The sequence below is a fragment of the Lithobates pipiens genome, unplaced genomic scaffold, assembly GCF_037356315.1.
Source record: "Lithobates pipiens isolate NorthernLeopardFrog02 unplaced genomic scaffold, aLitPip1_a1.2 Scaffold_16, whole genome shotgun sequence".
Taxonomy (NCBI): Eukaryota; Metazoa; Chordata; class Amphibia; order Anura; family Ranidae; genus Lithobates; species Lithobates pipiens.
In genome coordinates, this window is record NW_027507748.1 from 142,518,438 (window position 1) to 142,662,616 (window position 144,179).

Genomic DNA, 144,179 nt, shown 5'->3' on the forward strand with positions numbered 1-144,179 from the left:
AGATGGATGCAGCCAAATACAGGACCATTCTGGATGAAAACCTGTTGGAGTCTGCAAAAGACCTGAAACTGGGACGGAGATTTATCTTCCAACAAGACAATGATCCCAAACATACAGCAAAATCTACAAAGGAATGGTTCACAAATAAATGTATCCAGGTGTTAGAATGGCCAAGTCAAAGTCCAGACCTGAATCCAATCGAGAATCTGTGGAAAGAGCTGAAAACTGCTGTTCACAAACGCTCTCCATCCAACCTCACTGAGCTCGAGCTGTTTTGCAAGGAAGAATGGGCAAGAATTTCAGTCTCTCGATGTGCAAATATGATAGAGACATACCCCAAGCGACTTGCAGTTGTAATCGCAGCAAAAGGTGGCGCTACAAAGTATTAACGCAAGGGGGCCGAATAATTTTGCACTCCCCACTTTTCATTTTTTTATTAGTTAAAAAAGTTTCAAAAATCCAATAGATTTCGTTTCACTTCACAATTGTGTCCCACTTGTTGGTGATTCTTCACAAAAAATAAAAATTTTATATCTTTATGTTTGAAGCCTGAAATATGGCAAAAGGTTGAAAAGTTCAAGGGGGGCGAATACTTTCACAAGGCACTATATACGGCAGCAGAATGACTCTGCTGCGCGAATCGCTGTATATAAACTGTGGCTGCTTTAAGGCGGGGGACCCGATGCATGTGACTGGGGGCTCGATTCCCGCCACCCCCCTGTGATTGAGGGCACGAGAGCAGGGTAAATTCTTCTGGGCTGAAGTGGTTAAATTAAATTTTTTCCTTTAGATAAATCCCTGTCCTGTCAGGAGAGGAGAAACAGATCATGGGTTCCTACTAAGTAGGAATAACAGTCTGTCTTCTCTCCCAGTCAGTCCAATCCCCTCACAGTTAGAACACACACAGGGAACACACACTTAACCCCTTCCCTGCCAGTGACATTTATACAGTAATCAGTGGTTATTTTTAGCTCTGATCGCTGTATAAATGTCACTGGTCCCAAAAAAGCGTCAAAAGTGCCTGATTTGTCTGCCTCAATATCACAGTCCCGATAAAAATCACTGATTGCCGCCATTATTAGTAAAAATAAAAAATAAGAAAATAATTATAAAAATGTCTAAAATCTATCCCCTAGTTTGTAGAAGCTTTACCAAAAACATGTAGAAGAATAAATATCGGCCAAAACTGAGGAAAGTTTTTTAAAATTAGGATATTTATTATAGCAAAAAGTTAAAAATATTGTTGCTCTTCTTTTGTTTATGGCGCGGTGGAAGATGACTTTTTGCTTAAATAATGCTGTTTACAAGACAACATTTACATGTTCATAGTTTGCAATATGCGGCCTATGTGTTTACTATATATGTATGTATCCACTGCTGCATGTTATTGCTGTACGTTTTAGACAATAAACACATCCATATTACATTGTTCCATTTGTTGAGCCTCATCATACACACCTCAAAGTCCCAACTCTTTTCTATGTACCAGATTTAGGGATGGAGATGTATGGTCACATATGTCTCATTCAAAGTTCCAAACCACACCTTTTTTGCACTCCTACTTTATGGTGCATAATTAAAAAAATGAAATGCAGGTTCCAGTAATCCATGTCATTCGTCTGCGTGTCTTCAGCAAACTGTTTGCAGGCTTTCTTGTGCATAATCTTTAGAAGAGGCTTCCTTCTGGGACAACAGCCATGCAGACCAATTTGATGCAGTGTGTGGTGTATGGTCTGAGCACTGACAGGCTGACCCCCCCACCCCTACAACCTCTGCAGCAATGCTGGCATCACTCATATGTCCATTTCCCAAAGACAACCTCTGGATATGACGCTGAGCACATGCACTCAACTTCTTTGGTCAACCATGGCAAGGCCTGTTCTGAGTGTAACCTGTCCTGTTAAACCGCTGTATGATAGAGCTGCACAATTCTGGCCAAAATGAGAATCACGATTTTTTTGCTTAGAATAAAAAGATCACGATTCTCACGTAAAATCTTTCACACTATACCAAACAAAAAAAAAATGGGCTAACTTAACTGGTTAGTTATTTTTTTTTCTTTTCATTACTATGCATGCAATTGCATGTAAGTTGCCTAACATTTACTAAGATTCATTAAAGTAATAAAAAAAAAAATGCATTTGAAAGACCGCTGCGCAAATACAGTGTGACATAAAATATTGCGACAACCACCATTTTATTTTCTAGGGTGTCTACTAGGGATGCCTGACCAAAAACACAACCTGTGATGTCACCCGCTCACACCTACCACCAGCCCACAGACAAGCAATTAACCTGTCTAACAATATGCATTAAAAACAGGGGTTTAGTCTGCACCCTGTGGGCTGGTGGTAAGTAAAGCTTGTTTTTTTCCTCGGTTTATCCTTGGGTTTGTTTGTATCTGTTGTTAGACTTCCAAGTTTCTTACTGCGATAGCCAGCTATAGGTGTGAGCGGGTGGCGTCTTTTTGCATCACAGGTTGTGTTTTTGGTCAGGCATCCCACTGACACCTGTGTTGCCATTGTGCTGGGTGTTCAGTGTGCTCCTGTAGCTTTAAGGAGGGGTGGCTCCCCTTTAGTCCACCTGCTCTCACCTATCCATCAGAATGCATGTGCCTCCATTGTGGGGACACTTATAAGTTAGTGTTAGGTACCACAGATATCGGAGTGCCTTGGCGGGGCTCTGTGGCTTACGCATGCATTTGCAAATGTGTGCAGACTAAACCCCTGTTTAACACATATTGTTAGACAGGTTAATTGGTTGTCTGTGGGCTGGTGGTAAGTAAAGCTTGCTTTTTTCCTCAGTTTATCCTTGGGTTTGTTTGTATCTGCCTACTAGGGATCCACCGAAGTTTCAACCGCTGAAACATATCGGCCAAAAATGGCCTTTTCGGCCTTTTGCCGAAAGAGAATTCTTGCCGATAATGGCACCAAAAATTGCGCATACGCAGTAGCGGTGGGAGAACCTTCGGGTGACGTCACGTGTTCTGTGGGCAGCTTGCACGTTCCTCATGCTTAAGATGACGCACTCATAAGCACGTTCCCTGTGGAGACGCTGGCACCTTCCCCGTGGATGATCCTCGTGCTTTTGAGACGCTGCTGGGACACGAGAGACGGGTTCATAGAGGGCTGCACATAGCATACTCAAGTACAAGAGTGGGTACTGTCCCTCCTGGGTGGCTACCATTACTACTATTCGCCGGTGAGCAATGTATTGCCTTTTGCCTTACTTAAACTGACAGAAACAATCCAACTAGTATTATTTATTTTACTATAATACTGAAACTGAAATTAATGATCTTTCTGTCTCTAGTAGTCAAACAACATGTATTACTTACTACTTGGCCTTTGTTAAACAAGCCACTCTTGCCATGCAGTATGGTATTTAAAAAATGTCTGTCTGTCTGCACTGCAGTACATCTGACTTGTAGAAAAAATAATATTTTATATAATTGAACTGATTTGAAATGGAATCGCATGCCATTTATTTTTGGAACTATTCTGTAGTATACTATAATAAATGCATGCCCTTGTTGTCATTGAATTTGTCAGTTTGTCTTGTCAGTATAGTTAGTTATACAGTACACACTGACATGACAGCAAGCACATGATTTTTTTTTTTAAACATGACAGTACGCAATAATACTCATGTATAACTTAGTTATAATACTACGCTGACAAAGTGACAAAGTGAATGACAACAACCGCATGAAGGTATAGTATACTACAGAATAGCTAAAAAAAAAAAAATATATATAGCAAGCAACCCATTCCATTTCAAATCAAATTTAGTGCAATTATCTTTTTGGTACAAGTCAGATGTACTGCAGTGCAGACATAACTACCTTCACCTTGCATGGCAAGAGCTGCAAAAAAAAAAAAAAGGGAGCATTGTTTTTTTTTTTTTTTTTTTTTAGAGCGGCCTCCTGGGGTTTAGCTTTTGAATTGATTTCGTCTTTCCCCCCCCCCCTCAGATTTCACTCCCACTATAGATCATTCTATGTTATTATTCTGCGCTACCAGCAAAGGTGGACCATGTCCGCAGTGTGGAAATATTTTAACGTTTCTGATAAAGACCCCAAATTTGCAATCTGTAGTCTTTGCTCAGCAGAAATTTGAAGAGGGGGTACAGTGCCAAGGTATTTTTCAACAACAGGTTTGATACACCACCTGAAAACACATCATCCAGTTCAGCATTCAGATTACAAGAAAACAGTGCCTCTTCCAAAAAGTGACTCAGGCACAACACCATCTGTGGCCAGTCTTTGAAAAGGTTAAAAAATTTGCAAGTGACAGTCCAAAAGCTTGTGCCATTACAGATAAAATTATGGAATTTATTGCATTAGTCGACCAGCCATTCTCTGTTGTGGAGGACATTGGATTGCGTAGGCTCATGCAACATATTGAGCCGTGTTACTCACTACCAAGCAGACGCTACTTTGCAGATACCTGTCTACTTGAATTGTTTTGCAGTGTTAGAAAACACGCTCATGAGCTCATGACTACCGACATCATAGCAATCAGTTTTACTACCGACATTTGAAGTTCAGACGTCAGTCCAATGAGCATGCTTAGCCTGACAGCGCAGTGGATAGATGACAAATTTCAATTGCAAAACATCCTACTTAACGCACGTGAGTTTGTTGGATCACATAATGCAGCAGCAATATCTGACACTTTAAAACCCATGCTTGAAACTTGGCGCATTGAGAAGTCTAAAGTGCATTTGATTGTCTGAGATAATGCGCAGAACATAGCAAAGGAAATGGAGGACAGTGAACTTAAAAGCATACCGTCTATGGCACACACGCTGCAATTGGCTGTGAATGAAGAATTGCTGAGTCAGCGCACCATATCTGATATTGTACCAAAAATAAGAAACATTGTGGGTCAATTTAAGCATTCTCCGCTTGCTTATTCCAGATTACAAGCTTTGCAGATACAGTTTGGAATGCCACCGAAACGACTGCAGCAAGATATAGCGACTCGTTGGAACAGCACCTACTATATGCTGCAAAGTCTTTTTGAACAAAAGCGTGTTTTAGCTGCATACATTGCAGATTACAAGCTGCCGGCAACACTGAATGCAAGTTTGTCTCTTCTATCTATTTGAACAGTTCACAAAAGAAAGAAATAAGCTCAACCAAAGCTTCCATTTCTGAAGTTATTCCCTTGGATTACCACACTGAAGCGTCTGCTAGGAAAAGAGATAGAAACAAACCATGGCATAAAAACAGCTAAAACCACTCTACTGGAGGCCGTTACCAACTGGTGTCCAAATTGTTACAATGGTTATACTTAAGTTCAACTGATAAATAAGGTTTTGATTCTTGGCAGACGGCACAGTTTTTCTCCTTCCTTTCTTTTGAGGGCTGTGGCTTCAGAAGAGCAGAGAATTCTTTGCAAAGAAAGAATTGTGAAACACTTTAGCCAAGATTGCGATAATGATTCTTGACGATCAATTGTGCAGCTCTACTGTATGGTCTTGGCCACCGTGCTGCAGCTCAGTTTCAGGGTCTTGGCAAACTTCTTATAGCCTAGAGCAACAATTCTTTTTTTTTCAGATCCTCAGAGAGTTCTTTGCCATAAAGTGCCATGTTGAACTTTCAGTGATCAGTAAGAGAGTGAGAGCGATAACACCAAATTTAACACGCCTGTTCCCCATTCACTCCTGAGACCTTGTAACACTAACAAGTCACATGACACTGGGAGGGAAAATGGCTAATTGGGCCCAAGTTGGACATTTTTACTTAGGGGTGTACTCACTTTTGTTGTCAGCGGTTTAGACATTAATGGCTGAGTTGAGTTATTTTGATGGGGCAGCAAATTTACACTGTTATACAAACTGTACACTCACTACTTTACATTGTAGAAAAGTAATTTCTTCAGTGTTGTCACATGAAAAGATATAATAAAATATTTACAAAATTATAGAAATTATATTTATTAAATAAATAAATAAAGTGTGGTGTGCAGGTTTAAAGCCCATCTCCTGGATGCAGCACATATTTTATGTGTTAAAGTGTTGTAAAGGGTTAGTCAAGCTAAGTGAAATATGCTTCATAGGATGCAAGACTGGAGGACATCCATCATCATCTAAGCTAGGGGTCTCCAAACTATGGGCCTCCAGTTGTTCAGGAACTACAATTCCCATCACACCTAGTAATGTCTGTGAATTTCAGAGTTTTACAATGCCTCATGGGACATGTAGTTCCGCAACAGGTGGAGGGACGAAGTTTGGAGATCCCTGATCTAAGCCCTTTCTTTGTAGCCCAACTATCCCTAGCCCAGTCACTTCATTCGTTGGATTGCATTTTTTAATTATGGAGGATCAGCTTTACATGTGGGCTATACCTAAGAATGCAGACATTTTCCAGACATACGCTCAAGGCATTTCGATATTTGTACAATTCCTCCCAAGAACCAGCCCACTTGTTTGCATCAGGGCTGAGTGCCCTGAGTACCAAGGCAGGGTGCTGTGATATTACCTGAAAGCCATGTAAAGTATGTATGTGTAATTGAAAAGTTATTTAAAAATGTAATTGACATGCTGATGGGGGGGGGGGGGGGGGGGTATGGGGGGCAGGGAGGAACTGGGGAAGACAAAATATATGCAGATAAAATTTCAGCTTGCTTTTTACACTTTATTTTTCCTACAGGAGGCATCCATGGCAGAGAGCACAAGTACAGCTTTAACTTCCAGAACCGCCTGCTAATGAAATCCGATTGTGAGGCACAACCATAAACCACTGCATTTTGCTGTTCGGGCTCCCAGACAGCTAGGATATTTTTCATTTTCCTGGAAATCTAAATCAGAGATTCTAAACAACCAGACAACACATTGAAATATTTAATTTTGGTGTATAGACATTACCAAACAAAAATATATATTAGACTCCAAGTATATATTGTATAGACTCTACATTTGCAAAAATATTTGTGTATATACATTTACCTTTTTTAAAATCACATAATAGGATATTTTATAAAAATGCATTTCAAATAAAATAAAAAAAAAAGAAGGTTAGAAAAATAGCAATAGTCTCTTATGGGAAAATTAATGTACAGCTTACACAGAAAGTGACACCTTTCTTGTCGAATAAAACAGGATTGTATGGTCAGTCACTTTACAAAATTTGTAGTCAGCAATCGGCACTGGACAGATCCCAGCAGTAATTATACATTTATACAAGATGGAGTATGTACAGGTTCATGTATTATCTGATTCTTCTTTCTTGATTATGTTGATTTCTTTGGAATTAATAATTTCCCAAGGTCCTGGTTCTGTTGTTTGCTTTCCATACCACATGTCAAACCTGATAAAACAATGCAAAATTAGCCAGTTTTTGCGCGCTTCCGTTTCAAAAGTATTTCAGTGGCATAAAGACATCTTTCAGTGTTGCCAGATTCAAAATTAACATAACTTTTATGCCAGAAAAAAAAAAAAAAAAAGAAGAGCAAGAGAGCGAGAGAGCGAGAGAAGACTCAGATTGATTGGCTCGGACCAGCAAACTAAAAAGCTGGGAGGTGAAAGGCAGGAGCTGGTCACCATCCAGGCTGTGGGGAAGGAAGCTTTACCACCCATCCTAAATATTTTTTGGTTTAGGTTGTACCTCAAATGAATCAATCATGACACAGTGACCTGTCCGGCTGATCAGGGCACTTTAGAACTAAAAAAGTAAAAACTTTCTCCAATTTGGATAGAGTAAGAGAGGGTTGTAAGCTCTCTTAGCATTGTTAAACCATCTGCTTCCTATTGAAGATATTTCCCTTTACTTATACGTTCATGAATGCCCCCTCAAGCAGTCACAGCTTTAACCACTTACAGACCGGACCATTTTGCTGGTCAAAGACCAGACCACTTTTTGTAATTCGGCACTGCGTCGCTTTAACTGACAATTGCGCGGTCATGTGAAGTGGCTCCCAAACAAAATTGACGTCCTTTTTTTCCCACAAATAGAGCTTTCTTTTGGTGGTATTTGATCACCCATGCGGTTTTTATTTTTTGTGCTATAAACAAAGATAAAAGCGACAATTTTGAAAAAAAAAAAACGCATTATTTTTTACTTTTTGTTATAATAAACATCCCCCAAAAATATATGAAAAAAAATGTTTTCCCCTCAGTTTAGGCCGATACGTATTCTACATATTTTTGGTAAAAAAAAAAATAAAAAAAAATAAAAAAATCGCAATAAGCGATTGATTGGTTTGCGCAAAAGTTATAGCGTTTACAAAATAGGGATAGTTTTATGGCATTTTTATGAATAATTTTTTTTTACTAGTAATGGCAGCGATCAGCGATTTTTATTGTGACTGCGACATTATGGCGGACACATCGGACATTTTTGACACATTTTTGGGACCATTGTCATTTATACAGCAATCACTGCTATATAAATGCAGTGATTCCTGTGTAAAACACACTGGCAGTGAAGGGGTTAACCAGTGGGTGGCAGTGTAGGGGTTAAGTGTTCCTAGTGGTGTGTTACTAACTGTGGGGGGCTGGGCTTTCATTTAGTGAACACTGATCTCTGCTCCAATCACATGGAGCAGAGATCAGCATCACTAGTTGCTAGGCAGAACGGGGAAATGCATTTCTCCATTCAGCCGCCCCGTGAGACGATCGCGGGTATGCCCACGCGAGCCATGGCAGGGCGGCAAATTTAAAGGGACGTATACGTACGCCCATTTGCCTGCCCGTGCCATTCTGCCGATGTACATCGGCGTGCGCTGGTCAGGAACCGGTTAAAGTGACAACATCTAATGCACTGAAATTATCGCAACTCAATGAATACCAAAAATATTCTTGTAGTCAATACAAATTGTTATTCTTATTCATGTAAAAGTAACTTACAAACTCTTGATTTTTGATTCAGGGGGCTTGCCATCCACACAGTCAGTGGTTGTGGTTTGGGTCCGGGTCCATGAGCCATCTTCCTCATCACTGTCAAAAAAAAAAAAAGAAGAAGATTAAATTTAAGGCTTGAAACTACAAAGTGGCACATAAAACAGAAAATGAAAAAGGAAGCAGTATATCACATTGTGCACCAATAATTAAAGCTATTCAGTGTCATAGGCAACTCCTTAAAGTGGTTGTAAACCCTTACATATACCCAGTGAAGTGACAATCAGGTGATATACAGGTGATATACAGGGATACAACAAGTCCTCCCACATAAGTTGTGCCTGTCTATCTGCATTCTTCCTTCTCTATAGCCGTTCAAATACAGAATTTATAAAGCTTGTCTGAGCTGTCAGAAAACGAGGGCAGAGAGCTGAAGTTACACTTTGCATAGTTCAGTGAAGACATCTCTGAGAAATGATTGGAGGGAGGGAGGGGGGAGTGCCCCACACCCCCACCCTGCCTCCCCTTTCACACCGGACACAGAACAGAGCTGAGGCTGTCAATCAGCTGGAGCTCCCTCCTGTGTTAACCTTTTTCTCTTGGTGTCAGAAAAACTTGTCAGAAGTAATTCATGCTGATATCCTTATTGAAATAAAAGTCACAGAAACAGTTGTGCAAACAAAGTTGGGTGCTCCAAGGAAAAGGAAAAACCACCACCGTCACCTAATCACACTGCCTCTTACCATCAGACGCGGACCTTCACAAAGAAGGGTCAAATATGCAGTACAAAGACGCTCCTGGAAAAGTCTCCCATAGAGATGATTCACACTCCTAATTCTCCAGATAAGCTCCTCCAGGAACTCCCCAATAATATAAGAAAGAGTAAAAAATACTTCTCATAGTGTAGCATTTTAAACTTAATTTATTGTCTAAAAAGTAATGCACTCACTTGGGTATCAAAAAAACGCATGTCTGTAGATCACATCCGCTTTTACCAACCAGCAAAATGGCCACCTCATCCCAATGCGCAATGACATTGCATATCTTTAACTCCTCCCTATGCATTTCATCAGCAAATTACATCGTCAGGGGCGTGGCCAGCGTGCAACATTGGGCTTTAAATACAGGATGGTTTAGACCAATTCACCCCAAAATACCGGAAGTAAATCAGGAGCCTCCATCATATTACATAGAGTCTCTCAAACACCATACAAAAAAAAAAATTGTATATAGCAACAACTACCCATATACACATTATATAAAAGGGAACCCAATCCAATAATTTAAAACATACTAAATGTAGCGGCCATAACCCTTTGTAGGGCGGCCTTGACTTATTGGGCTTTCTGGTTACCTCCGCTTGGGCTTGTTCATCCACGTCTAGGGGTTCCCAGGGTTGATACCCAACAACTTGGACCCCAACACCAATAAAGTCCTTTTGAAAGGTTTTATTTTGCAGGGATAACATCCAACATCACAGTCTCATATGGGAACAGAGGGCAAGGGGGAAGAACTCAGGCACCTTGAACTGCAGACATAACAAAGTCTCTAATAACACCCAGAGAGTAGCCACTCGCACCTGGGTGCTTCAAGGCTGAACAGATCTCTAGCCAGAGATCATGACAATCAGTACGCTGATTCAGAACTTGTCAAATCCTTTGAACGTGTACAAGTTATAACTGATAGTGAACAGGAACCTTTTTCCTCAGTACCTGGAACGTTCTCGGTCTCCTTGATAGTACTGGAAAAAGAGTGGATTCATCAATGTCCTTCCCAACTCAGTAACCAGGCACTTCTCAGGATGCCACTTGTTGGCCCTCCTCCGAAGAGTCCTCCCCCAGTCATTTCCACGAGCTGTGGTACCCCTCCAAGCCGAGAGCACACCCCTCCAAGCCGTTACTTCGCCTCGGACCAGCCGGTTCGAGACTCGGGAACAGACTGAACCCTGCCCCAGACCAGTCGGGTCTATTGGGGGTAACCCATAGAAGCATGTTGCAGGATGTCGAACACCCTGTGACCGAGACCCCTCGTGGGGCTACCCCGTTCTTGGAAACCAGAACAGATCACGCTGGCCTCACAAACTCCTCTCTTGAACACGTGACCTCAACATCTTAAGTACACCTTCCCAGACTCTTCAGTGGGGCCTGGAACACCCACTGATTGGTTCCGAGAAGGCTGATACCTAAAGCATCCAACCAGGCCTGGTTCTGGCTTGTCATGTGCACCTCACTGTTCACATGACCAAGCAGAACTTCTACCACAGCCCAGCCAAACTGATGTCAAAGTTAACCTACATAAATTAACCCTCAGAACCCCTACTGTTCTGAGGCAAAAAACAAAATTTACACATGAATAACACTTTGTCCAATATATCATCCACTACATAAACATATGTCATTTCAATTAAATGCAAAGAACAAGGTCAAAATACAGGCTACTATAATAACAAGGCTGCATCGGGAGATAGCGCCATCTTGTGGTTAAAAATATTACACAAACGAATACACAAAAGATATTACACATCAGTTCATATAAAACTCAATACAAATACACACATATAAAAACAGAATTTAAAAAACCCTATATGTTCATGCCGATAGCAGGGGAATGAAGTAACAGACAGAAATTACACTTGATGCTCTTAACTGAGACAAGCACACGCTATAAAAGGAATATGCTTTGTTCATAGATCAGGTCTGAAGTTAACAACCACTTTAAAGCGGAAACCCATCCATAAAACAGTTTCATTTCCGGGCATGCCGGAAATGTAACACTCCCATTGGTTGTGCTCTCAATCAAACTGTTAAACCATCCAATGGCTGGTGTCATGACTGATGTGCAGCATCATGGTAGTTTTATATTAAACAGAGGCAAAGATGGCAGCTTCCTTGGCTGAAAACGATAGGGGGGTTTACTTACACTTTAAATGACTTGTGCGTTTACAAGCTTGCTATTGTATTAAAAAAAAAAAAAAATAAAAATAAAAAAAAAAAGGTAGAGATGTGTAGTTTGGACACTAGAGGGAGCTCTCTGTACAGTCTATTTGCTTCCTGATCAACAACAGCAGATATATCAGCCATTCAGGGAGCTTGTTGTTTTTAATGAATTGGCGGAGATGTGCTCTACTGGTCCTTATCACAGTGAGTACAACTAAACCACCATTGTGTAGCACTGTAAAGTAAAGCTAGCCATACACACGTCTCAGCAAATTTGATCTGAAAATTGAATCCGGTGGAAAATTCATGGCCTAAATAGTGACTGCAGCCAGCCAATCACATGCAGTCACTGTTCAGATGTCCTGACAGCTGCCACAGAATTGGCTATAAGAATACAATAGCTGGCAGGGGACATTCCTCCATCCATGCGGTTTAGCATAGGTAGGGGATCGTCTGATTAGCTTGCGGGGCTGTTATCTGTAGCAAGAGTAGAGTGTATCTAAAGTTTAAAAAAAAGTTTTCCTGTATTGGATACAGTAGAAAATGGTTAGAACCCCTGTCATTTTTGCCATCCGTGTCCCATTGGATATCCTCTGGTCACTGGAACAACTGTACCCATTGGGATATTTCCCCTCTATTCCTGTTCTGGAGACAATTCAAAAAAAGGTTTGGCTTGAGATACACTTTAACCTCTTGGTGCCAGCCGCATGCAAATATGCGGCCTCTCAGAGGGTGGGCATGGCACAGAGCAGCCCCATATTTGTACGCATTAGTGCAAAAACGAGAGCTCGCTCTGCACACTCCCGTCAGAGTTACGCTGCTTGTGATGGGGAGCTTTCCGATCATATGACCGCAGTGACACCCAATCACAGTGGTCACATAAGCATACACCTGGCTCCACCTCTCGGCATCCTAAGCCCCTTAATGAGCTGGGTGGCGCCGGTTTCAAGAGGTTAAATAAAAAGGCGTGTGTGTTACGGATTGTGGAGACAAATGAATTATGTTTTCTCTTCACCGAAGAATATATTTTATTATGTTTGCATGTGGACTATTATACACATTTTATTTGCATTTAGATTGCATCATATATTGTACTATATACACACACATTTATATATTTGGGTTTAGCGCACTATTTATATACATCATTTTTAGTTGAAGTCAGATCACTTTTGAATAGTTGAAGCTGCCCCCTCTTTTTCCATCACCATCAGCCCAGAAGTACTTTTATTTAATTTCTTTTAAATAAAAAGGCAGTCTATCAATTTAAAATAATGCCATATACAAGTCATTAATTACTTCTGCTTTCACGGGTTTACCCACTTTCATGATGGGTTCATGACAGTTGTCAGCCCAGAGCATTGGTTATTTCAAACTAAACCTGCATATTAGGACTCCTTTGTAAAACGCAACAGGCAGTGCAGAGCCTGTAGTATTCCACAAAGTTCTCTCTGCTGCAGAGAACATACCAAGATAGAAGGAGAAGCCAGTTACATGACGGACAGTTCACGTGATTGGGCTCTGTCCTCTGCTCAGTTTCTTTGGAGTCATGAAGCGCTAAACATCGTTATAAAGCAGTGCTACGCTTTTTGAAAGGTCCTTTTTTAAATTAGCACCATGACCATGGTAATGTATTACTGCTGCTTAATAACTGGAGCCCTCCGTGTGATATACACACTGCATTCATCCACTCAAAAGCACAAGGTTGCTTTTTTTAGAAAAGAAAAAAAATAAATAAATGAAAGAAGGTCAAAAACACCCTACAGGCCTACACCCACCTTCCCCACCCCGTCCCCTGCTGTAATTTCGTCTGTAGGTGATGTGCTTTCAGTGCCCACTCAGCCGCTGTAGTTCCAATGAAATCCCTGCTCTTCCTATCCCCCTCCCCCATCTTACTGCAGATGGGTCAGATCAGAGTCACTCTGATTGGTCAACACTAGCACAGAAAATGTACTCAGATCCATTCTACAGGAAGAAGGGGGAGATATAGCGGGGGTTTGAAAACCCTGGAGCGTTACATCGACCGTGGGCACTGACAGCTCATCGCTAGATAGGGTGTTAGTTCATCTTTATTATTGTTTTCTGAAAAGGTGAACCAAACCTTTAAATTATTAAAAATTGTTACTAAACCCAGGACTCTGAATTCACTATATCTCCCACAGTACACAGAACATGGAACTGTAGTTATTTTAGTAAATATAAACTGCTAAATATCTTTTCTCATCAACCGTATATAGCAGTTTTGTGACTTCTATCAGCGTCTGGTTGAAGCTTGGGAGGCGAAGGAGTTTAAATTCTCCTCTGACTGTCCTGTGAGGCTGCAAGATTCCTGACCCTCTATCTGGACAGTGCGGATTTGCCCTGTGCTGATCACATACACCCACCCACTAGTAATACACACCAAACTGAGCATGTGCAGAGAGTCTCCAAGGCTCTGTACTATCAGAGGGATTGGGGAGAGTAAAAAGGGAGGATCAGAGAAGACAGGATCAAAACAGCCTTTTTACACAATGCAGAGGATTATCCACTTATGTTCCACAGTGAGTAAAACAAGCATGCTTTCCTGCATATAGAGACCGATTTTACTGTTCTGGGTTTAGTAACAATTGAAAGCCCCATACACACTATCAGATTTTCTGCTGATTTTTTCCTTCAGATTTACCAAAACCATATAATATAATATGAGGTCAAACCATAGGAGTTTCAATTTGTATGCAATCAGGCAGGCCCTTGCACTACATGGTTTTGGTAAATCTGAAGACAAAAATCAGCAGAAAATCTGATAGTGTGTATGGGGCTTTAGGCCTCTTGAACACTGCAGCTTGAAAAAGTTCAGTATAGCTTATTTTTCTACCGAGTTAAAACACAGGCCATTAATTGTAATGTGCCGACAGGCACGTAATCTTATTCTTCAGAATTTTTTTTTTTTTTTTTTTTTTTTTTTATTATTTGAAAAATCTGCATTTTTGATCAGTAATTTATGCCTCATGCGCGCATTCACACACATTTGCATGCATTTGCGCATGTTTATGTGGAAATTCTCACAGATTTGTCCATTGACCTTGCCACTGCGAAAACAAGCTAATCGCTAATACGTATGCACGGAAAATTGTGCGAACGCATATGCGTGAAAATACATTAAAAAATAAATAAAGTCTGAAAAAGTAGATGCTCAAACAGGAGTATCGTGTGCAAGAGGCCTAACACTTTAATAAAAAGGTCACTAAAAGTTTGTATACAAGGGAGAAAGGCGGGTACAGTTTTTTTCCCCGACTTTGCCTTTTTTTTACAAAGACTAAGACATACCTGCTGGTTGGAGATTCCACTATTCCCAACATTTTGGCTTTAATCTTTCTTCTTTGTTTCCTTATGGCAGACTTCATGCCACATAATAGGAGTGTTGGGATCCTCTCATCATTCAGCAACTCCCTTTGAAATAGATGAGAAAAATGCATGTTCATAATTCTTCTAAAGTTGTCATTAAGGGTTTTGTGAGGAATTGAAAATATAGAAGAAATATAGGAAGTGCCATTGCTAACTTATTTTTTTAGTATTTATAGTATTTTTTTAGTAACTTATTTTTTTAGTTCCCGTGAACTTGAGCTCACATGATGAAACACTATACAGTAATTCTGAATGGGGTAACTGGATAACCAAAGTTAAAACATTGTTATAATCTAATAGGGTGTGGCAGGTGGTACAAAAGGATTTAGCTGTGGGGAATGAGCTGATGGGAGTGGTATGAGATTAGTTGGAGATGTGATAGGCTTTCCTAAAGAGATGAGTTTTCAGGGATCGCCTGAAGGTATCAAGAATAGGGGCTAGCCGGACCATTGGAGGTAGCGAGTTCCACAGGATGGGAAAGGCTCTGGAGAAATCCTGGAGACAAGCATGGGAGGAGGAGATGAGAGAGCTTGAGAGTAGGAGGTCTTGAGAAGAGCGGAGAGGAATATTTGGGTGTATGTAGATATGATGTAGATATAAAATATGTAGAAGAATATATATTGGCCTAAACGGATTTCTTCATTTATTTTTGTTTATAACACAAAAAATAAAACCCCCAGAGATAACCAAATACCATAAAAGAAAGCTCTATTTGTGGGAAAAAAAGGACACAAATTTTGTTTGGGTAGAGTGTTGCATGACCACGCAATTGTCTATTAGAGCAACGCAGAGCCAAATTGTAAAAAGTGCTCTGGTCAGGAAGGGGGTAAAATCTTCCACGCCTGAAGTGGGCTACCAGTGGGCAGGCCCTGGGGAATGTTGGAGTTTGGGCCCCGGGGGGCCTAGGCCTAAAGCTGTGTAAGGGGCCCAAAAATTTCTGATGGCTGCCCTGTTCACACGGAGGCAATTTTCAGGCATTTTAGCGTTAGAAATTGCACCTGTAAAGCACTCGAAAACTGTCTCCAATGCCACCCGAAATGTGAAAGCCTGAGTGCTTTCACACTGGAGCGGTGCGCTTGCAGGACATTAGAAAAAGTCCTGCAGGCAGCATCTTTGGACTGGTTTGGGAGTGCTATATACAGCGTCCCCAAAACACCCCTGCCAATTGCAATGAATGGGCAGCAATTCTGAAGCGCCTGAAAAGTGCTCTGGAATTGCTGAAACATGGGCGTTTTTAACCCCTTTTTCAGCCATTATTGGGGGGTTAAAAGCATCCCACTAGAGGACAAAAATCACAGCTTAAACAGCAGTAAAGCGCCGCTTTACCGCTAATGCACGGGCGGCCCCAGTGTGAAAGGGGTCTAACAGTTGTCCTGTGGACAGATTCTGCCACCTGAGCTGTGGATCTCTGCAGCTCCTTCAGAGTTACCATGGGCCTCTTGGCTGCTTCTCTGATTAATGCTCTGTTTACCTGGCCTGTTAGTTTAGATGGACAGCCATGTCTTGCTAGGTTTGCAGTTGTGCCATACTCTTTCCATTTTCATATGATGCATTGAACAGTGCTCTGTGAGATGTTCAAAGCTTGGGATATTTTCTTATAACCCAACCCTGCTTTAAACTTCTCCACAACTTTATGACTGACCTTTCTGGTGTTTTCCTTGGACTTCATGATGCGGTTTGTTCACTAAAAGGATTTCTAACAAACTTCTGAGAGATTCACAGAACAGGTGTATTTATACTGAGATTAAATTACACACAGGTCGACTCTGTTTACTAATTAGGTGACTTCTGAAGGAAGTTGGTTCCACTGGATTATAATTTGTGGTATTAGAGTAAAGGAGGACGAATAAAAAAAACGCATGCTACACTTTTCAGATATTCATTTGTAAACATTTGGAAAACCCATTTATCATTTTCCTTCCCCTTCACAATTATGTGCCACTTTTTGTTGGTCTATCACATAAAATACATTTACGTTTTTGGTTGTAACATGACAAAATGTGGAAAAGTTCAAAGGAGTATGAATACTTTTTCAAGGCACTGTATGCCTATGATAGCTATGTTAAGCAATGCATTTTTTACAGCTATAGCATAGCAATGCTTTAGCATACATAGGGTTGAAAAGGGAACTTACTAATGTTCCCAAACAAGTCCCATACTGATGACTACATCCTGTTCATACTGGTTCCCATCTCTCACTGCTGACATCACTTCTGGGATCTCCGTCCATCATGAACTGTGTGTGTGTACCCATTCATTATCTTACCGGTAGCTCTATGTTTTTGGTACAGCACAGGACACAATTGTGAGAGTCTTTATATGCCGGGGACCCATCTGCCCGCCGGACTATTTGCATTATGACTACATGGTTTTTAATTTGCCAGATTTTGTAAGTATTTTTAATCTTGTTTGGGGAAATAAATAGCTACTAATTCTGCACTTAGAGGCGCCTCTCTCTTCTGCCTTATAGTAACTTATAGTAAAAGCATAAAAGATTACCATATTGTCAGTGATGTGTTTTCTTGGTTGTGCTGAAGTGAATGAAACCAGGAAACTTGGTCTTATTATCCTATTGGCCTATCTTGCATCTATTAAAATGTGGGAGAAATTGGAGGGGAGCCAGAAAAAAAATGGAGAGAAGAGAAGGAGGAGTATATGGACCGCAATAGCGGAGAAGAGAAGAAAATTAGGTCGAGGGAAAAAGAAAAAAAAAGTAGTGAGTGCATATAGGGGAGTTGGCTGAGTGGTTTAGTTGCAGTGTACATTCAATAGAATGGTTATTGCAGAAGAGATATAGCGTGTCTTTCTCAAAGAGCTGCCTGCTTGCAGTTTTCACTGGTTACGTTTTAAGTCAAACACCTGGAACAAGCAAGTGCATATCAGAGACTTGGACTCCAGACAGGCAGATATTTGTTTTAGGTCAGTCACACACCAATTAGAGAAGCAACATAAAAAAAATTTGGTCAGTATCAGAACCTGCACATTTAAAAAAAGTCAGCAATATCAGCTTCCTATATTTCTATCCCAACAGCATTTATATTTTTATATAACCCTAATTCCCAACTCATACACTATATAGCAGAAAATAGCTCAGTTTTATTTACATTATGGCAATTTGAAGCATTCAGCTTAATTTCTTCAAACAGACAAAAAAAAAAAAAAAAAAAAAAAACACACAACATGGCTCGGTTGGCATAGACTGCTGCAGCAATGTCAATGTATAAATTGTAATAAAAAGGCTGCATTTGACATTCACCTTTGATAATATTTTAACTCTTCATTCACAAGAAATAGGTTCGTTTTTAGCTCATTCCTCTCCTGGACAATCTGCTTAACGTCTTCCTTGGTGAAGCACATCTGACTTGGAGCAGGCTCCTCATTTACAGTATTTTCCTGTGACTTACAGTCAGCTGTGTTCTGAAATGGGGATAATAATAGGAGTCACAAGCTGGCAGTGCACGAGTTACAAATAAAGAGCAATACAGAAAGACACTCAGACAAAATGAGGTTCTTGCACGAGTTAGGTAGCTTTCCCAGAGCTTGTTAGCAGAAGACAATAAACTGCACTTGATCATCATATTTCTCCTTGGTGACCCATTTTAACACTAAGGCAATATAAACTATTAACAATATGAATCATGTTCACAACACCCATATTATAAAACAGCCAACGAATTGTGACTGTTTACATCTGTACAGTCTTAAATTACTGTATAATGAGTCATACTAAATCATCCTGCTTTGGCTTTATAAATAAAGTGTTGAAAAAATGGTTGGAGAGGATGAGTTCCAAAAATTGATGGAGGGATTCACAAATACTTCTAAAAGCATAACCAGAAATAAAATACACAAAATGCCTTTTCTTTCCAGTGTTAGATGTGGTCAAGTCAGTTAGACAATGCTGCACTGCCTTGTTCAACAAAGCAGTTCAAAGAGCTCTGATAGAAGCATTAGACAGGTTCCCTCTAAGGACAGCCATTTCTGGGACCACACATTCCCCACAATCTTCAGAGCTTGAGGAGAAGATTAAACCCCCAGGCCAAATTCTATATCGGTATTTTTTTGTTTTAACTAGAAAATTATTTAGAACCCCCAAACATAATACTTTTTTTTAGCAGAGACCCTGGGAAAAAAAAAAAAAAAAAAAAAAATGGTGGCTGTTGCAATCACATTATTTGAAGAGCAAAAAAAAAAAAAAAAAAAAAACACACAAGGATGCCATACTTAAAGGGATTGTAAAGGTTAGTTTTTTTATTTTCTAAATAGGTTCCTTTAAGCTAGTGCATTGTTGGTTCACTTACCTTTTCCTTTGACTTCACTTCTAAATGTTTTTTTTCTTTGTCTGACTTTCTCACTTCCTGTTTCTCCTCAGTAAACTTCACACCATCATCCGAGTGGTGGTTAGTCAGCCAGAACAGCTTACTGAGGAGGAACAGGAAGTGAGAAATTCAGACAAAGAAAAAAAAAACATTTAGAAGGAAAATCGAAGGAAAAGATAAGTGAACCCACAATGCACTAGCTTAAAGGAACCCATTTAGAAAATAAAAAACTAACCTTTACAACCCCTTTAAACCCAAGTATATACTCGGTAATAAAAAAAAAAAAAAAAAAAAAAAAAAGGAAGGATAAAATTTTATTCATTTACGAAAACTCCTATATACCTATATTCTTAAAAAAAAAACATTTCAATGCAGTTACATATTGCATGTAGGAGGTTCCTTAACAAAAGGCGCCAAAGCCATAGCTTATAAGTATACACATAGAAAATGATGTTCAGAGTACATATAGTAAAGTATAAGAACTTTATTTAGGCCAGACTGCAGAAAATTAGTCTACGCGTTTCTCCATTAACTGCCTTTCTCAAGAAGCCTAATAAAATTAGGGAATAGGTTGGAATTATTTACAAAATATACATACATGTTTATAATCTAACACATTAGCATAAATGTAATCCTAGCCAAGTACTCACATACATATAACCATGATCTGGTGACACCGAATCCACAAAGCAAAGATGCCTCAGGTGGTCTTGGAGCATGGAATGGGCACGTAATAAAAACAGTTAGTAGGAACTGCAGAAGAACAATGCAAACATAACAATTTATAATGGATCACATTAAACATGACCCCTATAAGGGTTGCCAACATACATACAACAGCCATAAAAGTAGCCACAAAAATAGCTAAACAGCAGTATCTCTTGTATAATTTATAAGTAAACCATCCACCCACGAAGGCCAAAAGCCAAGTAGCACAGTATACAATAAATAAATAAATGGGAAGGAGTATATATCGCCACATATTTAAAAAAAATAAAATAAAAAAAATAAAAAAAACCACGAAGGAAGAGGAGATGCCTATGCTGGTGGGAGAGTTTCAATAACTCACCTTGCAATATTTCAAAATACGTTAGCCAGTTCAACAGCATGCCTCCACAACCCCCTCATGCAGCTGTTTATGTGCCAAACACATAATTCCGCTATAAAAAGGGAACACAAAAATATGGCCACCCACTGTTGGGCAGGAAAAGGTTGGGGATGTATCTGAGCATGTATGGCCAAACGGACTTTTGTGCATGTGTGGAACTTTCAGGATGGACTGGTAGGATACCGAAAGGGACACACATGTGCAATCACATGTGCCATGGCCCCCTCTCCTTTAGCACTGATGAGCTAAAGGAGAGGGGCGGCACAGTGGCGAAGTGGTTAGCACTCTCACCTAGCAGTAAGAGGGGTCACTGGTTCAAATCCCAACCACGACACTACCTGCCTGGAGTTTGCATGTTCTCCCTGTGCCTGCGTGGGTTTCCTCCGGGTACTCCGGTTTCCTCCCACACTCCAAAGACATGCAGGTAGGTTAATTGGCTTCTGTCCAAAATCAGCCCTAGTATATGAATGGGGACCTAGAATTGGGGGCTCCTTGAGGGTAGGGACCAATGAGAGTGTGCAATGTACAGGGATAGGGACAATTGTAGACACTCACTCAGGTTGAACTGGATGGACTGGTGTCTTTATTCAACCTTACTAACTATGAAACTATGATGATTGTACACTTGTGCGTCACTTTTGGTATACTGCTGGTCTGTCCCAAAAGATCGGTCGCAGGGTTTATGAGTCCCGCTCCGCCATTTCCACACATGTGCTAAAGTTAGTTTGCCCGCACATGCCAGGATAAATACCCACTCACTTCCTGACACCGCATGTTGGCATGGCGGACATGGGGAGGAGCCCAACAGCGGGTGGCTATCTTTTTGTCTTCCCACTGTAAAGAAATGATGTGTTTGGCACAAGAGCAGCTGTATGAGGGGGTTGTAGAGGCACATTGTTGGACCGGCTAACACATTGATCCTCTCCCACTAGCATAGGCACCTTTTCTTCCTCTTTTCTTAAAGGCTTTTTTGATTGCGGCAGCTCCTCAGTGGTATATACGCTTTTTTTTCTCCCTTTGACAGTATACTCTGTGCTGTTTGGGTTTGGCCTTCATATGTGGATGGATTACTTCTGAAGATACTCTTGTATACCATCTAATAAAACAGTGCGAGTAAATATCCCTCTGGCTGTTCAGCTATATTTAATTGTGTTACCCTCTTTTATGGCCGTTTTTGCCCTTTTTTGTATATATGTTGGTAACCCTTATATGTGTCATGTTTAATATGATCTATTATAAAAATCATCAGGTTCGCATTGTCCTTCAGAAGTTCCTACTATCCGTTACTACGTGCCCATTCCATGCTCTGAGACTACCTGGGGAATCTTTCCTATATGGATACAGCTTCACCAGATCTTGATTGTAGGAGTACTCCGCTACAATTACTTTAATGCTAATGTTTTATATTATAAATATTCATGTAGGTCTGTATACCGTATTTATCGGCTTATAACCCGCACTTTTCCCCCCTTAAAATCAGGGGAAAATCGCGGGTGCGTGTTATACGCCGATCCTCCGTGATTTCTGGGCGGCTTTCAGCCGCCTTCGGCCCTTCTCGGCGGATTTCGGCCAAAAACCACCGAGAAGGGCCGAGAGCGGCTGAAAGCCACCGAGTACGGCCGAAGGCGGCCAAAAGCCACCGAGAACGGCCGAGAACTACCAGGCGCCGCTGAGATACACAGGACAGGCTGCATGACAAGGCTGCAATGAGGACAGGCTGCAAATGACAATGACAAGGCTTCAGATGGACACTGATAAGGCTGCATTGATGGGGATTTAAATGTAAGGTTTTTTCCCCTTAAATTTCCCTCCTAAAAGTTTTTTTCCTTAAAATTCCCTCCTAAACTTGGGGTGCGTGTTATACGCCGATAAATACGGTATTTTGTAAAAAATTGCAATTTCCCAATTTAAATGGGGTCTCCTGAGGAAGCCAGTTAACAGCGAAACATGTAGAATCTGGCGCCTAGTAATTTTCTGAAGTCTGGTTTAAATACAGTTATACTTTACTATATGTACATTGAAAATCGTTTTCTACATGTATACTAATGGGCTATGGCTTAGCAGCAAGAGCGCCTTTCTAAGGAAACCTCCTACATGCAATATGTAACCGCATTTAATGTTTTTTATTGATAGACATGTCTAAAGGAATTTTCGTAAGTTAATAAAATTCTTTGCATTTTAAAATTAACCGAGTATTCACTTTATTGGGGTTAGGATGGCACCTTTGAGTCTTGAGTCATGGGTGCTCAAGCATAATTCATATTTGTTCCTAGCAGCCTTCAGAGCTCAAAACAGTTGGAAGCCTATGACAGAATACCATGAACCAACAGCAACCAATCTGGGTTCAGTTCACTGCACTCAAAAAATTGAAATATTGTTTTTGATTGGCTGCTTGCTGTATTAAATAAATCTGTATAAAATGTTGCTATATTTTGTGATATATCTACTGTTCATAAATTTGAGTGGATGCTATGCTATTCCCACAAGCAAGGTGAATCTTCTTACAATTTGAAAAGTAGAGTATATAAATTAAATTTTTTTAATCAAATTAAGCCAGCATAAAGTCCCCCTATACATACACACCCACAGAGTGACTCAGATGACATTTAATCTTCTGAATATCATGTATACGTTTCAGTGCCAATATTGGAAAACGCCTGGAAAACTTGAACTTTAAGCAGCAGCCGCACATACCATGTTTTTATCAGGAACGGCTTGGGACGTAAAGAGTTTATGAGTCAGGGAGTCTACTGCTTTCTGTTTTTCTTGTAGTAAGCCCTCCAATTCAGTTTTCCTCTGCAGGGAGCTCTTCAGCTGGGAGTTCACCACGGACACTTTACGGCGGAGATCTTCGTTCACATTCATAACACGATTTAACTGCTCCTGGAGCTGGGAGGAAAAAACAAAACAAAAAAACCCACACATACATGTGTAGTTTTGAGACCAAAGAAAACCAAAATGTATAAAATCTGTCAAAACACTGGCAACTAACGGAATACGAGCGCTGCTACCACTAAATGATACACATTATAACCATGTCAATCAATTTACCAGATTTACTCGGAGGGGGGGGGGGGGGGGGGGTGAAGAGGAGCCAGTTGGTCGGCAGGGGACCCAAAAAGAAGAGGATTGGGGCTGCTCTGTACAAAACTTTTGCACAGAGTAGGTATATAGCATGTTTACACACACACACACACACACACACACACACACACACACACACACACACACAGTTCATACCCCTTGAAATTTTCCACATTTTGCCATGTTACAACCAAAAAAACAAAAACGTATTTTATTGGAATTTTATGTGATGATAGCCCAACACAAAGTGGCACATAATTGTGAAGTCGAAGGAAAATGATAAAATGGTTTTCAAAATGTTTTACAAATAAAATACTTTGTAGAACTACCTTTCACTGCAGTTACAGCTGCAAGTCTTTTTGGGGATGTCTCTACCAGCTTTGCACATCTAGAGCAGCCTCTCTCAACCTTTACAACATGGAGGAACACCTGAAATAACTTTCCAGTCTCAAGGAACCCCTGCTAATAATGACTATATCTACAACTCATGATACATTAACGTGATGGTCAGAATGCTCTTTACAATTTTTGGTCATTGGGAAGAATTACCCCCTTACAGATATCTAAAAAGATCAATGGTGTCAGTGGGAACTTATCTGAGAGGCAGAAACTGCTCATTGCTCAAGGAACCCCTGGAGGAACCCTAGGGTTCCATGGACCCCCAGTTGAGAAACATTTTTGTCCATTCTTCTTTGCAAAATAGCTCAAGCTCTGTCAGACTGGAGAGTGGCTGAATGGCAATTTTCAAGTCTTGCCATAGATTCTCAATTGGATTTAGGTCTGGACATTGCTGTCCTGCTGGAAGGTGAACCTCTGCCCCAGTCTCAAGTATTTTGTGGACTATCAGGTTTTCTTCTAAGATTGCCATGTATTTGGCTCCATCCATCTTCCCATTGTCTCGGTCTAGCTTCCCTGTCCCTGCTGAAGAAAAGCATCCCCACAACATGATGCTGCCACCACCATGTTTCACGGTGGAGACGATGCACTCAGGGTGATGTGCCGTGTTAATTTTCTGCCACACATAGCTTTTTCCTTTTAGGCCAAAAAGTAAAAATGTTGGTCTCATCTGACCAGAGCACCTTCTTTCCCATGTTTGCCGTGTCCCTCACATGGCTTCTCGCAAACTGCAAACAGAATGTCTTATGGCTTTTTTTCCTGACACTCTTCCATAAAGGCAGATTTGTGGAGGGCACAACTAATTGTTGCCCTGTGGACAGATTCTCCCACCTGAGCTATGGATCTGTGCAGCTCCTCCAGAGTTACCATGGCTGCTTCTCTGATTAATGCTCTCCTTACCCAAGTTGTCAGTTTAGGTGGATGGCCATGTCCTGGTAGGTTTGCAGTTGGGCCATACCCTTTCCATTTTCGGATGTTGGATTAAACATTGTTCCGTGAGATGTTCAAAGCTTGAGAATTTTTAAAACCTAAGCTAACCCTACATACACATATACACGCACACACACCTCTATATAACAACATCTACAGAATCACTTTAAGCTGGATACACATGATCTGAATATCAGTCGGTTCAGCAGGAACCAGATGACAATATGTACATCTGCCTGTCCGACAGAAGCCAGTCTCACGCCTGGCTTCTGTCAAATGAGCATGCTGGAAAACCAGTCAACAGGCCATTGGCTGCCAGTGCTGATCAGTCTTCTAGTGGGAGGGCAGTCCCCCTTTCAGAACACAATAGCACAGTGTGTAAGATCGCCACACTAACATTGCTTAGTTAGTATGGCAACCTCTCAGCTTTTTTTTTTATTCAGCCCTATGAATTGAACAAAAAATAAATAAAAAATAAAATGTAAAATGAAAACATTCAGCAGCTACAAATACTGTAGTTGCCAACTTTAAATATAAAAAAACACTTACCCGCCCATGGATCCAGCGTTGTCCTCACCCGAGCCAACTTTTCAATCGTCTTTGGCTCCAGGTGCCGACATCTTGACTAAGGGAAACCGGCAGTGAAGCCTTGCAGCTTTATAGATGACTTTCAACTGTGCATGCATTATGAATGGTCATGCCGTCTTCCAGGACCTGTGATGTGTCCCAAAAGGCTGTGGGTAAAGAAGGTGCAGAACTCCTGCTCATATCTCCAGTGCGATCAGACTGGAAGTGGGGGAGCGGGTACCTGCTCCCCCCCCCCCCAAAAGCGTCCAATGTAAAGGAGGAGGAAGAGCGGAATTCTCCTTTTGGGTGAAGTTCTGCTTTAATATGTGTACCAGGCTTTAGATGTGAGGACTACATTAGTTTTATTTTTTTTATTTTATTTTTTGCACCTTGTGATCCTGCCAATAAGTCTGCTTTTCAACAGAATAAGCGGTCCTGCAGATAGAATATTTATAACCATTTAACAATGGCAGAGATGCTTACAATGATCAGCTTTTATTTACAGTATGTAACAAATGTATCCCAAAAGGAAAATAAAACTGTTGCTGTAACTGCTTATTAAGTATTAGCTGGATTCTGGCTTCTCCCCTCTCTCCAGACTGACAATGTTGCGATCCAAAAAGTTCTGTTGCTCCTTCATCCAGAGTGTAAGCACTCAAATACAGAAGGTGAACCCCAAAAAAACAAAGCCTAAGAAAGGAAAACAAATGCATCCACTGCATATAAATGATGATTGGTAAACTGCAATACATTACATTTTTGGGTTTTAAATACTGGTTTAAGAAAGGTCCAAGTAAGAGAATGAAACATGTTTGTCATAGGTTTTGGATACCAATAAATTAAATTACTCAACTTTACAGAAGGAGGAGTAGTGGCAATCATGGACATCTACCATTAAAGCATTTAAAGGTGACTCTTGATCTACAGATCAAAGCAAATTTTATATTTATGCTAATGAGGTGAAGAGAAACACTGTGGGGATACAGCAAATCAGCTCAAAATTTTAAAACGCAACTTTGTCGCCTTCACAAAATTGTTAAACTGAGCATTTCAAGTCAACAGTGGGTACCCACAGTTATGGTGTCACCCAATCCAGGTAATGTTGGTTGCATTGTCTAAAGATCAATTACTGTATGTCTGTAGTAACCTAAAACTGAAGAACATATCTAACTTGACACACAAGAACTGGGACATTATTAAAATAGGCTATCCACTTTATTTAAACATATGGCACAAAAAGCATTTGCAATGTGGCTAGTTTTTTTAACTGGAAAAAAAAACAAAAAAACACCAAATAAAATAGTTACATAACAAATGATCTACTGTCCATATTATGCAAACAGAGGAATAAAATCATGTTGTGACATGACAGTTAGAGGGAATTTCACAGCTTTAGAAATACTAGAAAAGGTAGTTTCCCATAATTATTTGTCATGCGTGTATTACAGAACTATTGTTGCAGTCAATGTTCATCTATCACCTTGAAAATCATATGTAAACAGCAATAAACCTCTGATTATGTGACCTCAGGGCCAAAATCAATGTCCCAACAGACGTGACTTTACTTTCAAACAGGTACAGTCACTAGTTATCAGTTTTACATACATTGTTAGAGGATAACGTAATATACTGTATAAATAAAGCAAACAGTCTTTGGATTCTGGAGTGAGTTGTTTGACGTTTAGAAAAAAAAAAAAAAAAACACACACACACACAGACTCCAAGGCATATTCCAGGTCTTGAAGCCTAAACACTACTGTATAGATATGTACACATGGTAGTTTTAAAAAAATAAAAAAAATAGCAAAAATAAATAAAATCTAATAATGAAACTTAATAGAATCTACAAAAAATTCCCCCAAACCATTATAGTTTTTTTTTTTTTTTCAAATAGAAAAGAAGACCTTTAAGCCTTTTCTTGGAATGACTACATATAAAAAGCCAACAATTCCCTATTCTTTTCTCAGATTGTACAGTAATGTGTTTTAAACCTTTTGTTGCCAGTGACATGCCCCGCACATCATGGCCTTGAAAAAGGGTCATGTTAAAATTATACAGACATCTCCTATGATGTAGAAGTGATTTGGGCCTCTGTATAGCCACCTGATCGCTTACAATTTTTGTCTGATCTGCTGGGTTAGAGGGTAGGAGAGGGCATTAAAAGAGAAAAAATTCCCAAAGGTAATACATATGCGGACTTGTCAGCCACCTTGTGATAGAAAAAGTTTAGTGAACAATGAAAAAAAAAAAAATTTATAAATAAAATGGCGGGCACTCATCTCTATATCTGGGGAGGGGGGGGATTTGGAGGAATGTACCCAAAATTAGATGCTATAGGACTATCATCCATCAACTGGCATACACACTCCTATGTAAAGGATTCCTTAAATCTCTAAAAGAGGCCTTGTAACATGCTCCTATGCACCTGCCTCCCACCACAAGGGCAACCCTCTTTTGAAAATGGCGTGGTTATATGAGGCTCTGCCCACACAGCCACGTCATTCATTTACATAAATCTGAATAAAACAGTACAACTGCCGGTCGCAACTTCGGCAGACATATTTGTAGTAACAATGAACTGCAAGTATGCGGATCAGCATGCTTGTGGTTCATTCAAACTGCCTACAGCTCAGGTACTGTCTGCCTATACAAAGGTACACAGCCAAGCTCTAGACTGTGTGCAGGAGCTGGACCACGATCTTATGCTTTCTAATGGAGGCTAATCATTTTTATACCTTCACGATCAATGGAAACCTCATACAGAATACAATCTGACTCCTTCAAATAACTCACTTACTTCGCACTCTCCTTGAAAAAATATTTCAATTGATCCAACCTGGTCAATTCCATTCAAAAAAAGGTGCAAAAATTCTAGTAGCCTGATCGCCCCTTTTATACTCAGCCCTATTCTCCTCCCCACAAGACCATAAACCATAATATGTTCTCAACTGGGGGCATGACCTGGGGGAGAAGCTCAACATTTCTGAATGGAACAAAATCTGGTTGCATGCTGCTGCCGCCACAAGCTCCACAAACAAACTAGCGCTGTCGAATGCCCATAAAGTAATGTTTAGATGGTGTATGACCCTAGAACGAGTAGCTAAATTCACACCTTCAGCTTCGCCTTTTTGCTTCCATGAATGTAATACCTAGGGTATCACCCACCACATCTGGTGGCAGTGTCCATAGGTCCAACCGCTTGGATATGGGTATATAACTTAATTTGTTCTGTCCCTAATACCAATTTACTTTGCAACCCCTGGGAGGCATTGCTTCATAGGCCTATTTCTAACCTTAAGAGTTGACAGGAAATTGATCTCCTTGATGTACCTAGCCACTCACCAAACTATAGGAAGAGCGTGGCACCAACCAACTTTGAATTTCATGGAAGTGAAACAGCAGATAATGGGCATTATGGTCCACAAGAAGCTCACCTCCATATTGAAATCATATGCATATGAAATTCCTCAAAATATGCTCTCCTTGGCAAAATTACTACCAAGATCTCAATCTTGTTGTCCATCAAAGACAAGAGAGAGCGATCAAGTTGCTCGATATAGCAATCCCTGGCCAGTTCCTCACTACCCCCCCCCCCCCCCCCATTTCCTCCTACTTCACTAGCCTTCTTACCCTCCTATGCTTGTCCCTTACCATTCTCCATGTTTCACCCCTTCTCTATTCACCATTGCAGCACCATCAGTTTTTTTTTCTTTTTTTTTTTCCAGTAGCTTGGCTATCAGTGATGTAAGTAACTCAGTTAAAATAAACGGAGTTACTTAACGCAGTTACTTCAGAGCAGGGGTGTCAAAACTTTTTTCAAAGCGGGCCAGATTTGATGAAATGAACATGTGCGAGGGCCGACCATTTTGCCTGACATTCTTTGAACCAAAAAAATTCGGTCTAATTTGATCGTTCGAGCACTAATACACTGCCCTACAAGAATTCACTTGCCTTTGCCGCGCTCATTCCCAACACAGACTAATGCTCTGCTCTTTGGGGGTACCCCACACATTAGAAACATGGGGTGCTTTTGGTGCAGTGCAAAAAAAAAAAAAAAAAAAGCTCAGGGACTCCTTTCCCTGCATTTTAGTGGGTAGGGAAGCCCATTGAAATGAATGGGCTGCCCTAAAGGCAGCATGGAGCCACACAGATGCTTGTTGGGGGGGGGCAGTAAAACCACATGGTTAAGCTGTTTTTACCCCCCCCCCCCCAATTTCTCCCCCTTTAGCTGCAGAGGGAGAAGCTGGGGGTGTACACATGCTGTGCCTGCAGCTGGAGGTATACCCAGGGTGAATGGGCTTGCACTGCAACTACCCCGCAACTGTGTGGATTGTGTGGTATAGTGATGCTGCAATTACGGGCTTAAAACAGGTGGTGAGGAGGCAACATGCCTCTTTAACACCTTTCAAATGCCTCTGAAAAGCGATATGTGTATGGATTGCTTTTCAGAGGAGCAACAGTCCTGGCTGCTATCTCTCACACACACACACACACACAAGCCCTACAAAAGCAGTGCTGATGGTACAAGAATGGGGGGGGGGGGGGTCTGGATTAAAAATAACATACATACAGACACAAGAATATACATACATACAGACATGCACACACATACAGACACATGCACACACATATATACAGACACAAGAATATACATACAGACATACACGCACATACAGACACACACACACACACATACAGACACACATATACACACACATAAATAAAGCCCTTTTAAAACGAATCTATCTTGTAGCACAGTACAGTACCTTTCCGCCGGGTACTGCACTGTAGGGGGAAGCAGAGAGCACAGCACACTTCCCTGCACTTTACTTTCACTTTTGAAGCCGACGGAGCTTCTCACAGTGCCGGGGATCGGCTCATCTGACAGCCCTGATCCTGCAGCACACCAAGTGGGCCGTTCAAAACCAGACTGCGGGCCGCGATTGGCCCGCGGACCCGGACTTTGGACATGCCTGCTTTAGAGGGTAACGAGTAATCAAACAGATTACTCTTCCCCTTATAGCAACTCAGTTCCCATTACTTGTGGGGCGTTACCGCAATTACACCTACTGCCCGAGGCGGCCCGCCGTAGCCGTGCTGCCTGGCCGTTCGTTCCGCTGTGGGGAGGGGGGGGGGCTTTCGACCGCTGAGCTGAGAGGAGGCTGAGACTCAGAGAGACTCTATGGCAAAAAATAGTTTTTAGCTCTTAGCTATCCAAAGTATAAAAAAAAGAAAGAAAAAAAAAAAAAGCTCTGGCAGCAAAATGGGTTATATTAGAAGTTGGTGCATGCAAAGGAGATAAAAGTCTGTGCTCCATGTACTAGACCAAAGCCTTATTTACACCATTGCCTCTTCTACAATGAATTCTTTGACACACAAGTATAGTTTTTCTTGTCTCTTTGGTCTCTGCCTAGACCTTATAACACACCCTGCTCAGATGTAGTAAACAATGAATGACGATTTTTCATATCAAATCATCTTGTCATGTGAAGTGAGACCAACAGTTCAGCCATGGAAGAATTCCTATGGTGGAAAAACAATCAATCAGCATCCTTATGAAACCCTGAGACAGGAAGTTAATGTTTGCAAGAAGAATATTTCTGTTCGTACGCAAAAACAAAAAAGTGATAAGAAATGCAGTCTGGCATGTGACTTGCTATGACACTGAATCCTCCAAAGGTGATTTTTATGGCCTTCCTACAGTAACCCCCTCCCTTCTACTTGCAGTAACACACGCACACGGGATTGTCCAGATATCGAGACTAACTTCCTTACAGTCTACTTCCTTCTCTGGCTCTGCTACTAGCTAGCCTTGATTATGCACTGTTTTTTAAATTATACAATACTGAGCAGGCTGCCAATTTTAGTCAAGTCCTGCACAAGTTTTCTTGTGACAGCCCAATATTAGAATGCTATAATGGGCTTAAATGAAAAGTTGGGACATTAGATTGTGAGTGGTAGGATGCACTGTAGAATATGATGGCATTCTAACCCAATAAATTATGTTTTTTTTGTTTTGTTTTTTAATCAAATACTTTTATTAAAAACAGTTAATTTTCCATTTTACACAGAAATAAATGAAACATTTTTTTTTCCCATATATTCCATTCTATGCAACAATGCATGAAAAATACTCTCCCTCCAACCCCCTATACCCACTCATCCATTCCTTACACTTTATCCCTTCTCCCTTCCCTCCCTCCCCTCACTTATCTCTATCACTTCATAACTGGGGTTCTTCCACCTCTAACCATCGCTTTCACCCATTCTGCCACCATCGGGGGTTCTTTGGCTTGCCACTTCTGTTCAATCAATTTTCTCCCTTGAAGTGAGCACATAGTTACTACAGTCTGCGTATCCCCCGACATGTCTTGCCCCTCCACAAGCCCCAGGACACAGATCTTAGCCTCCAGGTCTAGAGATGTCCCAAATACAAAGTTCATTTTCCCCACTATCCCCTTCCGATACCCAAATAATTTGGGACATCTCAAGAACATATGTAGCAAAACCCCCCTCATATCCCCACATCTTGGACATTTCGTGCCCGGTCTTCTCCCAAACATGAACAGTTTCAAGGGTGTTTAATATGATCTGTGTACCAGATACAATTGTGATATAATCTGCGAGGAGGACAGTGAAACTTGGACCCTAATGACAGTATACGATTCCATTGCTCCACTGTTACTGACCCAATGTCCCTCTCCCATTTACCCGTGCTATTAAATTGCGTTCCATATCTACCCCGCTTATACTCCCATATATCAGAAATGAATCCCTTATGCCGCGTACACACGTAGCGGACTATCCGACGGACTTAGTCTGGCGGACTTCCCACCAGGCTGTCCGTCGGACTTTCCGAACGCGCTACTTTCCCACACACGGCACTTTTTCAGCGGACTAATACGGCGTACTAAATCCGCCATACTATCCGCCCTACTTTTGAAAAGAACAGACTCGCCCACACACACGGAGGAAAGTCCGCTCATTTCGAGCGGGTCTCCAGGTAGGCGGGGCCCGCGAAGGAGACGTTGCTGGCCCCGCCACCTGGTATGGACTTAAAGGGGAACCCCAACGCCGAAAAAAAAAAAATCGGAGTGGGGGTCCCCCCCAGGTCCACATCAGACCCTTGTCCGAGCACGCTACCCGGCCGGCCAGGAAAGGGGGAGACGAGCAAGCGCCCCCTCCTGAGCCGTACCAGACCGCGTGCCCTCAACATGGGGGTGCCTTGGGGAAGGGGGGGGCCGCGTGGCCCCCCCACCCCAAAGCACCTTGTCCTCATGTTGATGAGGACAAGGGCCTCTTCCCGACAACCCTGGGCGTTGGTTGTCGGGGTCTGCGGGCGAGGGGCTTATCGGAATCCGGGAGCCCCCTTTAATAAGGGGGCCCCCGGATACCGGCCCCCCACCCTATGTGAATGAGTATGGGGTACAATGTACCCCTGCCCATTCACCTGTGAAAAAAGTACAAAAAAAAAAAAAAAAAAACACAACACAGGGTAAATATAGTTTATTGCACAGCTCCAGGGGTCTTTGGGGGGGTCTTCTCGCCAGACTCCTCCGCTATCTTCTTCTAGCTCTTTTGCTAGCGGAGGAGCCCGGCTTTCTTCCTCGCCGACAGAAGACGCCTGTAAAAGAGCTATAAGAAGGCGCGGTGGCCCGGCAGAAGAACCGAAGAGGGGGACAAGACCCCCGAAGTCGGAAGAAGGGCGGCGGCGAGGAAGAAAGCCGCGCTCCTCCGCTAGCAAAAGAGCTAGAAGAAGATAGCGGAGGATTCCAGTGAGAAGACCCCCCGAAGACAGAAGACCCCCGGAGCTGTGCAATAAACTATTTTTACCAGTGTTGCGTTTTTTTTTTTTGTACTTTTTTCACAGGTGAATGGGTAGGGGTACATTGTACCCCATACTCATTCACATAGGGTTGGGGGGCTATATCCGGGGGCCCCCTTATTAAAGGGGGCTCCCAGATTCCGATAAGCCCCTCGCCTGCAGACCCCGACAACCAATGGCCAGGGTTGTCGGGAAGAGGCCCTTGTCCTCATCAACATGGGGACAAGGTGCTTTGGGGTGGGGGGGCCGGGTAGCGTGCTCGGACAAGGGTCTGATGTGGACCTGGGGGGGACCCCCACGCCGATCTTTTTGGTGTTGGGGTTCCCCTTTAATTCCATACCAGGTGGCGGGTCCAGCGATGTCTCTTTTGCAGGCCCCGCCTACCTGGAGACCCGCTCGAAATGAGCAGACTTTTCTCCGGGCGGAAAAAGTCCACTCATTTCAAAAGTACGGCGGACTGGCACACACACGGCCGGATTGTCTGCCGAAATGCGAGTCCGGCAGGAAGATTGGAGTGCAAAACTACTTTCTAAGTCCGCCGTACTTTCGGATCAAAAAAGTATGCCAGAGGCTACACACGGGAGGATTGTCCGGCGGACTTGAGTTTGCCGGACTTTTCCAGCCGATTGTTTGATCGTGTGTACGCGGCATTAGATGTCCTAGCATTAACTACTTTTCTGAGAGAGGGTATTTCACTCCACTCTGGTACCTCCTCCCCAGGACTGGGCCTCCGACGCGTGCCTTACTTACAGGTACCTATAAAAAAGGACTGATTTGGGACAGCATACTCTTCTCTTATCTCCTGGAATGACTTCAATCTACCTGCCCTGTACATTTGCACAAGGCAGTGAATGCCGCTCCGCTCCCATTCCTCTATTTTCCCCATTGCCTTAAATTCCTTTAGGTTTTTATTATCCCATATGGGGGAGAATTCAGAAAATCCCCCATGACCCAGCATGGCTTTAACAGTCTCCCAACTTTTTACCATCAATTTGGCTGTAGGACACCCGGAGTAAAAAGAGTCCACTGCCTCCACTACTGTATCATGACTGGTGTCATTCAACAGGCCCCTCCCTACCTCCCTTTCGACCGGCTAATTACTTCCTCTCATATGCTGCATTTGTGCCGCCAAAAAAAAAATAGCATGGCAATGCTAACCCTCCCTCTTCTCTCGGCAGCTGCAACGTTCGCAAGCAAATTCTTGCATTCTTGCAAATTCTTCCATTTTTCCAAATTAACTCTCAAAATACCCAGTGCGTGAATTTTGCAAAACGTATAAGATTTGTGGCATCCAAACCAGTTTAATTAAATTACAGCGTCCAGCTACCGAGAGAGGAAGGTGGCTCCATATCCGACATTTCTGTTTTAACTTTGTCATTAGTGGAACTAAATTTCCTACTATATACTGTCCCTGATCTTTTGTTATGTTAATGCCTAGATATTTCATTTGGCTTACAACTCTTACTTGGGCTACCTGTTGGGGCAAGGGTTCTATAAGAGGATCGATCAGCAAAAGAACAGATTTTTTTTACATCGGCTGTGTACATTGCGACCTTCTTTCCCCCTTGCTCTTTTAATTCCCTGCACTTTCAGGGACGTTCTCAATGCAATAGCTAGTGGCTCCATTGCGAGAGCAAAGAGCAGGGGTGACAGTGGACACCCCTGCCTCATCCCTCTCGCCAGTTGGAACCACTCAGAACGCTCAAATCTAGGGCCAAACTGGAATTCTGCCAGTACCCTCCATAAATAATGGCATTCAAGGCCATCAAAGGCCTTGACCGCATCTAATGATAAAAAACAGCTCTCGCCTCCCCTTTTCTATTGGCAATTGGACATTTAAATATACTCGCCTTTATATTCACATTTATGCATCTATCCTGTGTAAAACTGGTTTGGTCCGGGTGCATCACCTTAGAGATTATTCTATTTAACCTTGCTGCCAATACTTTTGCTAAAATCTTTACATCCGAGCACAAGGGATATAGGTCTGTACGAAGGTGTTTCCAACAGTTTTTTCCCCTCCTTTGGCAGCACATTTATAGTTGCTTCTGTTATGGATGGGGGTACAAAACATGGAAAGAAAGGGAAAAAGGAACGGGGCTGGAGGGTAACCAACCCCCGGGACTTTTAAACGGTACCCAAATAGAGGCAAACAGAAAGAATACCCATATAAAAATAGACAATTTTATTAATCATAAAACAAGGCTTAAAACTATAGGCATGTAAACATCAGAACATAAGTTCATTAAGTGTGTACAGAAGAGGTGTAGATCATATGACCACAAGATATTACCAATCCTATACACAACAAAATACTGCTAATTTCAACATGTTGTTTCGCTCCCTTGAGCTTCTTCAGGATAATGCAGCTTTTGTTAAAAACTAAGAAAAAAGAGGAAAGTAGATTACCAATATATTAGATAAAGATATAATTATATAAAAAATTATGAATATAGGTAGATACATATGCAGTATGGTACGTATGAAGGATAAAGATTACAATCGATTAAAAACAACAATCACATTATAGGACATATACATCATTGAAAAATAGTGATCAGGGTGGGCAGGTAAGTGATGTAGCATCTTACCATGTGGATCAAGGCTCTTAGATTGTATGGTTCAGAAAACAGAATCCACCACTAATGCAACTAATGAAGGTGAGAAGAGCCGCACAGATAGACCAATAGACTACACACTTAATGAACTTATGTTCTGATGTTTACATGCCTATTGTTTTAAGCCTTGTTTCATGATTAATAAAATTATTGTCTATTTTTATATGGGTATTCTGTTTGCCTCTATTTGGGTACCGTTTAAAAGTCCCGGGGGTTGGTTACCCTCCAGCCCCGTTCCTTTTTCCCCTTTCTTTCCATGTTTTGTACTTAATATCGGGATGTGGTACCCCTTTGCAACAAGTTTTTTGATCACTTCATCTCTGTACGTTCTTTGCCATGGATGGGGGTAGTTTCCCTCCCCCGTCGCCCAGTTAAATGCCTCCAAAAGTTTTGGGAGCAACGTACCTCCATACCTCTTGTAAGCCATTTGGTCCCGGGGATTTCGGATTTGCCATACCTGCTGTTGCCCTTTGCAGTTATTCTAAAGTTAATGGGCCCACCAGTCTTTTTCTGTCCTCCTTTGACAATAAAGGGATCTTTAGCTTGTCAAAAAAAGTCCCACATTTCCCCTTCTGCATTTGTGTTGTACTGTACACATTTTTATAATACCCTTTATATACATTTACTATTTCTGGAGTGGTCCTCTTAAATTTTACCTCCCTCATCCAGAATGGCCGGTATTGTGGAGGAGGGTTTGTCTGCTTTAGCTATCAAGGCCAGGATCCTGGCCTTGATAGCCTCCTTCCACCCAAAAAGTTTTGTTTTGGAATAATCTCTTATTTTCCACTTTTCTCAGAACTTGTACTTTATAATCTGACTGTCTCTCCACTCATGTCTTATACCTATCTGGGGTTGGATCCTCTACATACTGTACTTCTGCCTCTTACCTTCTCCCCTGCGATGGACTCTTTAACCTGGGACTGTTTCTTAATATGGGAAATTTGCTGTATTAACACGCCCCCGAAGGAACGCCTTGATGGTGTACCATACTATCCCCAATGGGGCTGTTCCTGAGTTCAATTTTATAAAATCCTCTAGGCCGGCTACTATTTTCCTGGAATCTTCCATTATTTCAAGCCAAAAGGGGTTTATTTTCAAGTCCCTCCTATTACAACTCCTCCCTGCTTTTGTTGAGAAAGCCACAGGCGAGGGGTCCAAAACTCCTCCTCCACTATATTCAAAGCCTCTTCATTACACAATATGAGGAGATCAATTCTAGACAGCATGGCATGTGTCCTAGAGTGGCAAGAATAGTGTCTTGCCCTGGGATACCACCTTCTCCAGATATCCATCAACCTTGTCTCCCTACAAAATTGGAGGAGCGGACTGTTAGATGTACCGCCAGGCAGGATTCCAGGTGGTGACCTATCCAGACTTTTATCCATGGTCATATTACAATCTCCCATCACTATAATGGGCACCCCAGGCTTATCTATAATAAACTTCATTAATTCATACAACATTTCTCTACGAAATGGGGGAGGGTTATATACACATTGGCCAACACTTACTCCCTGTCTTACAACCAGCACAAGAGGAATGTATCATCCATTCTCATGTATTTTACTTGGCCTGCTGGAGAAAACCACTCCGGAATCTTACAGAGTACTCAACCCCCTCGAATAGGAGGTGTGAGTAGAAAGATATTGCACTTGATATTTTTCAGTGTCTTAAAGCACAGATCTCCTCTTTTTCGAGATTTGTCTCCTGCAGGCAGAGTATTTTAAATTTTATCCATGTCAGCCATTGAGAAGATTGCTTGTCTTATAACCAAATCTCTTACCCCCTGAACATTCCAGGAGCATATCTTAACCCTCCTAGCTTGTTCTGGGGATTTCCGCTCCCTTCTCTCATAGCTGCCATCTTCCATTCCTCCCATCTATAAATCTAAAGTGTATTCCCCTAATTCCTAGAAGTAAATTATAATCCCCTTCCTGTATAATTTCTAAACATGTATAATTCCCCTTCATACTCTCCTTCATCCAATCACATGCCCCATTCTGTCCCCCCGCCCCTCTTTGGGCACACACTGAGGGCTTCTAAAGTGATCATGTTTCTTCTCCAAGGTGATACATACCATTTTTTTGTTAACCATTACTCTTGTGTATTACTTCAACACTGGGGGAAAACAAATATGACCACAAATACCTTTTCCCCCACAAGTGATTAATTCTCCCCCAAAAAAACAAAACACTCTTGTTAACCCCTTCACTCCTTTCACAACCTCCCCACCTCACTTCCATATTTTATATGAGTATCCATTCCTTAGAAAAGAAAAGGAGGAACATATTTTATAGATGGGGGATCCCCCCCAAAGAAGCGTGAAAAAACAAAACAAAAAACAAACAAATAAAAGGCAAGGGAGAGAAGAAAAGAAGAAGAACATAGTAACAATTATATAAATCCATGCATTTTCCTTCTATTATATTCCCTCCCCCCACTGTACCCTCCCTTCATTCATTCATATACAACCAAAATGTGACTTCTGCAGGTATGCTGAAAAGCTTAGTTTCCCCCAAAGCTGTTATTAGCAAACGTGCTGGATAAATCTTTGCATAATTGATTTTAAGCTGTTGCAACCTGAGTTTGGATTCTATAAACCTGGCCCTTTGTTTCTGTAATTCAGGAGAAAAGTCTGGCTATATTGAAATCCTTGTACTGTTATGCTGTATGTTTTTAAAAGGATAATAACTTTGTTCTTATAGTGTAAAAGTTAACCAAAAAAGGGCCTGGGCTGACCTCCTGGAGGTAGTACCCTAAAAAGGGACTTGATGCGCACGTTCAATAGCAAAAAATGTTGTCAAGGAGTCTTTACCGAACATTCCTATGAGCCAACCCTCCATATATTATGTAGAATTATTACCTTCAATTTTCTTGGGGAGACCTAGAACACTTACATTTTTCCTGCAGAATCTGTTTTCCATATTGTCCATTTTATAAATGCACATGTTCAATTGCTCCCTCATTAATGTTATTTCCCGTTTCATTGAGTTCACATAGTCTTCTACCTGGCTAAGCCTCCCCTCAAGCACAGATGTCAGTTCACATACCTCTTGTACGTCATGCCTCAAAAATAACAATTCTTCTTTAATGCATTTCAATTGATCAGATAATTCAGATAGTGATGACATAGTTGTTGACTGCAAGAAGAATGCCTTTCAGGGATGGCCCTTTCTCTACTCCTGTAGGATTCCCCTCTCTGTTTTCTTACTTGAAGCTTGGTCTTTCTCCTCCGCTGCTGATGCCTCTGCTGCTGGGCCCCGAATCTTCCTCCCCACCAGAGGGCCATTCTGGGGACATAGATGTTGTACTCCCCCCTACCTGCCCGCCCTTCTTGGGTGTCTGGCATGATGTGTGAGCAAATTGCTCCAATTTTGCAGCAGCAGCCTGGCTAATTTTTTCCTTGACCCCTCGCTATGTTTGAGCACCAGCTCCATTCTGTGTGGCTGCCTCCTCCATTCCACACTTCCGGGTCATGGTGGAAACAGCCGTCTTCTCAGACGCCACAAATGACTCTATAACGGGTCTATGTCACCTCCCCTCTTCTCACTGAGGGGTGTGCTGTTAGAAGCCACTCTGGGAGAGCACTCCGCTGATTTCCGCAATGGGGGGAGGGCGTCCTTCTCTGGCGGACCCATCGTTCTGTCCCTCAGTGGCTCTTCTGAAGCTTCATGCAGCTCTATTCCAGGTGTGTGTCACCTCCTCTCACTGAAGGATACGCAGCTGAAAACCACTCCGGGAGAGCACACCACTGACGCCCGCAACAGGGGAGGGCATCTTTCTCCAGCAGACCCGCCGTTCCGTCCCTCAGCACCTCCCCACTTCCCCCACACTCTACAGCATCCTGCATGGGAGCTGGTGTGAGGTCTGGGCCCTGCTGCGACCTCTTACCTCAGCATCCGGTCATGCCCCCAATTATCTCATCAAGAGTTATGCATTTGTAACTTACCTTTGCAAAAAGAAAAAAAAAGGGGGGGGGGGAAGAAGGAGGACATAAGATTTGATGTAAAGCCCAAATGAATTGAGAGATGTTGTACCAACAACAATGTGTGACTATCACTGTGCAGTTTAATAGACAGCAGTGTTACACCCAGAGTTGTCAAACAAACCTCCAAACCTCCTCCACCTCTCTGCAGCAGAAGTGTGTGACGACACTTGTGCAGAGGGGTATAGCCATTACTCAGCTCTGCAGGTACAGAGCAATGCAGGAAAAGGAATCAGCCTTTTTACCATCAGAAAAGAGTATTTTAAAAAGGTATTTTCTAGCAAAACATAGCCACAATTTATGACGTGCAGGGTACGGGACACATGATAAAAAGAAATAAAGACAATCTTGGACAGCAGCACTGTCAATCTGGGGAAAAGGGTAGTGTTAGACTAACAGATTTATATGGAAATGAAAGCTGAACTCCAGTTAACACTTTATAAGCAGTTACAGCAACTGTTATTGTCCCTTTTGAGATTTTACACGAATAAAAGCTGGTAATGGTAAGCACTTTTGCCAGTGATAAATGGTTTGTCTCAACCCTCTGACACTTTTGCTTGACAGCTTGGTTTGTTAAAGAAATTTGGAAAAAAAAAAAAAAGAAAAAACGGTCAGGATCACCAGGTGAAAATAAAAAGGAAAAAAGACCACAAAAAATAAAAAATAAAATAAAAAGGAGACCAAAAAAGAAGATTAATGCAACCACCACATCTATGGCCTGTAAGTTGCAATGCAATACATTTTTGCTTTTGGATTTAGGTACACTTATTTACAACACAGTTATTGCTATGAGTGCCCCAAGTTGCATTGCCATTACAAACCATAGCAGTATATAGATAATTGCACTTCAGCAGCTTAGTGCTGACCAACTCACTTAATACATTTTCGATTTAGTCAGAACTCATGAATGCGTAGAGTAATGGTTTTATTAAAAGAGAACCTGTTAGAACACAGATTACTTATTTTGAAGGGGCTGGCTCTGGGATCACCATTATCCTTGCTTTAGAGTGAATGACTAAGCATCTTAGCAAAAAAATAAAAATAAAATTATGAATATGTCCATTGCATACAAATTGGATCTAACACAAAAAAGTAAATAGGTCATTAATGTCAGCAACATAACATGATGGCAGTTGGCTATGCATTTGGTGTGTGCATATGATCTCAGGTAAAGCCTTTGCATTGTGTGAACTAGACATAGCTTAGCAGATAAGCTTATTTAATGCTGGAAGCTGTTCCAGCTTTGTAATAAATATGAAAAACATACAGATTTTCCAGGATAATAATATTAATATTAATGGAGACATAGGTCAATGGACTTACAGCTTCTGTGTCTTTGTTCCTCTGATGGTTCTCACGTGTGAGCGACCGAATCTCATCTCTTTGTCTGTCCACCACAACCTTTAACTTCAGCATCAGATCCCGTTCCTCCCTTGCCGCACATTCTTAACACAAATGTAATCCATTAGAACAAATTTTTTTTACATCTCAAAATTCACAAAGGTGCACTGAAAATAGATCTCTGACTACCTAAACCAAAGTAAGCATCTCAGATTTACTAGGATGGCCACATGTGGCCTATTTGTGACAATAGTTTATTCTATGTGTCTATGTTTAGACCAGGTATACATGTGCAATGGAAGCTTCTTACAGAGAAACTGTCATCAGTAGTGGGCTAATAAAACCACATAAGTATTTTAAAGTGTACCCGTTTAAGGTTTTAAGATCTGACTCCCGCAGCGTCTAGGCACACCGCTTCAGTTTATTTCCATAACTCTAGGAGGCCCAAATCTCAAAGCACCATTTTGAAAATTTGAATCAGAGCTCAGAATATCAAGTTCTGACATGGCCCTTGCTCGGCCATACTGGTTAGTAAATATGTGTGACCCAACTGACCAACGGAGAGGTGTGAAAGTTGATCTGACCTTCCGAACTCCCGCGACAATCTAAAAAACAAACTGAAGCTGCATGCCTATACATAAAAAGGTTGGCAATACGGAGTCCAGGAGAAAAGGTAAAACATCTTTAAAGAGTTAGTTCACCTTTATAGAAAAAATGTAAACGAGAACACTGGACATCCTGCCCACCTCCCCGGTGCCCAATACACTAAACCTTCAGGGTTGATGAACTATCAGAACCCCATAGCGGGTCCAGCAGTCTGGAAATTTGAAATCCCCACTTTTGTCCATGCAGTGGCCTCTACTGTGACGCGATAACAAAAAGCACTGCACGGAGAAGAGTGGGGATTTCAAATTTCCAGATTGCTGGACTGTTGCATGGGTGCTGAAAGCTTTGCAACTCCAAGTAGAAGTACAGCGGGGACTGGTGACCAGGTGGAGAGGGTGGCCAGTGTTCGTTCACCTTTACATTTTTTCTGTAAAAGGTGAACACTTAAAAGCAGAGTTCACACGTCACAGGTCCCAGAAGATTGGCCGACCATTCACAGCGCTCAGCGCGGCTCGTGCATGCACAGTGTGTGCCTGGCTGTGAAGCCACAACCAGGCGCCCACAGTTATGCCCTGTACACATGGTCGAACCTTCCGACAGAAAATGTGCGACTGGATGGTGTTGTCGGAAAATCCGATCATGTGTGGGCTCCATTGGACTTTTTCCATCAGAATTTCCGACACACAAAGTTTGAGAGCTGGATCTAAAATTTTCCGACAAAATCCGATCGTTTAAATTCCGATCATGTGTAGACAATTCCGACGGACAAAGTGGCACGCATGCTCACAATAAATTACGAGACGAAAGCTATTGGCTACTGGCCTCTTTATAGTCCTGTCATATGTGTTTTACGTCACCTCATTCTGAACGATCAGAGTTTCCGACAACTTTGTGTGACTGTGTGTATGCAAGACAAGTTTGGGCCATAATCCATCAAAAAAAAAAATAAAATCAGATGGATTTTGTCATCGGAATGTCCGACCATGTGTACAGGGCATTAGAATTTCGGCGCCTCGGAAAGGAGGGGAACTCCGCCTTAAAAAAGTAGCCACAGAATTGTTTTAACTTCTTTCCTCTGAATAGTATCAGGATACTGACAGAAATTAAAACTTCATGCAGCAATATATTATTAGATACTAAACGTTTTTCACAAGTCGACATTTCATTATAACAGGTTATAACTACATCAGGATGGCTTTCAAATTTTACTTGCTTGCTGCTCCATATTTTACATAAAGTTTACGTTTATTAACCCCTTAGCGCCGACTGTATGCACATATGCGGCCTCGGCTTTAAGGGGTTATACCGGGATGATGCATGCAGCTGAATGCATCAGCCTGGTACCGTTTTTTTTAGACCGGGCGGTCGGCTCTTCATGGATAACAACCGATTTGACTAAGAGCCACTCTGCGGTTATCCCGGGGGAGCGGGAGAGGACGTCCCTCCTCCTGCCGCCGCTCTTCCGCTGGCTAGAGTGAGACTAAGGAAGCCGTAAATGGCTTCCTTCCAGTCTCCTTTGTGTAAACACGGAAGCGATGTCACAACGTCACTTCTGGTTTAAAAAAAAATTACAGTGTTCAGAATCGCCGTTTTTGGTGATCTGAATACTTTGAAGAGCAAAGGAGGTATTTGGGGTCTTTTAAACTCCAGATCCCTCCATAGAAAAGTATGTGAGGTCACCAGCTATCACTGTCACAAGGGATGTTTACATTCCTTGTAACAGCAATAAAAGTGATCAAATGTTTTATTTTTATTTTTTTTAAAGTGACAATGTAAAAAAATAAATAAATAATAATGTTTAAAGCGCCCCTATCCCCGTGAGCTTGCACAGCAAAGAAAAGGCACATGCAAGTTGTGTCCTCATATGTAAATGGTGTTCAAATCACACATGTGAGGCATTGCTGAGGTCATCAGAGAGAGAGCAATAATTCTAGCACTAGACCTCCTCTGTAACTCTAACCTGGTAACCATTATTTTTTTAAAGCACAGCCTATGGAGATATTTAGGTACTGTTGTTTGTCGCCATTCCACTAGTGTGTGCAATTTCAATGCACGACGTGTTAGGTATCCATTTACTCTGCATAACATCATCTTTCCCATTATACAAAAAAAAAAATAAAAAAAAAAATAAAAAATAAAAAACGGTGCTAACTTTACGGTTTAGTTTTTTGTTTTTTATTCCTGAAAGTGTTTTTTCCTAAAAAAAAAAAAAAAAAAAAAATTGCATTTGAAAGACTGCTGCGCAAATACATAAAATATTGCAGTGATCGTCATTTTATTCTCTAGATTCTCTGCTAAAAATAAAAAATATACATATATATATATATATATATATATATATATATATATTATACATACATACATAGTTTGGGGGTTCCAAGTCATTTGCTAACAAAAAATACGGAATTGAGCTTGTAAGCAACAAATGTCAGAAATGGGCTTAGGCATGAAAGGGTTAAAAAATGATAATTAAAACAGCTGAACAGTGACTGTATCCTATCAGATGCAGTCACTGTTTGGGTGCTGAAGCAGTCACAGGTGCTGTAGCTGAAAAAGATGGAGGGGGGGGGGGGGGGGGAGAGAACCTTCCACAGGTGTTGCAGCTGCCCGAATACAACAGAAGCAATGGAGATCCCTCCATCCACGCTAAAAAAGGGAGAATCGCCTGATCGACGGGCTAGTATTACTGGCCAAGAGGTAGGTGCTGGAGGTGTGACTGTATGCTCTCAAATTAATATATTCTTTCTGACCTGTGTACTACAAAGCTGAGCTAGTAATAAAAATACATTATTAATAATAATTTTAATACTTCCTCTCAAAAAAAACAAACAAAATAAAAAACACCAAAGGCAGGAGACAGAAGATCTTAAAGATTTGCTTTAGTTAAAATATTTGCAGCACATAGTAGACATGCGCATTATGACAAGGGTTGCAGAATCCTACCTCCCTGGGATTTGGTCTCAGTCAGTTGACCCAGGAGCTTCTGATTTTCCTCAGTGAGATGGGACAACTGGTTCTGAAGATCATGCTCCTTCCTCTGAGCCTCCAACAGCTTCTGCTCCAGATCCTGTGTAACAATACAAGTGAAACAGATTAATTGATAATTCTGAAGTAAACTGATATGCTTAATTATATACAAGTGCCAGATGTTTGCTATTATTATCCCACGAATCCCACAAAGACAAAACATTATGCACAGAGTACCCTCATTGCCTTTTAATTTTCTCCCTCAATGTGACTTGCAAAGTTACTGCCATATTAGAACAAGGATCCTACTTTGATCAGATTTCAATGATATTCAATGGGCTGAAGTAGGACCAAAGTAGTGCAGGAACCTTTTTCAAAGTCGGACCAGTTAAGACAGCTCTCATAGGAAACCATTTATTTACACACGTGACGTGCTTCCAAATATCAGAGCATGTGTCATACCAGTGTGAAACCAGCCTAATCTTAAACCTACTCTCACACCCATTCATTCTAACTTGCCTGTAGAGGAAAGCCGTGTATATTTGCTTATTCCCTGGGTGCTTAAATTTGGTCATATGATCGGCTCCAAGCGCCGATTTCAGCATAGAGAAGAGACAGCCGGTGTTCGCCAAGAAAGGTCCCCAGTTGGATAGTGTCCACCCTGTACCGCGTAGGCGCATCCCTTATGCAGTACGGAGGACAAAGGAGAAGCCGAAAGTCTCACAACATGAACAGCTGTACATCGCACCTGCGCAATTAAGACAACATTGTGCCACACGTTCCCGATGCGCGTGCAACCCTGCAAGGGGCGGGTGTAGGGGCGGATGTATGCAAAAGAGGCCACATGATGGGCAGAGGTCATACGATGGGGGTGGATTTCTCAAAGGGGGAATGTATTATTGAGAAGCGTGTAAGGGGCGGACGCCTACTCACCCATCAACATTGAACTACCTGTCCTTATCAACTCTGGGCATCATTGTAAAATGGTTCTGCCAAGAAAACCACTACCATTGTATGAGCTCTGCCCATCACGTGGCCTCTTCTGTATGCATCCGCCCCTACACCCCTTGCAGAGTTACGCGAGCATCGGGAGCGTGTGGCACAATGTAGTCTTAATTGCGCAGGCGCCCGTGTACAGATGAACAACAGCCGTTCATGTTTGAAGACTTTCGGTGTCTCCTTTGTCCTCCATACTGCCCAAGCACTGCGCAGTACAGGGTGGACATTATCTGACAGGGAACCTCTCAGCAGAACACGACGACAAATGCCCCATAGTAAGGCTGAGTGATGTCACCGGCCAGGCATTGTAGCCGCTGTCGGAGTTCTCACCCCTCCCTGAACCCGAAGGCTGGGGAGCTCACGTAACAAAAATTTTTAATTTAAGGCAAGCTGCGTCAACATAATATACTTTAAAGCAACCAAATTGTGCTTTGAAAGGGTAGTAAACTTATTTTTTTTTTTAAATTGCAGATAGTCAGGGTTATTATGACAGAAGGGACCAGTCTCTTCTGTCATAAATGCATCCTCCTGCCTGTCAGCTGTCATATACACTAGGCAACACAGCAAATTTACACTGTTATACAAGCTGTACATGCACTACTTTACATTGTAGCAAAGTGTCATTTCTTCTTGGAAAGATAAAATAGAATATTTACAAAAATGTGAGGGGTGTACCTACTTTTGTGAGATACTGATATAATATAATATAATATAATATAAATCATACATACTTACACCATAGCTTGTGGACAATTTAAAAAAAAATAAAAATAAATAAAAAACTTTCCTACAGACTGGTAAAAATAACCCAAAATAGGTGTATGTTTAAAGAGATGTAGCAGAATATATTATAGCCTAAATTTACGAAGAAACAATATTTGTAAAATTTTAGAAAGGGTAACAAGAGTTTTTCAGCCTTTTATTTAACTCATTTAGCAAAATATAAGAAAAAACCCAGTTGTGATTAAATAGCACCAAAATGAAAGGTCTATGTGTGTCAACAAAATTATAAAAATTAAAATTTGAGCACAGTGTTTCGTGACCGTGCAATTGTCATTCAAAGGTGAAAGCTGGCTAGGGCAAGAAGAGGATGAAAGTATTGAAGTGGTTAATCAGGCAATGACTAACACAAAGTCTATAAAGTTCATTGCTGTGCTCAAGAAATGTCTCCAGAGCCTTATACACTCTTTCCCCTTTTCATGAAAATGATATGCAACCGAAAACCACAGTGAAATTTGTATTTATATAAAAATAATCACCATATCACTATTACAGCACAATACCATACAGATAAAAGTATGCAAAAAAGCAAACCCTTATTTAACCCCCATGATCGAAGGAGTGCCATAGCTGGCCAAGCAAATCACAGCATGGTCAGACAGATGACATTTTCGCACTGTGTGGCCAATCAGCATTCTGTGTCATTGGTCCCCAAACCAAAGAGACTGCTTAAGTACTTCACTATCTGCTACTACCCTTTATGTAACCATTTTAATAAAATTACAGGAACGGCTGTAAACCCAAAATCAGAAGTAAATCCTTATTTTCATTGGCTGGGTCAGAGTATTGGTAACAATCCTACTTCCTTCAGATAAAACAGCTGACGCTGACTGGCTAAATTGGATGAATGATTGACTTTAACAAGTCACCTACGTGACTCTCTGAAAAGGAGATTGCTGAATCACGGTCTAAATATCATGTAAGTACGGTCACTAACTTCACTGAAGAATACAATGGGGGTAAAAAAAATAAAAATAAAATGAAATAAAAACACACACACACACACACACACACACACACACACACACACTATAGCTAAAATGTAAAGGCAAACAGCAACATTTGCAGATGAATTGTCCACATTTAAACTGCAATACCTGCCAAATCATTTGCCATTTTGTTTATGGTCAGACAGTTAGGTTATGACCTTCTCTAATGCAGCTAAAAACGATACAGCTCAGTTAAGGACCAACCAGTATCAGTATTATATATATATATATATATATATATATATATATATATATATATATATATATATATATATATATATATATATATATATATATATATAGTCTACACACCCCAGTAAAAATTCCAGAATTTTGAGCTGTAAAAACAGACCAGAACAAGATAAAGCCCCCTTTTTACATCTTTAATGTAATCTGTGCAATTCCGTTAAAACAAACTGAAATCTTTAAAGAGGGAAACATACAAAAACTTACAATAATGTGTTTACATAAATAGCTATAAAAGAGCATTTAATCCTTTGGGGTAGGAGTCTATCAGGCACATCTTGCTTTGGGAGTATTTTCCCACTCGTCCTTGAAAGACATGCTCCATATCCATTAGATTGTGAGGAAATCTCCTGTGTAGAGTCTTCTTCAGGTCACCCCACCGAATTTCAACCAGATTCAGGCCCAGGCTCTGGCTTTATTCTTCTGGTGAAGCAATGGGAATGTAGACAGAAATGATAACCCATAAATAAGACAAACAAATTAGTGGAGTAAACTTGGCCACGGCCTTTATTATTGGTATTTAATTCATAAAAAAACATGAAAACGTTCAAAGTTAGATAAATGAAAACACAAAATAACTTGTTTACTCAACAATCTTACAGTAAACAACCCAGGTTGATGAAAATATAACCCATTTTTAAATAACCAGTCCCTTAGAGAAAAAGGAGGGTGAAAAAACAAAACAAAAAAACACATATTTAAGGTCGTGACGGGGGAGAGATAGCTCCCCAGGTGGATGTTTTGAGGAACTGGCAGCCAGAGTGCCTGATGCACTGCCTTATATAGCTTTTGACCAATCTAGAACCTTCCAGGAGATCATGTGATTTAACTTCTGGAAATTTCTTAAAGGTCAGCTGACCTCAGCCTAGGTTTTGTTATTTTCTATTGGTTACCTGGCTTGTACTATAACCTGACTGTAATAGGAAATAGGCCCCATCCCTATAGCTACCTGACCTAAACCTAGTCAGAGGGGAAACTTGAAACTCCCATTCTGTCACAATCCCATGTGCCGGGTGGCCTTAAGACAGTCCCCCTTTGCTCTCATTCTTTTGATTTGGAAGTATGCTTTGTAATTGGCCCCAAACTCGTTCTTCAGCTGGACAGCAACCCCAAATATACAGTCAATGTCATCAAGAACTATCTTCAGTGTTAAGAAGCCCTGACCTCAACATTATGGAGTCTGTCTGAGATTACATTAAAAAAAAAGGATTTAAGGCAGCCTACATCCCAGGGGTGTACCTAGAGCATTTGGCACCCAGGTGGATCCTATATCTGGCACCCCCCCTTCACTTATCATGCCTCTACACACAGACCCCCAAACACATCCGTAGACACCCAGCTGCTCTCTCTCTCTCTCCCCCCCCCCCACCACCGCGCGTGCACACACATACACACGCACAGAGTGCTCCGCCCCCACACACACCTACCTGTACATACTCAGCCCCCCCTATACACAAACAGCCTCCTACTTTCACTTACAGCCCCCTACCTTCACTTGTACTCACAGCCCCCCACCTGTAAGGTGGTCTTCCTAGTCCCAGGTCCTGTTTCTAAATGCACACGCAGGAAGCAGCCAGAGGTGGCAGTAAAGAGCCTGACTATGAGCTGAATAACAGGAGCATGGCTGCTGACACAAATGAATATAGAGAGCCAGCCGCAGCTACAGAGCACCCGCCCTGCCTTGTCCCATCCCTTATAGCTGGTCCGACACCCCCCCAATATGTGGAACTCGGCCTGCTCCCCAATGGATACGCCACTGCTACAACCACAAAAGATCTGTGGTTAGTTCAGCTGAACTCACACAATTACATTACCACAGGTCAGTCCCGATTTCGGGGGTCTCTGCACCCACGCAATTGCAAAAAAGTACAGAAACAACTTTTTGAAAATTGGTGCGGCGTAGTGACTGTGCCATTGCCACCAATTTGACATGTCAAATCGCATGTCAGATCACACCAATGCGAACCAGTGCTAAGGCCCCTTTCAAACTACCGTGACTTCAAAGTTGTACAATTTTGACACAATTTCAGGGAATGCCTGTGTAAACTTGAGCTCTATGGACCTCAACTTGCATCAAAGTCGAACCAAAGTAGTACCGGGACCACTTTGAACTCGCACATATATGAATGGTTTTCATGTGAATGGGCCCTAATACTTTGCCTTCCTAAATCCAAGAAGTAACATTTCATAAAAAGGTTATATCCATGTGTAAATGGAATACATTTCATGACATACTACCAATTTTCTGCAAAAAAAAAGAAGAAGAAGAGGGGGGGGGGGGGGGGGGCACAGATTTCCTGGACTTCAATTACGTATGTACCAAGAGATAGAGACGATAGAGAAGAGATTGACGGTGATGGCTGCAATATAAGCCCTAACCCCCCCCCCCCCCCCAATAACCCATAGTTAAATATACAGAAAAAATGTGGCTCCTGCGCTATTACGGAAAAATAAGCAAATAGACACACACACACCGTATGAGTCAAACATATCCCATAAATTGGTAAACAAAGTAAATTAAATGGTGTTGCGCTCCCAGCGTGAAAATTACTAAATAAATAATTAGAGATTGTTAAAAATCCAGAAATCAAATAAATGGAATAATACATCAGTACATAAAGGATAGATGCATAAAAATTATTAAACTATATGATATATCAAATAGATAAATAATAAAACTTCAGTGCATAAAAAAATTAGTGATGGATGCAATCAATTCGCAGTGATCACAATTACAAATCGTGAAAAACAATTAATGAAGTGAAGATTAACCACTTGCTTACTGGGCACTTAAACCCCCCTCAGTCCCAGACCAATTTTCAGCTTTCAGCGCTGATGCACTTTGAATGACAATTGCGCGGGCATACAACACTGTACCCAAATGAAATTTTTATCATTTTTTTCCCACAAATAGAGCTTTCTTTTGGTGGTATTTAGTTACAGCTCGGAGTTTTATTTTTTGCTAAACAAACAAAAAAAGATGCAAAAAAAAAAAATCATGTTTTAATAGTTTGTTATAAAATTTTGCAAACGGGTCATTTTTCTCCTTCATTGAAGTGCGCTGATAAGGCGGCACTGATAGGCTGCATTGGTGGGCACTGATGGGCTGCATTGGTGGGCACTGATGGGCTGCACTGGTGGGCACTGATAGGCATAGTTAAGGCGGCACTAATAGGCACAGATAAGGCGGCACCGATGGGCACAGATAAGGCGGCACCGATGGGCACAGATAAGGCGGCACTGATGGGCAAAGATGGGCACAGATAAGATGGCACGGATAGGTGGCACTGATAGGTGGCTCTGATAGGTGGCACTGCTGGGCACTGATGGGCGGCACTGCTGGGCACTGATGGGCGGCACTGGGGTGCAGCACCTTTGAGGCAGATTGGGTGGCACTGTGGGTGGCACTGTGGGTGGCACTTACTTTTACTTTTAGTTATTGTTCAGGATGGCACTGCGGGAGGCAGGTGGGCACTGGCAGGTGGCATGTGGTGCCTTGCATTGCTGGCCGTGATCGGGACTGATGTCCCGATCACGGCCGCCGGTGATCGGCTTTTTTTTTTTCTCCTCGCGCTGTCAGCGCGAGGAGGAATAATAGCCGATTACCGGCTCCGTTCTATCACATGATCAGCTGTCATTGGCTGACAGCTGATCACGTGATAAGGGGTCGGGATCGACCCCTTACACGGATCGGTGATCAGGCGAGTCTCACGGACTCGCCGATCACAGAGCGCGCCGCGCGCGCCCCTCAGGGGGCGCGCGGGCCGCTCGTAACCGGGACGACGTCAATAGACGTAGTCCCGGCAATCTAGGTCCGCGCTAATGCCGTCATTCGGCAATAGCGCGGTACCCAAGTGGTTAATAAAGAATTAAGATAATCAATTGAACTTAAAAAAAAATGAATATATTTGTGTATATCCCCATACACAGTGAAATGGTGTCACTAAAGTGAAAGTCCATATAAATGGTGAATTAAAAGTCCTCCAAACAGTACTGAAAAAACATCATCACTCATTTGTGACAAATGGTGTCCAGTGCATAATATCCAAGTGACCGCCGACTCGTTAGTGTCACTATTTGTCACAAATGAGTGATGATGTTTTTTTAATACTGTTTGGAGGACTTTTAATTCACCATTTATATGGACTTTCACTTTAGTGACACCATTTCACTGTGTATGCAGATATACACAAATATATTACATTTTTTTAAGTTCAATTGATTATCTTAATTGTTTATTTTTTATAAATTTTTTAATTCTTTATTATTTATCTTCACTTCATTAATTGTTTTTCACGATTTGTAATTGTGATCACTGCGAATTGATTGCGGCCATCACTAATTTTTTTTATGCACTGAAGTTTTATTATTAATCTATTTGATATATCACCAGTTTAATCATTTTTATGTATCTATCCTTTATGTACTGATGATGTATTATTCAATTTATTTGATTTCTGGATTTTTAGCACATTTTTAACAATCTCTAATTATTTATTTAGTAATTTTCACGCTGGGAGCGCAACACCATTTAATTTACTTTGTGAAGCCCTAGTTAAAGTCCTTGTAGGTCTTATTTTCAGGGTAGGGCTTATATTGCAGTCATCACCAACAATCGCGCTAGGTCTTATTTTCGGAGAGATAGAGATAGAGATATATAATATAGTGCTTTCCAAAGGGTCAGTGCCTAAAAGCAGACCGAGGTCTATTCCAACCATTTATTACCATGGAAGGGAAGCCTATACTTTACTCATAGGATCATTTATTGCCTGGTACAGTACAGTATGTACCACTTAAAGGCATCCAAAAAGTGCTTGTGAATGTAAGTAGTTGACATGTCTGTAGATCTCAGATCACCCATGTTTCCCTTTCACAAACAATGATGAATATTAGCAAGTGTAGCTGATGAATTCCCCACGTTGTCACTCCTACTTTCATTTTTAGAATGCTTCAGCTTTTCTGTTACTTTTTTGTTCCACTCAAAAGGCAGACAGAAGGGAACATTGCCAAAACACATTGTTTCATAACAGCAACTTGTATTTGTGAGAAAAAAAAAAAAAAAAAAAAGTTTCTGGCAAACAGGAGTTTTTATTTATTTATAGAACGATTGAATGCTCTTTCTGTTCCTGTGCACACATTCTCTTTCACATACAGTATATGAACTGACTTTTCATTGCTTCAAAGATTTGACCTGCCCACACACACTTTTGAAAGTGGCCAATATCTGCTCGAATTGCACTTTTCAATTTTTCTGGGGGACATTCGTACCAAAACAATTATAAAAGGCTACTATTTTTTGGCCTCCTGAAAGTGCTTTTGAGGCTTAGCTGTCTGGCTTCAATTAATGAGTTACATAGTAGGTGAGGTTGAAAAAAGACAAGTCCATCCCATGGAGTCGTCCACCTTTAAACAGACATGCAATTCAAGAAAGTCATAATAAAGTTAGGTTCCTGCACAATCCATACCATTATGCGCCAACACCGAGCCTTTAACCAGCAAAGCTCCAGCTCTTCCTGGTAATGTCAAAACTGGCCTGTCCCTTTCCACACGTTCCTTCTGGCCAATGTGGCAACTCCTCATAGTGACAAGTCATTGGGTATGTGTGGGAAGCAGGAGGGAATGGACAAGCCTTTCCAATCCCAGCAAAACGCAGGCAAGCCAAGCATTCAGCCATGGTTTTGGAGGAACTTCTAGGTGCCTGCATGTTATACAGGGCAACAGCCTTCCACCCCCATGACAAGAGACTACAGTCCCACCCAGGGGCGGACTGACAACTCATGGGGCCCCGGGGCAATCAGAGATGGTTTTACTGAGGCTGGCAACCCTGATGGGGCCCCCTAGTGGCCTGGGGCCCTCGGGCAGTGCCCGAGTGGCCTAATGTTCAGTCTGCCCCTGGTCCCACCAGGTCATGTACACTGCTGCTGGTAAACGGACGTTCAGAGGCAGTTGGATGCTTTTTTAAACTGCCACTGAACTCATCCAATGTTATCTTATGTGTAAACGTACACAGGTTCGTTTAATGTCGTTTTTAGGCAGTTGTGTTTATAGGCTTTTCTTTGCAGGCAAAGAAATTAGTTGAGACGGCAAACGCGGTTACTCGCGTTTAGCTGCGTTTCGTTCACAGGCATTTTTCATTTTTGCCCATTTAAAAAAAAAAAAAAAAAAAAAAAAAAAAATTCAAACACTTCTTAATGCAGCATGTAAACGCAGCAAAACGGACATGTTAAAACGTGGGTTACCATCTCAAGTTAAATCGTTCAGAAGAGGTTGTAAAAAACGCCCCATGTACATTAAGCCTAAGAAGTGTGCATAATCTGCCTACACCAGATCCTAGAAAACAGGGAGGCATTATATGATCCAGTGCAATCCATCCGACTTTGACACAATGTTTCCTAGGTAGGATCAGCAAGTTCCAAAACGGATATATTTCCAGAGTCATACTTTTAACATTTTCTTGTCTCCACCCACATTTAATATAGGTGGCATAATGTAAAAGTAGATTAAAGTGTTACTAAACCCAGGAACCTGCATTCAATATATCTGGTCTCCCACAGTACACAGAACATGAAAATGTAATAGTTTTAGTAAATATAAACTGCTAAATACCTTTTTCTCATCAGCAGTATATAGCAGTCTTGTTGCTTCTATCAGTGTCTGGTTAAAGCTTGTAGGATAGGAGGAGTTTTCCCTCTTCCCTGGTTCTCCCATTAGCCTGCAGGACCCCTGATCCCCGGTCTGGACATGTGCTCATCACATGCACTCTCCCAAGAAAAAAAGAAAAACAAAAAACAAAAACAAAACACAAACACACACCACACACAAAAACACGCTCTAGTAATATACACCAAACTGAGCATGTGCAGCTTGCCCCCAAGGATCTATTCTATCAGGAAATGGTTTGGGATTGTGGGGGATTGTTGAGGGGAGGATCAGAGAAGACAGCCTTTTTACACAATGCAGAGGATTAACACTTTCCACATTGAGTATAACAAGCATGCTTTATTGCATATCTAGACTAATTACTGTTGTGGGTTTAGTAACTTTAGTGAGAATCAGACTGCAACTCAAAATCCATTTGGATTTTAATAACTGGTAACAGCATAGTTCCCAACTGTCCCTGATTTCAAGCGACTATCCCTCTTTCAGAACAATGTCCCTCTTGCCGTTTCCTCCCAATTTGTCCCTCATTTTGGCCTGATCTATATAGTTGTATATAAAAATGGACTATTCACCTATCAAATTGTTTTACAATGCTAAACCTGTCGGCCAATTTCTAAATTGCTGCATTTGTTAATTCTAAAAAAGCCAATATAAAAGGAATAGTAGTGGTAAAAAAAAAATTAAAAAAAAAAAAAGCACTTGTGGGTTTAACCAATCTTTTTTTGTACAATTCTGTTGAGGCATGACAAGTTGCGTGTCCTATGCCTACATACTTTTGCTAATAGGTGGCCCTCATTCCCATTGCATAAAGTTGGGAGGTATATAACAGTACCATACATATGAGGGTACAAAGTCAACTTATTTGATATGAGGGGCTCCAGACATCACCAAAGGGCCACACATAGAAGTCACTGAATATTCATTGAATAGCAGACACAACAGGATATAGTCAGACTGGAAACAATAGAGAGATGGTCAGAGACTGTGGACATGCTGCAGGAGTTACTTGGGGACAGGATTCAGGAGACAGTCAGACTGGGGATAGATTAAATAAGCCTACTATAAATCACTGATAAAACAGGACAATAGGGAAACACAATTTAGTGTCTGCAGGGGCCTCGAGGGAAGCACAAAAAGTGCCAAAAGGCTGCAGCTCCTGGGCCCAACGGCTGGGCAACAGGAAGGTACAACATGGTTTTCCAAAACTCTGACAGATTTCATGCTATTGCATTGATCCTTGCTCTTAGCATTTCTGAATAGTTTCCTACAGGTCTTAGGCCGCGTACACACGCGGGGACTGTTCGCCCAACTTTGTCCGTCAAACAGTTTCAGCAAACAGTCCGCTCAAAATTAGCATGGACGGACATGGCCACACACGACGAACGAACAGTTTGCTGAAACCGTGCGCGATGACGTGAACGGCACGTACGATGGGACGAAAAATACGACATCCTATACACTGCATTATAACTTTCGGCGTGTAAATCCTTTCTGAGCATGCGCGGAACTTAGTTTGACGAACAAGCCTACACACGAGGGGACTGTTCGCTGAAACAAAGTTTCAGCGGACAGTTTTTCGGAATTTCCGAAAAACCTTGTTCAGCGGACTGTTCGCTGAAACTGTCCGCTGAAAGCCCACACACGGGCGGACTGTCCGCCGAAACACTGTTCAGCGGACAAAGTTGGCCGTACAGTCCCCGCGTGTGTACGCGGCCTTAGAGTCCGTTCACACAGGGGCAACACGACTTGTAGGTGACTTGAGTGAGGCAACTTGGACACGACTTGAGTTTAGATCACAGCGCGACTTGGGACGACTTCAACACGACTTGTGATGACTTCAACCTGACTTGGGACGACTTACAAGTCGCCCCAGGCCAGGCGACTTTTGCCGTGGCCAATCAGAGAATGAGCTCTGAAGGGGGAACTCCACGCCAAATTTCTGAAAAAAATTTGGCGTGGGTTCCCCCTCCAAGAGCATACCAGGCCCTTAGGTCTGGTATGGATTCCAAGGGGAACCCCCTACGCCGAAAAAACGGCGGGGTCTGGTATGAATCTGGGGGGGACCCCACGCCGTTTTTTTCGGCGTAGGGAGTTCCCCTTGGAATTCATACCAGACCTAAGGGCCTGGTATGCTCTTGGAGGGGGAACCCACGCCAAATTTTTTTCAGAAATTTGGCGTGGAGTTCCCCCTTCAGAGCTAATATTTCTGTCAAAGTCGCCTCCGTATAGACAGAGATCCGACTTGGAGGCGACCTCCATTGAAATCAATGGGTACCGGTCGCCTACAAGTCGGATTGAAGTAGTACAGGAACTTCTTTTGAAGTCAGAGCGACTTCAGTAGCGTGCATTAAGACAGCTCTCATTCACTTACATTGGTTTTTAAATGTTGTCCGACCTGAGGCGACTTGAAGTCGGATCCCAAGTTGCCCCTGTGTGAACGGACTCTTAGGCTCGGTTCACACTTGAGCGATCGCCGCATCACACCCGACTCACAGCAGTTCACACTGCCATATGCGAACTGCTGGGAGTGTCAATACATTGCTAATGAGACCCCCATTTCAATTCGCATATCGCACTGCGAACTGACAGTTCGGACATGAATCGGATTGCATGGGTGTGAACAACGGTGCGATCCGATTCTGGTGCAGACCAAAAAATAAATAGCATAAAAAAGGTCCTGTGCTAGTTTGGTCTGAATGCGATATCAGCCATACAATCTGAATGGCTGAAATCGAATGTCATTTGCACTGCAGTGCAAATCTCATGCGATTTCGCACCACGCAGCAGTGTGAACTGGCCCTTAGGGCCGGTTCACACTTGTGCGATTCGAGAACCCTGCCAATCCACTGCAGGTTCCCGCATCACACCCAACACGCATGGCAGTTCACACTGCCATATGCAAACTGCTGGGGAGTGTCATTATATGTTAACGACACCCCCATTTCAGCTCACGTATCGCACTGCGAACTGACAGTTCAGACGTGAATCGGATCGCATGTGTGAACATACATGCGATCCGATTCTGGTCCGAACAGAAAAAAGGGTCCTGTGCGTGTTTGGACCGAATGTGGTGCGATATCAGCCATACTATCTATATGGCTGATATTGCACCGCACAGACATCGCATGTAATGTGAACAGCAGTGCGCTGCGAATTACATGCCATGTCTGGCATGGCACAATTATGAACTGGCCCTTAATCCTTTTCACAAATTTGCTTAGAAACCTTTTCTTCCTCTCCTGCAAACAAAACAAACACTCCCTTGGCAGAAGAAAGCCACAGTTGAGAGCAAGAGAAAAAAAATATTTGTTTAAACAGAAAGGAAAGTGAAACTTCACAAAGAGGGCAAACCAAGAAACTGCCAGCAGTGACTGCAATGCATTATAATGTATTTAGTAATCCTAAGAATTTGGACAATTGCCCACTTACACAGAAGTGAAGGCTCTATACATTTTTATCATTGGTGTATTTTACATGAGAGACAGAATATCAACCAAAAAAAATACAGAAAAAAAAAAAAAACACACACACACGATACAAAGGTTATAAATGGAGTTTCAGTTCAGTGACTAAATTAATTATTTGATCCACAAGCAAGACATGACTTTGTGCTTGAAAGCAAGGGTTTCTCCACCAAGTAGAGAGAAGACGTTTCTCGTGCTGTAGTTGGTTACCAGGTTTGCACACATCTCAGGAGGGATTTTGGTCCACTCTTCTTTACAGATCTTCTCTAAATCCGTAAGATTTCTTGGTTGTCGCTTGGCAACTTAAAGTTTCAGCTCCCTCCATAAAGATCTGGATACTGGCTATGCCACTCCATGACCTTAATGTGCTTCTTCTTGAGCCACTCTTTTGTTGCCCATCTTCAGTGTTCTGGTTGAGGGAAGAAAGTTATCATCCAAGATTTTACAATACATGGCCCTGTCCATTGGCCCCTCAAAGCAGCAAAGTCAGCCTGTACCTACAGCAGAAAAACAGCCCCAAAGGATATAGTTTCCACCTCCATGCTTGACTGTAGGGATGGTGTTCTTAGGGTCATATGACAAAGAGCTCAATTTTGGTCTCATCAGACCACATGAGGTAATTCTCAAGTTCCTCCAATGTAGTTCTGGGCTGATCCCTCACTTTTCTCAGAGGGAGAGGGTTTGCCTTCTTTACAGCACCCAAGTTTGCTTTACTTCAGACTATCACCAATTGAGCATTGCTTGTAACATCATCCATAGATTATGAGTTTATGAGATTATTACTGAGCACAATGGACAGCTTGGAGTCTTTGACCAATTTTAAGTACCATTAGCCCCAGCTGTCCAATAAAAATGCTGCAGTGGAGGGACACCTCTCACTGCAGTATCATAGAAGGGGCATCGGTCTAAAAGAAAAATGCTCCCTTCCAGCCCAGCCCTCATAACTACAAGGAAATACATGGGTATATGCATGGGCGTCCGCAGGAGGGGGCAAGGGGGGTCAAGTGCACCCCCACCCCCCCCCCCCAATCAGCAAGGTGTTCACACACTAGAGAGGAAAGTGCAAAAAAGAAAGTAAAACATGATAAGATAATGTTCACTTCACCTGAGCTTAGCCTTATTTATTGAGGGGCTGACACCTGGATCTCCTGCCTGCTGTCACATGCTGCCTGATCACTCTTATCTTCTGTTATCAGCTAACTACTTGTGAAATGTGTCTCCAATTGCTGGACTGCTGACCTGTCAGCATAGAATCATAGACTATCTCCTTACAATGTCATCCTGGTTGGACATCAGGCTGAACCTTCTGTTATGTGAAGTGATTTAACACTTTACTTCCCTGCATGCATCTACTCTGAAAAGATCCATGCTTGGATCGCTTTTCAGAGCCGTTTAAGAGGTGGCGAGGAGGCAATATGTTGCCTTCTCACCACTTGATTTAACTCAATAATTGCCATACGGTGGCCACTTTGAACTGCATTATTCCTTTTCACAGCCTCACCCACTAAAAGCAATATGCTGTTTAACCAGTTTTATCAGTGCCCCCCTATCAGTGCCCATCAGTGAAGGAGAAAAAAATACTTATTTGCAAAATCTAATAATGGAAGCTAAGCAAAACTTTTTTTTTTTTTCCTTAATTGTCAGACTATTTTTTTTTGTTTAGCAAAAAATAAAAAACTCCAGCAATGATTAAATACCACCAAAAGAAATCTCTATTTATGTGAAAAAAAGATAACAATTTTATTTGGGTACAGTATTGCATGACCGCGCAATTGTCATTCAAAGTGCGACAGTGCTGAAAGCTGAAAATTGCCCTGGGCAAGAGGCGGTGAAAGTGCCCAGTAGGCAAGTGGTTAAGCACAGCAACATAGCATAAAGATGTTATTGTGCCCATAAAGCTGCTGTTGTGCCCATATAGAATTTAAGATCTCACCTGGCTTAAGCCAATGCTGCAACCATGCAGGTGTAGTTTTTTTTGTAATTGTTTGCCTAATTGTATGTTTATTTATACCTTCACTTGCTGTGGTCACAGCGTATCTTGCATGGTTTTGTATGTGGCTCAGATCTCCACTGCAAAACCAGGTACATTCTCCCCCCAAAAAAGTGGCAAATGTGGCAGTGGAAGGGGGAGGGTTATCACACTTTATGAGATGACTAAACCCCTCACCTTCATGAAATTTCCGAAAAGGGGCAGAGCATGGGTGACCTTAAAAAGGACACAACCCTGCTGAAAAAAAAAAATCTGCAGAGACCCATGGGTATAAGATTTACCCACAATCCCATCCCCTTTTTCCTCACACAGTTCAGAGGGAGAATGAGAATCTGCTGCTGTTGAAATAAAAAGGTACTGTTATAATCAAGCTAAATCATATATTATTGTGCTATAGGTTAGAATAATCACGTATTATTTATTTACTGTGAAATTATTGGTTTGAAGTGATAATTTCAAACTTCAGCAATTTGTCCGTTAAGCCATCTGCTTGAGTACAGTTTTTGAAAATATAGTAAATTACCTTAAACAATATATTCAATTATTATTTCTATATTACTTATGGCAATCAAGCCCTTGCCCATCCAGGCCAATTTTGACACTTCTCTCACACACACACACACACAATATATATATATATATATATATTATATTATATTATATTATATTATATTATATTATATTATATTATATTATATTATATTATATTATATTATATTATATATTATATTATATTATATTATATTATATTATATTATATATATATTACACACACACACACACACTTATTTTTTTTAGCAGACACCCTAGGAAATAAAATTGTGGTCGTTTTATGTTATGTGGCTCTGATACTAGCCAGTGCCTCAGCCACTGACTTCACCGCACATCCATGGTATCTGGGCAATGTATGGCTAGAGACATGTGCTTGCATTATGTAGAAGGCATCATTTAAGCACAATGGCTACCTTGCTTATAAGAATGGCTAGCAATGGTCTATGAATACCTGTGCTGTCCAGTTCTGGGCACCAGTCCTCAGGAAGGATGTACTGGAAATAGAGCGAGTACAAAGAAGGGCAACAAAGCTGATAAGGGGTCTGGAGGATATTAGTTATGAGGAAAGGTTGCGAGCACTGAACTTATTCTCTCTGGAGAAGAGATGCTTGAGAGGGGATGTGATTTCAATATACAAATAACATACTGGTACACAATAGGGATAAAACTTTTTTCGCAAAAAGGAGTTTAACAAGACTCGTGGCCACTCATTAAAATTAGAAGAAAAGAGGTTTAACCTTAAACTACATAGAGGGTTCTTTACTGTAAGAGCGGCAAGGATGTGGAATTCCCTTCCACAGGCGGTGGTCTCAGCAGGGGGCATTGATAGTTTCAAGAAACTATTAGATAAGCACCTGAACGACCGCAACATACAGGGATATATAATGTAATACTAACATATAATCACACACATCGGTTGGACTTGGACTTTTTTCAACCTTAACTACTATGTAACTAATACCAGTTAGTTTTTCCAAATGCATCCTAAAAACGCTAAGTTTTGTTTACCCCACTGTAAAATATTTTATATGGAACAAACACTGCTATGCAACAACTCAGCCAGGTAGGTTTTTATTGCACACATTTAGGTTGTATCTGATAGAAAAATCTGTGTTATTTCTAAAAGGTATATATTATAAAGTTGATAAAGCGAAACGATTAAAGAAAACGTCCTCGACAGAAACAAACATTACATTTAGTACCTTCTTTGCAGCCATGACGTATCTCCACAATCTGTAGAGCAATATTAGACAGCATTATAAATACGGATAGTGTGAAGGGCATCCTCTCCCAGCAGTAGCCATTTCGCCATGTTCCACCTTAGCAGACTACACAACAGGTGTGCAATGCTGCATGAATGGTTTGGCCTTATTATCATTAGGATCTTCAATTTTTTTTTTACTGTCCTGTAAATTTAAAATTTTAGACAGATTTTCCCACATCCAAATAGGATGCTAAAGGAGAAGTCAATTATTCAATTGTCATATGGTCTTGGCAGACCATGAACATTCAGCCAATCAGAAGTTCTCAGCTTATATTGAATCGATAAAAAAAGGAACAGAAACCAAGAATGTCATTGAGAAAATGAGAAGTTGTAGAAGACACTTTGTTAGCCTTTGGGAACAACGCACAGAATAAAAATGTCCAGTGACCATGACAAATTGTCAGATACAAGCAAATGGATTTACAATGATAGATAGGAGCCCAGCTGCTAAATGCTAAAAAAAAAAAAAAAAAAAAAAAAAAATTTAACACAAGGTTATATTGAAAGATGGGAGGGAAGTATCAGTGAACTGGGTTAATGAACAGCAGTCATGAGCCCCCACAAGACTACAATGTATATCAATGTAAAAGCTACTTAAAAAAGGAGGCACGGCAGATGGAATGGAGCAAAGCTTGACTTGACATGTTTAAATTGTTTTTCACAGCTACTCAAGGTCTTGTTATGGAGGTTTGCCCTCATTTCCTGTTTGCGAAAAATCTCCATAGGGGATGCAGGCCACAACTTAAGCCCCGTACACACGAGAGGACTTATGTCCGACAGACTTCCGCCGGAGTTCCGCCGGAGTTCTGACAGACTTTTCGGCCGAACAGACTTGGCCACACACGATCACACTAAACTCCGACGGATTCGAACGTGATGACGTACGACCCGACTCGAATAAGGAAGTTCATAGCCAGCAGCCAATAGCTGCCCTAGCGTCGGTTTTAGTCCGTCGGAGTAGCATACACACGAGCGGATTTTTCGAAGGGGACCGGGTCCGGCGGAGTTCCGTCGGGAAAATTTGAAGCATGCTTCATTTCTAAAGTCCGTCAGACTTTTGCGAAGCTAAAGTCCGTTGCAGCCCACACACGATCGGATAGTCTGACGGACTCGGTCTGACGGACTTTGGATGTTGAAAAGTCCGCTCGTGTGTACGGGGCTTAAAAGGGTTAAATTCTTTTTCACTGACTGATTTTTTTTGTCATCTTCATACCTGTTCTAGGTCACTGGCTCAAAGTACTTCAAGTGTTACTAAACCCAGGACCCTGCCTTCACTATATCTGGTCTCCCACAGTACACACAACATGGAAATGCAGTTATTTTAGTAGATATAGACTACTAAATACTAGGGATGCACTGAAATTTCGGCCGCCGAAACATGTCGGCCGAAAATGCCCTTTTCAGGAATTTGCTGAAAGGAAAAAACAGCCGATAATGGAGCGGGGCAGAGCACCGCCCCCACCCCTGGTGCCGCCCATCATGGGGGGTGTATAGCGCAGGTATCGGTCAGTTTTGGTATCGGTTTTTCGGCCTAGTGTATTTTAAATTTTCGGTATCGGTTTCGGCACCAAAAAACCCATTTGATGCACCCCTACTAAATACCTTTTCTCATCAGCAGACTTCTATCAGTGTCAGGTTAAAGCTTGTAGGAGGAGGAGTTTTTATTGTTCTCCGACTGTCCTATGAGGCTGCCTGACCCCCGATCCTCTGTCTGCACAGTGCTGACTGGCCCTGTGCTCATCACATGCACCCTCCCCAAAAAAAAAAAAAAAGAAAAAAAAAGAAAAAAAAAAGAGAAAAAAAAATTTCTAGCAATACACACCAAACTGAGCATGTGAAGAGGGGCCACAAGGCTCTGTACTAATCAGGCAATAGATTGGGGACTGTGGAGAAGGAGAGGATCAGAAAAGACAGGATCAAAAAGCCTTTTTACACAATGCGCAGAATAGAACACTTAGCTTCCACAGTGAGTATAACAAGCATACTTTACTGCGTATACGGGTTGATTTTACTGTTCTGAATTAAGGAACATTTTAAAGTAGAACTATAGGCAAATCTCCCACCTCCCCCCCCCCACCCCATTTTGGAGTAAGGGGAGGTCATAACCCCTTGTCAGTTTATTTTTTGCTACCTGTGTCCCAGTGGGGAGATTTACCTTCACTTCCTGTCCCATGGGCAAAACAGGAAGTGAGGAAATCCCTGCAAATTAACCACTTCCCGACTGGCTTATGTACATTTACTGTGGTAGGTTGGCTCCCCTGCATGAATTGCCATACCTGTACGTCGGCTCCTTTATGAACCATAGCAGGCGCACCCGTTGAACGGTGGTGGACACGATCCGTGTGGCTGGTGGGCGCGATGTTCGCTGGCCACCCACGGTTGCAAGCATGAGAGCCAGAGCAGGGATTCGTGTGTGTAAACACACAAATATCCGCTCTGATACGGTAGGAGAGACAGATCGTCTGTCCTAGTAATTAGCGATAGGTCTCCTCCTTCAGTCAGTACACTGCCCCCACAGTTAGAAACACACACAAACACATTTAACCCATTGATCGCCCCCTAGTGTTAACCCCCTTCCTTGCCAGTGACATTTACACAGTAATCCATGCATTTTTATAGCACAGACCGCTGTATAAATATTAATGGTCCCAAAAAAAAAGTGTCAAAAGTGTCCGATCTGTCCGCCACAATCCCGAATATATATACAAAAATTATATTATATTATATTATATATATATATATATATATATATATATATATATATATATATATATATATATATATATATATATATATATATATATATATATATATATATATATATATATATATATATATATATATATATATATATATATATATTTTTTTTTTTTTTTTTTTTTTTTAAATAGTCTGTTTTTTTGTTTATAGCGCTTTTCCTCAAATCAGCTGTATCAGTGTATGGCAAGAATCCACACTCACAGGTGAATCCAAAAGAGAAAAACTTCACTTTAAAAATGTGAAAGCTTTAATGGGGGACCTTCTTTCCCTGATTATCAGTGTAAGTGGAACATTTTCCTAAAGGCCACCAATGGAAAGTGGCCCTTATCCCACTGACCACCAAGCTACAGGGTTTCTTCATTACCGACCAACGTAAGGCATTTTTGCACAGATTTTCTGCAGTACTTTTCTGCCATTTCATTTTACTAGCACTACTAAAAAAGAATTGTCATATTCAGTATCTTTCAGATATGCCAAGTAAGACGCATTCTTTAGTATTATTAATTATATCAGCTTACTGTTCATGCTAAAATGTACTGTGATCTGTAGCCCCCTGCCTGGGATCAGAAAGTTATTTCTTTGTTCCTCAGGGTTAAAGGTTGAGAAAGACTGATCCAATTTATTCCCCTTGATGTGGACATTATAAAATCAGCAGTGCCGTATTCACCTGCTAAGCATACTCCATGGCATGACTGCTTTTATACATAGTAAGTGTTCACTGGCATTGCTCATTCTTTTCACATTGCCTTTTGTTTCTATTACAAAATGTAGCACTGACCGCCGAAGGAGTTGCTGGTTTGATTGGGCTTACCATTACCTTCTCCTCAATTTGTGTCTAGGGGTTTCCCGTGGTAGATGGCCCAGTAACTCGAGAGACTGACAACAGATCTGCATAAAGGGATTTTTTATTTGCAAAAACTTAGACAACAAACAGTCTCTTAAAATAGGATCAGATAGTTAGGAAGAAAGATCAGGTACTCTAATGCCCCGTACACACGACCAGACTTTTCAACATCAAAAGACTATTCGAACGTGTGTGGGCTGCAGCTGACTTGATTTGCAAAAGTCTGACAGACTTTAGAAATGGAACATGTTTCAAATTTTTCCAACAGAACTCTGCCGGACCCAGAAATCCGCTCGTGTGTGTGCTAGTCTGACGGACTAAAACCGACGCGAGGGCAGCTATTGGCTACTGGCTATGAACTTCCTTATTCTAGTCCAGTCATACGTCATCACGTTCGAATCCATCGGACTTTGGTGCGATTGTGTGTGGCCAAGTCCGTTCATTCAGAAAGTCCGTCAGAACTCCGTCGAAAGTCTGCCGGACTTAAGTCCTGTCGTGTGTACGCGGCATTAGTGTCAAAGTCAATAATGAAGGACTTGCTTACTTTGACTAAATCCAGAGAATAGCCATTCACAGCTGGATGTTCACTCAAGTTGAATAGTCCCTCTCTCACAAGGCCTAGCAGCCAACCAGGTGCTTTACTCAGGAACAAGTCTCTGCCACAGACGTTGTTGTAGAACATTAAGGAAACCAAAACTTGTGGAACACTTGTGTGATACCTGGATCTTTCAGCCAGCTTGGCGATACCCACGAGACTGGATTCACTTATGTACTTCAGCCCCATTAGGCTCTTGCTAAGAAGCCAACCCATATGTGGCCTTCTTCTGAACAGTCCTCCCCTGGATAGCTACGAAGTTACTGGGCCTCTCCACAACCAGAGATGGCACCCAAACACCTCAGAATCCTCTTTACTTTCCCTGCCTAGGGCTAGCCAGCCCCGAGACAACAAGTTGGGTGGATCCGCACCCCAGGCCATAGCCTTCCTGGGGGCTGTTCAGGAACCCCGAACCATGTGACATCTTAAGTACCCTCTCCCAGAAAGCACAGCAAGAGTGACACTCCCACTGGGCGGGCTCCGAGAGAAGGTAACTTTAAAGCACCCAACCAGACTAATTCCAAGCCTGCCAGAAGAGACAGTGCCCCCTGTGGCCAGGCTGAACATCCTATAGTCCAGTCAGACTGATGTTGAGGTCCAAATTTAGAACAATTGTGCCCAAACCAAACTGCAGTTCAGGTGTAACCTTAAATTTCATAAACATAGCGAGTGCTCTTCAGGAGCCGGCGCTACACAAACAAACATACACTTAAACCTATAAAAACCATCAGCCATCTGGTACGGGCAATTTTTCTAGTGACTGTATATGTCCTTTAGCCAATAACCCAACCTAAGACTTTTATTGGCTTTGTAGATTACTGAAAATGGGCCTCGTTTTGCAGTCAAAACCCAATCCAAGGTAAATGGTAACCCAGCAACTACCTGAGTAGTTTTTTTTTTTGTTTTGTTTTTTTAATAGCCAAGAAAGAAGTAACATCTAGACTTTTTTCAGCTGTGGCCATCATACATCAGCAGCGCTGTTTTCACCTGTTAAGCATACCCTATATGGCTGTAGATAGATTATTATTACTACTATTATACAGGATTTAGAATGCGCTAACAGTTTTCGCAGTGCTTTACAATAAAAAGGTGATAATACAATTACAATACAGAAGGAATAGGAGGGCCCTGCTCGTGGAGTTTACAATCTAAAAAGGGAGGGGGAAGGTGGTACAAAAGGCAGGGCAGAGGAGTTCAAGGATTGCCTAAAGGCGGACAAGGGTAGGAGCTGACCGGACATACTGGGGCAGGGAGTTCCAGAGGATGGAAGAGGCTCTGGAGAAGTCCTGTAGGCGAGCATTGGAGGAGGCAACAAGGGAGCTAGAGAGCAGGAGGTCCTGGGAGGAGCGGAGAGGATGACTTGGGCGATATCTGCAGATGAGATTGGTGATGTAGCTGGTATTGCATGTTGTGGTTAGCGGGGGCGGCCATTCATTAGGTTGTGAGACCCGTTTCCCAATTGGCCAAAATGACAAGCGATCCTACTGGACCAGGACAAGGAGAGAGGAGGAGGGAAGAGATGTGGAGGCTGCCAGAGGAGACGCAGGGGGAAGATGGAGCAGCCCAGAGGGAAGCGCTGCCTGGGGATAAGTGCGGGGCTCATTGACCAACCGGGGGGGTGCATTGTTTGCTGCCCCCTAAAAATATACCACCAGTCACCACTGGTGGTTAGTATTTTTAATTTTATACAGTGGGATAGGGGAAGCCAGTGGAGAGATTGGCAAAGAGGGGCAGTAGTCACGGCTCGGTTAGTAAGGTGCATTAGTCTGGCAGCAGCATTTCATGATACACTGAAAGGGGGGGGGGCACGATAGCTTGTGTAAAAGGTAGGCCAGTGAGGAGGGATTTGCAGTAGTCAAGGCGGAAAATAACCAAGGAGTGAATAAGTTGTTTTGTGGAGTCGTTAGTTAGGAAAGGGTGAATTCTGGAGATGTTGCGGAGGTTGAGGTGGCAGGATTTAGCCAGTGATTGGATGTGGGGCTGAAGGAGAAGCCAGAGTCAAGAATTACACCCAGCATCCTGGCATGTGTGGGACCAATAGTTGTCCTGTTGATCTCAATGGTAAACTCACGGGGAGGGGATCAGAGAGGAGGAAATATTACTAAGCTCAGTTTTAGAATGAGTTTGAGGAAGTGGTACGACATCCATATTGATATGTCACTCATTAAGTTTGTGATGTGTGAGGAGATTGAGGTGGCGAGTTGGAAATTAAAGCCATGGGAGAGATAGGGAGGGAGAGAGGAAGAAAAAAAAAAAATAGAATGGGCCCCAAGAACAGAGCCTTGGGGTACCCCAAAAGAAAGCGGAAGAGGAGCGGAGGAGATGTTGTTGTAGGCAACACTGAAAGTGCACTGAGATAGGCAGGAGGAGAACCAGAAAAGAGCAGTCACAGAGGCCAAGGAAGTGGAGTTTATTGAGGAAGAGTGGGTCTTAAAGTATGGAGTATTGGCTATTGGATTTAGCAGTTAGTTAGCAGTGACAGCCAATTAGAGGCGCAGCCCCCCCCCCCCAATCCATGTGCCTACAAGAACAAGCTTGTTTTTATCTGCAACTCTAAGTGAAAAACCCTCTTTTTTTTTTCTTTTTAAATAAAAAACCTTAGGGTATTACGCTATGGGGATTCATTTGTTTTTCATGTTCAACGCCAATGACATAATTTAACATTTGCTGCATGCCTTGGAGTTAGTTTGTCTAAAGTGCGATCATCCATCATCCATCCTTTTAGGTCTACCTTCCACTGATTACTACATAGGAGGCCAAGTCCTCATTATGCCTGTTTGGCCCATCTGCTGCAAGGTACATGTGTCCACAACATCTGGTAAGTGTGCCAACTTTCCTTTCCTTTACTGCACTTCATAATAAAGCACCTTTTCAAGATTTATCATTTAAATGATACACTTGTGTTGATGTATATTCACACCGTCATGGTATATTCAATCAAGATGGACTGATGTGTCATTTTCTTTATATCCATTGTCAGTGTTTTGTTTTTTTTCACTGCCTTTCAGCGCTACACTATTATTTTTTATATTTGACGATTCACTTTATGTCTAGTGGAGTGTTCGCTGCTCACTTATTTTCTTATGCAAAATTTTTGTTCCATTTATCCATTAGACCCCTTTCACACTGGGGCGTTTTTCAGACGCTTTTGGGCTAAAAATAACGCTTGTAAAGCGCCTGAAAAACACCTCTCCTGCAGTCTCAGTATGAAAGCCTGAGTGCTTTCACACTAAGGCGATGCGCTGGCAGGCTGTTAAAAAAATAAATTAAAAAAGTCCTTCAAGCAGCATCTGTAGAGCAGTGTATACACCGCTACTGCCCATTGAAATAAATGGGCACTGCTGCCTGCAAAGCGCCTAGGCAGCTGTGCTAAACGGGGCACTTAACCCCTTCATTGGCCGCTAGCGGGGGTTAAAATGATGGTAAAGCGCGGCTAAAAGTAGCAGCATTTTACCGCCAACGCCTGCCCACTCCAGTGTGAAAGTAGCTTTAGGCTGGGTTCACACCGCTGCGGGGGGAGAACCGGATGTGATTCGCACAGCAAATCACATCCGATCTCCGTAGCGCTGCGAGTTCAGCCATACAGATAGTATGGCTGAACTCGCAGCGGTCCCGCAGCAAACTCGCACGGGACCCTTTTTTGGGTCCGCAACGGAATCGGATCGCATGGGGGTTCACACCATGCGATCAGATTCCTGTGCGAGTCGGCAGATAGCACTGCGATATGCCGACGGATCTGGGGGTGTCATTAACATAACATTGACACCCCCAGCCGTCCGCATAGGGCAGTGTGAACTGCCGGCGGGAGGTATGCGATGCGGGAAAACGCCGCGGATTCGCGGCGTTCCCGCATCGCAGCAATGTGAACCTAGCCTTAATGTCTGGTCTGGTCTGACTGCAGCCCCCCTTCTGACCGATGGAGCAACAGCCGCCACTGGCAGTTGGACCAACAATGCTTACCAAAGTAGAACTGCCTTTATACATAGTGCAATGTCACTGAGCACATACTTTTTCACATTGCTTTTTTTTCTCCATTACAAACATGCACATAAAACTTTAAAAATAAATAAATAAATAAATAAATAAATAAAGAAATCAGCAGTCTGGTGTGGGCAATTTTCCTAGTGACTGTATATGTCCTTTAGCCAATAACCCAACCTAAGACTTTTATTGGCTTTGTAGATTACTGAAAATGGGCCTCGTTTTGCAGTCAAAAGTCATTAAAGGTAAGCTGTCAGCAAGGACCAACCTGAGTATTTTTATAAAATAGGCGAGTCCCTTACGAATCAAAATATATACAATTTCCCAGCTTTCCATACCACATTTCTGCAGCTTTAAATATACCCAATAGACATTTTACCGTGGGCCCAAGCTTTGCCAGCCCCTTAGCATATAATATTTTCTTTGCTGCCCTGTTCACTGAGAGAGGACGAAGCTGTTTGCTTCAAGTCCATCCTGGTCAGAGCTTCCCCATGAGATCTCACTGGGCAACTAAAGCGGTAGTAAACCCGGTGAAAAAAGTTTTTATACCTGCAAGGGAAAAGGCATAATGAGCTAGTATGCACCTCACACTAGCTCATTATGAAACACTTACCTTAGAACGAGGCCCCAACATCTCGCACGATACACGCTGAGGGAGCTGACACGTTCCCTCGTCGTGTCATCCGGATATCGCGGCTCCGGCGCTGTGAGTGGCCAGATCGGCGATATCGTCACTCCTGCTGCAATCAGCGGTTCATTGCCAGGGAAATATCTCCCAAACCATACAGGTTTAGGAGATATTTTGCTTACCTACAGGTAAGCCTTATTATAGGCTTACCTGTAAGTAAAAGTGGGAAAAAAAAAAAAAAAAAAAAAAAGGACTATACAACCGCTATAACAAAGAGCACAGAGGAAGAGTAGTGAGCAACATGATCCCGAATGTACCTGCCACTTCTCTTTGTTCCCAGAAAAGTGCAGGAAATAGCCCCGTGTAAGCTTATCAGGTTTATTTGGAGTTTCCACAGGTCTTTCTTTCTCAAATCATGGCGGCTAAAAAAGGGAGTAACCAGGGAGCAAGGAAAAGGGAATCATTTTACTTTGCCTTGCATGGTGGCCAAAGGAATGCAGTGTTTGGCAAAAACAAGCCTGACGCTTGTAAAAGCATCTAAAGCTTTAACAAGCTTTTAGACTTGTTTACAAGTGTCAAGAGATTGGGTGTGAATTCATTTCATTGGCCAAAATACATTTATTCTGGCCATTGAAATGAATTCATGCTCAAGCACTAAATACACTTATGCCGCATACACACAAACAGACTTTCCAGCAGATTAGGGCCAACGGAATTAGTCCGGACAATCTGATCGTGTGTGGGCTAATCCGAACGTTTTTCATTAAGAAAAATCCGATGGACCTAGAAATAGAACATGTTTCAAATCTGTCCGACGGACTCAATTCCGGTCGGGAAAACTGTTTGTCTGTATGCTGGTCCGATGGACCAAATACGATGCAAGGGAAGCTATTGGCTACTGGCTATTGATCTTCCTCTTTTAGTCCTGTCATATGTCATCACGTTCAAAACGAACTGACTTTTGAACAGACTTGGTCCATTCGTGTGTGGCTAAATCAGTTCGTTAAGTCCACAGGAACTCTGCCGAAAGTCCATCGGGAAGACCGTCGGACCTAGTCTGACGGAAAGTCCGGTCATGTGTACACGGCATAAGCGTTTTTTTCTGCTAAAACTCAGCTGCTCCTTGACACACTAGCAGTGGGGTTCCAGCCTCTAAAAGCCCCTGACACAAAACACTGCTAAAAGCCTGGGTCCGCCTGGACACATAGGCTGACATGCAGGAGAGTTTAGAGGCAGGAAAAGAAACTAAAAAAAAAAATGCCTGATGCCCCTAGAAGCAGCTACAAAAACATCCAGTGTTTGAGGCCTAAAGCAGAACTTTACCCAGAACAACTTGATAAAAAAAATAATGTTCTTTAGCAAGGAGCCTACATATTAGATGTATAATTCTGCTGCTAAAATAAGTGTGTGCTGTAAATTGCCTCCAGCATTGAACCCGTTTCTTCTTGCTGGAGGCGGCCAATTTGCTGAAGCTCGGAGCAGATTATCAGCAGTAATGCTTTAGGCCGTGAGCAGCTCGACCTCAACATTTTTGGCACAGTGCCGAAAAATGGAGGAGCAACTGAGCATGTGCAGAACAGGGTAAGATGCATTACTAGATTTAAACAGCATAGGCAATTATTTTTAATGTTTTACACAGCTATACCCGCAAAGGGGGCCAGCATGAAGAGATCTAGCAGGATCTCATTTTCTGACTAAAGTTCCAATTTAACCCCTTCAGATCCGCGCTATAGCTGAATGACGGCTACAGCACGGATCTGCTTTGCCGGGAGGTAGTCAATAGACCTTGTGCTCCCTGCAGGGCACATGCGGCACGTGCTGTGATCACAAAGTCAATGAGACTCGGGTGATCACAGATCAGAGTAAGGGGTCAAATCCCGGCCCCTTACCACGTGATCAGCTGTCAGTCAATGACAGCTGATCACGTGATGTAAACAGAAGATCCGTAATCAGGGTTTTTCTCTTCTTGCGCTGACAGTGTGAGGAGAAAACAAAGGCGATCATCGGCTTCTGTTGAAGGGACATCAGTCCCGAAGACGAAGAGGCGAAACTGCCTCATATGCCCACCAGTACCACCTGCCAGTGCCAGGAATCAGTGCCCACCAGTACATAAGTGGCAGCAATCATTTCCACCCATCAATGCCCACCAGTGATGCCAATCAGTGCCACCTATCAATGTCACCTACCAGTGCGCATCACTGCCAATCAGTGCCACCCCATCAGCATACATCAATGAATGAGAAAAGATACCTGTTTGCAAAATGTATTAAACAAAATATAAAACAGTTTTGTTTTTTTAAGAAAATTCAGTCTTTAATTTTTTTAACAAAAAAATAAAAAACCCAGATGTGATCAAATACCACCAAAAGAAAGCTCTATTTGTGGGGTGGGGGGGAATATAAAAATTTAATTTGCGTACAGTGTTGTATGACCGCGCAATTGTCAAAGAGTGAGAGCGCTAAAAGTTGAAAATTGGTCTGGGCAGGAGGGGGTTTAGGTGCCCAGTAAGCAAGTAGTTAAGTACCAGCATCAACCATTTGAAGATACTAAAATTTGTCCAAATAGAGACATTGTAAAAATATGTTCTCCTTGCTTTATATCTGCTTTAAGAGGACTGTAGCATAAAAGTGGTATATCATTAAAGGGTAACTGCTGTGAAAAAAAAGCAAATAAAGAAAAAATATAGCGTGTACAATTGCGATATAAGTCATATTGTAATTGAATGTTATTAAAAATCCCCTTCCCTTTTCAATCTGCAGCTGTAATTCTCTATACATTCAAAGCAATATGGCTACATGGAGGTGTTCTGTACACAGAATGTGTACCGACCACCCTCAGAAACATAATTTCCTGCTTGTGTAATTGGCTCCATTTTCCCAGAAGTCTGCCGAAGGTACAAGTCAGATTTCAGGCATTCCCCGCAACAAAAATTTCATTTTTGGTGAGATATTTCCAATAGGAACATGTCCAAAAGATGCAGGCCCAGCAGATTTCCTCATTAGTGCCCTGCAGCTGCCGCAGCTGATAGATAATTATGCAACCATTCCCATTAAACTCACATAGCCCAGAGGCACAGGCAAACGCATGGATTTCTTCATAATAACAAAAAGGTAGGAATCTGCAACAAAGGACGTTATAATCCTTGCAATGTACATTGATCACCCTGAGGGGAAATGTTTTGTTCTCAACAAAAGTGGAGTTACGTTTTAAGGACTCATTCAGACTAGGAGATCAGACCCATGCTTCAACTTGAGCCGTGCATTTAGATCCATGCAACCTCTCCGGCTGGCATGCCATATTTTGACATGCAACTGTCTGTGCAGCTGATGTGTCTGCATGTACTTCTACAGGCTGCCTGCATGCAGCTCCAAGGTGGATTCATACACACAGCAGCTCAGAGGACGAGTCTGATCTCACGTCTGAATGAGCCCTAAAGGGTCAATTCGCCAACAAAACATTAAAAGCATATAATATAACTGTGGGTAAATTCTGCATTGCAAATTAGGCAAAAGCCAAGTACAATAGTCCACATATACCATGTTTCTATTCAGGGATACAGAATGAGCCGCACAGTAGATTAATGGGTGAAAAGCCTCATTTCTGCTGTTCACATTGGCATTCCATTTTAATGGAAACAACACAGGGCTCATCCAAGGAGAAACTGCAATGTATTATTTACAGGTCACTTACTCACATTGGAAAGAGTATAAAAAGACTTGTCCCGTTAACCCCCTTATCTGTTGGCATGATATCAAGTGCTCTGTTTAACAAGGTCAGCAATGACAGGATCCAGTCATAACAAGTAATGGGTTGGGGCCATTTCTAGGTGGAATCTAGTTCCCCCAAGTATCAGTTCCCTTTACTTTCAGTCACAAGTTATTTTTGTACTTAACCCCTTAGCAGAGGTCACAAAAGGCTCTTCCTTAAACGCAACTCTTGGGTGCAATAACCCAAAGCAACCAAGCAGAATTCCCAGAATGCTACAACGTGAATTCCAATTGACTGCTATGCAATATGTATGTGTAACTGTATATATAAAGGATCTGTATGTATTGTACTGAGGACACCTCAATTATAACACAAGCTTCTAAATGGGGTTTTCTTTTTTTTTTTTAACTAAAAGTCCTGAATAGGGCATTAAACTCATAGAATACAAATGAGAATAAAGTAAGAATAGCATCAAACCAGCACAGCTAGCAATCAGATCAGTGTTTGTGGTTAGCTGTAGGAGTCAGTATATGAACTTCTTTTCAGAGATTGTTTCAGTTTCGGGGGGAAATTGCAAGAAGTACGTTTTATAATTTTTTTACTCACTTTTTTTTTTTTTTCCAAATGCTCCTGCTGCGGTTTTTCCGTATTCTAAACACTTTATAAAAACGTCTCCTGACGTTTTCCATTTTGCCTGTGGGCATGTGAAGCCCACAGGCATTGTCTTCCAAGACATTGTGCTGTTGATGTCCCAGCATGCGCTGCCCGTTTAATCGCCGATCTCGCACATGCGCAGATGAAACCACTCGAGCGCTGACAACAACTCAGGTTGCCATCACAACGGGTGGCGTCTTAGGAAGTCCTGCCCCAGTTGATGGCAACTATTCCTTCCTCGCGTGAGAACTCGAGCCTGGGCGCCACACAGACTCCTGGGAAATTGAAAAAAACGATCCCAGGAGACAGTGCGGCCAACAGGAAGCGCAGACCTGCCGCTGAAGCCCCGCCCATATCCACAGCCGCTCCGCCCCTATGCGGAATTTCCAGGACCAGGAAGTGTAAAAAACGAAAAAGACAGAAGATGACAGCAGCAAGGTAAGGGGGATATCCTGCAATTACATAACAAGACAATCCTAAGGGCATAGGAGAAGTAATTCAGGTGGAGCTCCGCTTTAAGAACATGGAATGAATGATTTCTTTTAGAAAGTTGGTATTTGCATGCCATTTTTTGGGGCATCAGGCGTTAGGGCAGACAGTGAGGGGCACTCCTGTATGCTGTACAGTCTAAGGCCTCTGTCACATGGCCGATCCGTTGGCGGACCTGAACGGATGCTCCATAGAGGTCTATGGAGGGACGGATGTCAGCGGTGAGATGTCCGCTGACATCCGACCCGCTCTGATCTGAAAAAGTGTGACGGAGGAAAAACCTACTTTTCCATCCGTCATCGGATCAGATGATGATGGACACTGCGGTCCGTAGTCATCTGATCTCCCATAGGGGAGAGTGGCGCTCTGATCCGCCCCGTGTGAAAGGACCCTTAGGCTTGGTTCACACCTAAACCGGCCGTGGACGCACAGGAATGCTGTGCATCCCCGTTCTCCGTTTCAGGGATTAAACTGAGCCAAAGACGCACAGTGTGCTCCGCAGCCACCCCGGAGACATGTGAACCGGCTCCATAGAGAGCTGGCCACATTCTCCTGCTATGCGAATTGAATGCAAGGAAAATCTACATCCAATTCACATAGGTGTGAACCCAACCTAATGTCGCATACATGCGACCGAAATTTTTCAGCGAAAAATGCGGCCAAGTGTATGCTCCAATGGAATTTAGCTGGCTGAATTACCACCAGCAAAAATTTGAGAGCAGGTTCTCAATTTTTCAGACGGAAAAACTTTCTACCGGAAATTCCAACCGTGTGTATGCAATTCCGACGCACAAAAACTCACGCAAACACTCTGACAAGCAGTATGAATGCATATGCAAGAAAAATGCATTTTAAAAAGAACCTAGTTTACATCATTGCAGTGCTCTGATGTGTGTTAAAAAAGTACAACATGCTGCAATTTTCTTTTGCATATAAAACATACAACATATATGAGCGCACCAGAAACACATGTAAATGCAACGCAGCATGAGAAAAAAATAAATAAATGAAATGATGCTTAAAACATGCACTGCAAGTGTTCTGTTTTTACAGAGGTTTTGTTGATGTGTTTCTTTACAAAAGGCAAATCTACTTTGCACTTCCAAGTGCACTTGGAAGTGCAGTCTCTGTAGATCCGAGGGGGACATTCAAGGAAAATAAAAAACAGTATTTTTGCTTGCACATGATTGGAGGATAAAATCAGCAGAACATCCCCTCGGATTTACAGCGACTGCACTTCCAAGTGCACTTGTAGTTCAAAGTGTATTTGCCTTTCATAACTAATCGCCATTGACTTTCATGGCTGGAAGCCTTCCCATGCAGCGCTGGGTTGCTACGACTATGTAAATATGTCTCCAACACTTGTTCCCTTGGGTCCTTTGATTAACTTTTGTTTTTATTTAACATTTTTGTGTCCTAGATTTATTTTCCTGTTTTTTATTGGACATTACAATATTGTACTTTGTTGTGGTGTGAAATATTTTTCCTCTGATAAGATTACTTATGGGGAAAAAATAAAAATAAAAAAAATGCACAAAAATGCATATGCGCAACTGCATGCTAAAGGCTAATGTACACAGGCACTGTCCCCAGCAGCATGTCAAATTAAGTGCAGTTTTAACTGCTTTTTCTTTGTGGGAGCCAAGCACTTTACAAGCAGTAAACCACAACAACCACCTAGAATGCCCTCTACTGAAGGCACACCAATACAGGTGAATGCTAGAGCTGCCCGATTCGGGCTAAAATGAAAATCACAATCTTTTTGCTTAGAATAAAGATCACGATTCTCTTGGCGTAACATCAGCTTTCACATTACTGTATACCAAAAAAAAAAAAAAAAAAAAAAGGGGGTCTTTACTGTATTTTTTTCCCAAAAAATTGCATTTGAAAGACCGCTGCACAAATACAGTGCGACATAAAATATTGCAAAAATCGCCATCTTATTCCCTAGGTTCTCTGCTAAAAACATGTAGAAGTACATATGTCAAAATCGCGATGCGGTCCTGTTTTTAATGCGATTTCCGGGCATGCCTGTGTAACTCGTATCAAAGTCGGACCAAAGTAGTGCAGGGAGAAAAACAGGAAAAAATCGCGCTACCACCTATATTAAAGAATACAAGAAATGTGCACACATAACTGCTGCAGTTCTGCTATATACCAAAAAAATATATAAATACTCGAAAAAAATAACCCAAAGGAAAAACCGCGCTGTCCTAAGTATGAACCTAGGTTATGTGCTTCCCCTACAGGGGAATTTGAACAACTACAAAATTTGTGTAGCAATATCAAAGAATATATTAGTGCCAAAACCCTAAAAAAATGAAAAGAATTTTTTTAAATATAATGTGAAATTTATGATGTATATCGCCAACAGAAAAAAATATAACCGATCTATTATAATACCATCTATACCCTTAATTTAATAAGTGCAAGACAATAACATATGACATATCTATATATACAATGTATGTACAATGTATATAAAATAACACCATCTGCACCCCTATCTCAATAGGTGCAAAGGAGTGGCATATTCATATATATATAACAATATAAAAAAGGTGAAATGGCATACAAAAAAAGGAATTGAATGATAAAGTGTCCAATTATTAAATTATTAAAAAAAGTCCAATACAAGCTCTAAAAACACCACGTGTCAAATGTGATATTAGATTCTCGGTCTCCTGTTCAGCAACTCGGCATGTGTTATAGTGCACCACCACCGGAAGTGAGGATTAGCTCCTTACCAGAAGTTCTTAGATAGTACACTCTGAGAAGTCAAACCAGGCCATGTGTATCCCTTAAACGTCCATAGGCTCCGCCCATAAGTTAAAGCATAATACAATCAGGCTCCAATATTTGGCAGTGACCGGTAGTGATGGCCGAACGGTTCGCCCGGCGGTCGTTTCGCGGCGAATTTCCGACTTTCGCCGTCCGCGGGTTCGAACGCCTTTTTCCGTCGTTCGCCCCGGCGGACTTACGTGTTTAATGTATACAAGAACTTTAACCTTTCGTGACACGTTTATCATGTGTTACAGGACAACCAATTGAGACATGACAGCTCATGGACACTTGGACATTCCCCCTAACCTATAAATACACCCGATCCGGTGGCCATTTTACATTCTTTCTTCTGTCACTGTAGGGAAAGGATCCTGTGTGGAGTAGGGACAGAGAAAACGCTAGCTATTTGGTACACAAAAGTTCTTTTCAGGACTGGTATAGGTGTTAGGTCAGCAGCCTGAGTTTCTTTTGTCAGTTTAGATAAAGGGACAGAGCGCTGTATGCTGCTATTTTAGGGACAGCTCAGCCAGATTAGTCTTTCTTCATCATCATCATCATCATCATCATTAGCTGTTACTATCAGGTCCACAAAAGAGCTGTTCCAGCTAATCGTTCCAGCCTACTCTTTTTTGCCAATTTGTATAGGGACAGGCAGGAAGCAGTGTGTCAGGCAGTGAGGATAATTTTAAAGACTTGCTGTTACTATTAGTTCCACAAAGGTTCTTTTCAGGACTGGTATCAGTGGTACGGTAATAGGCTTGTACACGTATAATATTCTTTCTTCCAAATATAGAAAGAATATTATACTTGACTGCTGCCCTTCTGCTGCAGTCTGCTAATCATTCACAACTCACTTGTTCCACAAAGCTCTTTATCAGGACTGGTAACTTGGTCTGTCTAGGGTGCTACGGTACATAGGCTTGGGTGCGGTACAGTCTGCTGTTCTGTAAGGACCGCTATCGGTCCACAATACATAGGGTTGCCGTGCACTACTGCTGACCGCTGCCCTATACTGCAGCAGTCCTTCATTGGTATAGGGACTGACGTACAGTCTGCTAATCACTAACACACAACCTGCTTGGTCCACAAAAGTTCTTATAAGGACTGGTAACTTGGTATAGGGTGCTACGGTACATAGGCCTGAGTGCGTTACAGTCTGCTGTTCTGTAAGGACCGCTATCGGTCCACAATACATAGGGTTGCCGTGCACTACTGCTGACCGCTGCCCTATACTGCAGCAGTCCTTCATTGGTATAGGGACTGACGTACAGTCTGCTAATCACTAACACACAACCTGCTTGGTCCACAAAAGTTCTTATAAGGACTGGTAACTTGGTATAGGGTGCTACGGTACATAGGCCTGAGTGCGTTACAGTCTGCTGTTCTGTAAGGACCGCTATCGGTCCACAATACATAGGGTTGCCGTGCACTACTGCTGACCGCTGCCCTATACTGCAGCAGTCCTTCATTGGTATAGGGACTGACGTACAGTCTGCTAATCACTAACACACAACCTGCTTGGTCCACAAAAGTTCTTATAAGGACTGGTAACTTGGTATAGGGTGCTACGGTACATAGGCCTGAGTGCGTTACAGTCTGCTGTTCTGTAAGGACCGCTATCGGTCCACAATACATAGGGTTGCCGTGCACTACTGCTGACCGCTGCCCTATACTGCAGCAGTCCTTCAGCGGTATAGGGACTGACGCACAGTCTGCTAAACACTAACACACAACCTGCTTGGTCCACAAAAGTTTTTATAAGGACTGGTAACTTGGTATAGGGTGCTACGGTACATAGGCCTGAGTGCAGTACAGTCTGCTGTTCTGTAAGGACCGCTATCGGTCCACAATACATAGGGTTGCCGTGCACTACTGCTGACCGCTGCCCTATACTGCAGCAGTCCTTCATTGGTATAGGGACTGACGTACAGTCTGCTAATCACTAACACACAACCTGCTTGGTCCACAAAAGTTCTTATAAGGACTGGTAACTTGGTATAGGGTGCTACGGTACATAGGCCTGAGTGCGTTACAGTCTGCTGTTCTGTAAGGACCGCTATCGGTCCACAATACATAGGGTTGCCGTGCACTACTGCTGACCGCTGCCCTATACTGCAGCAGTCCTTCATTGGTATAGGGACTGACGTACAGTCTGCTAATCACTAACACACAACCTGCTTGGTCCACAAAAGTTCTTATAAGGACTGGTAACTTGGTATAGGGTGCTACGGTACATAGGCCTGAGTGCGTTACAGTCTGCTGTTCTGTAAGGACCGCTATCGGTCCACAATACATAGGGTTGCCGTGCACTACTGCTGACCGCTGCCCTATACTGCAGCAGTCCTTCATTGGTATAGGGACTGACGTACAGTCTGCTAATCACTAACACACAACCTGCTTGGTCCACAAAAGTTCTTATAAGGACTGGTAACTTGGTATAGGGTGCTACGGTACATAGGCCTGAGTGCGTTACAGTCTGCTGTTCTGTAAGGACCGCTATCGGTCCACAATACATAGGGTTGCCGTGCACTACTGCTGACCGCTGCCCTATACTGCAGCAGTCCTTCAGCGGTATAGGGACTGACGCACAGTCTGCTAAACACTAACACACAACCTGCTTGGTCCACAAAAGTTTTTATAAGGACTGGTAACTTGGTATAGGGTGCTACGGTACATAGGCCTGAGTGCAGTACAGTCTGCTGTTCTGTAAGGACCGCTATCGGTCCACAATACATAGGGTTGCCGTGCACTACTGCTGACCGCTGCCCTATACTGCAGCAGTCCTTCATTGGTATAGGGACTGACGTACAGTCTGCTAATCACTAACACACAACCTGCTTGGTCCACAAAAGTTCTTATAAGGACTGGTAACTTGGTATAGGGTGCTACGGTACATAGGCCTGAGTGCGTTACAGTCTGCTGTTCTGTAAGGACCGCTATCGGTCCACAATACATAGGGTTGCCGTGCACTACTGCTGACCGCTGCCCTATACTGCAGCAGTCCTTCATTGGTATAGGGACTGACGTACAGTCTGCTAATCACTAACACACAACCTGCTTGGTCCACAAAAGTTCTTATAAGGACTGGTAACTTGGTATAGGGTGCTACGGTACATAGGCCTGAGTGCGTTACAGTCTGCTGTTCTGTAAGGACCGCTATCGGTCCACAATACATAGGGTTGCCGTGCACTACTGCTGACCGCTGCCCTATACTGCAGCAGTCCTTCATTGGTATAGGGACTGACGTACAGTCTGCTAATCACTAACACACAACCTGCTTGGTCCACAAAAGTTCTTATAAGGACTGGTAACTTGGTATAGGGTGCTACGGTACATAGGCCTGAGTGCGTTACAGTCTGCTGTTCTGTAAGGACCGCTATCGGTCCACAATACATAGGGTTGCCGTGCACTACTGCTGACCGCTGCCCTATACTGCAGCAGTCCTTCATTGGTATAGGGACTGACGTACAGTCTGCTAATCACTAACACACAACCTGCTTGGTCCACAAAAGTTCTTATAAGGACTGGTAACTTGGTATAGGGTGCTACGGTACATAGGCCTGAGTGCGTTACAGTCTGCTGTTCTGTAAGGACCGCTATCGGTCCACAATACATAGGGTTGCCGTGCACTACTGCTGACCGCTGCCCTATACTGCAGCAGTCCTTCATTGGTATAGGGACTGACGTACAGTCTGCTAATCACTAACACACAACCTGCTTGGTCCACAAAAGTTCTTATAAGGACTGGTAACTTGGTATAGGGTGCTACGGTACATAGGCCTGAGTGCGTTACAGTCTGCTGTTCTGTAAGGACCGCTATCGGTCCACAATACATAGGGTTGCCGTGCACTACTGCTGACCGCTGCCCTATACTGCAGCAGTCCTTCATTGGTATAGGGACTGACGTACAGTCTGCTAATCACTAACACACAACCTGCTTGGTCCACAAAAGTTCTTATAAGGACTGGTAACTTGGTATAGGGTGCTACGGTACATAGGCCTGAGTGCGTTACAGTCTGCTGTTCTGTAAGGACCGCTATCGGTCCACAATACATAGGGTTGCCGTGCACTACTGCTGACCGCTGCCCTATACTGCAGCAGTCCTTCAGCGGTATAGGGACTGACGCACAGTCTGCTAAACACTAACACACAACCTGCTTGGTCCACAAAAGTTTTTATAAGGACTGGTAACTTGGTATAGGGTGCTACGGTACATAGGCCTGAGTGCAGTACAGTCTGCTGTTCTGTAAGGACCGCTATCGGTCCACAATACATAGGGTTGCCGTGCACTACTGCTGACCGCTGCCCTATACTGCAGCAGTCCTTCATTGGTATAGGGACTGACGTACAGTCTGCTAATCACTAACACACAACCTGCTTGGTCCACAAAAGTTCTTATAAGGACTGGTAACTTGGTATAGGGTGCTACGGTACATAGGCCTGAGTGCGTTACAGTCTGCTGTTCTGTAAGGACCGCTATCGGTCCACAATAGATAGGGTTGACGTGCACCACTGCTGACCGCTGCCCTATACTGCAGCAGTCCTTCAGCGGTATAGGGACTGACGTACAGTCTGCTAATCACTAACACACAACCTGCTTGGTCCACAAAAGTTCTTATAAGGACTGGTAACTTGGTATAGGGTGCTACGGTACATAGGCCTGAGTGCGTTACAGTCTGCTGTTCTGTAAGGACCGCTATCGGTCCACAATACATAGGGTTGCCGTGCACTACTGCTGACCGCTGCCCTATACTGCAGCAGTCCTTCATTGGTATAGGGACTGACGTACAGTCTGCTAATCACTAACACACAACCTGCTTGGTCCACAAAAGTTCTTATAAGGACTGGTAACTTGGTATAGGGTGCTACGGTACATAGGCCTGAGTGCGTTACAGTCTGCTGTTCTGTAAGGACCGCTATCGGTCCACAATACATAGGGTTGCCGTGCACTACTGCTGACCGCTGCCCTATACTGCAGCAGTCCTTCAGCGGTATAGGGACTGACGCACAGTCTGCTAAACACTAACACACAACCTGCTTGGTCCACAAAAGTTTTTATAAGGACTGGTAACTTGGTATAGGGTGCTACGGTACATAGGCCTGAGTGCAGTACAGTCTGCTGTTCTGTAAGGACCGCTATCGGTCCACAATACATAGGGTTGCCGTGCACTACTGCTGACCGCTGCCCTATACTGCAGCAGTCCTTCATTGGTATAGGGACTGACGTACAGTCTGCTAATCACTAACACACAACCTGCTTGGTCCACAAAAGTTCTTATAAGGACTGGTAACTTGGTATAGGGTGCTACGGTACATAGGCCTGAGTGCGTTACAGTCTGCTGTTCTGTAAGGACCGCTATCGGTCCACAATACATAGGGTTGCCGTGCACTACTGCTGACCGCTGCCCTATACTGCAGCAGTCCTTCATTGGTATAGGGACTGACGTACAGTCTGCTAATCACTAACACACAACCTGCTTGGTCCACAAAAGTTCTTATAAGGACTGGTAACTTGGTATAGGGTGCTACGGTACATAGGCCTGAGTGCGTTACAGTCTGCTGTTCTGTAAGGACCGCTATCGGTCCACAATACATAGGGTTGCCGTGCACTACTGCTGACCGCTGCCCTATACTGCAGCAGTCCTTCATTGGTATAGGGACTGACGTACAGTCTGCTAATCACTAACACACAACCTGCTTGGTCCACAAAAGTTCTTATAAGGACTGGTAACTTGGTATAGGGTGCTACGGTACATAGGCCTGAGTGCGTTACAGTCTGCTGTTCTGTAAGGACCGCTATCGGTCCACAATACATAGGGTTGCCGTGCACTACTGCTGACCGCTGCCCTATACTGCAGCAGTCCTTCAGCGGTATAGGGACTGACGCACAGTCTGCTAAACACTAACACACAACCTGCTTGGTCCACAAAAGTTTTTATAAGGACTGGTAACTTGGTATAGGGTGCTACGGTACATAGGCCTGAGTGCAGTACAGTCTGCTGTTCTGTAAGGACCGCTATCGGTCCACAATACATAGGGTTGCCGTGCACTACTGCTGACCGCTGCCCTATACTGCAGCAGTCCTTCATTGGTATAGGGACTGACGTACAGTCTGCTAATCACTAACACACAACCTGCTTGGTCCACAAAAGTTCTTATAAGGACTGGTAACTTGGTATAGGGTGCTACGGTACATAGGCCTGAGTGCGTTACAGTCTGCTGTTCTGTAAGGACCGCTATCGGTCCACAATACATAGGGTTGCCGTGCACTACTGCTGACCGCTGCCCTATACTGCAGCAGTCCTTCATTGGTATAGGGACTGACGTACAGTCTGCTAATCACTAACACACAACCTGCTTGGTCCACAAAAGTTCTTATAAGGACTGGTAACTTGGTATAGGGTGCTACGGTACATAGGCCTGAGTGCGTTACAGTCTGCTGTTCTGTAAGGACCGCTATCGGTCCACAATACATAGGGTTGCCGTGCACTACTGCTGACCGCTGCCCTATACTGCAGCAGTCCTTCATTGGTATAGGGACTGACGTACAGTCTGCTAATCACTAACACACAACCTGCTTGGTCCACAAAAGTTCTTATAAGGACTGGTAACTTGGTATAGGGTGCTACGGTACATAGGCCTGAGTGCGTTACAGTCTGCTGTTCTGTAAGGACCGCTATCGGTCCACAATACATAGGGTTGCCGTGCACTACTGCTGACCGCTGCCCTATACTGCAGCAGTCCTTCAGCGGTATAGGGACTGACGCACAGTCTGCTAAACACTAACACACAACCTGCTTGGTCCACAAAAGTTTTTATAAGGACTGGTAACTTGGTATAGGGTGCTACGGTACATAGGCCTGAGTGCAGTACAGTCTGCTGTTCTGTAAGGACCGCTATCGGTCCACAATACATAGGGTTGCCGTGCACTACTGCTGACCGCTGCCCTATACTGCAGCAGTCCTTCATTGGTATAGGGACTGACGTACAGTCTGCTAATCACTAACACACAACCTGCTTGGTCCACAAAAGTTCTTATAAGGACTGGTAACTTGGTATAGGGTGCTACGGTACATAGGCCTGAGTGCGTTACAGTCTGCTGTTCTGTAAGGACCGCTATCGGTCCACAATACATAGGGTTGCCGTGCACTACTGCTGACCGCTGCCCTATACTGCAGCAGTCCTTCATTGGTATAGGGACTGACGTACAGTCTGCTAATCACTAACACACAACCTGCTTGTTCCACAAAAGTTCTTATAAGGACTGGTAACTTGGTATAGGGTGCTACGGTACATAGGCTTGAGTGCGGTACAGTCTGCTGTTCTGTAAGGACCGCTATCGGTCCACAATAGATAGGGTTGACGTGCACCACTGCTGACCGCTGCCCTATACTGCAGCAGTCCTTCAGCGGTATAGGGACTGACGTACAGTCTGCTAATCACTAACACACAACCTGCTTGGTCCACAAAAGTTCTTATAAGGACTGGTAACTTGGTATAGGGTGCTACGGTACATAGGCCTGAGTGCGTTACAGTCTGCTGTTCTGTAAGGACCGCTATCGGTCCACAATACATAGGGTTGCCGTGCACTACTGCTGACCGCTGCCCTATACTGCAGCAGTCCTTCATTGGTATAGGGACTGACGTACAGTCTGCTAATCACTAACACACAACCTGCTTGTTCCACAAAAGTTCTTATAAGGACTGGTAACTTGGTATAGGGTGCTACGGTACATAGGCTTGAGTGCGGTACAGTCTGCTGTTCTGTAAGGACCGCTATCGGTCCACAATAGATAGGGTTGACGTGCACCACTGCTGACCGCTGCCCTATACTGCAGCAGTCTTTCAGCGGTATAGGGACTGACGTACAGTCTGCTAAACACTAATACACAACCTGCTTGGTCCACAAAAGTTCTTATAAGGACTGGTAACTTGGTATAGGGTGCTACGGTACATAGGCTTGAGTGCGGTACAGTCTGCTGTTCTGTAAGGACCGCTATAGGTCCACAATAGATAGGGTTGACGTGCACCACTGCTGACCGCTGCCCTATACTGCAGCAGTCCTTCAGCGGTATAGGGACTGACGTACAGTCTGCTAAACACTAATACACAACCTGCTTGGTCCACAAAAGTTCTTATAAGGACTGGTAACTTGGTATAGGGTGCTACGGTACATAGGCTTGAGTGCGGTACAGTCTGCTGTTCTGTAAGGACCGCTATAGGTCCACAATAGATAGGGTTGACGTGCACCACTGCTGACCGCTCACCTATACTGCAGCAGTCCTTCAGCGGTATAGGGACTAAGAGTTTTGTCACAGGGTCATTTAAAAAATGACATGCAGAGGAAGAGGCAGGCCCTTCCGCAGGGGTGGTAGGGGTAGGGCAGGAGCAACAGGCTTGAGCCAAAGTGGGAAGTTGCAGAAGGTGCGTTCAATTACTTTAAAGGATGCACCAGACTTGGTTGAGTGGCTCGCTCAGCCTTACTCTTCTGCACCCTCCTCATCCTCTCGATCTGCACCCTCTTCTTCACTCTCTGCTATGTGCACCCCCAAAGACACTACCACCAACAACACGACCACCACCACCACCACCACATACCTTCCGCTTGAGTCACTGGAATTATTTTCCGATCCATATCAAGAGGACATTTCTGATGCGCAGCCACTCTTGGTATTGGATCAGGAAGAGGAGGTAGCAACAAGCGCTACTCAGCAGTCTGACGCCAGTACCCAGATCAGCCCAAGGAGGAGGTTGGTCCCCGGTGTTGCTGCCTACTCTACTTATAGCGGTGGGGAAGGTGACGTTGATGATGACGTGTCTAGTGATGTCACGTGGGTGCCCACAAGAGAGGAAGAGGAGGGGAGTTCAGAGGGAGATATGGACCAGCAGATAGGGAGGAGAAGCAGCAATGACTTACATTGCACAGCAGGGACAAAGCAGACTGCAAATGTATCAGGAGCGAGTCATCGACCATGTACGGTCACATCTGGCGCTCCCAGGACACCGGCACATGGCTCCGCAGTGTGGGCTTTTTTTAACGTGTCCGCTGCTGACAATAGCGTTGCCATCTGCAATCTTTGCAGTCAACGCGTTAGTCGCGGTAAGCCCAATACTCACCTAGGGACGACCGCCTTAAGAAGGCACATGAGCAGCCATCACCGAGCCCAGTGGGAGCAACGGAACACACAAAGCCACACTGCAGGCTCTCACCGTCCAGCCTCGTCTTCTACTTCTCCTTCTCCTCTCTCCTCACAATTGTCCTCCACTCCACCTTCCATCACGCCAAGCTCACATTTTTCTGCAAAAAGGCAGGCTTCCGTGGGCCTAATGTTTGAGCGTAAAAAAATGATGATGCCGGATAACCCTCTTGCCCAACGGTTGGCGGCTGGCTTGTCAGAACTCATAGCCCGCCAACTACTGCCATATAAACTGGTGGACTCGGAGGCCTTTCGCAAATTTGTGGCCATTGGAACACCACAATGGAAGGTCCCAGGAAGGAAGTATTTCTCAGAGAAGGGCATCCCAGAGCTATATGGCCATGTTCAGCGGCAAGTGAATGTATCTCTGGCACACAGTGTCGGTGCCAAGATACATCTGACCACAGACACGTGGTCTAGCAAACACGGGCAGGGAAGGTATATCAGTTTTACTGCCCACTGGGTGAACCTTCTGACGGCCGTCAAGCATGTAACCCGTGGCACCCGTGTAGATTTGGTTTTACCGCCACGGATTGCATGCAGGCCTGACTCTTCTTCTCCTCCTCCTACTCCATCCTCCTCCCTCTCCTCCTCAGCTGCCTCCTCCTTTTCCGCTGCTAGCGTCTCTTCCACTGCACCGCCCAAGCTCCCCAGAACCTATTCCACATGCCAGGTGAGACGTTGCCATGCCGTGCTGCGTCTGTTGTGCCTGGAAGCAAAGAGCCACACTGGCCCGGCACTCCTTTCAGCTTTGCGTTCACAGGCAGATGAGTGGCTAACACCGCTCAATTTGACAGTTGGTAAAGTGGTGTGTGACAACGGTGCCAATCTGCTTAGCGCATTGAAACAGGGCAAAATCACGCACGTGCCGTGCATGGCACACGTCTTAAACTTGGTCGTGCAGCGATTCCTTGTCAAATACCCTGGGGTCCAGGACATCTTGCGGCAGGCAAGGAAAATCTCGGCCCATTTCAGAAGATCTTACACGGCCATGGCTCGCCTTGCTGACATTCAGCGGCGACACCATCTGCCGGTCAGACGTCTTATTTGCGATTGCCCGACGCGATGGAACTCAACCTTCTATATGCTTGATAGGCTGCTCCAGCAGAAACGTGCAGTTAACGTCTACCTGTATGAACTCTGCGAAAGAAACGGTTCTGGGGAGCTGGGTTTTTTTTCACCGCGCCAGTGGCTGCTCATGCGCGACACATGCAGACTTCTGCGGCCATTTGAGGAGATCACCAAACTGGTCAGTCGCAGCCATGGCGCCATCAGTGACATGGTACCTTATGCCTTCTTTCTGGAGCGTGCATTGCGTCGTGTCATTGATCAGGCTGTGGAGGAGCAGGAGCGGGAAGATGAGGAAGTCGCAATGCTGGATGAATTCCCAGGGGGGGCTACTCTATCTGAGACAAGTCAACAACAGGAGTCTGATGAGGAGTCAGAGGAGGATGGTGCCGGGGCGGATGAGCAGGAGCAAGAAGAGCATGCTTTAAACCTTTCTGGGATCCCTGTTGTGCGAGGATGGGGAGAGGAGAATGAAGAGGACGACATTATCCTGGATGATGAGCAGGAGCCAGGCCACCACACCGCTTCCACTTTAGTGCAAATGGGGGCCTTCATGCTCCAGTGTTTTAATAGGGACCCCCGTATAAAAAGCATGAGGGTCAAGGACCAGTACTGGGTGGCAACGTACTTAGACCCCCGGTACAAACACAAAATGGCGGAAATGTTACCGCCGTCGCAGAGGGCTGTCAGAATGCAGCACTTCCAGGCCTTGCTTCGAGAAATGCTGCATTCTGCTTTTGCGTGCGCTGGCAGAGGAGCAATTCCCACTCCCAGAGAAGGATTTGCGGGTACCAATCCAACAGCGCCTGCAAGAAGAGGCCGGTTTGAAGATGTGTTGGTGACTTCGGATATGAGGTCATTCTTTCAGCCGACCCATCGACAGGTGTCATCCGGATCCAGCATCAGGGAACGCCTAGACCGTCAGGTGTCCGACTACATTGGGTTAACGGCCGATGTGGACGCTCTGAGGAGTGATGAACCCCTAGACTACTGGGTGGGCAGGCTTGACCTCTGGCCAGAGCTTGCCCAATTTGCAATCGAACTGTTGGCTTGCCCCTCATCCAGTGTCCTGTCCGAAAGGACGTTCAGCGCAGCAGGGGGGATTGTGACCGATAAGCGTACTCGCCTAGCTCACCACAGTGTTAACTACCTCACATTTCTAAAAATGAATGAGGCATGGATCTCGGAGGAATTCAACACATGTGATCAGTAGACCATGTATATGTCTATAAACAATTTTTGGAATCAAGCACACAGACCTTCTTAATTCATTTGGCTCACTTCCCTGACCCAAAAAAGCACACCGTACTATATGCCCCTACCCTCCTCTTTGAAGAGGTTGAGCGGTGTCATATTTCTACTGGGGCTGCTTATTATGAGGGGTTCCCACCATCCCTGTGCTGTGCTGACTTCCTCCTGGGTGTTCTTATTATGAGGGGCTCCCACCATCCCTGTGCTGTGCTGACTTCCTCCTGGGGGTTCTTATTATGAGGGGATCACACCATCCCTGTGCTGTGCTGACTTCCTCCTGGGGCTGCTTACGGTGCTGCTGTCAGCGCTGTATGTCACGGAGCTGCTGTCAGCGCTGTATGTCACGGAGCTGCTGTCAGCGCTGTATGTCACGGAGCTGCTGTCAGCGCTGTATGTCACGGAGCTGCTGTCAGCGCTGTATGTCACGGAGCTGCTGTCAGCGCTGTATGTCACGGAGCTGCTGTCAGCGCTGTATGTCACGGAGCTGCTGTCAGCGCTGTATGTCACGGAGCTGCTGTCAGCGCTGTATGTCACGGAGCTGCTGTCAGCGCTGTATGTCACGGTGCTGCTGTCAGCGCTGTATGTCACGGAGCTGCTGTCAGCGCTGTATGTCACGGAGCTGCTGTCAGCGCTGTATGTCACGGAGCTGCTGTCAGCGCTGTATGTCACGGAGCTGCTGTCAGCGCTGTATGTCACGGAGCTGCTGTCAGCGCTGTATGTCACGGTGCTGCTGTCAGCGCTGTATGTCACGGAGCTGCTGTCAGCGCTGTATGTCACGGAGCTGCTGTCAGCGCTGTATGTCACGGAGCTGCTGTCAGCGCTGTATGTCACGGAGCTGCTGTCAGCGCTGTATGTCACGGAGCTGCTGTCAGCGCTGTATGTCACGGTGCTGATGTCAGTGCTCTGTATTACGGTGCTGCTGTCAGTGCTCTGTATCTCCTGCACCCTCTTGTTTGCCTACCCTGGTCCCTGACCTTCCCTCTCCTCCATTGCCTTCATTAGCTCCATAGTCCTGAATTGTCAGAACAATTTCCCAAATAAAAAAAAAATGCTTGTAGTTATCGATCCCAAATTCACCTCATACATGTATTATGCTATTGTCCAGGTGGTGGGACTACGTGCTACCCCCTAATAATTACCCCGTGGCCGCAAATTCGACCTAAAGGTTTGCGAAATTCGCCTCCCATTGAAGTCAATGGAGCCCGCGGCGAACGGTCGTTTTCGCGAACGTTTGTGCCCGTTCGCGTTTCGCGTTCGCGAAACGTCCCGTCGGAAGTTCGTCCATCACTAGTGACCGGTCCACCATAAAGGGAGGAGAAAAAAACGCTCCAAATAGTGTAAAAACGTTTTATTGCGAATAATAAAAAAAAAGAATAAGAAATGCACTTACAAAAGTCCAACACAATTAGGCATATCACAGTAGGCAGCGCCGTCTGGACGCAATTCTCTACATCAATAGCCTTTCGCCAGCTGGTCTGTTCGGAGGCAATGGATAGCGTGTCACACCGGCTTTATGGTGGACCGGTCACTGCCAAATATTGGAGCCTGATTGTATTATGCTTTAACTTATGGGCGGAGCCTATGGACGTTTAAGGGATACATATGGCCTGGTTTGACTTCTCAGAGCGTACTATCTAAGAACTTCTGGTAAGGAGCTAATCCTCACTTCCGGTGGTGGTGCACTATAACACATGCCGAGTTGCTGAACAGGAGACCGAGAATCTAATATCACATTTGACACGTGGTGTTTTTAGAGCTTGTATTGGACTTTTTTTAATAATTGGACACTTTATCATTCAATTCCTTTTTTTGTATGCCATTTCACCTTTTTTATATTGTTATATATATATGAATATGCCACTCCTTTGCACCTATTGAGATAGGGGTGCAGATGGTGTTATTTTATATACATTGTACATACATTGTATATATAGATATGTCATATGTTATTGTCTTGCACTTATTAAATTAAGGGTATAGATGGTATTATAATAGATCGGTTATATTTTTTTCTGTTGGCGATATACATCATAAATTTCACATTATATTTAAAAAAATTATTTTAATTTTTTTAGGGTTTTGGCACTAATATATTCTTTGATATTGCTACACAAATTTTGTAGTTGTTCAAATTCCCCTGTAGGGGAAGCACATAACCTAGGTTCATACTTAGGACAGCGCGGTTTTTCCTTTGGGTTATTTTTTTCAAAGTAGTGCAGGGACTATTTTGAAGTCGTACTAATATGAATGGTTGTCATTGGAAATCATGGGGAACATGTCATGCCACTTCAGAGTCCCAAGTCGCAGGACAAGTCATACAAGTGTGAAAGGGGCCCAAGTCTTCAAGTGGTTAAACTTCCCTCATCTACAGACTGAAGTTCATTCCTTTGATCTAAGAAGAAAAAGTTACAATGTTTATAGTCATCTCCCACCATGGACAATTTTGTGAAAAACTTGGCAGGCTGCCTGTTTTTTTTCTTTTAACAGCTGAGTGGGGGGGGGGGGGGGGGTTTGAATCAAGATTACGATTTTTAAACGATTAATCGTGCTGCTCTATTGGATTCTCATCCATAGCTACGTTACTACAATTAAGAACAGATTATTCATACTTTTATAGGGCTATTACTACAGAATACAGCCAGCTGCTGCAGGATGTTAACACAAGTGAGAGTTACCTGACATATTAACATTCTTTGTCCTAAACCAGCCTATTAACAACAAATGGCACTGCCACACATAAAGTCATGCCTTTATGCGTTGCATTATTACAATGCTTTAGTCTGAATGGGCCTAGAAATTAAACTGGTCATGCAATAAATGCAGAGACTACTCTTGCAGGCCTCTGTCTGAAAATGCTAGTTGTCAGCCATAGATGGTTCGAGCTCTGACGGTTTAGCAGGGACCAGATGAGATTTTAACCATTTATAAGCAGTCTATATACCATATTTATCAGCGTATAACATGCACTTTCCCCCCTGAAAACAGAGGGTAAATCGTGCCTGCGTGTTAGATGCCAATATATATTTGTTTACCAATGGGGGGGGGGCAGGGATCGGGCGGTCCGTCTCATTCTGAGGGTGGCGGGCCAGCTGCCCTGCCCTTCCTGGCCCTGGTTCAGAAAAGAACACTGCCAGCCCCCTCCCAGACACCATATCCCCCCCGCGTCACCCCCGATGCCTGTACCTGTAAACAGGAGCCTACTCAACGCCGCTCGTTCTGGCCGCTCCCCCCTCCCGCTCCGCCTCGTCCTCGATTGTAGATTTTTATTGGAGGAGGTGGCTTCTGTGTGCCTCAATTGAGCTCTCTCGTGTACCTGGTTATATGACTCTCCTCTGCTCATTGATGGTCCCCTGACCGCTCTCCTCCCGCTCCACCGCCTCCTCGATTGCATCTTTTGATTGGAGGAGGAAAGCGGTCATGTGACCAGCATGTGAGCAGTAATAATTATTATTTAAAAAGGTACTTATATAGTGCTGTCAATTTATACAGCACTTTACATATACATTGTACATTCACATCAGTCCCTACCCTCAAGGAGCTTACAATCTAAGGTAATCACTGTTCTTCTGGTGGGGACAGCTTCCCCCTCCAGGAGAACAAAATGGCTTTACGGGAGAGATTCCCCCATTAACACAGACTGATTTTCTTTCCTACAACCCTTAATTCACTTACTGCAATTCTTGGGGTCACTGACCTGGAGTGATATGCAGATCAGGAATGTCAAAGTTCTTGGGCGCCATTCACATAGATGGTGTCCATTCAAGTCTCAGCGGAGAATCCTAGACGGACTCATCCCCTGCTGAGTCAGCTCAGAATGATACAGAGGTTTCATTTGTAATTTTATTATTCTATTCTGCTTTATTCTTTTCTACTCTATTGTTGTATTTTATATTTCTTAATTTTCTTTTCTGTTTTATTCTGTTCTATAAAAGCAGCCTAAGTAGAAATCAACATATTTATTTTTTCACTTTACTGTATTTATTGCAATAGGTTTTAATTTCAAATTAATTTTTTAATCCAAATTAATTTTCAAATAATTTGTTTCATTATCATTTATTTGGGATTGGTTAAAGCTTGTTTTTATTGTGATTCGGATAATAAAAATTTTGGCCAATTTTCGATTAATTACGATAAACAAATTGCACATCTACCGTACAGGTTTTCTGTTAGAAATCTGGAGGAAGTGTCAGTGGACTATGAGGGTGCCCATCAGTGTCCTTGCAGTTTATGCAGAACTACAAATGTCTTCTGTGGTGGTGGGCTGGACTTGTAGTTTATTTATTCACAGATCCCTGTAAATTAATAACATGGCTGTGCTGGTGGAGCCAATTTTAAATGTGACAGTGGATGCAGAGGACAGGATCCCTCACCCGCTATCATAGGTCAGGAGATTGGGGGCTGCGGCTGGAGAATGTTACACATTATACCCTAAATGCAGGTGTAAAATGCAGCAAAAGTGAACTTAGCCTTTAGCCTCTTCCTGTCTATCCCTGGTGTCCCTTTAAGTTGGTCTTTCTGCCTAGAGGGCAGGATAGACTGCCCAACCATGTGACTACTGTCACACGATTGTAAGGCCATCCTGCTGGCTCCCGATCATAACTAGAGACCAAAGGCTATATGTTAGCACGATAACTGTGCGGGGAGTATGTAGTGAGAGCACAGAAACCTTGGCTTCCATGGACGTATCTGCGTGGTTTGTGTGACTCTTTGCCACCACCCATATGCCATTTGTGGGTGGCATGAGGCTTACAAATGGACAGATAGAAAGGGCCCCTATGTGTATTCTTGTTCTGGGTCTGTGACTGGTGAATTAAGAGCCAGATAATGAATATATAATTTTTTTTTTTTTTTATATATTACTATTAATATATATACACACACACACACACACACACATTCTATATATATATTTTTTTTAGTGGCTGCATTCGTGTTTGTTTTTTCTAAGCAGCCCCCCGTTTTCCACCTGGTTATCTGACCTGTAACACCTCCTGTAATATAAAAGGCCCCCACTCTGTATGAAGGAGCTACAGGGGGTACCTTTGGACAGCAGCAGGGGTGAGGGGAGCATTAGATGTACTAGCGGATCAAGATACATTAACAAATTGAAGCCAAACTCCAGCTAACGCTTTACAAGCAGTTACAGCAATTTGTTTGTTCCTTTGGGGATAAAGGTTTTACATAAATAAATAAAAAGCTGATCATTACAACCACCCATGTCAGCGGCAAATGGTTTGTCTCATCCCTCTAACTGCTACATTTGCAGGGCAGCTTGTTCTGTTGAATAACAGACCCACTGGCTGGATCAAAAGATGAAATAAAGATGAATGCAGCTATTCAGGGTCAGTGAAGTCGGTGTGTGAAATTTTTTGTGGTATGTCAGTGAAGGTTGTGGTGTATACAGTAGGGATGAGCTCATGTGTGTTCACTCATCCTTAGTATCCAGGTCATGGGTGGTCTGGTCATCACATTCATCTGGACTGGTCCTGTAATGGTGAAGCCATCCCCTAGCTGGTCTTCTTGGCATTATTTGGGGTGTACACCCTGATCCTGGTGATGGAACATGAGACAACGTCCCACCAAACTTCATCATTACAGATCAAGTGTAATAATATGTGACTAACTATTACTACTAGGATTTACCTGCGACACCTAATGATCACTAATACTAATAGTAAATGGCTTAGTCAGGATAATGTAGATGATCAGGATGTATCATGATTGGACAGGGTGGGCGCCCACAGACCTCCTATCATTTACTATGGAACAATAGAGATCAGACCGCACATTGTACTGCACGCCTGCCTACTGCAGCGCCATATGTAGAGAGGTGATGCGGTCTCTGGGACTTGTAGTCCCCCTGGGATTGGACAGGTCAGTAGTATACACACCGGGGACTGTCGCTCCTCTCGGCCCATACTCTGCACGGCTCTGATCAGCAGCTCCTCCTCCGTACAGCTCCGTTCTCTCCCGGTGGCCGCGAAACTCTCCAGTAGCTCCAGAACCCGAACCACCTGCGGGACCACCCCGGACACGGACTCCGGGCCGTACTGCTCGGTGAGACCCTGCAGCTCGGAGCCCAGGCTCTTGGCCATGCTGTACACATCCTCCAATGATAGAGCAGCAGGAGCCCGCCGCCATACCGTCCCCACCGACTCCATCCCTCGACCTGCTTTGCCCAGACCGTCACCGCTGTCATGAGCAGGCGAAAACCCCGCCCCCACGAGCACGGAGGGTCCGCCCACACGTTGAGTCCAGTACTCATGAGATACCGCGTAAACCCCGCCCCAAGCGCAAAATGAACGCCCACATGCCGCGTCTAGCACTCACGAGAAATAGAGTGAGAACGCGTAAGCCCCGCCCAAAGCACAAAGGGACAGCCTACTGTCTGAATAACACCCACCTCCCACACACGGAACTGTCAACGCACCAATTACACGAAGCCCCGCCCAAACACGAAACTGTCACAGAGAAGCCCCGCCCACACACCGCGCTGTCACCGCCTACTACACAAAGTCACGCCCACACACAGAGCAGCTAGCGCACTGGCTACATGAAGCTACGGCTACACACACAGGAGCTGTCACAGCAGTGGCTCCACAAAGCCCCGCCCACACACGGAGGGCCACTGCTTTTTGCTGGGATTTGGGTTGACATAAGACGTTCTATCTGCTCTACTCATCCTTTAAGTGGTTGTAAACCCTTACAACCAACTTTGACCTACAGGTAAGCCTAGACAGGCACCTCTGTCTATGGTGCATGGGCTGTAGGCAGTGGGGTGCAGGTGCACCGAGCCTGCCACTGCTAACACCGTTAGTGGTGGCTCCCGTTCGGCAAATCACAGCGCCGGAGCCACGATACCCCGAAAGAAGATGGACGATCAGTGGAAGAGGGGACAGCGGTGACATCGCTGGATCCTGTGTCAGGTAAGTGACACAATGGGCTAATATGCGATGCATAGTAGTCCATTATGCTTTACCTTTGCAGGGAAACAAAGAGGAAACAAAACCCATCAGGGTTTACTTCCTTTTTTAGGGGCCATAAACATCTAGAAACACATCCACTCAGTACCAGAACAGGGTCATCTAGAACACGGATGCTGAATTGCGCCCCCCTCCCTCACTATTAATACATGCCATAGAATAGGTGTACCACATGCCATAGAATAGGTGTACCACCCTACCTACATGTTTTGCCTGTTTACTTCACTGCGCCCAGGGCAACTGCCACTCCTTTCCACCTCATGTCCCAGGTGAAGCTGAAGTTAGCTCTTTATCTGGCCAGCTTCCTATTCAGGTTGGATTTTTATTCACAAAGGGGATTATTTACTAAACAATCATCTGCAAAGTTTATAATACAATCGTGAACTTTAACAACAATTCTGTCTCCCTGCCATGTATTCAAAGGGGTAATTCTGAGTAAATAACTTGTTCTATATGAGAAACAGCTTGACTCGCCCAGATGTGACTTGGTTCCATATCATTGGGCATCCTTCTATTGGTAAAAGTTCAATTTGGCATGAGCCAAGTGATATAAATCATAAAATATGGCACCAAACTTGGCACCATGACAGCCATGTATTTCAATGGGAAATTCCGAAAAGAAGCCAAGCTATTCCATTTTGAAAACTATCTTGGCTCACCCAAATTCCACTTGTTTTATACTCATTGGGCATCCTACTATTAGTTAAAGTTCAATTTGGCCTGAGCCAAGTGATATAAATCATAAAATATGGCACCCTGACAGCCATGCATTTCAATGGGAAATTCCAAATAAGAAGCCAAGCCATTCCTATATGAAAACAATCTTGGTTCATCCAAATTCCACTTGTTTTATACTCATTGGGCATCTTACTATATAGGAAAGTTCAATATGGCCCAAGCCAAGTGATATAAACTATGAAGTATGGCACCAAACTTCTTAACCTGTCATCCATGCATTTCAATGGGAAATTCCAAATAAGAAGCCAAGCTATTCCTACATGAAAATCCTCTTGGCTCACCCAAATTCCACTTGTATACTCATTGGGCACCCTACTATATAGGAAAGTTGAATTTGGCCCGAGCCAAATGATAGCAATCATAAAATATGGCACCAAACGTGGCACTCTTACAACAATGCTTTTCAATTGGAAATTCCAAACAAGAAGCCAAGCTATTCCTATATGAAAACTATCTTGGTTCGCCCAAATTGCACTTGCTTTATACTCATTTAGCATCCTTCTATATAGAAAAGTTCAATTTGGCCCTAGCCAATTAATATAAACCATGATATATGGCACGAAACTTGTCACCCTGTCACCCATGCATTTCAATGGGAAATTACAAATAAGAAGCCAAGCTATTCCTATATGAAAATCCTCTTTGCTCACCCAAATTCCACTTGCTTTATACTAATTGGGCATCCTTCTATATAGAAAAGTTAAATTTGGCCGGAACCAAGTGATATAAACCATTAAGTACAGCAGCATACTTGTCATCCTGACAGCCATACATTTCAATGGGAAATTCTGAATAAGAAGCCATGCAATTTTATATATAGTAGGATGCCCAATGTGTATAAAACAAGTGAAATTTGGGTGTGCCAAGATGTTTTTTTTATGTAGGAATAGCTTGGTTTCTTATTCAGAATTTCCAATTGAAATGCATGGCTGTCACGGTGCCAAGTTTGCTGCCATATTTTATGATTTATATCACTTGGCTCATGCCAAATTTAACTTAATCTAATAGAAGAGTGCCCAATGAGCCAATTAGTATAAAACAAATGGAATTTGGGTGAGCCAAGATGGTTTTTATATAGGAATAGCTTGGCTTCTTATTCAGAATTTCCCATTGAAATGAATGGCTGTCAGGGTGCCATATGTTATGATTTATATCACCTAGCTTGTGCGACGTTGTACCCAAACAAAATTGACGTCCTTTTTTCCCACAAATAGAGCTTTCTTTTGCTGGTATTTTTTATTTTTTTTTGCACTATAAACAAAAAAAGAGCGACAATTTAGACAAAAAAGCTATATTTTTTACTTTTTGCTATAATAAATATCCCCATAAAATATATAAAAAAACAAGTTTCTTCCACAGTTTAGGCCGATATGTATTCTTTGACATATTTTTGGTAAAAAAAAAAAAAAAATCGCAATAAGTGTATATTGATTGGTTTGCGCAAAAGTTATAGCATCTACAAAATAGGGGATAGATTTAGGGCATTTTTATTATTAACTTTTTTTTTTACTAGTAATGGCGGTGATCTGCAATTTTTATCGGGAGTACGACATTATGGAGGACACATCGGACACTTTTGACACTATTTTGGGACCATTGTCATTTATACAGAGATCAGAGCTACAAATAGGCACTGAATACTGTATAAATGGCACTGGCAGGGAAGGGGTTAAACACTAGTGGGCGATCAAGGGGTTAAGTGTGTCCTAGGGAGTGATTCTAACTGTACAGGGGTGGGCTCACTACAACATGACAGAGATCACTGCTCCCGATGACAGGGAGCAGTAGCTCCCAATGACAGGGAGCAGTAGATCCCTGTCATGTTGCTAGGCAGAAAAGGGAAATGCCTTGTTTACATAGGCATCTCCCCGTTCTGCCTCTTCCTCGCCGCAATCGCGGGCCGCCAGTGAACATCGAGTTTGCGGGACCCGCAGGCACGATCCCGCAGAGCACAGCCAGCGCCAAATTTAAAGGGACGTACAGGTACGCCCATTTGCCTGCCTGTGCCAATGTATATGTGTGTGTGACAGTCAGCAAGTGGTTAACTAATAGAAGGATGCCCAATGAGTATAAAACAAGTGGAATTTAGTGGAATTTGGGTGAGCCAAGATGTTTTTCATATAGGAATAGCTTGGCTTCTTATTCAGAACTTCCCTTGAAATGTGAGGATGACAGGGTGCCAAGTTTGGTGCCATATTTTATATATAATATCTGCTAAACCTACATGGTTTATGAGATATTTGCAAAAAAGACAGGCACCACTGTCTATGGAGCATGAGCCATAGACAGTGGCGGGCAGGCACACTGTGCATGCCGCTGCTAAAGGCAATATGCTGTTAGTGGCGGCTCCCGTGCGCATGCATGGGAGTGACGTCATCAACGCTCCGGCCAATCACAGCACCGGAGCCACGATACCCGGAAAGAAGATGGATGTTCTGGGGAAGAGGGGACAGCGGTTACATCACTGGCTCCAGTGGCAGGTAAGTGACACATAATAGGCTACTATGCGATGCACTCCAGCTAACACCAGCTAACACTTTATAAGCATTTACAGCAATTATTTGTTTCTTTTGGAATAAAAGTTTTACATAAAGGGAAAAGGCTGACCGTTGTAAACACTGTCTGTGTTAAAAGGTTTGTCTCAGCCCTCTAACTGCCACTTTTGCTGAACAGCTTGGTCTGTTATAGGAAATTGAAAAATAACAGACTTACTGGCTGGATCATCAGGTAAAAATAGAGGGGAAAAAAAACAAAAAAAGAAAACAAATCCAGTTAATTGCAGCTAAGAATTGGTTAGCTGTGATATATTACATTTAAATTTTGGGGTTTCTGTATTTGTTTGCAATGCTCTGTATGTATTGCAGTATAGTAAACATGGACTAAGCAGGATGTATTTATAGCTGTGAGGCAGCAGATGGTCAGAGATTATGAAGAGCAACAGAAGCCAGATCCTGTGTGTTTTATTCTGCAGAGCATATATTGGCAATGTGACTTGGATTGCTTACTCTAAACACTGTTTAGCACAAATGACTCCAGTCAGTGGAATCAGAACCTATCACTGCAGATCACACACTGATAGCCAACAGCCCAGAGTGCCAGCCAAGGCCTAGTGCTTTTACACACATTACTTTCACATTATTTTCAGGCAGTGAAGTCATTTACTACTTTGCTGTGAATAGGCCGAAATCGATTTCTCATTGTTCAGAACACACAAATGAAGCTCCTCCCCCACCCCAAGTCTGCTGCCTTCCACCCCAAGTCTGCTGCCTTCCTGCCCAAGTCTGCTGCCTTCCACCCCAAGTCTGCTGCCTTCCACCCCAAGTCTGCTACCTTCCTGCCCAAGTCTGCTGCCTTCCTGCCCAAGTCTGCTGCCTCCCTGCCCAAGTCTGCTGCCTCCCTGCCCAAGTCTGCTGCCTCCCTGCCCAAGTCTGCTGCCTTCCACCCCAAGTCTGATGCCTTCCACCCCAAGTCTGCTGCCCAAAAGGTTGAGCACAAAATCTTGAAGAGTGTATTGGATTCTGTGTAATTTATGTGCCTCTGGAATTATAAGCCCTTCCGTGGTTAATAAAGGACACACTGGCTGTTAACCCAACTATAACAACATACATTGGGGAACTAAAAAACCTTTCCACCACTTTTCTGGTAGTGGGCTCTTACAACTAGCTGCACCTAATTTAGGCAAGCCTTTGGGACATTTTTAGTAACATTTACAACATGTCTGACAAATTTAGGTAGTTCTTACTACCGCAACTTTAGGAACCTGTTGCTATGGCTGCAACAGATTCAAAAAGAATTACTGCTCAAAGTGTTGCTAAACACACAACAGTAAAATCAGTCTGTATATGCAGTAAAGCATGCTTGTTATACTCACTGTGGAACCTAAGGGGTTAATCCTCCGCATTAAGTAAAAAGGCTGTTTGACCCTGTCTTCTCTGATCCTCCCTTCTTCCACAGTCAGCAAACCATCTCCTGATAGAACAGAGCCACCGGGGCACTCTGCACATGCTCAGATTGGTGTGTATTTATACAGAGGTTTTTTTTTTTAGGGTGCATGTGATCAGCACAGGGCCAATCAGAACTGTCCAGAGGGTCAGGGGTCATGCAGCCTCATAGGACAGACAATTGAGAATGAAAACTTTAACCAGTGCTTGGACGGGCACTGATAGAAGTCACAAGACTGCTATATACCGCTAATAGAAAAGGTATTTAGCAATTTATATTTTCTAAAATAATTGCATTTCCATGTTCTTTGCACAGTGGGAGACCAAATATAGTGAATGCAGGGTCCTGACCAACTGTGGACTGGTGTACAGAGAGACCCATGTGCTTAGAGTTTGGCATGTCTGTGCTGGGAAACTGCCATAAATGTTACAACTTCCTGCACAAATATCTATCCCTGGTAGAGTTGTCACCTTTTCTTCAAGCCAAACCCAAACACTTTCATGGCTCATAGCCATTTTTTTTGTAGTACATGCTATAGGATTGTAAAATACCTGGGACACCTTTTGGGTCACCCAAAGAGAGTAGTAATGAGGTGTGCTACGGTGAACAGTGGCTGTGGCTGTTATGGATTGATCAATGCTTTGATAAAATTACTATTTTCTATTATGTACATATACATGTTAAATCTCCCTACTCAATGAGGTAACTAGAGACCCCATCCCATTGGAGTGAGTCCAGGAGTCCACAAGCCTTCACATCAGCAGAAAACCTGAAATTGGTCAGGAGAGCCTTAGATAAGGTTGACAGCATGGATTGCAGCTGTGATGCTGCTTTACAAACAATGGTTTAGGTTCTTACTATAAAGGAGGCTATACGCCCAGAGCAATAAAGGACGTTTTTCACTGAACAGTGTGTCAGCGTACTCCTTCTAAACGTGCACGTTTTACATTTGAATTAGACCAGGTGCAAGATACTTGGTTAGACATTTGTCTGAATCCAAAACAGCTTGGCAGCTCAACGCGAGGCCCCTGGGTTGTGAGCCAGAGGAGAGCCGACCAAAAGGCCACCGAGAGAAACCATCACGGGCAGGACAGAGACTGATTACCTCTGAAAATATGGTAAGATATCACATTCATATCTTGCTTAAAGTGGTGTTGCCACCAAAAAATGAAAAGATGCTTAAAATTCATAAAAAAAAGAAAAAAAAAATAATTGGCAAAAAAAAATTTTTTTACTCACCTCTAAATACCGGTTGCTAGGGGGTCCCTCGTAGTCTGCCTTCTTCATTGCCCGGGCTGGTGACATCACTTCCCCTTGCGCCGCACATTCACCTGGGACCTGTCACGTGTCCCAGGTGACTGTACGGCGTATCACAGCGCCCTGCGCCGCTCGCGCATGCGCAGTGGGTGCCCGGCTGTGAACCCACAGCCGGGTGCCCACAGTATGCATGGCGGCGCCGCGAGCAGAGCGGAGAACGAGGGGGGGGGCTTTGTTCCCCCGCATCGCTGGACCCTGGGGCAGGTAAGTGTCCGATTATTAAAAGCCAGCAGCTGCAGTATTGGTAGCTGCTGACTTTAAATTTTTTTTTTTAAGGGGTACCCCACTTTAAGTATATCCCGTCTCCCATGTGGGTCCATCTTTGTGTCCGTGTTGGCTGCTGAAGGTCACCAAAAGACAGGTAATACTTGCCCGGGGTCCATTATATGAACCTGTATTCCGATTATCTGAAGCCTGTCAGAACATTGCATTGTTGTGTTGTATGGGTCTGTGGTACATAATGTATGATGTTGAAAGAGATTGACACACAGGGACCCAGCTGACGTGGACAAACTCCTTTGGGAAAGGTGATAGTGCGGTTTAGCATGTCACCCAGAAGGGGGCGACAGGGATGTGGACAAACTCCTTTGGGAAAGATGATAGTACGGTGTAGCACGTCACCCAGAAGGGAGCGCCAGGGAAGCAGATAGTGTGGAAGGAAAATATTCTGTGTGGTCATTATAATTCAAACATACACATCTATTACAATTCGTGCAAATGTCATGTCATAACTGTGTTTGTGGATTGATGTTCAGCATTTTTGAAGGAGGTTGGACGGTCAATTGGGTCTATAGAAAGTGAATGTAGAAAGAATGGACAGGAACTGATAAGTTGTCCTGAACAAGTGGGAGATTTAGAAGGAACGGAGGAAAGTGAAAAGTTGTGGATCTCATTGTTGAAAATATGGTGGGAAGAAATTGATAATTGAATATTAACTGCTGTGCTTCCTATCTGTCTGTTAAATGTCTTGTTGAGGGAAGTGAGTGGTCACACACTACCTATCTCGGATGGGCAGACTCCGTGACTGAGTGTACGTTTTGGGAAGACGCAGACGTTTTGGGCGACTGTAGACAAAACCTCTCCTTGTCTTACTATCTGTTTTGTCCTCGTTAACTTGAGATTGGGATATAATCTAAACCGGTACCAGGTGATGAATAGAGGAATTGCCAGACCCTTTCAGAATCCAAGGCAACCTTGTGACCCCTCTAAAATTCTGAGAACACATATAAATATCCCAGTCATCACGACAGGATATAATGGGGCAGAAATTGATTAGGCCAAAGAAAGGAAATCTCGCATGTGACTTAGTCAGGGAGAGAGGGGGAATTATGTCAAGAAAGCTAAAAAAATTGGCGAAGATCTGTAGCATCACCATTCCTCCAGGGGGTAGGTTTGCAGCAAGAGGAATGGCGGAAAATACTAAAGGAAAAATGGGGGTGTTATCTGACAATGGTCTACTAAAAACTGCAGAGGCTTGGTTCAATGTGGCAAGAGCAATTCAAAGGGGGAGTTGGGTGGAACAGGAAACCCAGCAGGGGGGTAATGTTGTATATGGGTACCATGAAGGAAAAAGTGTCCCTGATGCCCTACCCGAACCACCTCCATATGAGGGGAAGAGGGCTGAGCCTAAAAACACACCAACACCCCTGTACCCTGTGTTGAATGCTAACGGCTCGTATTTTAGCCCAAACACCCCCGTAACTTTAATGCCAAGTTTGAACGGGTCTGTGATGGGGGGATCTGCAGCTGGCAGCAATCAAGCCACTGCGCCGCCTCCCATTGTCCAGCTCCCAGACAGTGCAATTCGTGTCTTGCCCACAACACAGAACCCATTCATTAGCACACCACCTGCTGCAAACTTAGCCCATGACCTGGCTCAACACATTACTCAGAATACTCGCCATAACAGTAACCGAGCTCCCAGTGCCCACTATTACCAAAACACACATGAATCCCAGTGGTCAGGATAGCCAGATGAGCCCCGACCCCCAAGACCCCTGGAGTGGCTGACCCCAAGCTCAACACCAGCCAGCCGCCATAGTGATGAGGGGCATTAGAGCAGCGGAAGGTGTCCCAATAATGTACGTTACCTAGTACGTTACAGAGTACCTTTGCTGTGGTTTGGAGGGACCTGTACAACCTCTGCCGTACAAAAGCTGGTGACTCCTACTGGCCTATCATGGAGAAAAATTTGAAAGAAGGTAGAGCATTTAACGACACTGACTATGAATCAGGCCTAGAATTCTGCAACCAATTAAATGATTGGGCTAAGCACAAGTTGTCAGACCAGGCCACAACTTTACAAGACATAACACAGGATAAGACAGAAACTGTTGAGAAATACCATGCCAGGTTAGTGCAGACATTCACTGACCTAGGTTTTAATGTGCACATGAAGGCACATGCACAAATTATCTCAGCAGCATTTGTCACAGGCCTAAAAGACTCCATAAAAAAGGGGTTGCTGGTATCTTGACCTGAATATAGTATAATTGCCCTATACTCACTTTTATTGGTGGCAAAGGGGCTAGAATCCAATCAGAATAGCAAGATGATAACTCCTCTCATGATGGCCTCTGACACCCAATACCCGCCTCCCTATCAGAGACCCCCATGCCTCTACTTTAACTGTGGATGCCTGGGCCACTTTAAAAAAGAATGCAGAGCACCCAGACAACAAAGGCCCCAATGGGGTCCAGAAGGTGATCAGCCTATCCCAATCCCAAGGAATCTTGCCCTTGCAGAAGACCATCTGGGCCACCTCCGCTAGGATATGGGCAAACCTGTGTCATCCCACCTAATGACAGTGTCCTCAAACACACACAGTCTATTGGCAAAGGTGACCATCCCAACTGAAGGTCACCCCACCACCTTCCTAATTGAAACAGGAGCAGCCAGAAGAGTGATAAGGGCTCAAGATCTGCCAGACACTTCCTACTTCTCAGACAAAGACATTTCATGCCCCCTGAAACTTTTAGGAGCAGATGTCCTATCCCACTTGCAAGCCTCCATCGCCTTCACACCAGAAGGTACGATCAGCATCTCTACCCCCCTTACTACTGAGTATCAGTATCAGCCCTGTGCTCCATCCCACTCCTAGTGACCCTACAGACTAGCCACCAGCCAAATCCCCTTAGAAGTCCTAAGAAGAATCCCAGACGGACTTTGGTCAAAACGGGCTGAAAACATTGTACATCTAAATGTCCCGCCAGTGTACATCAAGCCAGGAACCAGGAACACCTCTGGCCAGGAAACCCCAATACCCACTAAAGCCCTTACAAACCGAGGCTATTTTCTCTCAAATAGAAGCCTTGGTTTAGAACAGAGCCCTAATCCCTTTATATAATGCGACCTGACACAACCTTTAGTAACAGCGGCAAGCCTCCATCCCTAATATGTGTTCAACGTTTAAAAAGAAAGAGAGGGAAATGGGACTTTGAATGAGGCATGTCACTGAATGGATCCTTTAATTAAAATTGTTTATTAAGTACAGATCACATCATGAAAAGTGTCACTCTGGGATACAGGACACAATTTACTATGGTACAATTATTTGAATACATTTGTTTAAATATAGTTATTCTACAGAATATAATACAACATCATTAACAATGCAAATGCATAGACACACTCATCCATTCATAAAATCAATGGTGGGTTTGCTTTATATTTATCCACAGTGGGTATATATTGTACATTCTCTCCTGCTGTAGTCCAATTATTAAATTTTATATTATTGCATTAACTGCATATCATTTATTAATTTCATTCACCTACAAGTATGGATTTGTCCCATGAATAGTAAATTTACTTGACAAGGTCTTATTTCTATATTTCTGCAGAACAGTATGGCCTGGTAAGCATACATCAGACATATATGGTCGGGACATGGTCACCTGGTTTTTACCCAGTTGCTATCCTCGATCTGGATGCGATTCCTCACCTGGGAGAGATCGTTATTCCTGTCTTCTGCACCCCCTGGACATAGGTTGGGCATCACCTTTGGGGCGGATAGTGATTTATAGCACCCCCATTTTCTTGAGAGATGGTTCTCCGTTTAAAGGTTATCCTATATTTATAGACATTCTTGATTTAATTATAGAGCACTTTTACTCCTAATGATTGGCAAGAGCCATGAAACGTGCGTCGAGTATATATCCTACTGATGCCCAGACCAGCCTGGCTTACCATGAGCAATTGCTTATGTTTATTGATAGTGATGGACGAACTTCCGACGGGACGTTTCGCGAACGCGAAATGCGAACGGACCCAAACGTTCGCGAAACAGAACGTTCGCCGCGGGCCCCATTGACTTCAATGGGAGGCGAACTTTGCAAACCTTCATGTCGAATTTGCGGCCACGTGGTAATTATTAGGGGGTAAAACGTAGTCCCACCATCTGGACAATGACATAATACATGTATGAGGTGAATTTGGGATCGATAACTACAAGCATTTTTATTTTATTTGGGAAATTGTTCTAACAATTCAGGACTATGGAGCTAATGAAGGCAATGGAGGAGAGGGAAGGTCAGGGACCAGGGTAGGCAAAGAAGAGGGTGCAGGAGATGATCACCAGCAGCGTGACATACCGGAATGACACATGCACCGTGATAGAGGCATCTGACAGCAGCACCGTAATACAGAGCACTGACAGCAGCACCGTGACATACAGCGCTGACAGCAGCACCGTGACATACAGCGCTGACAGCAGCACCGTGACATACAGCGCTGACAGCAGCACCGTGACATACAGCGCTGACAGCAGCACCGTGACATACAGCGCTGACAGCAGCACCGTGACATACAGCGCTGACAGCAGCACCGTGACATACAGCGCTGACAGCAGCACCGTGACATACAGCGCTGACAGCAGCACCGTGACATACAGCGCTGACAGCAGCACCGTGACATACAGCGCTGACAGCAGCACCGTGACATACAGCGCTGACAGCAGCACCGTGACATACAGCGCTGACAGCAGCACCGTGACATACAGCACTGACAGCAGCACCGTAAGCAGCCCCAGGAGGAAGTCAGCACAGCACAGGGATGGTGTGATCCCCTCATAATAAGAACCCCCAGGAGGAAGTCAGCACAGCACAGGGATAGTGTGATCCCTTCATAATAAGAACCCCCAGGAGGAAGTCAGCACAGCACAGGGATATCATAAGCAGCCCCAGTAGAAATATGACACCGCTCAACCTCTTCAAAGAGGAGGGTAGGGGCATATAGTACGGTGTGCTTTTTTGGGTCAAGGAAGTGAGCCAAATGAATTAAGAAGGTCTGTGTGCTTGATTAAAAAAATAGTTTATAGACATATACATGGTCTACTGGTCACATGTGTTGAATTCCTCCGAGATCCATGCCTCATTCATTTTTAGAAATGTGAGGTAGTTAACACTGTGGTGAGCTAGGCGAGTACGCTTATCGGTCACAATCCCCCCTGCTGCGCTGAACGTCCTTTCGGACAGGACACTGGATGAGGGGCAAGCCAACAGTTCGATTGCAAATTGGGCAAGCTCTGGCCAGAGGTCAAGCCTGCCCACCCAGTAGTCTAGGGGTTCATCACTCCTCAGAGCGTCCACATCGGCCGTTAACCCAATGTAGTCGGACACCTGACGGTCTAGGCGTTCCCTGATGCTGGATCCGGATGACACCTGTCGATGGGTCGGCTGAAAGAATGACCTCATATCCGAAGTCACCAACACATCTTCAAACCGGCCTCTTCTTGCAGGCGCTGTTGGATTGGTACCCGCAAATCCTTCTCTGGGAGTGGGAATTGCTCCTCTGCCAGCGCACGCAAAAGCAGAATGCAGCATTTCTCGAAGCAAGGCCTGGAAGTGCTGCATTCTGACAGCCCTCTGCGACGGCGGTAACATTTCCGCCATTTTGTGTTTGTACCGGGGGTCTAAGTACGTTGCCACCCAGTACTGGTCCTTGACCCTCATGCTTTTTATACGGGGGTCCCTATTAAAACACTGGAGCATGAAGGCCCCCATTTGCACTAAAGTGGAAGCGGTGTGGTGGCCTGGCTCCTGCTCATCATCCAGGATAATGTCGTCCTCTTCATTCTCCTCTCCCCATCCACGCACAACAGGGATCCCAGAAAGGTTTAAAGCATGCTCTTCTTGCTCCTGCTCATCCGCCCCGGCACCATCCTCCTCTGACTCCTCATCAGACTCCTGTTGTTGACTTGTCTCAGATAGAGTAGCCCCCCCTGGGAATTCATCCAGCATTGCGACTTCCTCATCTTCCCGCTCCTGCTCCTCCACAGCCTGATCAATGACACGACGCAATGCACGCTCCAGAAAGAAGGCATAAGGTACCATGTCACTGATGGCGCCATGGCTGCGACTGACCAGTTTGGTGATCTCCTCAAATGGCCGCAGAAGTCTGCATGTGTCGCGCATGAGCAGCCACTGGCGCGGTGAAAAAAAACCCAGCTCCCCAGAACCGTTTCTTTCGCAGAGTTCATACAGGTAGACGTTAACTGCACGTTTCTGCTGGAGCAGCCTATCAAGCATATAGAAGGTTGAGTTCCATCGCGTCGGGCAATCGCAAATAAGACGTCTGACCGGCAGATGGTGTCGCCGCTGAATGTCAGCAAGGCGAGCCATGGCCGTGTAAGATCTTCTGAAATGGGCCGAGATTTTCCTTGCCTGCCGCAAGATGTCCTGGACCCCAGGGTATTTGACAAGGAATCGCTGCACGACCAAGTTTAAGACGTGTGCCATGCACGGCACGTGCGTGATTTTGCCCTGTTTCAATGCGCTAAGCAGATTGGCACCGTTGTCACACACCACTTTACCAACTGTCAAATTGAGCGGTGTTAGCCACTCATCTGCCTGTGAACGCAAAGCTGAAAGGAGTGCCGGGCCAGTGTGGCTCTTTGCTTCCAGGCACAACAGACGCAGCACGGCATGGCAACGTCTCACCTGGCATGTGGAATAGGTTCTGGGGAGCTTGGGCGGTGCAGTGGAAGAGACGCTAGCAGCGGAAAAGGAGGAGGCAGCTGAGGAGGAGAGGGAGGAGGATGGAGTAGGAGGAGGAGAAGAAGAGTCAGGCCTGCATGCAATCCGTGGCGGTAAAACCAAATCTACACGGGTGCCACGGGTTACATGCTTGACGGCCGTCAGAAGGTTCACCCAGTGGGCAGTAAAACTGATATACCTTCCCTGCCCGTGTTTGCTAGACCACGTGTCTGTGGTCAGATGTATCTTGGCACCGACACTGTGTGCCAGAGATACATTCACTTGCCGCTGAACATGGCCATATAGCTCTGGGATGCCCTTCTCTGAGAAATACTTCCTTCCTGGGACCTTCCATTGTGGTGTTCCAATGGCCACAAATTTGCGAAAGGCCTCCGAGTCCACCAGTTTATATGGCAGTAGTTGGCGGGCTATGAGTTCTGACAAGCCAGCCGCCAACCGTTGGGCAAGAGGGTTATCCGGCATCATCATTTTTTTACGCTCAAACATTAGGCCCACGGAAGCCTGCCTTTTTGCAGAAAAATGTGAGCTTGGCGTGATGGAAGGTGGAGTGGAGGACAATTGTGAGGAGAGAGGAGAAGGAGAAGTAGAAGACGAGGCTGGACGGTGAGAGCCTGCAGTGTGGCTTTGTGTGTTCCGTTGCTCCCACTGGGCTCGGTGATGGCTGCTCATGTGCCTTCTTAAGGCGGTCGTCCCTAGGTGAGTATTGGGCTTACCGCGACTAACGCGTTGACTGCAAAGATTGCAGATGGCAACGCTATTGTCAGCAGCGGACACGTTAAAAAAAGCCCACACTGCGGAGCCATGTGCCGGTGTCCTGGGAGCGCCAGATGTGACCGTACATGGTCGATGACTCGCTCCTGATACATTTGCAGTCTGCTTTGTCCCTGCTGTGCAATGTAAGTCATTGCTGCTTCTCCTCCCTATCTGCTGGTCCATATCTCCCTCTGAACTCCCCTCCTCTTCCTCTCTTGTGGGCACCCACGTGACATCACTAGACACGTCATCATCAACGTCACCTTCCCCACCGCTATAAGTAGAGATCTCGGAGTAGGCAGCAACACCGGGGACCAACCTCCTCCTTGGGCTGATCTGGGTACTGGCGTCAGACTGCTGAGTAGCGCTTGTTGCTACCTCCTCTTCCTGATCCAATACCAAGAGTGGCTGCGCATCAGAAATGTCCTCTTGATATGGATCGGAAAATAATTCCAGTGACTCAAGCGGAAGGTATGTGGTGGTGGTGGTGGTGGTCGTGTTGTTGGTGGTAGTGTCTTTGGGGGTGCACATAGCAGAGAGTGAAGAAGAGGGTGCAGATCGAGAGGATGAGGAGGGTGCAGAAGAGTAAGGCTGAGCGAGCCACTCAACCAAGTCTGGTGCATCCTTTAAAGTAATTGAACGCACCTTCTGCAACTTCCCACTTTGGCTCAAGCCTGTTGCTCCTGCCCTACCCCTACCACCCCTGCGGAAGGGCCTGCCTCTTCCTCTGCATGTCATTATTTAAATGACCCTGTGACAAAACTCTTAGTCCCTATACCGCTGAAGGACTGCTGCAGTATAGGTGAGCGGTCAGCAGTGGTGCACGTCAACCCTATCTATTGTGGACCTATAGCGGTCCTTACAGAACAGCAGACTGTACCGCACTCAAGCCTATGTACCGTAGCACCCTATACCAAGTTACCAGTCCTTATAAGAACTTTTGTGGACCAAGCAGGTTGTGTATTAGTGTTTAGCAGACTGTACGTCAGTCCCTATACCGCTGAAGGACTGCTGCAGTATAGGGCAGCGGTCAGCAGTGGTGCACGTCAACCCTATCTATTGTGGACCGATAGCGGTCCTTACAGAACAGCAGACTGTACCGCACTCAAGCCTATGTACCGTAGCACCCTATACCAAGTTACCAGTCCTTATAAGAACTTTTGTGGAACAAGCAGGTTGTGTGTTAGTGATTAGCAGACTGTACGTCAGTCCCTATACCGCTGAAGGACTGCTGCAGTATAGGGCAGCGGTCAGCAGTGGTGCACGTCAACCCTATCTATTGTGGACCGATAGCGGTCCTTACAGAACAGCAGACTGTACCGCACTCAAGCCTATGTACCGTAGCACCCTATACCAAGTTACCAGTCCTTATAAGAACTTTTGTGGAACAAGCAGGTTGTGTGTTAGTGATTAGCAGACTGTACGTCAGTCCCTATACCGCTGAAGGACTGCTGCAGTATAGGTGAGCGGTCAGCAGTGGTGCACGTCAACCCTATCTATTGTGGACCGATAGCGGTCCTTACAGAACAGCAGACTGTACCGCACTCAAGCCTATGTACCGTAGCACCCTATACCAAGTTACCAGTCCTTATAAGAACTTTTGTGGACCAAGCAGGTTGTGTATTAGTGTTTAGCAGACTGTACGTCAGTCCCTATACCGCTGAAGGACTGCTGCAGTATAGGGCAGCGGTCAGCAGTGGTGCACGTCAACCCTATCTATTGTGGACCGATAGCGGTCCTTACAGAACAGCAGACTGTACCGCACTCAAGCCTATGTACCGTAGCACCCTATACCAAGTTACCAGTCCTTATAAGAACTTTTGTGGAACAAGCAGGTTGTGTGTTAGTGATTAGCAGACTGTACGTCAGTCCCTATACCGCTGAAGGACTGCTGCAGTATAGGGCAGCGGTCAGCAGTGGTGCACGTCAACCCTATCTATTGTGGACCGATAGCGGTCCTTACAGAACAGCAGACTGTACCGCACTCAAGCCTATGTACCGTAGCACCCTATACCAAGTTACCAGTCCTTATAAGAACTTTTGTGGAACAAGCAGGTTGTGTGTTAGTGATTAGCAGACTGTACGTCAGTCCCTATACCGCTGAAGGACTGCTGCAGTATAGGTGAGCGGTCAGCAGTGGTGCACGTCAACCCTATCTATTGTGGACCGATAGCGGTCCTTACAGAACAGCAGACTGTACCGCACTCAAGCCTATGTACCGTAGCACCCTATACCAAGTTACCAGTCCTTATAAGAACTTTTGTGGACCAAGCAGGTTGTGTATTAGTGTTTAGCAGACTGTACGTCAGTCCCTATACCGCTGAAGGACTGCTGCAGTATAGGGCAGCGGTCAGCAGTGGTGCACGTCAACCCTATCTATTGTGGACCGATAGCGGTCCTTACAGAACAGCAGACTGTACCGCACTCAAGCCTATGTACCGTAGCACCCTATACCAAGTTACCAGTCCTTATAAGAACTTTTGTGGAACAAGCAGGTTGTGTGTTAGTGATTAGCAGACTGTACGTCAGTCCCTATACCGCTGAAGGACTGCTGCAGTATAGGGCAGCGGTCAGCAGTGGTGCACGTCAACCCTATCTATTGTGGACCGATAGCGGTCCTTACAGAACAGCAGACTGTACCGCACTCAAGCCTATGTACCGTAGCACCCTATACCAAGTTACCAGTCCTTATAAGAACTTTTGTGGAACAAGCAGGTTGTGTGTTAGTGATTAGCAGACTGTACGTCAGTCCCTATACCGCTGAAGGACTGCTGCAGTATAGGTGAGCGGTCAGCAGTGGTGCACGTCAACCCTATCTATTGTGGACCGATAGCGGTCCTTACAGAACAGCAGACTGTACCGCACTCAAGCCTATGTACCGTAGCACCCTATACCAAGTTACCAGTCCTTATAAGAACTTTTGTGGAACAAGCAGGTTGTGTGTTAGTGATTAGCAGACTGTACGTCAGTCCCTATACCGCTGAAGGACTGCTGCAGTATAGGGCAGCGGTCAGCAGTGGTGCACGTCAACCCTATCTATTGTGGACCGATAGCGGTCCTTACAGAACAGCAGACTGTACCGCACTCAAGCCTATGTACCGTAGCACCCTATACCAAGTTACCAGTCCTTATAAGAACTTTTGTGGAACAAGCAGGTTGTGTGTTAGTGATTAGCAGACTGTACGTCAGTCCCTATACCGCTGAAGGACTGCTGCAGTATAGGTGAGCGGTCAGCAGTGGTGCACGTCAACCCTATCTATTGTGGACCTATAGCGGTCCTTACAGAACAGCAGACTGTACCGCACTCAAGCCTATGTACCGTAGCACCCTATACCAAGTTACCAGTCCTTATAAGAACTTTTGTGGACCAAGCAGGTTGTGTATTAGTGTTTAGCAGACTGTACGTCAGTCCCTATACCGCTGAAGGACTGCTGCAGTATAGGGCAGCGGTCAGCAGTGGTGCACGTCAACCCTATCTATTGTGGACCGATAGCGGTCCTTACAGAACAGCAGACTGTACCGCACTCAAGCCTATGTACCGTAGCACCCTATACCAAGTTACCAGTCCTTATAAGAACTTTTGTGGAACAAGTGAGTTGTGAATGTTTAGCAGACTGCAGCAGAAGGGCAGCAGTCAAGTATAATATCCTTTCTATATTTGGAAGAAAGAATATTATACATGTACAAGCCTATTACTGTACCACTGATACCAGTCCTGAAAAGAACCTTTGTGGAACTAATAATAACAGCAAGTCTTTAAAATTACCCTCACTGCCTGACAACACTGCTTCCTTCCTGTCCCTATACAAATTGGCAAAAAAAGAGAACGATTAGTGGTTACTGGAACAGCTCTTTTGTGGACCTTGATAGTAACAGCTAATGATGATGATGATGATGATGATGATGAAAGACTAATCTGGCTGTCCCTGTAGCATACACCGTCCTTTCCCTTTCTCTAAACTAACAAAAGACACTCAGGCTGCTGCAAGAATCAGCAGCACAGCAAACCTATCAACACCTAACACCTATACCAGTCCTGAAAAGAACTTTTGTGTACCAAATAGCTAGTGGTTTATCTCTCCCTACTCCACACAGGAACCTGTCCCTATCGTAACAGAAGAAAGAATGTAAAATGGCCACCGGATCGGGTGTATTTATAGGTTAGGGGGAATGTACAAGTGTCCATGTGCTGTCATGTCTCAATTGGCTGTCCTGTATCACATGATAAACGTGTCACCAAAGGTTAAAGTTCTTGTATACATTAAACACGTAAGTCCGCCGCGGCGAACGACGGAAAAAGGCGTTCGAACGTGCGGACCGCGAATGTCGGAAATTCGCCGCGAAACGACCGCCGGGCGAACCGTTCGGCCATCACTATTTATTGATTTTATGAATGGATGAGTGTGTCTATGCATTTGTATTGTTAATGATGTTGTATTATATTCTGTAGAATAACTGTATATTGAAACAAATGTATTCAAATAATTGTACCATAGTAAATTGTGTCCTGTATCCCAGAGTGACACTTTTCATGATGTGATCTGTACTTAATAAACAATTTTAATTAAAGGATCCATTCAGTGACATGCCTCATTCAAAGTCCCATTTCCCTTTCTTTCTTTTTAAACGTAGAGCCCTAATCCCTTGTTCTAGCCCATGCAATACACCCCTATTCCCGGTCAAAAAGAAAAGTCAAAAAGGGGAACCACTCAAGTACAGGTAAACGAGGCAACCATTTTGGAAACACCCATTGTCCCCAATCCACACACACTGCTGGTTGGTGTGCCACCATCAGAAAAATTCTTCACAGTTGTAGACCTTGCAAACACATTCTTCAGGGTACCCCTACACCAGTGATGGCGAACCTTGGCACCCCAGATGTTTTGGAACTACATTTCCCATGATGCTGAACTACACTGCAGAGTGCATGAGCATCATGGGAAATGTAGTTCCAAAACATCTGGGGTGCCAAGGTTCGCCATCACTGCCCTACACCCTTCTTGTCAGTATCTTGCCTTCACCCACAATAATCGACAGTACACCAGGACAGCTATTCCCCAAGGGGCACAGAACTCCCTCAATTTTCCAAAGCAATGGCTACAATCCTGAGTGCATGGGAAGAAGAGAACACTGACATAACGCTGCTGCAATATGTGGTTGACCTTCTCCTGGGAATGCATTTTGCCCTCCCACAGGGCATCATCAAAGGTCCTTTGATGACGCCCTATGGGAGGGAGAAATGCATTGATGTAACACACTTCCGGTACTGACGTAATTTCCTGTCTCGTGGGAATGAATGGTGTTTGCTGCATCCTCTGATCATTTCAATGCCTGATTTCAACTTACTTTTGTAAGTATAACCTTTTATGCGCAATACATTTTCAGTCTGAACATACTTCTCTATTGCCCCCCCCCCTTTTTTCTTCCTTTTTGGGTACCTGTTTTTGTATGGCTGAGTATTAACGTTAAAAGATTGTTTATGATCTCATCAGTGAACCTGCCATCCTGCGACATCCTCTGGATATCGCTATAAGCCTATTTTGACTCCCAGACTGCAAAACTGGGTGTCATTGTGACTTGGTGAGTGGGGACACATGTGGGGGTGTCTGGGTACACCTGAAATTTTCTGCAACATTTTCTCTGCACTTTCTGCACAGCAGATGTGAAGCATTCCCTGCATTTTTTATTTATGAAGCACATTCACAGTTTTATATGGACTTTTTATGTTTTGTCATCACTTATTATGGTTTTTATTTTTTGTGAGTGCTGTATTTATATTTTATTACTATGTCCAGGTGTTTAGAACTTTGTGTATAGCAGCTTCATTCATTTTTTTATCACCCATTTTTTTCACACCATCAGCGTGAGTTTATATATCAAGATTATATATTTTCACAGTTTTTCCCCATTGATAAAACCCACCTGAAGAAGCAGCAAAACGTTGCCAGCCAAGAAGAACGGGAAAACTGGATAAAGAAAGGAGCAGCACAGAAAGATGGACTGTTCGAAGTTAATAAAAAAAGTTTCTACCCCTGAATCTATATCCAGCAGTAGTCCAGTGGGCCCATGGAGCAGCAAATCTGTCTAAAAATCCCTTTTAATTAAATATTACATGGCGCCTGGCATAACCGTCCTCACCAATAATTATTGCAAGTCTTGTACCATCTGTGCCAAATGCAACCCTGGATGGATGGAGAAGGTCCTGCGGAAACATCTCGCAAAACCTTTTTATCCATTCCAGAGGATCCAGATTGACCACATTCAAATGCCAAAGAGTGGAAGATTCGAATAAGCTTTGGTGATCGTAGATATGTTCTCGGGATGGCCAGAAGCATTCCTGGTCACCATCATGACAGCCAAGACAACAGCCAAGAAATTGCTGACTGAAATAGTATGCAAGTATGGGGTCCCAGAGGTCATAGAGAGCAACCAAGGTCAGGCTTTCATGGTCTCAGTCGCGAAACATATCTCGTCTGCCCTAGTCACTTTAGCATTCCACACACCCTATCACCCCCAGAGCAGTGGTAAAGTAGAAAGATTAAACTGTACCATTAAATCTAGAATGCCAAAAATGTCCAAGGAAACAGACATGAGCTGGCCAGAGAGTTTACCTATTGCCCTGTTTAGTGTCAGAAACACCCCAAGGGGGGAACACTCTCTATCTCCATACGAGATCTTGTTCGGGTCAGCCCCCAGGTTTGGGTGTTATTTCCCACAACAGTTACAACTACAGTCTGATGTATTGACTAATTATGTGACTGCATTGTCTCGTGAATTAACCCATATCCGTGCACAAGTGTTTTCTTCCATTCCAGACCCAGACTCCGACACACGATCCCACAAGCTGCTGCCCAGAGACTGGGTACTAATAAAAAAGTTCATAAGAAAGCACTCACTGGAACCAAGATTTGATGGACCATTCCAGGTTCTGATAACTACTGCCACCTCCGTTAAGGTCGCAAGGAAAGAACTCCTGGATCCATGCTTCCCACTGCAAGAAGGTTCCAACCCCTGAAGACAAGTCCCAGCCTACACCACGATGACAGTGCTACATATCCTTTTTTTGCTGGGGTTGGTGGGAGCTCAACAAGTGGCCATCATAAAGAAAGAGGGTATCACACAATTTTGGTACAACCACTTTCACCTTTGATTACTGCAATATATCCTCCTGTCCCTTAGATGTTTCCTGGCAATGTAACTGGTATAACACCTTTGGACGCGGACCTCAGTTTGCATCCATATATATATATATATATATATATATATATATATATATATATATATGTGTGTCACAGAAAGTTACTGGGGACAGAAATGTGACTATTGGAGGTCAGTGGGGTGGAATACAGGAGCAGACTGAGGGTACAAACCACAGAGTGCACTGAATACAACAGATAAGAATGAGAAATCCTTGTTAAAAAGAATGACCCTGTTGAAACCAGGTACATGCCTATTCACTGGGAGAACAGGCTACAACATGCCCCTTACCCTAACTATAGAGAACTCTAGCCCCGGTGAGGCCAATATATAAGTGTTAGGAACATGGATGTCTGGGGGTATGGGAGAGCCACTGGGAAAGTTCCAACTACAGGACATGTATAATTCAACAGACAGGTAATTGAGCCAGCCAATCGCTAACCCTCTCAGACCCTCCATCCGCACCCTAGGTGATATGGTAGCAGTGGCAAATCCCACTTTTGAGGACACCACAGCTGCAGAGATTGGCTTTTCTGACACCAATCTGTGGCTAGAATGGATGACGTACAGCACAGACAGACATAATAAGACCAACTGCTATGTTTGTGGTAGTGCTAGGCCACACTTGGGTACTGTTCCACTGTCGATACCCAAAGAAAGCGTGGGGGTACCTCCTTAGCCTGTTCACTAATGCAACAACAAACCACTCATCCTGTGAAGGCTGGAAAAAGAAGTACCCCATAGTTACCAAAACCTCAAGGCCAAGCGAAGGCATCACCATTTACCCAGGAAACTATACCTGTCACTATCAAGGAAAGGGGAGGTTTCTGGGTAATTTCACAGAAGGTTACTGCTCTACCTACAGTAATGTTTCGGGGAGCCAGGTACAGAACCAGGTCCAGTCCCTTGGTGATAGGTATTGAATCTGTGGGGATCTTAAAGTTAGGACAAGGCTAGGAGGGATCTGGAATGGATAGTGTGCCCTAGCAAAGGTCATTATGCCCTTACACATCCTCCCATATGACCCATGTCCCTCACACCCTGAACCCAACTGCAGGAAAAAGAGGAGTGCTCCTGAGGAAAGTTTTGACCCACATGTGTACATAGATGCTATAGGGGTCACAAGGGGGGTCCCGCATGAGTTTAAAGCCTGAGACCAAGTAGGTTTTGAGTCTCTGATTCCCATAATCACTGTCAACAAAAATGTAGACTGGATAAATTACATATTGCAAATTACAGCAGCGGTTTGTAAATTACACCAGAGATGCCCTACAGGGGATTGCTGACCAATTAACCCCCACATCTTACATGACATTTCAGAATAAGGTGGCCTTAGACGTGATTTTAGCGGAAAAGGGGGGTGTTTGTAAAATGATAGAAGGTACAGGGACATGCTGTACATACATCCCTGACAACACCGGTCCAAATGGTAAGGTCACCCTGGCCATAAAAAAGTTGGAAACACAATCAGTAGAGCAGAAAAATAATTTGGGTATAGATCAGCCATGGGACCAGTGGTTTGGTGGCTGAGTGGTTGGTGGTTGAGTGGTTGGCAGAAGACCTTGGCTCGGATAGGTACTGTAATACTAGTTATTTTGATCTTTCTAGCTATTATAGTATGTTGTGTTATCCCGTGTGTAAAGAAATTCCTAGGCAAAACAGTCAACCAATCGACTCCAGTGATGATACGCAGAAGATGAGGACTATGAGAAGCCCTATGCCCCATTACAGTCCCTCCCCATATCTACAAATTATAAGATCATTCAGCCATAGGAATAGCATCTGACTTCCACATGTGCAAAGACTGTGGCAAGGGGGGTGATGGGCCAGCTATCACCTGTCTAACGTACAGCAAGAAAAAAGTTCCAAGGCACATGAGGACAGATGAGTTAGACTACCTACTAGGTACAGAATAGGAAATAGACATTTCAAGGGGGGACTGTTATGGATTGATTAATGTTTTGATAAAATGACTATTTTCTATTATGTACATATACATGTTAAATTTACTTACTCAATGGGGTTACTAGAGACACCCTCCCATCGGAGTGAGTCCAGGAGTCCACAAGCCTTCACATCAGCAGAAAACCTGGATGAAACTGGCCAGGAGAGCCTTAGATAAGGATCGTCCAATCCACAGTTGGCAGCATGGATTGCAGCTGTGATGCTGCTTTACAAACAATGGCTCATGCTCTTACTATAAAGGGGGCTATAGGCCCAGAGCAATAAAGGGAGTTTTTGAACAGTGCTTCACCGTACTCCTTCTAAACGTGCACGTTTTACATTTGAATTAGACAAGATGGCAGATACTCGGTCAGACATTTGTCTGAACTCAAAACATGGCAAAATTGCATTAAGAGTGGGGGGTGGGGTGACTTAAAGGGGCATGGTTAAATGAAACAAAAGCATTTGTGTACCCATAAAATATGATTGGACTAATAAAAGAAATGTCAGTTAGTTTATAAAACTAGCCTACCTTAAAAGTGGATACTGTCAGCCAATAGAGAAGTGGACGGTGTCAGTAGAGCAGAGTACGGTGTCAGTATGGCAGTGGATGGTGTCAGTAGCCTCCATAGAGACCCCCATAGACACCTCCATAGAGCAAGACCTCCATAGAGCAAGACAATTCTCCCTTACGTTCCAGGAGCCACTGCAAAGACGTGTGTGTGAACCTGTTAGGGGGCGGAGTCTAACACCATGCTCTCTCATTCATAAGAGTTCCTAATTGCTAGGACACCAGTTCCATTCACTCTCTCTGGCATCGGCGCCGGTGGCTGGGTGCGAGAGATAGCACACAGAGACACAGACAGTGCAGTGTGAGTGACCCTGCTGAGTGGGGAAGAAAGGGGATGGGGGGTGCTGCTGGCGGTAGAGGGAGCGAGCGTTCTGCTTCTGCAGTTGCCCGATCGGCACATTGTGGGGGTTTTTCTTCTGCAGGGGGGCAGGAGGGAGTCTGCCGGTGGGAGAGATCACACCATAGAGAGAGAATTTATTCTGACACAGAGGCAGGGGATGGTGATGTGATGGGGAGGGAGGGAGCAAGGAGGAGGCAGTGGCACTCATCACTGAAGCCACAGGAGCGGGTGGTTGTGGAGTGCTGCTGGCGGGACTCAGAGAGGGGGAGGGTTGGGAATTAGATTGGGAAGAAGGAAGGCATGGTGCTGTGTGCTGGTGACGCCAGGGCTGCTACTTCCAACACTGGGGCTGGAGCCTCTATACTGCTGTGTCCGGGTGTCAGGAGGACACAAACCTGGGTACAGCTGTCAAAACCCGGGCTGCCGTGTCTTTCCCATACAGGTGGCAACACTAATCCCTGGCCCCATTCATCAGATGGCCCGGAGATTCCCCAGCTGAATGCAAACAAAGGGCAGGGGGCACTGGCCGATGTCATTAACCAAACATAGCAAGTCACAAGGGAGGCAAACCTGATAGGGAACTGGTCTCAGATCTGGCTCCACCCACCTAACTCCTCAGCTACAATACCTGCAGTGCACTGGCAATCAAAAGTAAGGTCAACCTAATGGTGAAATAGTCTCTGAATTCCCCATCAGCCCACCGTACTGCAAATTTCCTTATGCATATGCCTGTCTGAATCATGGGCCCAGTGGCAAGGTAAAGTAGTTCTATGCTGCACTAAGGACAGAGAGTCTGGTATAGACACTAAGCCTAAGGCATCAGTGTCGCCACCTTCTAAGACAGATCCATGTCCCTGTTCCTGACACTTGTACACTCAGTCTCTATATGCTCTACAATCGAAAAGGTTCAGGAGCTGTTTTTGGCTCCATAGACTTCAATGGAAACTCCTGTAAACTTTTGCTATGCTCATTTTTGTACCCAGAGAATTCCTTTCCTGGAACTGCTCTCCTCCCCTTGCTCAGCCCAGGAAACAAACTCCCGAAGCTTGATACATGTGCAAAACTGCCCGTAATATGTCTGAAAAACACACTTAACAATCACCAGGAATTTTTGCTTGGCCTTTCTTCCCATTCTATCCCATATTTCATCCGGGAATGGGAAGCAGATTTAGATATAAAGTGTTACTAAACCCAGGACCCAGCATTCACTATATCTGGTCTCCCCACAGTATACAGAACATGGAAATGCAACTATTTTAGTAAATATAAACTGCTAGATACTTTTTCTGATCAGCGGTAAATAGCAGTCTTGTGGCTTCTATCAGTGTGTGGTTAAAAAACTCTCTAGCAATACACACCAAACTGAGCATGTGCACTGTGGAAGTAGGGGAGGATCAGAGAAGATAGGATTACACTGCTTTTTTACACAATGCAGAGGATTAACCCCTTAGTTTCCACAATGAGTAGAACAAGCATGCTTTACTGACTGACACACTGACTTTACAGACTGATTTTACTGTTGTGGGTTTAGTAACACTAATGCCGCGTACACGCGATCGGACTATCCGGTGGACTTAGTCCGGCGGACAAACTGCCAGACTTTGCAGCAGAGGTCCGCCGGACTTTCCGAACGAGCGGACCTGCCCACACACGACCGGACTTTTTTTCCGCCAGACAATCTGCCAGACTATGGTGGGAGTCTGTCGGACTTTTGAAATGAACGGACTTGCCCACACACGGGGAAAAGTCCATTCATCTTGAACGTGGCTCCAGGTAGACGGGACTAGCGCCGCCTCCATCGGCAAGATTGACACCTCGCAAGCCCCGTCACCTGGTATGGACTTAAATGGGAAGCCCTACGCCAAAAAAACGGCATGGGGGTCCCCCCCAAAGTCCATATCAGTCCCTTATCCGAGCACGTAGCCTGGCTGGTCAGGAAAGGGGGTGGGGACGAGCGAGCGAGCTCCCCCCCTGAGCTGTACCAGGCCACGTGCCCTCAACATGGGGGGGTGCTTTGGGGAAGCACCTTGTCCCCATGTTGATGAGGACAAGGGCCTCTTTCCGACAACCCTTGTCCTCATCAACATGGGGACAAGGTGCTTTGGAGTGGGGGGGCAGCAGCACCCCCCCACGTTGAGGACATGCGGCCTTGACTTCCTGCGCTAGTTTTTTTATAACATCTGGTCTGGTTGGATGTACTACTTCTTAGAAATTATTAAACTTTTTGGATTAAACCTCCTTTCTCATACCTCCCCCTTTTCTTTATTTATGGAGCCTCTGCAAGGACTCTACCCCTTTAGAAATGTTCTTGCCTTGTTCGCATGGCCCTTTGATATTTTACCTTTTATTTGTATCAAATACCGTATATACTCGAGTATAGGCCGACCCGAGTATAAGCCGAGGCCCCCAATTTACCCCCAAAAAACTGGAAAACTTATTGACTCGTGTATAAGCCGAGGGTGAGACATGGCTGTCCATCCCTGTGTGTCCGTCCATCCCTGTGTGTGTGTCCGTCCATCCATCCCTGTGTGTGTGTCCATCCATCCATCCATCCCTGTGTGTGTATCCATCCATCCATCCATCCCTGTGTGTGTGTGTGTGTGTGTGTGTGTATCCATCCATCCATCCATCCATCCATCCCTGTGTGTGTGTGTGTGTGTGTGTGTATCCATCCATCCATCCATCCATCCCTGTGTGTGTGTGTGTGTGTGTGTGTGTATCCATCCATCCATCCATCCATCCCTGTGTGTGTGTGTGTGTGTGTGTGTGTGTGTGTGTGTGTGTGTGTGTGTGTGTGTGTGTGTGTGTGTGTGTGTGTCCGTGCAGCCTTGTGTGTGTGTCCAGCCTACCTGTGTCCCAAGCCTCCGTCCCGAGCCGCCGTCGTCCCGAGCCTCCTCCGTCCCGTGCCGTGCCTCCTCCGTCCCGTGCCTCCTCCGTCCCGTGCCGTGCCTCCTCCGTCCCGTGTCTCCTCCGTCCCGTGCCGTGCCGTGCCTCCTCCGTCCCGTGCCTCCTCCGTCCCGTGCCGATGGATCGCCGCTCTTCTCGGCGGCCATTCTACAATTCAAAATTCCGCCTCCGCCTGTGATAGGCGGAACACTCAATTTCCCAGCAGCCTGTGTTCCGCCTATCACGGACATCCTCTCATACTCGTCCGTAGTATGAGAATGAGCGGATGTCCGTGATAGGCGGAACACTGACTGCTGGGAAATTCAGTGTTCCGCCTATCACAGGCGGAGGCGGAGAAGGAGGCGCGGCTTTTGAAAATTAATGTCCGCCGTCTGTCTGCTCGATACGCTGATCGAGCAGTCAGACAGCGGCGACTCGAGTATAAGCCGAGGGGGCACTTTCAGCCTCAAAAAAGAGGCTGAAAATCTCGGCTTATACTCGAGTATATACGGTAGCTGTTAAATAATTGCAAGACCAATTACTCTCATGTACTGCTTTGATCTTGGAAATTTTCTATTAATTTCTTATTATTTATTTTTTTTGTGTTTTTTTGGATCTTCTTTTCAGGATCTGTAGTCACCCATTTATATTTGTTTTTGGATTGACAATAGTGTCCATGATTCTATGGAGCCATGCAACGTCTAACATTTTGGCTCGCTCTATATGTTTTTTTTTATATATATATATATATATATATATATATATATATATATATATATATATATATATATATATACACACACACACATACAGCATATAAATTCTACAAACATTACTACATAATGACAATATGAAAGAAGTTTGCTTTGAAATCTTTTCAGATTTATATAAAAATAAAAAAATCACATGTACAGAAGTATTCACAGCCTTTGCTCAATACTTTATTGAAGCACCTTTGGCACCAATTACAGCCTTGTGTCTTTTTGAGTATGATGCTAAAAGCTTGGCACACCTATTTTTGGGCATTTTCTTCCATTCTTCTTGGGAGTACCTCTCAAACAGGTTGGATGGGGAGCGTCGGTGCACAGTCATTTTCAGATCTCTCCAGAGAAGTTCAATTGGGTTCAAGTCTGGGCTCTGGCTGGGCCACTCAAGGACATTCACAGAGTTGTCCCATAGACACTCCTTTGTTATCTTGCCTGTGTGCTTAGGGTCGTTGTCCTGTTGGAAGATGAACCTTTGCCCCAGTCTAAGGTCCAGATTTTAATAAATTTGCAAAGATTTCAAACAAACTTCTTTCACATTGTCATTACGGGGTATTGTTTGTAGAATTTTGAGGAAATGTATGAATTTCATCCATTTTGGAATAAGGCTGTAAGATAACAAAATGTGGAAAAAGTGAAGTGCTGTGAATACTTTTCGGATGCACTGTATATTAATGGCTATCTGTTGTCTGTATATTTTGGTGCACTAAGATGTAATTGATATTTGGGGAATTCACAATCCCTTTTCTGTATTTTCAGGTTTCCAAAGATGTATGTTTTTGTACCTTTTTCTGTATATGCAAAATCTTAATAAAAGAAGATTATATATATAAAAAAAAAACATCATCAGGAATACGCTCTGCTCAGGTAAGAATGCAGACTAAGACTTTTTAAGTGTATTCAATGAACATTTGTTGATTTAAATAATGCTTTGCCATGTAACTTTTTGTTTAATGCCATCTGACATTGACCTTGTTTGTAAACCATCATTTTGAAACACCAGAGACATTGACATATTTGGCTACAAGCTGTTACAAGAGTAGCATAAGCAGGCATTAGGTTTCAGGTCAGTGCTACAAAAATAGATCTTTGAAAAGGTCTCTTGGTTGGGAATATAATAGCTTCACTTTCATTATAACTTAAGAGTCAAAGATGACAAGGTATATTTATGTTACAGTATGATCCACTCAGCAAAAATGGTCTTTGCAATTGTGTTTGTATAGAAATATAAGACATGTTCACCTTTATTTGTTTCAAATAGGCCAAAGAAATTACATTTTAGTCCCATCTGACCACCCTTAAAGTGGTTGTAAACTCTCCCCCACAACTTTGTCCCATGTAAATCAGCATAAAAAACCCTAATGAACTCTGCTTGTAGATATCTCCTTACTTGCTTAGTATTGTTGTAATCCTTTTTGTTCTTTAGAATGACATCCCTGAGCATGCCCAGATCTCCCCTGATTTATGGCACACTCTCTATGTGCTTGTCTATCTGTTATCAGGACTTCCTACGGCACACCATTGATATCGCAGGAGGCTGCAGAATCATTCAGAGCTTCCTCCTACACACCATGTGACTTCACATGCAGTGTAAACCTGGCCATTACTGCAGTCTTATCAGTTGAAGCTGATAAGACTGACAAAGGCAAACATTAGAAAATCGGCACAAGTAAATACTATGAAATAAAACAAGTCAGCTATGAGCAGGGAAGCAGGGTTGCCATAGAAACGTTGGATTGAGAAGGAGGCTTGGTTAACAGTACAGGAAGTGCTCAATGTAAGGGCGGAAATACACTCCACTGTGGACTCCGAAAACAATACTGAAGATGGCGCTTCCTAACCCCTGGAAACAATTTTTTTAAAGTTTCTTTAAACAGTACATAATATGCTATTTGGGCTGGATTACAGATATAGTTTGATAATTACTTATTATAATGGACTAAATGAAAAGAAGCATCAGAGTGGGAGAGTTTACTTCCTCTTTAAAGATTATGAGGCCTTATGGAAAAGGGTTTATAATAAATAAACTTAACTATATATACATAGGAATATCACATAAGGGATATAAAGTGCAAACACATGTAAACAAATAAAAAAAGTGCAAAGTGATAAATCTTAGAATTAAAATAAATCGTATAAATCCATAAAGTGTCTTGTAAATAGGTCAAATGTTTGTGAAACCAACGTGCCAGTCCGCTTTTAAAATAATGAAAACAGATATACAGATGAAAAACAATCTCTTCACGATCATCCACCTCTGTGCTTATTGTCAGATTCCTGAGGAAGTTATGACAGGTGAGGAAACTATTAGGAGGGATCCGAGAGGCTGACGAATACAGAACAAGGAAGGGACAGAGTGTAACGGACAGAGGAAGCAATGGCGGCCGGGGCTGCAGAATCGATGAAATGGTGAAACATTTGTTCTAGCACCAGTGGTATATGCTATATACACACGACACGTGCCTGTTTAAGTATTTCTAAATGTGAGTGCATATGTGTTGTATGGTTGGTTTGAATACATTTTTTAAAAAGGATAATGCACTATGCAATATGCATTATTGTAAGACTCTAGCCACTGTTTTTTTATTTATTTTTTTTGGATTTATTTTCCCTTATTTTTTATATATTTTTCGTTTTGCTTTCACATACGCTAATTTCTATATACAGTAGTACTTTAGCGCTGCACTTTTTGATTTATTGTACTTTTGAACTTGGTTTGTTTGTGTGCTAGCAGCTTGGCTGTGTTCATTCACAGATCGTGTTTATCTATCTATTTATTACATCATTTTTTGTTTCTTTCACTTGCACTTGTAAAGTAGCGCGGTGTTTTCCTTTTTTCACATATTGTAAGGTGGTCTGATTGCTCTACATGTTATTGATATGAATGGAGTTCACAAGCAGCCTTAGTAAAGAGAAAAAACACTAAGAGGAGAGTTCCAGAGGAATAACCATTTACAAAGGCACGTTTTCAAAGTACATAAGGTGAGGGCAGAATTGGTGGAAGGAGCACAGGAATCTGACAATATGCACAGAGGTTGATGATTGTGAAGACATCGTTTTCATCTATATATCTGTTTTCATTATTTTACACAATTGACCTATTTACAAGGACACTTCATGAATTTATGTGATTTATTATAATTCTAATATTTATCACTTTGCACTTTTTATATATATTTATATATTTTTACATTTGTTTGCACTTTATATCCCTTATGGGATATTCCTTTGTATATATAGTTAAGTGCTGTACTTATTTGTTATAATTTTTTTTTTTTTACATATTTTAAGAAAGTGTGGAAAATGCAGGCAGCTGCACTGAATTAATACAGCAGCTCACAAGGTTTTATAAATTTACATATGGAAAAAGGTGTTCTGGTCAGATGAGACTTAGGCCTGGTTCACACTTGTGCGATGCCAGATATCGCATGTAATTCGCAGCGCACTGCTGTTCACATTACCTGTGATGTCTGTGCGGTGCGATATCAGCCATACAGATAGTATGGCTGATATCACACCACATTTGGTCCAAACACGCACAGGACCTTTTTTTCTGTTCGGACCAGAATCGGATCGCATGTGTGTTCACACATATGCAATCCTTTTCATTTCCGAACTGTCAGTTTGCAGTGCGATATGCGAGCTGAAACAGGGGTGTCGTTAACATATAATGACACTCCCCAGCTGTTCGTATATGGCAGTGTGAACTGCCGTTCGTGTCCGGTGCGATGCAGAAACCCGCAGTTGATTTGCAGGGTTCTCGCATCGCACAAGTGTTAACCGGTCCTAAAATTGAATTATTTGGCCTCAACACGAAACAATATGTCTGGTGGAAACCCAATACAACTCCCCATCCAAATAACACCATTCCTACAGTAAAAGCTTGAAAGTGGTAATATCCTGTTATGCTGGAGTTTCTCTGCAGCAGGGACAGGAGCCCTTGCCAGGATAGAAGAAAAAGGATGGAGGAAAATACTGTCCAATTTTTGAGAAAAATCTGCTGCCCTCTGCCAGAAACTTGTCAATGGGAAGGTTTACCTTCCAACATGACAATGACCCAAAGCACACAGCAAAAATGACCACAAAGTGGTTGAAGGAGAAAAAAGATGAATGTCCTTGCATGGCCTAGTCAAAGCTCAGACTTAAAGAGGTTGTAAACCTCGGGGGGAGGGGGGGGGGGATTGCATTGCATACTAGCTCATTATGAAATACCTTAGAACGATGTCCTGGATCGGCGTTGGCTCACCGAGTACAGCGTGGACATCTTCCACTGGAGTTACTTCTGGGTTTGCAGCTCCGGCACTGATTGGCCGGAGCCACGATGACATAACTCCTGCGCATGCATGCTGGAGCTGCCGGTCACAGCACGACTCCTGAAGAAATGCAACAGCGGTATTGAGCTAGTATGCATTGCATAATAGCTCATCATGAAATACCTTAGAACGATGCCCTGGATCGGCATCGGCGCTCTGAGTATAGCATGGACATCTTCCACTGGAGTTACTTCCGGGTTTGTGGCTCTGGCACTGTGATTGCCCGGAGCCGCGATGACATCACTCCTGCACATGTATGCTGGAGCCGCTGGTTACAGCATGACTCCTGAAGAAATGCAACAGCGGTAATAAGCTAGTATGCATTGCATACTAGCTCATTATGAAATACCTTAGAATGATGCCCTGGATCAGCGTAGGCCCTCCGAGCACAGCGTGGACATCTTCCACTGGAGTTACTTCCGGGTTTGCGGCTCTGGCACTGTGATTGGCCGGAGCCGCAATGACATCACTCCTGCGCATGCATGCCGGAGCCGTCGGTCACAGCATGACTCCTGAAGAAATGCAAAAGCGGCCTGTTTCTTCAGTGTGCATGTGAAATGGATAAGAACTACAAACCAATTTGAGGTTATCTGCTGCTATTTCCAATTAAAAAGTATAAATGTGCATGCACATTAGAAGTAAGCACTCTCTGAGACATGTTCAGCTCGGCTACTTCTAACTTCTGATTTATTCGTGGGCGGTGTTAATATTTTATATAGAAAGATACGTCATTGCTATGTCAGTCTAATTGGTACAACTTATTGGTTAAAATACGAGAGAAATGGAGAAACTTGATGCTTGAAGTTCGGTTGAAGCTGTTTCTGTTATCTCAAATGCATTCTTCTAACGCGTGGGATGTAGGGTACAGGCACCATTTTAAACTCTGAACAGAGAGCCAATCTGTATACTACATAATATGTAAGGAGCATAGAAACATGTATACACATAAGCAAATAGACATTTTCTGATTATCATTATGCAGATTAGATTCCTTAACACATGCACCAATGACGTCGACAGCAGCGCCTATACTGAATATCTCCTTAACTGTACAAGTTTAGGAGATATTTAAGGTACCTACAGTTAAGCCTTGTTATAGGCTTACCTGTAGGTAAAAGTGGTGTAACAGGGTTTACAACCACTTTAAACCCCATGGAAAATCTGTAGAATGACTTGCAGACTGCAGTCCACAAATGGTCACCATCAAATTTAACTGATCTTGAGCAGTTCTGCAAAGAAGAGTGGGCAAATATTGGAAAGTCTAGATGTGCAAAGTTAGTAGAGACATATCCCAACAGACTAAAGGCTGTAATTAAAGCAAAAGGTTGTTGAACAAAATACAGACATAAGGGGGTGATCCTTTTTCCAACTCAGTGATTCTGTTTTAATTTTTATTTTATTTTTCTGACAAGCTGGTGTTATATTTTTCACTACTAAATACAGCTGGATAAAACAAAAATTGTGTCTGTCTTCATTTCAGGCTAGAAAGCAACAAAATGCGATTATTTTAAAGGGGGGTGATTTGTTTCTATACCCACTGTATGTGCTGCTTTTTATTTTCATAGTGTTCCAGCCCAATAAAAGCCTAATAATATTTTGGAACTCCTCTCCCTGGGATTCTTATTTTCTCTTCTGCATTCTGGAAATGTGTGTTTTCAATTCTTCTTCCTTTTTGGCTATGGCCCCAATTTTTCCAGTTTTCAATATCACCTACTGTAATGGCCTTTCCTGTGTTGTAAATCTGACGATTCTCTGATAACTAAGTAGTGCACTTGGTCCCTTTCACAAGGGACAGACTCTGGCAGCTGATGCAGAGCGGACACAGACACAGCCCGCTGTTCTCTAATGGGCGGTCGGATGGAAATGGACACTTGTCCGTTTTTATCCAAACCAATCTGTCTGTTTTTAGTGGGTAGGATCCAATTGGATGTCGGTGGGTGTTATCAGACACATGAAGTGCTCTAGAATTTACTGGTAGAGGGCTGCGCTGACTTTGGACTTAATAAAACACAGTGAACCAACACCAGATGACATGGCTCCCCAAATCATCACTGACTGTGGAAACTTCACACTGAACCTCATGCAACTTGGATTCTGTGCCTCTCCACTCTTCCTCCAGACTCCGGGACCTTGATTTCCAAATTAATTGCGCAATTGTATACAGTTGGTGATGATTTGGGGAGCCATGTCATTTGCTGGTGTTGGTCCACTGTGTTTTATCAAGTCTAAAGTCAGTGCAGTCCTCTACCAGGAAATTCTAGAGCACTTCATGCTTCCCTCTACTGACCAGCTTTGTGGAGATGATGATTTCATTTTCTGTCAGGACTTGGACCCCTCCCCACAATGCCAAAAGTGCCAGTACCTGGTTTAGCCTAGGTTCACACTGCCAGTTAAAAATCATTCAGCTGAACTTGCATGTCAGTCTGACTTCAGGAGTGATTTCAGAGACATCTGTGCGGGTTCCTGTACACATGTCTATATAAATCACCCTTCGAAGTCACCAAAAGTAGTACAGGAACTACTTTTGTGATTTGGCGCGGTACCACACCGATTTGGGCGGTGCAGTTGCTAGCAATAGCTGCTGATTTGGCATGCGATTTGACATGTCAAATCGCATGCCGAAATGCCCCGATGTGAACGTGGACTCAATGATCATGGTATGACTGTGCTTGATTGGCCAGCAAACTCGCCTGACCTAAACCCCATAGAGAATCTGTCTGGTATTGTCAATAGGAAGATGAGAGACCCCAGACCCAACAATGCAGATGGGCTGAAGGCCACTATCAAAGCAATCTGGGCCTCAGCAGTGCCACAGGCTGATCGCCTCCATGCCACACTGCATTGATGCAGTAATTCATGCAAAAGGAGCCCTAACCAAGTATTGAGTGCATACTATACTGTACATACTTTTCAGTATGCCAACGTTTCTGTATTCAAATTTTATTTTTATTTTTATTATTGGTCTTTTGTAATATACAAATTTTCTGATATACAGAATTTTGGGTTTTTACTAGTTGTAAGTCATAATAATCAAAGTTAAAAGAAAAATTATTGAAATATATCACCCTCTGTGTATCACACATCTATATAAAATATGAGAGTTACAAAATTACAGAAAGAAACTTTTTGATGATATGCTAATTGTATGAGGTGCCCCTGTATTAACAGACCTGATTTCGCTCTGTGGGATTATCCACTATATGACTTTTTACTGTGCTTCTGCTATTTGCTTCTCTCTGCTGCCATCTATCTACTATGCTTTGCACACAATAACAGCTATGTTTCATGTTGCTTTACAGTTACTTGCATTGAAATATAGCTTCAGAATGATCTTTATATGGCTATAATTGTATGCTTCCCTTGGGTATCTTTTACATCCTGTATTGCATTTATCATTTTACTTTTTTGTACTGTTAAATTGTATTTTTTTTTTTGTAGATTGAGATGCCACGTGGGTCTTTTATAGTGACCATTGTTTGGGATCTATGGAGTAGATGTACTAAAACTGGTTCACACAGAATCTGGTGCAGCTGTTCATAACCGAACAGCTTCTAGGTGTTATTGTCAAAGCTTAATTGAACAAGCTGAATTTATAAGCTGATTGGTTACTATGCTCAGCTGCATTTGTTTTAGTAAATCTCCCCCTAGGTGTCTATGCTGTGGTCTGCTGGATTTCTGAAAACAATTTTTTTTTGATCTTCCACAAGGATGCTTTCAGCCTACCTTTATCTTCTTAATGTGGTACCCTACCTAAAGCACACTGTTCTACCATCTAGCATACTTCACCCTCTTGTCCTCATGAGATAGCCTTAACAGCTAGCCGACCAGCTGCCACAGTTATACTGTGGCAGGTTGGCATGGCTGTACAAATCACTGTAGCTGTACGTCGCTTCTTTAAGATGTCACAGCAGGCACCTGCCCACTGCGTATCCCCGCAGCCAATGCCTGATGGGCGTGATGACCCCGCGATCGCTCGTGACAGAGCGAAAACCGGGATCTGTGTGTGTAAACACAAAAATACCGGTTCTGACAGGGGAGACGACACAGATCATGTGTTCATACAAATCAGTCCCATCCCCCCCCAGTTAGAACACACCTAGGAAACACAGTTAACCCCCTTCGCTGCCAGTGACATTTACACTGTAATCAATGGCTATTTTTAGCTCTAATCGCTGTATAAATGTCAATGGTCCAAAAAATAGTGTCAAAAGTGTCCGATCTGTCCCCTACAATGTCGCAGTCCTGATAAAAATCGCAGATCACCGCCATTAGTAGTAAAAAAAATAAAAATGACAAATCTATCCCATATTTTGTAGATGCTATAACTTTCGCGCAAACCAATCAATATACGCTTATTGGAATTTTTTTTACCAAAAATATGTAGAATACAACATATTGACCTAAACTGAGGAAAAAATTAGTTTTTGGTTTTTAAAAATGTAGGTATTATAGCGAAAACTACAAAATTGTGTTTTTTTCAAAATTTATAGTTTTTTTGTTTATAGCGCAAAAAATAAAAACTGCAGAGGTGATCACATACAACCAAAATAAATCTCTATTTGTGGGGGGAAAAAGGACATAAATTTTGTTTGGGTACAATGTCGCACGCAGTTAAATTGATGCAGTGCCGTATGCCAAAAATGGCCTTGTCAGGAAGGGAGTGAATCCTTCCAGGGCTGAAGTGGTTCTAAAGTCAGGTGTTTTTTTTAATCTTACTGCATTCTATGCAGTAAGATATAAAGCCTTGTGTGTGCAGCAGCTCCCCTAATACTTACCTGAGCCCCATCTTGAACCAGCGATGTTGCATGAGTCTTGGTTGCTCGGGACTCTCTCACCTCATTGGCTAAGCAGCAGCAGCTGGGCTCCATTGGCTTCCACTTTTGTCAAAGTCGGTGAGCCAATGAGGAGAGAGGCCGGGGCCCTAAATGGATACACAGAGCAGCGGCTCGGCTCCCCTCATAGCTGCTTGCTGTGGGGGCAGGAGCGCCAGTGAGGGACTCGAGAAGAGGAGGATCAGGGCTGCTCTATGCAAAACCACTGCACAGAGCAGGTAAGTATAACTTGTTTGTTATTTTAACCGCTTCCTGACCGCCTCACTCCAATATACGTTGGCAGAAGGGCACGTACAGGCAGAATCACATACCTGTACGTTGCCCTTTAAGAGGTGGCGGGGGTGTGCACGCCGGAAGCTCCGTGAGTGCGGTTGCGGGGCCTGCGATCGCCTCACGGAGAGGAAGAACGAGGAGTTCCTAAAGTAAACAAGCATCTCCCTGTTCTGCCTAGCAACAGCGACACTGATCTCTGCTCCCTGTGATTGGAGCAGAGATCAGTGATCTGTAAAACACAGCCACACACCCCACAGTTAGCAACACGCCCCTAGGACACACTTAACCCCTACACTGCCACCTAGTGGTTAACCCGTTCACTCAGTGCATTTGTATAGCACTGATTGCTGTATAAATGACAATGGTCACAAAAATGTGTCAAAAATGTACGATGTGTCCGCCGTAATGTCGCAGTTTCGATAAAAATCAATGATCCGTTTAAAAAAAACAAAAAAAAAAAAACTATCCCCTATTTTGTAAACTCTATAACTTTTGCGCAAACCAATCAATAATCTCTTTTTACCAAAAATATATAGAAGAATATGTATTGGCCTAAACTGAGGGAAATATTTTTTTTATATATTTTGGGGGATATTTATTATAGCAAAAAGTAAAAAATAATGTGTTTTTAAAATTGTCACTTTTTTTGTTTATAGCGCAAAAAATAAAAACCGCAGGGGTGATCAAATACCACCAAAAGAAAGCTCTATTTATGGGGAAAAAAAGTATGTCAATTTTGTTTTGGAGGCATGTCGCATGACCGCGCAATTGTCAGTTAAAGTGACACAATGCCGAATAGCAAAAAGTGCTCTGGTTAGGAAGGGGCTAAATTCTTTCGGGGCTGAAGTGGTTAAAATGTATCACTTTTTAAAAAAAATGTATTTCGTTTAATACAATACATGTTATAACAAGTCACACATTGTGGGCAACAACCGGTGAACTATCACATTGTGTCCCCCCGGATAGTGCATGCGCAGTACACAGCACACACAGATTCCGAAAATAGCCGAAGATGAACGGCATCTGCGCCGGGAGTCCAGGTTCTAGCCCCACCATCCAAGTGGACATAGAGTTCGAATAAAAAGAGCTGAGCACAGCGAGGCCGTGGCCAAAGCGTGGCGAGCGAAGCGAGCCCGCGAGGGGCCCTCTAATATCTGCAGCCCCATGTCCACTTGGATGGTGGGGCTAGCACCTCCACTCACAGCGCAGGTGCTGTTCATCTTTGGAGATTTTCCGAATCTCCTTCTGCTCCGTGCTGCGCAAGCGCTGCGCCTACGCAGTATGGGGCGGACACTATCCGATGACCGGGCGCTATATGGCAGAACACCGGCCACAAACGTACCGGTACAGAAAACAGTACAACTTAAAAGTTATCACAAACTTGTGATGTAACCCCCCCCCCCCTAACTTTGCCCAGATAGGTACTCGAACATTCCTACCTCCAGCCGGAGGCAGTCTACAACAACACAAGGATACAGTTCCGCGACTTCCCATATGATCTAGCAAATATCCTCCATGGAGTGGTGACGTTTTCCTCCCCGCCCCGCCCTCTAGTGACACGGTTCAATTAAGGAGAGTTGCCCATCCCCAGATATGCAGTGCGCCAGTTCTTCGAACCATTCCCTAATTTCTAGCCCTTCAATACAATCTCCTCTCCGAGTTACTATGCCTACCAAGGATCCTGGGCTGTGTTCTAGTGTGATTAATCTGATGCCGTGTCCATGAAAGCCATCCACCCCCCTTAAAATTTATCACTTTAATTGCAGGATGTTAGGCAGGTTCTCAGTATTTATTTGGACTCTTCTACCTCCTTCAGGGCAGATACTCTTCTTTGGTCCCAAGGGACCAGCATTCAAGGCTACCAATAGTCACTAGATTTTAGATCTCTCAGGTCTATGACATCAATGATCAGGATCTTTCCTCCCCAGTAACTACTCACAGAGTACCATAGCACACCAAGTCTTCTTTCTCTCAGATGTGCAAGACAGCCATGTCCTCTATTCATATATTCACAAACTAGCCATTTAGGATTGTGCTGATGCCAGTTTTGGCTGTAAAGTGTTTCTGGCAGCTGTGTGATTTGGTCTGGCAAGATAGTTTCCTTTACATAATATAGGGGGCATCTTCCCTACCTTAGGGTATTGAGGTATAACCCAAGGAGAGGAGAAAGATTTGTATCCTATGTTCAGGGCAAATACAAGGTCTGCTATGCATCCCAGTAAACTGAGAAAAGTATTTTATGGCAAGTGCAAACATTATCCATTTTAAATGTTTGTAAATTGAAGTGTGAAACACATTAGCTCCCTTCTGTTCCTACTGTGGCTTGTATTTTTGTTCACAAGAATTTGAGTGCGGCTGTCCAGATCTTCTTCCTGTTTTTGATTGCTATATGCATTGCCAGCACCTGGGCTTCCAAGCTGGATGAGAAGGTTTTCTACTGTCGCTTGATCTACCTTGAGCGGTGATATCTCTCTCTCTGGGCTGCCTGCCAGGGCGCAACACGTGCGCAAGTGTCACAACAGGCAACACCAACATGTAAAAGTTAGTTATGCTCTACTCTCAGGTCATCCACCTTGCCAAAAACAAATAGAAGTGGACATCGACAAGCCATGATGAAATGTTGAAGACTCAAAATCAGAGCCATCAGACAGCTTGCCTCGGGTTCGCCGCTTCCTCCTGAATAGAGCGCACCTCTCTGTCCAACTATTGTGACACCAGTTGCATTTTTTCAAAGACATGGACCCCGTCTCTTGCCACCACATGTAGACGCACAGGATATAACATGGCGTACTGTACGTTGAGGGCCCTCAAGCGTTTCTTTACCTTTTGAATTGAGTCCCGTCTCTGAACCTCAGCAGAGGAATCTGGGAATAGTTAAGTATTTGAGTTGGACATCTCCAAAGCATCCCCAAGATTCCTGGCTTTCGAGAGGATAACGTCGCAATCCTTGTAGTTGAGCAGTTTGAATAGAAACAAGCGCTCACTCAACACAGAACATTGGAGAAAACCGGAGTTAGACTTACTGGTAACTCTTTTTGTAGGAGTCTTCCAGGACAGCCTCTGAGACATAGGGCTCCTCTCTCCGGGACAGGAAACACATTCACCCAAATGGTTAAAAGGAGGTCCTCCAGGCCTTCTACAAGAACCGCCGGAAGGCTCTGAAAGACATAACACACTGGCACAACATTGGTAATGGTGGGTTATCCTCGCGCTATAGTGGTAGAATTTGAGCAGGCTGGTGTGGTTGCAGCAAAAACACCGACAGAGGTGCAAACCCTCCCCTCAAAGTGATAGTAAGTAAAAAATAGATGGTGTTGCGCTCCACGCCAAATAAATTAAATCTAATAACACAATTGATAAGTAATCGCATAAAATCTTGAAGACGCACTCATGCGATTAAAATTACTATTAATTATAACTACAAACTTTAGTGCAAAAAATTAATGCCAAGTGATTAATACAGTGCTCGGAGTAAAGCTAGTTCCTACTAATATTCATAAATGAAGGAACTAAAATGATCTATACAATCATAATACAGTGCCAGATAAAAAATGCAGATCTTAAAAATACTTCAAAAGAATCGTGACATCAAACAAATCTGTGTCAGTCCATGAAAGTGCATCCAAGTGCCAACATGTGTGCAAAATTTATATATAAAAAACCATATATAGTAAATACACAATAAAAAAATATAGAACGGTATGTGAAAAGTATGTATCACAGAGTACAAAGACAATAGTCCAACAAACGTGATTGCTAAAAGTGTCTCTAAATTAACATAAAAAACTAAGTAATAAAGTTCATGCAGGAAATAAAATAAATCCACGCTGTGCTATGTGAAGAAATTAATCCTGTGAACGACCCCGGGATAATTCCACCAGTGATCTTGCAGCTCCTTAAACGTGGGTGCTCACACACTGAGTGCAGTGGGTACCTTACCTCACTGCTGTCAGTCAGACAGCAATATGCTCCAATATAGCGGTTGTGTCCTCAAATGGGATATATGTCCTCAGTGGGTGTAGGGATACTCCAATACTTTGCGGTGTATATCCTAAATGCAGTATGGGCGCCCCCAAAACTTTTCCTCCAGATATTCCGCAAAGGATCGCAAGTCAGACCCAAGAAAGAAAAAAAGGGGGACTCCAATAGTGAAGTACGTCACACAAAAACTTTATTATAAAAGGACCAAGTCCTGGGTACTCACATTTATGCAGTAAAATTCAAACGTTTTTGCATCTAACAAACAACGAACGGCTTCCTCATTCGTACCCCGGACGTCACTTCCGGTATCCTCCTAGGCCAATCCTACGCGTATCGTCATTGATCACGTGACTTCATCAGGGACTAGTGCATAGGAGGTGGACGAACGTTTAAATAGTCTCTCTAATTCGCGGCCATTTTCCTGTAGTCAATCCTATTTATTACTATTCGCGGACACGACTCTAGTTATACGACCATTTTCTAATAGGTTATATTACCGACCGGTTCTATGCGCTTCCCGGTCGTTTTTCCTTATAGGTACTAAGCCAATTTATTCATCTTTTAGGTAGATCTGTGTCCGCTTACATGGACTAAAGTCCAATTCGGACACCCGGTAGTTGTATTTATTCGAACAACGACCCGGGATCTCCCCACTTATATGACTACAAATAGCATTCTTGATGTTAGTGGCGGTTTAAGCACATTCACTTGCTATTAGAACGACGGGGCCAACAGTTCGTTCGTGAACTAATAGTTTAAAATAAAAATATGTTGTAATAAAAAATTCATAAAAATTCATAAAAAGTGGCTTAAGACAGAGGGTAGTATGTAAATTATTAAAATATTGATATTCTTTAATTTTTAGGTAAAAACATAATAAATCTAAATCTATGTCTAAATCAAAAAGTGACATATAAAATGTTAAAACATTGGTACTCTTTAATTTGTGGATAAAAATATATCTAAAATAGTGTGGCATGGTATTTTTTAATGTAAAGATAAAATGCTCCCGACAATTAGTTAAGCGATAATCAAGATATCAGAAAAAATCGCATATATATGCGATTTGAGGGATGGATACCGGAAATGAAGTCCAGAGTTCCCAAATTCCCTTTCAATGTATCATCATAAAATACAGTAAACCGAAACAAGCAAGATATTATATGTCGTAGTACTTTAACCACTTGGGTACCGCGCTATTGCCGAATGACGGCATTAGCGCGGACCTAGATTTCCGGGACTACGTCTATTGACGTCGTCCCGGTTACGAGCGGCCTGCGCGCCCCCTGAGGGGCGCGCGCGGCGCGCTCTGTGATCGGCGAGTCTATGAGACTCGCCTGATCACCGATCCGTGCAAGGGGTCGATCCCGACCCCTTATCACGTGATCAGCTGTCAGCCAATGACAGCTGATCATGTGATAGAACGGAGCCGGTAATCGGCTATTATTCCTCCTCGCGCTGACAGCGCGAGGAGAAAAAAAAAAAGCCGATCACCGGCGGCCGTGATCGGGACATCAGTCCCGATCACGGCCAGCAATGCAAGGCACCACATGCCACCTGCCAGTGCCCACCTGCCTCCCGCAGTGCCATCCTGAAGGATAAATAAAAGTAAAAGTAAGTGCCCCCCGTCTGTGCCCATAGTGCCCACAGTGCCACCCACAGTGCCGCCCACAGTGCCACCCCACAGTGCCACCCACAGTGCCACCCACAGTGCCACCCAATCTGCCTCAAAGGTGCTGCACCCCAGTGCCGCCCATCAGTGCCCAGCAGTGCCGCCCATCAGTGCCCAGCAGTGCCGCCCATCAGTGCCCAGCAGTGCCACCTATCAGAGCCACCTATCAGTGCCACCTATCAGTGCCCATCAGTCCCATCTATCTGTGGTACCTATCAGTGCCCATCCGTGCCACCCATCCGTGCCACTTATCCGTGCCACCCATCCGTGCCATCTTATCTGTGCCCATCTTTGCCCATCAGTGCCGCCTTATCTGTGCCCATCGGTGCCGCCTTATCTGTGCCTATTAGTGCCGCCTTAACTATGCCTATCAGCGCCCACCAGTGCAGCCTATCAGTGCCCACCAATGCAGCCTATCAGTGCCCACCAATGCAGCCCATCAGTGCCCACCAATGCAGCCTATCAGTGCCGCCTTATCAGCGCACTTCAATGAAGGAGAAAAATGACCCGTTTGCAAAATTTTATAACAAACTATTAAAACATGATTTTTTTTTTTTTTTTTGCATCTTTTTTTGTTTGTTTAGCAAAAAATAAAACTCCGAGCTGTAACTAAATACCACCAAAAGAAAGCTCTATTTGTGGGAAAAAAATGATAAAAATTTCATTTGGGTACAGTGTTGTATGCCCGCGCAATTGTCATTCAAAGTGTATCAGCGCTGAAAGCTGAAAATTGGTCTGGGACTGAGGGGGGTTTAAGTGCCCAGTAAGCAAGTGGTTAAATATATAAAATTCAAATCCATCATAGAAATGGCTAAAAATATCTAAAAATTGCTGATAAAACAGTTAAGATCAAACTCTATGTTGAGTCCTTGGGGTGTGAAAGTATCTAAGGTAAAAATCCATTTAGATTCTAGTTGGCTGAGTGTTCTCACTTTATGCCCCCCCCTCCAGTGCTTTCTATAGGGCTCAATCCCCCAAAATGTGAGGTGGGTGGGATCTTTATTGTGGTGTGTCAAAAAATGTTTTGGCACACTGTGTTTGTCAAATCCATTAATTATATTTTTGACATGTTCCTTAATGCGAACCCTCAGGGGTCTCTTGGTGCGGCCTACATACTGTAGGCCGCAACTGCATTGTAGGACATATACAGCCCCTTCAGTGTTACAGCAAATAAACTCTTTAATGTCATAGGAATTCCCAGTGCTTGTGGAGCTAAATTTGAGTCTTTTTTCAGGTGGACGTTTTGTTTTTGTACACGCAAAGCACCGCTTGCATGGAAAAAAGCCTTTTCCTGTGAAAAAGGTCACACCATTGTATGGTGGGTCAGGAACATTCCTGACGATCTTATCCCTCAATGTCGGTGCCCTTTTGTACACGAACTTGGGAAATTGAGGTAGAAGGTCTTTTAGGTGCACATCTGAGCGTAAAATATACCAGTATTTTTTTAATAATCGCCTCTATTTTCTTATATTGGGCATTATAGTTCAATATGATTGGTACTTTGCCAGCTTCCAGCTTGGGAATTTGTTTGTCTTTAATCATCTCCATGCGATCCATGTTTTTGACTTCTAAGATCTTCATTCTAATTTCTTCGTCCTTGTATCCTTTATTTGCGAACCTTTGGCCAATCTTCTCTGCTTGTGTCAGATATTCTTCAGTTTTTGTGCAATTTCTGCGCAATCGCATCAGCTGCCCTTTTGGGATATTGCACAACCAGTTTTTGTGGTGGCAGCTCATGATTGGCAAGTAGCTATTCTTGTCAACATTTTTAAAGTGCGTTCTTGTGCGTAGAGTTTCATTTTCTTGTAGGATTTCTAAGTCAAGAAAAGAGATGGATTCACTATTAACTACCCATGATAATTTAATATTTCTGTCATTGCGATTCAGTGTCTCCAGGAATACGGTTAAGCTATCTATGTCTCCTTTCCAAAATATGAGGATATCATCTATATACCTCTTGTATAGTATTAGCTCTTCAGGTTTGCCAGGTAGTACCACATCCTCTTCCCATTGGGACATAAAAAGGCAAGCTACACTGGGCGCAAACTTCGCTCCCATCGCAACTCCAGTTTTTTGGTAGTAATATTCGCGGTCGTACCAAAAATAGCTGTTCTTGAGGCAAAAGTCCAAGCATTTCACTAAGTATTTTCGCTGTACGCATGGCAATGTACTATATTTCCTTAGGCCCCACTTCACAGCCTCACACGCTTGGTGGTGTAGGATTATTGTATATAATGACGAAACATCTGCTGATGCCATAATCCATGGGCCTTCCTCTTTTGGTAGTCCTTCCAAGATTTGTAATACTTGTTTGGTATCTCTAAGGTATGCTTTTGTTTGCTTGACTACTGGTTGAAGATATTTATCGATGTATTCCCCCATTCTTGAAGTTAAAGAGTCGATCCCATTAACTATGGGTCTCGGGGGTGGGTCCGCTTTATCCTTATGGATCTTGGGAAGCGAGTAAATAATCGGGGTCCTACATGCCTCAGGGATCAGATACTTCGCTTCTTTTTTATTCAAGATGTTTCTCTTCAATCCAAGGTGTACCACCTGTTCCAGCTCCTTTCTGCATTTAAAAACTGGGTTCTTAGGCAATTTTGTATAGGTAACACTATCTGACAGTAATTTTGTCATACTGTCCTTATACTGCATTTTGGAGAGGATTACAATCCCTCGCCCTTTATCAGCAGGTCGGATAACTATATCTTTCCTCTTTGTTAATTTACTGATGCCACTCTTTATATGTTTAGGTTCCTCCAGTTTCTTAATTCTTAGACCTTTCAAGTCTTGTAAAACCACTTTTTTAAAAACTTCAATATGTCTATTATTCGAAATCAAAGGGTTAAAAACTGATTTGTTTCTTAATTCACTCCGTATAATATCTTGATCCTCATTCTGGATTCGCTTTTTAATCGGGTTACCGGCCAGGTATTTCTTAATATTCAGGGTCCTTACATATTTCTGTATTCCTACATATGTTTCAAATTTATCTAAATTCTTTGTCGGGGCATATTTAAGACCTTTATCTAGTACGCCGATCTCTTCTTGGGATAGGGGAAGGCCACTCAGGTTAAAGATCCCCTCACCTTTTAATCTCTTCTTTGCCTGTATTCTTTTTCCGGACCTCTTCCCTCTCTTCTTACAGGACTTCTTCTTTGGGATCAGTGGGATCAAAGAAGAAGTCCTGTAAGAAGAGAGGGAAGAGGTCCAGAAAAAGAATACAGGCAAAGAAGAGATTAAAAGGTGAGGGAATCTTTAACCTGAGTGGCCTTCCCCTATCCCAAGAAGAGATCGGCGTACTAGATAAAGGTCTTAAATATGCCCCGACAAAGAATTTAGATAAATTTGAAACATATGTAGGAATACAGAAATATGTAAGGACCCTGAATATTAAGAAATACCTGGCCGGTAACCCGATTAAAAAGCGAATCCAGAATGAGGATCAAGATATTATACGGAGTGAATTAAGAAACAAATCAGTTTTTAACCCTTTGATTTCGAATAATAGACATATTGAAGTTTTTAAAAAAGTGGTTTTACAAGACTTGAAAGGTCTAAGAATTAAGAAACTGGAGGAACCTAAACATATAAAGAGTGGCATCAGTAAATTAACAAAGAGGAAAGATATAGTTATCCGACCTGCTGATAAAGGGGGAGGGATTGTAATCCTCTCCAAAATGCAGTATAAGGACAGTATGACAAAATTACTGTCAGATAGTGTTACCTATACAAAATTGCCTAAGAACCCAGTTTTTAAATGCAGAAAGGAGCTGGAACAGGTGGTACACCTTGGATTGAAGAGAAACATCTTGAATAAAAAAGAAGCGAAGTATCTGATCCCTGAGGCATGTAGGACCCCGATTATTTACTCGCTTCCCAAGATCCATAAGGATAAAGCGGACCCACCCCCGAGACCCATAGTTAATGGGATCGACTCTTTAACTTCAAGAATGGGGGAATACATCGATAAATATCTTCAACCAGTAGTCAAGCAAACAAAAGCATACCTTAGAGATACCAAACAAGTATTACAAATCTTGGAAGGACTACCAAAAGAGGAAGGCCCATGGATTATGGCATCAGCAGATGTTTCGTCATTATATACAATAATCCTACACCACCAAGCGTGTGAGGCTGTGAAGTGGGGCCTAAGGAAATATAGTACATTGCCATGCGTACAGCGAAAATACTTAGTGAAATGCTTGGACTTTTGCCTCAAGAACAGCTATTTTTGGTACGACCGCGAATATTACTACCAAAAAACTGGAGTTGCGATGGGAGCGAAGTTTGCGCCCAGTGTAGCTTGCCTTTTTATGTCCCAATGGGAAGAGGATGTGGTACTACCTGGCAAACCTGAAGAGCTAATACTATACAAGAGGTATATAGATGATATCCTCATATTTTGGAAAGGAGACATAGATAGCTTAACCGTATTCCTGGAGACACTGAATCGCAATGACAGAAATATTAAATTATCATGGGTAGTTAATAGTGAATCCATCTCTTTTCTTGACTTAGAAATCCTACAAGAAAATGAAACTCTACGCACAAGAACGCACTTTAAAAATGTTGACAAGAATAGCTACTTGCCAATCATGAGCTGCCACCACAAAAACTGGTTGTGCAATATCCCAAAAGGGCAGCTGATGCGATTGCGCAGAAATTGCACAAAAACTGAAGAATATCTGACACAAGCAGAGAAGATTGGCCAAAGGTTCGCAAATAAAGGATACAAGGACGAAGAAATTAGAATGAAGATCTTAGAAGTCAAAAACATGGATCGCATGGAGATGATTAAAGACAAACAAATTCCCAAGCTGGAAGCTGGCAAAGTACCAATCATATTGAACTATAATGCCCAA

The 144,179-nt window shown here is 43.5% G+C and overlaps 1 protein-coding gene across 1 annotated transcript; it reads right to left on the reverse strand.

The window, feature by feature from the left end:
* Window positions 1-6,622: 6,622 nt before the first annotated feature.
* RILP (Rab interacting lysosomal protein) lies at window positions 6,623-96,034 on the reverse strand. Its single transcript, XM_077480560.1, has 8 exons — window positions 95,705-96,034; window positions 44,887-45,010; window positions 41,320-41,441; window positions 23,286-23,480; window positions 18,421-18,581; window positions 15,087-15,209; window positions 8,854-8,943; window positions 6,623-7,315 (listed from the first exon to the last, which is right to left on the reverse strand). The coding sequence occupies exons 1-8, from the start codon at window positions 95,972-95,974 to the stop codon at window positions 7,210-7,212; spliced, it is 1,191 nt and encodes a 396-aa protein (XP_077336686.1). The 5' UTR covers window positions 95,975-96,034; the 3' UTR covers window positions 6,623-7,209.
* Window positions 96,035-144,179: the final 48,145 nt, after the last annotated feature.

Coding starts and splice junctions, on each gene's coding strand:
- RILP (XM_077480560.1), bottom strand. CDS start 95,974: ATGGAGTCGGTGGGGACGGTATGGCGGCGGGCTCCTGCTGCTCTATCA. Junction 23,481..41,319: donor GGAACAAAGACACAGAAGCT/GTAAGTCCATTG, acceptor TTTTCCTCCCAG/CTCCAGGAGCAGTTAAATCG. Junction 18,582..23,285: donor CCGTTCCTGATAAAAACATG/GTATGTGCGGCT, acceptor TCCCCATTTCAG/AACACAGCTGACTGTAAGTC.